Source organism: Haliotis rubra, unplaced genomic scaffold, assembly GCF_003918875.1.
Source record: "Haliotis rubra isolate DU_JTF1 unplaced genomic scaffold, ASM391887v1 Scf37, whole genome shotgun sequence".
In the NCBI taxonomy this organism is placed as follows: domain Eukaryota; kingdom Metazoa; phylum Mollusca; class Gastropoda; order Lepetellida; family Haliotidae; genus Haliotis; species Haliotis rubra.
This window is the reverse complement of record NW_025767046.1, coordinates 269,355-371,851: the sequence shown is the minus strand read 5'-3', so window position 1 is coordinate 371,851 and position 102,497 is coordinate 269,355. Positions and strand designations below refer to the sequence as shown.

At 40.2% G+C, this 102,497-nt stretch overlaps 1 protein-coding gene across 1 annotated transcript; it reads right to left on the bottom strand.

Moving 5' to 3' along the window:
* Window positions 1-7,316: 7,316 nt before the first annotated feature.
* Window positions 7,317-90,210, bottom strand: LOC124285798 (regulating synaptic membrane exocytosis protein 1-like). Its single transcript, XM_046722065.1, has 20 exons — window positions 90,102-90,210; window positions 43,081-43,264; window positions 41,573-41,789; window positions 40,526-40,690; window positions 35,775-36,594; window positions 34,121-34,189; window positions 32,008-32,127; window positions 30,697-30,823; window positions 28,317-28,357; window positions 27,049-27,146; window positions 25,665-25,846; window positions 24,755-24,848; window positions 23,743-24,061; window positions 23,179-23,253; window positions 21,395-21,493; window positions 20,333-20,555; window positions 16,861-16,955; window positions 13,010-13,123; window positions 11,269-11,411; window positions 7,317-7,979 (listed from the first exon to the last, which is right to left on the bottom strand). The coding sequence occupies exons 1-20, from the start codon at window positions 90,208-90,210 to the stop codon at window positions 7,809-7,811; spliced, it is 3,465 nt and encodes a 1,154-aa protein (XP_046578021.1). The 3' UTR covers window positions 7,317-7,808.
* Between the last annotated feature and the right edge of the window lie 12,287 nt (window positions 90,211-102,497).

Genomic DNA, 102,497 nt, shown 5'->3' with positions numbered 1-102,497 from the left:
GTTTTGATAATTTCTTTAGAGCCTGGAATGAATCATTGATCATGTGGGCTGATTAATGGAATGATGCACATAAATTCTCTTGAAGAAGAAATAAACACTTAGCAAAGTTCATGGTAGTGAATAATATTGTGCGTCCAGAGGGGCGCAGTGAATTTTTTTTTCTGCGTCCATTCCCTGCATTTGTGCATACTGGACGCACATTTGCGCATCGCGTAAAACACTGTCTGTATTGATGATTCTCCCATTTACATATGTCCCTAAAGACAATAAAACTTGAAATGATTTTAAACCCCTTTTCCCCCACTTCACCCTTATTAACTTTGAGGTTTGTTTGAAAACCCCCAAATGTATGAATTCACCAAACACACAAGAAATCGAGATTATTAGAGAAATATGATTTATTTGAATAAGTCAAGGCAAGCGTGGAAAAGGCTACCTCATTACTTACGTGTTGCATACATTTTCTCCAAATACATCATATTTCAAGGCATGACAAGGATGAGTGTACATACAGACTATTTATAGTTCATGTGGTATACATAGCACCATGGAGGAATCCCAAGCACACACACAGAGTATAGAAACATATGCAACCTTGGATACAAGCACTAGAATCGCACAGGATATCTGCATCATATTGGGCTTCAAACTCTTGGTCGACAGGCAAAACTCAAATTCTTCTGAAACATTCCAACACTTGGTCACACTTGTGAAAAGATCCACTGATTTTCAAAATGTAGTGTCTGAACCATTTATAGTTTGAGTCATTTACTGTGCAGTTGTGCATGTATGCTTCACAAAAGAGTGAGTGAGTGAGTGAGTGAGTAGTGTTTTACACCACTTTTAGCAATATTCCAGCAATATCCAGTGCGGGACACAAGAAATGGGTTTCACACATTGTGCCCATGTGGGGAATCAAACCCGGGCCTTCCGGTCGATGAGCAAACGCTTTAACCACTGGAATACCCAACCGCTCCCCTTCACAAAAGAAACTAAAGAACACTTGATTATTTATGTCACTATAGATAATCTGTGATGCCATAACAGGTAAGCTATTGTAAAAGGAAAGAAACATATATCCTTAACTACTTTTGAGTAGTTTTCTGTATATTAGTTTTCCCAGAAATTATTGAGAATTTTTGTGTTTCCTAATACTGATAATAGAATTTTAAAATGGGTATTACATTATGTCGTAAGGTACTTAATATGGGAGGAAACTCTTGTAGGCTTCAGAATGAAACCTTACTACATCCAGAGTTATCTCCCCTTGTGTGGCAGACGGCTTCCTTTGTTGACTGGCAGATTTGACAGCAGAAGAGATTGGACGGTCATAGGTCACTTAAACTCAGGTATGTAATGAAACCCTCGGACAAGAATTACAAAGATTTAACTGGGTGAAAATGCGCGGAATTCCCTCACCATTGATGCAAGATGCACAAAAAGAAAGACGTTTAAACTTGTGTAGGGCTCACGAAAATCAAGATTGGAATAATGTTTTCTTTTCTGTTGAAAGTTCTGTCTGGCTTTATCCGAACTGTGTGAAAATTCGGACAAAAGATACCGTGAAATCTACCTACCAACGCCCAAACCATAGCCCGAAATGTCACATGTTGAGTGGGATATCATCAGGTGGAGTGACGCCGTTGTGTATTTTCACTGGATATTTGACAAATGCACGATATGTTGACCAAAAGGGACTTAGAAATATAGAGGATATGAAGAAAGTGGTGGTCCAATATTGGGATACGCTGTCACACGATTTCCAACAAACTTTGACCGGTAGTGTACCTAGGCGCATTCAGTCGTGTATTACAGTGCAAGGAGGTCTCCGCACAAAGTACTGTAAAGACACTTAGACTGTTCAAGCGAGGCATATCTCAACATATTCATTTAAGTAAATCTTCTGTAGTTTAGATACATGTATTAGATATTTGCGATACAACTTTCTCAATGATTTCTGGGAATACTATATCTAACAGTGTACAAGGTAATCCACAATTCCACATGGAATAAAGTGTTGTGTTAATTTTCTAGCAGCATAAATAATGACATGAATACTATTCAACTTTTCATTGGGATAACCAGATATGTCAGTCTATTAAAACATTCACTTGACAATATGAGAATCAGTTTTATGTATCATGGAAAGATAAGAATATCCCAAGGCAAAAGTGAATCCTGACAACAAATGTTCAATTTGCTGGGGCTAAAGAATTGCATAAGAGTTGTGCAACATAAATCATACAATAGTTCAGTGCTGTATAATATGCAAATTTCCTTTTGCACCATATACCATATTCTTGCATACACAAGCCATTCAAAATGTGTCTACTTCACAGGATTCCGGCCAAAGATAACGTCGCCTCCGCTCTGCTAAAACATCTATAATGTATAATCCATATGACAAAAAGTTCGGGATCACCTATTTTTGTGATATTCTTTTCTGGTAAAAATTTAATAAAAATGTCGCCCAAAACATTCCTGATCCCTAATTTCTATATCAGTAAGTATTGTTCTTGAACATAATATCCGATATTTACGTTAATAATTGTGTCAATGAAATAATGCAGCTGGATAAATATAAGAATGTTTATGGCATAATAAGGTATTTCATACCAATAAGGAGAAGGTCGGAAATAAATACCTGACCTGTCACAACATTGGTGGAAAAACACACAACCATGTTTGTCAAACATTCCTTTTCACAAGTTCCCATCAGTAAACACCTGCAAATAAGTTTACCACAGAATGCAACCATATCTGTTCTTAAATATCCCCAAACAGATCACCTGTTTAAACTCAGTATACACCTTGCCATGTGACTAAGATAAAGGATTGTGAACAAGAATTAAAGAAGTATTTCATTTGATTGATATAACCTTGATTTATCATAATTTCCCATGAAAATGAGGCATTGGCAATTCGTGTGAATGATGGGGTTGGATTACATGGGCATACTAGAGTCTAGATGATGTCTGTCCAAACATTTTTATTTAAAACGTGACAACCAAAAGTAATGTGTTCAAAATAAACATCTGTGTTCCAATCCACGAAACGTTCGTAGCGCTACGTACGACATTCGCAAGCCTATGATAAACAAGAGTTCGGACAGGTCGTAACGTTACGAACGTTTCGTGGATCAGGGTGCCGTTGTAGAAAACAACCTTAGCGCTGAGACTACCTTAGCCTATGTTAAGGTATGGGAGTTACGGTCACCTTAGCCCTAAGATCACTTTGTACAACGGCACCCCCTGGACCTTTCCCAAATTTGTTTTTTCAATGATCAAGGTCGGAGAGTATTTGGATGACGCTTCCGTCATTCCTGGATAACTAGACCCTCAGTGCTGACTGTCGCGCGATCAGACCAGGCAGTGCTTGACACTCCTGACGCCAATGGGGATGATTGGTTTCCATCCTAATGCTCTCGGATCATGTGGCAGTTGGTTAACTATCAATTTCCCCAGGGTTTTAGTCGTAACAGGCAGTTGTGCAACAAGATTAAAGGTGGCATTTAAAATCTCTCACTTTTAATGGCTCACACAGTCTAAAAATATCTAACAGCTCGTGCCTAGTGGCGAAATTGTTGTAATCACAGCCACGTAAAATCAAATGTTCAAACGCCTACACTTCTCATGTTGAAGCATGAAGTAGATGTGAAAACTGGGAATAACCAGCGGAACCGGCGAGTAAACTTAACCCTAAACCATCCGTTGAAACATTTCGTGGAATATATATATTTTTCTAAAATGAAGGAAAACAAAACAAAAACCCAACCCCAAACAAATCCAATTATAGCCAAATTGGTAATAATCTTTAAGCAAAGGATAATATATGACTATTTTTTATTTTAGTCCAGTAATTAATACACGAAAGTTTTTTATACGAACATTCAAGTGCGGAAATGCTTGTCAAAGAACTGCTCATTTTGCCTCTATCAGTCATCTAGAGTCCTCATTTAAAGTCTGGATACATCAGGAATAACGATTTGCTAAACAAAGATTATGGCGTTATAGATATTGACCGATCTACCTGCTTATTAGGTTTAGAGGATGAGACAGATTATGTTCAACCAATATTGTAATCAGTCATTTTCTCACGTCTGAAACATTCATATATTCAGGCCCAGGTGTCAAACTGAAGATCGATGCATAAGGTCAGTCAGAGCTGACCAATAAACAAACAGGAATAACGCGAACATCTCTTTCACCTGAAGTCGTGGATTGTCTATCAGTGACGAGCAGCGTCCAAGGTGTGTGACAGATTCTCATTATACTCATGCATAATGGTGGTCGTTGGAAAGACGTGCACAAGAAATGGGTTGTCCAGATACGTTCGTCATGCATGTGCATGCCTATAATCCTTGCTTGTAATAGGCCACGGAGATCGATCATAACACATTGTGTATAAGAATAAGAAATCTTATAAGTATAATCACACATACATACAAATCAAATGGCATTGTGTTCCTCATTACAATTTGAATCCAGGGTGAAAGAGACAAATGCGTGTAACTAGCTCTATCCGATTGATTGAGTGAGTGAGTTGGGTTTAATGCCGCTTTCAACCGTTATCCAGTTATATGGTAGCGTGACACACTTGTGTGGGGGACAGGTCCGACATGATGGAGATCTTAGTCGTTTAGCTTAGATGGATGCTCATGCTGTTGATCACTGGTTTGTCTGGTCAAAACTATTATTTACAGACGCGTAAAACTAAACTCACTCATTCACTCTTAATCGTTTACCACTTGATGAAACCCACGGGCATGGGTATGGGGCTAAAAACCCAGGAAACAGTCGGAGCTGACGGGGATTCAAACCACAGGTGTTGGATTCTGGCGAGCGAAGGGGACGCAACTCTGCACATCTTTGCATTCTCGATCCGATGGAAGATATAGCTGATACAAGGTAAAGTTGGAATTATAGTAAACAGGTATAGGCTGATTCAATATTATAATATTACTGAAACCTTGTATTGACCCATGTGGAATGGAGGACTTCTTCAAGATGCTATTTTGTGGAGAAACGGCGCCATGTCAACAATCTTCATGTTGGGTTTCCCACAATACTTCAGAAATCTAAAGTTGGTAATACTGGAAGAGAGACCACACTGGCCGCACACATGAAATACTATTGGGCAGAATCACTTAAGGTATAGGCAAGATCCGTGACCTTAAACTGTTCTTGACATTTGTGCATTGTCCATCTGAGATGTCAGCTACATGTAACTGTAAGGTGCTGTGTTTGCAGAGCTGGAAGGACAACACTGGCACAACTGGCCAAAAGTATCTGGCATGGCGTAACCACTGCAGATTCTGGCCAGATATCTTTAACGTGGTACATGGCCCATGGGTCACGCAGTGGTTCGGAGCTGAATTGACAATACTGGCATGTTGGTCGCGTTTTCTTGGTACGGCAGAATCCCTGCCAGTTCGGAGCCTACAATTTGTCTTCATGTTGGTTCACTGTCCAAATGCGATATCTGGTGATATTACGGTGCTGTATCGAGAATTCTGAAGTAGAACCACTCTGAAAACACTGTCTTCATGTTGGTTCACTGTCCATATGCGATGCTTGGTGATATTATGGTGCTATATCGAGAATTCTGAAGTAGAACCACTCTGGAAATACTGGGCTATAGGATCTGGCACCGGAACCATCACAGAAGGTACTGGATCATGCTGAGACGTTAACTTTTCCGTGGGCATCCTCAAACCCAGCTCTACATGGGAAATACACTGCTTTCAAATATCTTTGTTCTGAGCGTATTGTAATCTGCTTCTCGATACAATATGCTATGCAGGTCAACCATTAAGATGACATTATCTTTGACATGCCTTGTCCATCTGCGATGTCAAGTGTTTCTTCTTCCTAGATAATACACATTTGTTACAATATTGTCTTGTGTGTGCATTGACCATCTGTTAGTGAGTGAGTTGGCCGCATTTCTGTCATATCACGGTCAGCTTAAAGTGGAAGGAAAACCAGGTCTTTGCAGGTTTGAGGCGTTTATCACTTTGGTGAAACACGGGAACAGAGCTAACAAACCCACAAACATATTCGGAGCGAACTGGGATTCGAACTACAGTACAAGGTCTCTGGCGTGTTCAAGGGAGGCAACACTTTACAGTGAAAAGTCGATGTCCGGTATTTCATATAATAGTTCAGGAGACCAACTTGAGTGGTTTCAACGTTAATGACATCCGCAGGATTACTTTCAATCCAGCGACATCCGAGTCTGAAATCTTTCTTTGTTTAATTAACGTGTTGGACATCCTACCAAGATAGACGTAGTGTCTTAGCACTGACATATGTCAACGTCCTGTTGTCGTATGATATATAATAAATGATGGATTCTTGTGCACGCTTCTCACGGCATAAAGGCTGTTCAGTGACTTGTTTGGTGTTGATATTCCTCATAAATATGTCCTCAGTTCCGTGGAAAAACCGAGCGTCGTGCTGTTTTATTACACCGGGATTCCTGATGCCACGTCACCGGTTTACCATCGAAATTCTTCTATTCTCCAAGAATCACTCCATGTTGCTTGACTGTATACACCAACACTCTATGACAAGGAGAATGTTCACTTTTTACACATTCCGCACTATTTCTGGCGCGGTTCATAAGCGGAACCAACATTGTTGGGACTAAATCCTCTCCTGGCTACTCTTAAATCCTTGAAATCAAGACTCGGTTGAACAGACAGCTCAACACAATACTGACCAACTTTCCTGGTCACAGATGAAGATGCACATGCAGTATGACAATTCAGACGTCCGTTTGCTCCAATACTGATGAACTGGGCACCGTTCTACAAAACGATCTTAGCGCTGGGGTATCGCAAGTCGCTGAGATAGTCGCCATGGCTGTTTGAGACAATACTGACGTACGGCTGTTTGGAGACTGAGACGGTCATCCTCCGATTTCAAAGATAAAATATAATATAAATTCGATTCTGACACATTTTTTGAAACGTACCCGTGGTACAGTAAGACATGTAGATTCAGTTTTGTAAACCATATCAAGGAGTAAAAGAGAACATACGTTGGCATGAGGCTGATGGCCCTTGCTCCAACCAAGCTCAAATGTAGTCAAATATAATGCAGCCACATATTCCCCGATGGTGCAGACTCTTTAGGAACAAAGGTCATACGGGACTTCTATTGGAAGTTCATCTCAGGTCTGAGGCCGTGTCTCAGAAGTGAACACAACTTTGGGTCGGAGGAACGCCTTCAGGACATTCTGTAATTGTCTAAATCAGGTGGCCCATCAACATGTGTTACACAGAACCACGGAATCATGTTATTCACTGGTAGTCCGGCAACAAATCTTCATCACTGATGTCATGAACTGTGTCATTGACTGTGTCTCCATCTTCCTCGTGGACACAGGGACGTGCCTGAATGTTCTCCTGTGTCATTCAGTGAGGATCGAGCTATTACGTATCAGATAGTCCAGCAGCAATAGCACTATTGGCATAGGCTCGCCTTGGAGCCATGGTCCATTGTATCCACGGAAAATCTTGCTACTATAATACTAAACCAGATGATTCAGCAAACATATCTTCCTCACTAACACAGGCACGCTTTGGAACCTTGTTACCTGCTATCCTCGGAATATTGTCATACCAAATACTATGGTCCTGAAAACACATCTTCATCACTGTCACTTGGGTGTATTGGACACCTTGCCCTTGCTTACCAAGGCACCCGATTTCTTAGCAATACGGTCCCCTCCCTTTTATCATTTTAGCCGGCCCCTATTATATCCAATGTGGAGATGAGTCGAGTCAAAGTCAGTATACTTTTTCACCAGTGATACAGAGACTCATTAGAGCCGAGGTCTGTTGAATTCATAGTGAACATCTTGTACCAGCCAGTGTTGTGTCTGCTAAGGTCAAGGCTGTCCAGTCTGACGATGGTCTCCCCTAGGCACTGCTTCTTCTTGTCAAATCCCTTTATCCTCTCCCAGACGTTTACCTGCAACATGGAGGACAAAGTACAGTCTAACACTGCTGTGTACAGCCTTGCATTATGTTGGAAAACAAAGAATGAAATGATGTACATTGACATGTAAACGTATCTTCGTGAACGAATTACTAGACGACGCCGTTGAAGATCTTGGTTTAAGCCTGGTTAGCTCGGTATTAGAGAGGTATGCCATCCTCTTCCATTAATGGAAACAAGACGCGGCTAAGTGGCAGTCGTTAGCAGATTTCATTGACGTTCATAAAATGAAATTTTCTGGATTTGCTGGTGCAAATGTTATGGAGCACTAAGCAAGCACAGTGTCATTTTTCACTGGGAATGGAACATTTTTTAAAGACATAATTCATTTCTTTTCCTCTCAAAAGAGATCCACAACGCATATTTATTTTGGAAACTCCAGTATGTCCAGTGAACGATGTTGCACTGGTAAAAACCTTTACGGCAGAATTTGAAAGTTGACAGCTACCCAGCGTTTGTATTATGAGCATTTCATCCTGAAGGTGAATGTAAAAATACAGGCCACGTGGGCACACGGATTAAAAACGAGATAAGATTTTGGCTTATATTCTACCTACAAAATGTAAGAGAACTGGTTATCTGACCGTAGCTATTGTTGAGGAGTACATTTACAATAACGCGTCGCTAATCTGAATGCACCACATTCATTCGTGACCAACTCGTGTTATTCCGGGACAAGCAGGGGGTTACGGAAAGGGGCGAGTGGTGACGAATGGCATCACCTTATCACAATCAAATTTCACATCATGCATAAACAGCATGTGATGCACGTGCACGCAGTAGGCAAAATGTGTGCACACATTGGGCAACTCAAAATCACTAATGGAATTAAGCTGAACAAAAGCGGAAAAATACCTCCGAGCGGAAAAATGCTTCCGAAAAATGCAGACACATTAGTGAATTGTGGGTACATTGGAGGGAGGGCGGATTATAGAAAAATGCAATTTCTAGACTCTGGGACAATCACCATCAAATTTGAGCAGTTGCAATGAGACTTTGCCGTTTAGATTTCATCCATTGTCGCCTCAAAATCGGCTGTAGTGATCTTAATGCAGACAGATATTATCGACACGTATCGGAAACATCCAGATGTTCATGTGGTCACGATAACGAAGGCGCTGTTCACTACCTTTTCTCATGTCGAAATTATCAAAACTTAAGAACAAATATGTATTTTTATATTCAAGGATACGATATTAAAACAGTATTTTACGGTAATGACTCACTGAGTAATTCAATTAACAGTAAAATCCTAAACTCATTACACAGGTTTATTACTTAAAGCAAGTGCTTCCTGTAATATCACTACAAAATATATAGTTATTAAAAAAATAATGAAACAGTCACATTTCCAATAAATGCTAAAATACGATTGGAGTGGACATCGGAATCGTAACGAATTTGTAGGCCCTAGTTTTCTTTCATATTGCATATTGCGTAGGCCGAAATATATATCACAGTCAGTACACGAGTACTAGTAAATAAATGTTGTATTAAAATAATATTATACATAACTGTGACGTCAATTGGCAAATATCATCGACCAACTCCAGTTTTTAAACCAGCACGAAGCGTAGGCCGAAATGTAGCACTGATCGAGAATTATATCCGGCATTACTTTCGTCGGTACACGTGACTAGCTAAAAGTGTACACATTTATCCAACACCTACCAAACTGACAAATCTCATAAAAAAGCTCTACGTAAAATAAAATTATTCACATTTAATCTGGAGGTGGCAGACAGAGAGGGTATCTGTGTCAGCTTACAGGAAAGGTCATAGGCTAGTCCAAGCCTTGTGACGCAGAACACAGCACATTAAACAGGCCACTTAGTCATCTGTAGATGGTGATCGTGGTTTTGTTGGTAACGATCGGCCTGATTCATGTTACAGTTAATGCCTGTCAGAAGGATGTCTGAATCCATGTAAACAACATTGTGGGCTGTAGGTGGTTTTTAATCCATTTAAAATGGAACGGGTTTGTGTCTTGTTGTCTGTGCGATGTAAACAACATTGTGGGCTGTAGGTGGTTTAACCAGAATCACATGTGTATGTGTCTTGTTGCCTGTACATGTGTTGTTGCCTCTGTATGTTGCCTCTAGATGCCTGTCTTGTTGCCTGTATGTGTCTTGTTGCCTGTATATGTGTCTTGTTGCCTGTATATGTGTCTTGTTGCCTGTACATGTGTCTTGTTGCCTGTACATGTGTCTTGTTGCCTGTACATGTGTCTTGTTGCCTGTACATGTGTCTTGTTGCCTGTACATGTGTCATGTTGCCTGTACATGTGTCTTGTTGTCTGTATATGTGTCTTGTACATGTGTCATGTGTCTTGTTGCCTGTATATGTGTCTTGTTGCCTATACATGTGTCTTGTTGCCTGTGTATGTGTCTTGTTGCCTGCATATGTGTTTGTTGCCTGTACATGTGCCTTGTTGTCTGTGTATGTGACTTTTTGCCTGAACATGTGTCTTGTTGCCTGTGTATGTGTCTTGTTGCCTATACATGTTGCCTATACATGTCTTGTTGCCTGTGTCTTGTGCATGTGTCTTGCTGTGTATGTGTGTCTGTTGCCTGTACATGTGTCTTGTTGCCTGTGTATGTGTCTTGTTGCCTGTGTATGTGTCTTGTTGCCTGTGTATGTCTTGTTCTTTATACATGTCTTGCCCTGTGTGTCTTGTTCTTGTATGTCTTGTTGCCTGTGTATGTGTCTTGTTGCCTGTTCATGTGTCTTGTTGCCTGTATGTGTCTTGTGTATGCCTGTGCATGTGTCTTGTTGCCTGTGCATGTGTCTTGTTGCCTTTACATGTTTTTTGTTTTATATACATGTGTCTTGTTGCCTGTGCATGTGTCTTGTTGCCTGTGCATGTGTCTTGTTAATTCGCTTTGAATGTGTCTAGGTTGCCAATGCACGTGTCTACATACTTATGAGCATTGGTCTAGTGTGTGTTTTAAAAACGTAACTCTAATGGAGCAAGTTTTGAGTGTACGTATACAAGCTTTGTGAATCACTATCAAATAGTGATGCAAGGTGTTTCAACAGATCAACAGTCTGTAAATAGTCTGGACCAGATAATCCAGTGATTGACACCATGAGCATCGATATACACAGCTGGGATACGATGACGTGCATCAACGAAGTCAGGGAGCCTGACCACCCGATACCGTTCGATCTCTTACAACAAGCTTGGTTGCTGAAGGTAGGTTAATGGGTCGCTGGTTAGGTCACGGGTGACGTCGGGTAGTTCCACATCCTTATCACCTACCTTCATGTGTCGCCCGTGCACATTACACGCGGAGTACTTGATCTGCTTCTTGAAGACCAGGTCACCTCCTCCTTTCACAACCTGGGTCTTCTTCTTCTGTATTATCTTCTTCCCTTCCACAAGGTAGGTCTTCACGTAAGTGTCTAGAGGGGAAAAGGGTAATAAGAGCATCTTGCAACGTCTTTGCTTGGTGCACCAACAACGTTTCAGATATACCAGAGACATGTAAATAATCGAGTCTGGACCCGGCAAAGTGGCGGTTGATGTAATGAGCATGTTAATGGTCTGATGACACGCAATCACCCAAACCTGAATTCCTCAGGGGTTCTTGGGGGAACAAGTTGTTAATAATATGACGAGTGAGTGAATGAGTGAGTATGGTTTTACGCCGCTATTAGCAATATTCCAGCAATATCACGGCGGGGGACACTAGAAATGGGCTTCACACATTGCACCCATGTGGGAAATCGAACCCGGGTCTTCAGCATGTCGAGCGGACGCTTTAACCATTAGGCTACCCCACCGCCCCAATAATATAACGACCAAACAGCAGGCCACCATTACACATATCGCCCTGGGTGCCGTTGTACAAAGCGATCTTAGCGCTAAGGTGATCAGAAATCCCATACCATAACAATTCCTTGGGACTGTCGTAGCGCTAAGGTCTTCACGGCATCCAGGTCATAGCATTTATCTTGACCATCCGATCGTTCTATCACTCACGTTTTCAATATCAGGAAATTGCAAAACACGAAAGCGGTTAAAAAAATACATAAGGTGAGGTAAAATTGGATTAAAGTAGCTTTCAATATTGTGTGTGTGCGGCTGTGCGTGCGCGCGTGCGTGTGTGTGTGAAGATGAAGAATATATTAAGGCTTGCTTGGACATCAATGAAGGGGTGAATTTAATGAACCATTTTGCCCCTATTGATTGACAAAAAGGAAATACGTTTTTGCTGTAGTAGAGTGTGACCCTTAGACCCTTAATGCCGAGCGTCAAACAGGGCAACAACAAACTACCATCTTTCAACCTCTTTCGGTCGGACACGGCCGGGGATCTAACCAGTGACCTTCAGTAGAGGATGCACCCAGTCGTAACCACGGAAGTCATTTCAGAAAAGACAGAAAAACACCTACCATCCTCTTCACAGTATTTGTTTTAGACTTAGGACGGGTTTTTTTTGCAGTTAATGACTCATGAAATCTAGTTTCATACGTTTTAACAAGGTAAAGCGTATATCAACAAGCCTTTCACTCAACTTACATCAGGGGGAAGATACCGTTTGTTTCTTTCACGCCAGATGCCAAATGTCGGTCATTATTAAGCGACTATGTCAGATTCGTCTCTAAGATACAGGATTCGCTTGACTTGGGTTGGAATCCGCGATACACGTTGGTTATGACCCTTGGTCTTTTAATTAGCACCATATTCGTTCAATGTGTTTAAGGGGTAATGGGGAAGCCTTGTGGTTAAAGCGTTCGCTCGTCACGACAAAGACCAGGGTTCGATTTCCCACATGGGTAACAATGTGTGAAGCCCATTTCTAGTGTCCCCCGCCGTGATAATGCTGGAATATGGATAACAGCAGCGTAAAACCATACTCATTCAGTGTTCATATAATGTGAACCACTCTAAAGATACAGCTCCAGTGTAAAGATATACTGAAATATGTTTCAAAACGTGTTAACCACACATATATGTTTGATGTTTGTCCACACATACAGAAGGATGGTTGATTTACCAGTTGGAAGGGGAGTTTCTGTCTTTATCAGATTCCGGGCGCTGATGACATTGACTTCGAGCTGACCTTTTGAAACTGCAAAGCCGAGGCCGATATCACCACAGACAAGATTTTCTGAAACAAAAAGCATGAATGTGACTGTTCTATTTTAAAAAAATGGTACACAATAACGATGTGTCGGAAACACACGCGCAAGCACTCACACACACACGTCTCGTGTTATCGCTTTCTCGTCTCGTGATATCGCTTTCTCGCCTCCGAATTTTAAGGCGAGAAAGCGATGGCCCTAATCAGCCACCATACATACAAGCACATACGCACGCATAAGATAGAGTCCAGTTATTCCTTCCTGTGAAAACTCCTTTATCGAAACAAGATCAATGACTACGCTCAGTTTTCATTTTACACGTTGAGCGTCGAAAGATCTTGTGTAGATGAAGGAGTTTTGACAAGAAAGAATAACTGGAATATCATTTTATATAAGTTTTGCTTATACATCTGAAGAAATCACTTGTTTTAATGTATACAAATAAAATACAGACTATCTATCTATCTATCTATCTGTCTGTCTGTCTGTCTGTCTATCTATGCTCCACATGGGTACATTGTGTGAAGCCCATTTCTGGTGTCCCCCCAAGTGATATTGCTGGAATATAGGTAAAAGCGGCGTAAAACGAAGCTCATTCACTCATTCTATCTGTCTATGCCCCTTAATTTTGTCGCAAGTGGTTTCAGACATTAGCTGAGATACCATTGATAAACACGGTTAATGAACACGATGGCGTTTCTAATATCAAATAGCTAAATGTTACCACCGTAGCTGTATTCTTCCAGGCACTGATTATAACGCTCAGATTTCGTCTATCAGATACTGTTCTCATCATTTGGTGCCGTTATAGCTGTATGGTGATTAAAAAGTCAACGTGATAAGGAAATGAGTATTCTACATTGAAGATATAAACATCCTGGGCTGACATATGGCCAAGAACGGGAACGGCGGTGGAACAGCAGTCATGTCGAGCAGTCATTTTGCTTTCTATGGCTCTCAACGTTTCTGAACTGCTTTATCACCGGGTGCTGTTTCACGACAGCCTCTCAGCGGTACGATGTCCTAAGCCACGTCGGAAAGAAGCAAACTCCTAACTTTACACGTCGTCACAAACAACCACGACCTTTTTTCATGGCAGATCTTCATCTTTAATGGTAGATAGGGTCGTAAGTAGTAATATGATGCCAGGAAAGATATACGAGAATCAACTCAATATAGTATAAAATAAAGAATCAAATTGTGTAAATATGAAACACAAGACTCCCATTAAGGCCTGAGGGAAATCAGTATCGGTTTCAGATTCTGTTGGGTTGAAAAGCATATGAACTGATCACTTATAATTTAGTTATATAAAAAGGTGTTCGAGAAGACATTCTGCAAAGAACCTTGACCTGTCTCGAAATGCCTGTAAGTGTCTCGGGTAGCACTAAATGTTGAAATACAGTAGCCTACCGTTAAACCGAACTCAGAGGGACTGCTCAGTTCGTTTTAACCGTAGTTCGTTGTACGCATTTCGACTTAATATTACAGCAAGTGGTCGGGACTAAAAGCGTTCGTTATATCCGTCAGTTCGTTATAACCGTAGCTCGTACGCATTTCGACTTAAGATTACAGCAAGTGGTCGGGACTAAAAGCGTTCGTTATATCCGTCAGGTCGTTATAACCGTTGTTCGTTGTACGCATTTCGACTTAAGATTACAGCAAGTGGTCGGGACTAAAAGCGTTCGTTATATCCGTCAGTTCGTTATAACCGTAGCTCGTACGCATTTCGACTTAAGATTACAGCAAGTGGTCGGGACTAAAAGCGTTCGTTATATCCGTCAGGTCGTTATAACCGTTGTTCGTTGTACGCATTTCGACTTAAGATTACAGCAAGTGGTCGGGACTAAAAGCGTTCGTTATATCCGTCAGTTCGTTATATCTGTCAGGTCGTTATAGACGTTGTTAACTATAATAAGATCCGACAATTGGGCACAATGCACAAAACTGCATGATATTTTTACAACGGTTAAGGGGTCAGTGCGCATTGCAATTGCTTTATCAGCTGCCTATTGAGCATAAAAAAAATCAGATATTCATATTTCCATTGTTAAGATCAGTAGGCGTTGAGAAGCGAATTACGAGCACCGATGTTAAAGAACTTTCATGTATATCGACCTTTTATCCACTTTTATCCATCTTTTAAGAATGCCATCTTACCTTGAGCTATATAACAACTTGGTGTAGTTAAAACACGCTTCGTTTTATATAATAATATAACCCTTTTCATTTTCTGAATCTCAGTGTTTATTTTGTAAACAATACATGTACCTTTGATGACGTTAACATTCGTCATGTGTTTAGTGTTGAAAGAGCATATTATATCACCTGATGCATACAACAATGCCATGAGACGTATATAAAACAACAACAATACCCCCCAAAAAAACAAATAAACACACACACCAAAAATATAACTTAAAAAGATTTTTTTAAATAAAAATAAAAATAATTAAATAAATACAATTATTTTAACAGTTCAGTACTGCACTCTGCAACTCTGCTGCAAGGAGACTCCTTTTCAGAAAGTTACTTTATTCTTACGATCATCGTCAGCGTATGTTACAACATGGGCGTTTGTGTTAAGATGTGTTCATGGACACAATCTTCATTGACTGGGACCTGTCACATGATTAATTACTGGAAGATTATTCCTTGCCGTAAAACACTAATTGGATGGCCAGATGTTTGTCCACATTTTAATAATCAATTGCTTGGATGTCAGTGATGAATTTGAAATACTATACGATATGGATTTTAATTCGCCACGGCGCTGAGTACTGAGTACTGCGTGTTGAGGAGATGGCTGTATCCCGCGGATGTAGTTGATCAAACTTGTCAGGTTATTCGTGCAGGGAGGAAATGGTGACATTTTTGGCCAGATTGATAACGATGATATGTGAGAGACTGACTATTCAACTTTGGAGAACATACTGGGAGGTTTAAATGCACAATGTCACCTATGCTCGACAATACTTTGCCCTATATTATATGTATTGGGGGCCACTCACTTAAGCTTCCTATTGATGCAATAAAATACTTATTACCCCTTACGACTTGCCTGAAATCGATAATTGAAACTTCGAGGCGAACAGCTTCCAAACAGGTAACACGTTGTAGGATATTCGTAAAGAGCGGTCCAAGGGACATAACTCTAAGGGGTTCGTTTAAAATAATGTTCGGTCGGTAGAGGACGTGAGAGTCGATTTAATGCAACGTTGCATTAATTCATTCGAACTGTTTAACTGAATATTATAATCTAATTTATACGTAATGTTGTTTTTTAAAATAAATTATATGGTGGCTCCCTGATTGGCTGATAGTCAGTATTATTGAGAGAAGTGCATTATGTATTTTAGAGAAATGTGGTGTGTCATCGTGCCTTTAAATATATAAATTATGTTCGAGTATGGCAATCGTACAATAGTGAATAAATAGAGATTAATACCCGAGCGTAGATGCCATATTGTATCTATAACACGAGTGACTGAAAAATGATAGGTGAGTGAGGGTCGTTTTACAGGAATTTAAAAACGCCAAGCAACATCACGTCGGGGACGCGGGTTCCCCTGTCTTCTATGTCACCGAAATTCGTTGTGCACAGTTGTCTCCCTTGGACACGCCAGAAACCTATGATCGTGGGATAGAATCCCGGTTAGACATACACAAATAAAATCTACAAAACAACTCTCCAATCAACTGTACATGATATAGCAACGGCACTGCCGATCGATAGCAGGAAAATTGGAATATTGTAACTTACCAGCGGATGGTTTCGGGGGCACCTGACCCGGACCTAGGGACGACGTGATGTCATCCCCCTCTGGAGCTGGTCGATCTGGTGTCAAAGGGAGGTCACTGAAGTGTTATTAAGAGATAAGCATCAGTATTTTCTTCAATGGCTTGTAATTGTTAAATCAGTACTCACCAGAACAATAGGTTTTATTGTAGGCTATAAAATTCTTTAATCTTATCCATTGATAGTGTGGACATTTCATCAAGCACACACTGTATTAAAAATCATTATACATTTTCGTGAACATTTTTATTTCATCGAATATGCATCGATATATTCATAAAGTTTTGTCTGGCCCTGATAGATTAAACGATATCGTGTAAATGTTTTAGTCGACAAAATGTCAAAAATATCTTTGACAGCCTTGAGGCGTATTAGGTTAAATTTAGGTAGCGCGAGTACTTGTATCGTTGAAATATCAAAACAAAGAAAAGCATGAACATGTTTTGTCATTTTTGTCTCTGATACTTTGAACAGGAAGGTAGAACTCACCTCCATTTTTTACAGTTTAATTGAATAACAAAAGTAACAAGAGGCAGAGGTGCTTCTTAAACTTTCATCATTTTCATATTGGAATTTTGGTTCTTTTTTACTCGAGAAACAGAGAAGCCCGAGAATCATTTCTTTGTTTTGTAGCCAAACAAATATTGAAAGTGATTTCTAATACAAGCGAGTGCCGGTAAGTTTGCGCGTCCGGTAAGTCTGCGCAGCTGCAATAGCGTACTTCCGTAGCATCGTCTGCTACCACATTTACGCTTGAAATCGGGACATTTCTCCAGGGGACTGGTTTTTAATCACTAAAGGTAAGTACATAGGCATAACATGTTATTTAATTTTGTTAAAAATAATTATGAACGAGACTGAACGTGCCACTCCCACCCACATCGCTGACAAGTTCATGGTGACCTGTTGAATATTCATGGAAGTACCCGACACCTCCATGGCAAAATGTCGATTGCTCACGGAAGTAAATTCACAGTATCATGTATAAACTTTTGCAGTCAATAAAGTAGGTACTAGCATCGCTGATTCACGTGATCAAGGACAAAAAATGTTAGCTTTTGCCAACGTCCGCCATATTGTCTGTTGCCAACGTCCGCCATATTGTCTGAGCCGGATGTTATGTCGTCAGAACGCCGGTAAGGTCAACTGTATGGCATAATGCAACGTTAGAATCTTGTAGTCGTCAATAAAACTTATTTTTCTAGGTAAATATGATGCATACCAGCATGTTTATTCACGTAAACCACAAACATTAAGAGACGTTAGCTGTCATGTTGCGATCGATGTGGTAAAGTGCGCGGACTTTACCGGACGGCATTGTAGTGACAATCCGGGTTAGAATTGGTCTTCAGGAACCCATGCTTGTCGTCAGAGGCGACTAAGGGGACCGGGTGGTCAGGCTCGCTGACTCGGTTGACACGTGTCATAGCATCCCAGCTGCGTAGGTAGATGGTCATGATGTCAATCACTGGGTTGTCTGGACCAAATTCGATTATTTACAGACCGCCGCAATATAACTGGGCAATTGCTGAGTGCGGCGTTGAACAAAAACAAACATTCAAACAATTCTGAAATTTCAACTACAGTAGTGAAAGAGTGCAAACATAAATATACAAACCTGTACTTTTCACTTATAACTCCATCACCAATTTATAAACTGTTCCCCACACCATAAATCCATTACCAACTTCATACTATTCTCAGAAACTCAGTAAACTAGGTTACGTAGAAATAGTGTTATTTCACATCACCTAAACTGGATGGTAGCCCAAAGTTATATTACACAAGCGAGTCCGGTAAGTTCGCGCGCCCGGTAAGTCTGTGCAGCTGCTATAGCGTACTTCCGTATCGAAGGTAAGCATCGTCGGCTACCACATTTACGCTTGAAATCGGGACATTTCTACAATGGACTCGCTTTTTATCACTAAAGCTAAGTACATAGGCATAACATGTTATTTAAAATTTTAAAAAATAATTATGAACGAGACTTAATTACGATAAACATCAATGTATATACCTGCCACGCCCACCCACATCGCTGACAAGTTCATGGTGACCTGTTGAAAATTCATACAAGTACCCGACACCTCCATGGCAAAATGTCGATTGCTCACGGAAGTAAATTCACAGTATCATGTATAAACTTTTGCAGTCAATAAAGTATGTACTAGCATCGCTGATTCACGTAATTAAGGACAAAAAGTTTTCGCTTTTGCCAACGTTCGCCATATTGTCTGAGCCGGATGTTATGCACATCAGTTGCTGCGCAGAGTTACCGGACAGCAGGCGATGTCGTCAGAACGCCGGTAAGGTCAACTGTATGGCATAATGCAACGTTAGAATCTTGTAGTCGTCAATAAAACTTATATTTCTAGGTAAACATGATGCATACCAGCATGTTTATTCACGTAAACAACAAAAACTAAGAGACGTTAGCTGCCGTGGTGCGATCGATGTGCTTAAGTGCGCGGATTTAGTGGACGGCATTGTATATATACTTCAATGACTAATTTGCCAAACGATATACTGGTAAGATGGGTTACATTAAAAAGTGTAACTTAGGAAGTACTTGAAGCGAATTTAACATGTTATTTTATGATGGGCCGGTGATGAGAAATAGATCCTCAGCATCCTGTTATATTTCCTCCAGACATGATATCTATTTAACAGAGTTTACTACATCTCCACGTCTCTAGCTTACATATAACTCTACTCAAATAACCAGTACACATGATACATCGTACCCACTGAATCTTACATATCACCCTCGGAAACCAAATAATGTAATGTCTTTTCAGAAAAGTGCAATGTAGTTTGAAGTATTTTCTCCAGTTCAAGGAATGAAAAAACCCCTATAACATCGCATGCAACCAGAACATGCAATTCGTGAAGATCCGGGTCAGCATTGATCTTCAGTAACCCATGCTTGTCGTAAGAGGCGACTAACGGGATCGGGTGGTCAGGCTCGCTGACTTGGTTGACACATGTCATAGGTTCCCAATTGCGTAGATCGATGCTGATGCTGTTGATCACTGTATTGTCTGGTTTAGACTCGATTATTTACAGACCGCTGCCATAAAGCTGAAATATTGCTGAGTGCGGCGTAAAACTAAACTCCCTCACTCACAGCGTATTCATTCAAATGTTAATTGACGCTGGACTTTTGTTTTCAGCAGTGGTTTCTTATGGTTATGTTGCCTTGTTTAAATGTGCCTTTTTCCATTCTAAACTGTTCGCGCAATGGTAACTTATTCTAAAGTGAAACTCACTCACTCACTCATAGCATATTCTTTCACTTGTTAATTGTCTTCAGCAGAGGTTATGAAAAAGGTGTTTGTTGCCTTGTTTAAATGTGCCATCTTTTAAATTCTATATTGTACGTGCAATGATATCTTATTCTAATGTGAAATTATTCTAACTGAATGGTAAACTGAACATTTGGGACGGTCCCTTTAGTTTGTGGAACATAACCGGGCTTGTCTGTACTCCGGGTGATCTGTGAAGGAAACGTAGCGTGCAGAGATTGCCAGCGGCATAAGCACCTGATTTGGATGAAGATGCCTTTCTACTACGGGGTCTGTTTGGGCTCGGGTCCCGAGAATCATCCCCGAAACTTCTACTGCGTCCCATCTCCCCGGGGCTTGTATCGTCAGACAGAACTGGAGAGTGAAGCAATAGCTGCTGCTACAGTACACAGTTGGAATAATCACACTCGATCGGGGCCTTGATGTCCACACACACACGGCCCCAACCTAGTATGTGTATCAAGTACACGTACTTTCTAACGTAAAGTTGAAATAGACACAAAACAAACTCGTCACGTTATAAATCAAAATTAATTTAGCTTAATATCAACAATTAATATCAAATACGTCTTATAGTTTTAAGATTCTACTGTTCTTTTCATTTCGATGTAAGGAGAGAATACATCCATATACAACACTTGTTCAGGGCCAGTTGCATTGAGCGATCCGCCCCCACTGTGCGACAACAGATGGCCCAAATAAGCTTAACAATCTGTCACCTTATTACCAGGGATGCCACGAGGTCGATAATGATACTACTGGCTTAGAGCTTGATGATAATGGGTGATATACAATGATTGAGCATGTGCAAGCAACCCTTCACCTCGAGTGCCCGTAGAGTAACAAGACTGAGACCACATCTGTGAAAATACAACCACCGGTCTCAGTGCCGTTCTCGGTGATCCACTGCAACATATCTCTGTTCTATTAAGATAATATAACATGGAGCCATTCGGTATTAAGCATTCTTTCCGGAAGTGACGTCATGATTTCCATCGTCCTGTCTCTGATTTGCGCAGAATTTCTGTCACTTGTAATTGGATTGGACAGGTTTTTTTTAGAGCAGTGTTATTCGAATTTGGCCCAACACAAGGTATGGTAGCGAATTGGTCCAGATTATTATCAAAATAGAGTACAGGATGTGTTAATCCCGACACCAAGAGAAAGTGTATCAAGTTAATGAAGTTCCTTACCCGAGTCCCTCTTCTCTGAGACAGACAGCGAGGAAGACACCTTGGACACAGCACAGGACATCTTCCTTCTGACCTTGCTGGTGAAGCTGTTTCTGTGACCTGGTGAATACAAAATCGTATTGATGCTTGCAGGGCAAGTAGTTTCAGCGCAGTTAGTTTAAAATAAATTACATAAGGGACCGTTAATAATTTATAGCTAGGGTGGGATGGAGGGTGGTTGTGGTGTGTATGTGTGCGTGCGTGTGTGTGTGTGAGTGAGATGATGATTCCAATGGGGAAGGGGGGGGGGGTGTCACCCCGTTTATTTTTGGAAGGTAAAGGGGGCATCAGTTTTGTACACATGTACTAGAGGGGTGTCATTGATTTTGTACACGAATTTGTCACTAACTTTGTGCATAAATTTTAGGCGTGTGGGGGTGGGGGGTTTCATTCAGATTGTACATGCTTCTCCATAAATATCATCATAACTAACCATAAATTATGAACGCTCCCTAAAGTACCCGGTTGTTAGAATTGACTGAAATGAGGATCGGCTGGTCAGTTTCGGTGGCCTTTGTTGATTGTATGGATAATGTTAAATGTCTCATGTCATTTACCATTGGTGTTCATGTTCAGGTATGGAATGTTGTTCCGTGTCATACAGTGAGTGACTTGGGTTTAACACCCCTTTGAACAGTATTCGAAACATGCTCGGATGGAAATCCCGAAATGAAATAGGTTTCAGACATCTACCAATTTGGTGAAGTGAACAAACGTAAGGTGCTGACAAACCTAGAGTAAGTGAGTGAATTCGGTTTTACGCCGCTTTTTGCAATATTCCAGCAATGTCACGGCGGGGACACCAGAAATTGGCTTCACACATTGTGCCCATGTGGGGAATCGAACCCGGGTCTTCGGTGTGACGAGCGAACGCTTTAACCACTAGGCTACCCCACCGCCCCAAACAAACCTAGAAACATATCTGGGCGATTCGAACTCACGATCATATGGCTAGGCATGCACCACTGGGCCAGCCATGCCAATTCCCTATCACAATCAGATGAAAATATAACGGTTTTTATTTTACTACTTCTCATCTGGAAAGTTCAAAGGGATACTAACAATAGTGGTTTGCAACTTTGGTGAACTCCACTGACACGGGCCTTGGGTTGACAGACATTTCATCATTACCAGGTAGGTAGAATATGGGATTCGACCTAACGGTCAGTGGAACGTGCAACCACTCCGTGACACAACACAGAGTGTACACTAGCAACAGACACACGTCCAGCTTTGAATACATCTATTTATCCTGAATCCGGGATAGTATTGGTCTCAAACAACCCATGCTTGGCGTTGATGTCGTAAAATGTCGTCATTGGTGTCACCGTACAAAGAGTGAGTGAATGAGTATGGTTTTACGCCGCTTTTTAGCAATATTCCAGCAATGTCACGGCGGGGACACCAGAAATGGGCTTCACATATTGTACCAATGTGGGGGAATCGAACCCGGGCCTTCGTCGTGACGAGCGGACGCTTTAACCACTAGGATACCCCACCGTACAAAGACGGCATCAGACTTTACTCATCACATCAACCACAGGTTTATTTGAGGCTTTAAACAATATTCACTCGCTCACTATAACAGTACATAAACTGCTAACCCCTGTAACAAAACAATTGAAGTATGACAAATATTACGTATGTTTGGGCTCACTTTGGGAATGATCAGACAATATTACACTTTTTTCTTTTCTAAACGCATTCATGGCGCAAGATACACCTTGAAAGTCGAGCACAAGTACCTGACTGGAAGCTGCTGTCACTCTGGTTTGTTGGCGACCTTGGTGGGCTCAAACACGGACTCTTGCGGTCTGCACCTGTAAGAATGTGTATTGACAGTGAATCGTTTTCTTGTGAAGCTTTGTGTCCCTAATGAATCAGAAAGTAAAACGGTCTTTTCCCATCGTATATGACAATGGCTAGCCTACTCTGTACCTATGTTCATTTTCTGTATTTACTGCGCTAGTTCTTACGACAATAAGTTTGTTTGTTGATTTACGTCATCTTAGCAATTTTCCAGCTATGTGGCGGCGGTCTGTAAATACTCGAGTCTGGACCAGACAATCCAGTGATTGACATCGTGGGCATCGAACCACGCAGTTGGAAACCGATGACATATGCTACGCGTTCGGTTTTAAATCAAATTTAGAGCTATAATAATTTCGGTATATACCTCTGATTTTCCAACACAGTGCGTTTATCTCCTAAGCATCTGTTTTATGAATTTCCTCTGATACTTTGAAAATGATGCAATACTGTTTCTCAAAGAAATGAAAATGATTCACTCACGTCCGGTGAATACTTACTAGGAGAGCGTTTAAAGGGCGACTTTGGACTATGGTGGTCATTAGGGGACACAGGAAGTGACCTGTGGGGAAAATTGGGAGAAGTAGACGGACTGTGCTCATTCGTAGTGTCTGCCGTTGTTAGGATAGTGTCAGGTATCTCTACTGGACGCTTCCGCTCTGGGAGGGGGGAACTGTTCTCATCGTGGTCCTCAAGGTTGTACCACAGAGCATCGTACTCCAGATCAGCATCACTGAGGTCAAGAAGGATCTCTCCAAGGAATATGTCTTCCTTCTCAGCCTGGCTCCACACTGTGATCTCAATAGCCTTCTGCAGCAGCTGAAATGGTATAGGCGGCAGTGAGTGAGTGAGTGAGTGAGTGAGTGAGGAGTGAGTGGGTGGGTGGGTGGGTGGGTGGGTGGATGTGAGTGAGTGAGTGAGTGAGTGAATGCATGAGATTCAATCAGTCAGCAATATCATTTAACAGCTAAAAAACACGTATGAATCAGTCGGAAGTGAGAAAATTTAATTAATATACCGTTATTTTTAGTGCTTTTACAAAAACATGTACATGTCCTTTTTAGAATTATGCTTGTTCTCTTTGGAATCAAAACAAAAACGCTAAGACGTGTGTGGATTCTGTGAAAGCGCAAAATATGAAAACAAACAAAATACAACAACAAAAACAAGACAAAAAAAACACGAGAAAATTCGGTCAGACGCTGCCTACAAAACACCCTTTAGCTTCGGTCAAATCAATATACCGAACCAACGAAGGGATGAAATGACTGGTCAGAGGACGGAGGTTTTCCGGCCTGGTCATGTTACACAAAGTTTATTTTCTACCAAAGACGGAAAAGGAAAACATCAACACTATGAAATGGTGTAAATTTTGCATTAGTGCAAACACGACGAGGAAAAACAGGATATATATCAGCTTAATGGTCTGCCTCTGACCATGTCCATCTGTAATAGGATCACCAAACATGAGTTTCATTGGAATCAGAAACATTAATAATTGTTACAAAATACCTGATCTTCTGAAATGTTGTGGAAGTAGAACGTTTTATTCCACTCCGGATTTCTCGTGTTTTGTTTCACTTCTGTCTCCTTGAATGGCACCACCCTGAAAGTAAACAGATCTACAATGTGCTTCTGTCATTGACAAGAGTCCCGATGTCAACCAGTGCTAAAGTGCTTCACAAACAACCTTGCATTTATGTCTACAGTAATTGACATTTTATAGGCATCCTTGTCAATAACCAAATCACCACTCACCGGTAATGAAGTTTGCTGGATTCAGTACAAAGTTCGATTCCAAAGTACTTGTACTTATTCAGCTGAACAAAAGTTTAATCAAAGCGAATACAGGAAGATTGAATGGACTCATTGAATATGTCTGCAGTGATCAACATTTAAAGGGCATCCTTTGTAAAGAATCAAAGCAGCATTCGGGAGTAAATTATTTGCCGTAATCAACAGACAGTTTTACTACCACAGTAGATAGTGTGCCTGTTCAGCTGAACACAATCTCTAACCAAAGCGAATACACGCAGACTCTGAGATAACATGGGAAACATTATCATAACTATTGTTATGATATTTAAATGATACTTATAGTTGGAGGGACGCTCAGAAGACTTACGGTATTCCCGATGATCCCGGAAAAAAATTAAAGGAAGTTATCGAGCGACACTCACAGGCTGGAGGACCTAAGGAACACCTGACTTTCCCATGTTATAACAGAATTCGCTAACAACACGTGATATCTGTGGAATATTACCAGTGTTCATGTGTAGAAAGAAAATGAGACACAAAAGACACGCATATATACGCTTTGTTTGATGGCTAGACGACTGACTATAGCCTATTAAATATCAAATCGTGACCATATATATATTTTATACATTGGCAGTGAGCTATGAAAAGTCTGCAACTCTACCTTCTCTCGGGAAGCATGTAAACTAGCACCAAAGGGTTCGGCACTCTCTGTTGAGAGCTGTCTGGAAGCGATAATTGCTCAGCTCTTAGTATGGAGATCTCCAGCCGTTCCGTTGAAGGGAGGTAGTTGATGCGGGTAAGGATGCGGCCTGTGATGCGCCGCGTCTCCTTCTTCATCTCAATCTGACACAAAACAAGGTCCGTCACATGCAGTGCAAATGAACAAGTAGTACTTTCAGATTCATTGAGTGTGGTTATACGCCGCTGTTAACAATATTCCACCAATATTCTGGGGGACACCGGAAATGGGCTTCACACACGAGGGGAATCGAACCCGGACCTTTGGCGTGACGAGCGAACGCTTTAACCAATAGGCTACCCCAGTCCTCTCAGAATCTGACTTTAATTATTTTGCGTTAATTGAGGAACACGTAAAGCGAGTGACGCAATAACATACTGGTGTCATTTCTTGTAATAAAATACCTGCACAATAATATACATACTGACTGCTTATTTAACCATGAACACACAAAACACTGTAGACAAGAGTAAGAAATCCGTGTTCAACACGATCAAGAAAGAGGTAGTCAACCTATCAAGAAAGAGTAGTCAATCAATAAAAAAGAGAACTCAACCACACAAGAAACTGTTAGTCAACTAAACACGACACAGTAGCCAACCAAACAAGAAATAATAGTCAATCAATCAAGAAACGGTTGTCAATCAATAAACCAACTGTCAACCAATCAAGGAACAGTTGCCAACCAGTCAAGAAACAACAGTAGTCAACCAAACAGGAAACAACGTAAGTCAACTAATCAAGAAACTGTAGTCAATCAATCAAGAGATATAAGTGAACATATCAGGAAACAACAGTAAATCTATCAAGAAACAGTGGTCAACCAATCAAAAAGTAGTAGTCAATTAATTAAAAAACTGTAGTTAACCAATCAAACAACAGTAGTCAACCATTCAAGAAACTGCGGTCCGTTTGTGAGGAATTTTCGGTATATGGACACATAAACGCTAAAAGTTATTGTTTGATTAGATGATCAAATGTTATGGAATTACTTGCAATTTATTCATAAGGAATTTCAAAATTGTGTGGCTTGTCATGTGGGGACTAAGCAGGCATCAAGAAGCAAGACCTATAACAAAATATAAACGTTGCCTATAACAGAATATACACGTAGACTATAAAAGAATATAAATGTTGATTATAACAAAATATACATGTTGACTATAACAGAATATAAATGCTGACTATAACAGAATATAAATGTTGACTATAACAGAATATAAATGTTGACTATAACAGAATATATACATGTTGTTAAGTCTCATCATAAGAATATCATAAACCATTACAGTTTGAAATAACTTACCGGTGTTTTGGGCAGCATTCTTCGTCTAGGTCGCGAGGGGAGACTATCAGGGGGAAGGGAGGTAACTAGGTTAGAACACATTGCCCAGTCTACAGATTCTGTTTAAAATAAAAAACGACAAAACATTTTCCATAATCATTTGAAATCACTGCAAAAATGCAAATCTGACCATATCACAAGGAAAGGTTTACCAAGCACTTTCAATAACATACGGTGTTCGCTAAAAGATGACCATATCATTTTAATGCTTCCACATTTCCAAATGCCATATATACACAGCATACATATGTCTGAAAGCTTTACTGAGGCTTTGGTTGGTTGGTTCGTTTCTTGTTTAACGCCACACTCACCAATAAGCAATATTCCAGCTATATGGCGGCGGTCTGTAAATAATTGAGTATCGACCATCCAATCCAATAATCAACAGCATTAGCATGAATCTACGCAATTGGGATACGATGTTACGTGTCAACCAAGTCAGCGAGCCTGACCGCCCGGTCCCGTTAATCGCCTCTTACGACAAACATGGGTTGCTGAAGACCAATTCTAACACGGATCTTCACGGGTCCATGAGACTTTGGGGAGTGGTCATGTATTTTAGGGGAGTTGGGGAAGGGATATGGACAAACAAAAGCAAAAGGTGTTTAGGGGAGGGGCGTTGCCAAAATATAGGAAGGGGGCATTCGAGTAGTCTAAGAGTCTATTTCATAACATGCTATTGTAACATTGCAAGATTTTTGAAAACAGAATTTATTGCAAACTTATTAACAATATTGGTCTTAAACGCATAACTTACGGTACATAACCTCAACGAAACGGGACATAAGTACATTTATAAGCACGCACACGCACAAAAACACATATATACATACATGTACCTATATAAGCACACATACATACACAGATACACTCATTCATACACTCACACACACACACATACACACACATACACACACACACACACACACACACACATACATACAAACATACATACATCCATCCATCCATCCATACATACATACATACATACATACATACATACATACATACATACATACATACATACATACATACATACATACATACATACATACATACATACATACTCTACTACTCTACTACAACATGTTTCGCTTTTGGTCATTAAAAGAGACAAAATGGTTTAATAATTCACCCCTTCATTGATGCCCGGGGAAGCCTTCATATATCCTTCATCTTGACATTAACAAAACCTATGCATCGTTGTTAAGTGACCATAACAAACTCACCAATTCTAGTAACCCTCGGGGTTTCGGATTCTTCAGACAACCTGAAAATGCCAAATAATAAGATAAGAAGACTTTCAACAAGCGACGAATTCATCGCCTAGTTCCAGAGTCGATCCTGATAATGACAAACGGCTTCCTCGTACGCTAAGGTTACACCGAGGGAGATGGCTGTAGACCACAGCTTCTCATCACTGTCTTGTAGTCGTCCATTACCGCGCTTGCTACAGGAATCTGCCACTCGTGGGAACAATTACAAACAGACGCGGACTTACTGAGAGAACACCTGTCCAGCTATTTGCTATCTATTCCCGTAATGTACTTGTTGGACAATAACTGAAGGCTGTGAGCAGGACTGATTTGATAGATGGACCGACTTGAAGGCGATGCGGGCGTTAAGAGGGCTCAGCTGGACCTTCCTTGTTGATTGCTAGTGGGTTGGAGGGTCAGGCGCCTCGTGGATTGTGATGTATCCAGCTTCAATGCTTACATACATACACGCACACACGCACGCACGCACGCACACATATATACATACTAATATTTGTATAGCGCCAATATCCAGCTCAGCTGCTCAAAGGCGCTTGTTTTCCCTCGATCATTGGATGTCAATCTCAACGGCACATCGTATTTTCAATCTCAACTCCCTGGGGATCATACAATTGACCTTTTAAACTGAAACTGTCGAATAAACTATAAATTCTAGGGGATTTACCCAATTACCTTTTCAGAATTAAGAACATTATATAAAATAGAATCATATTGAATTTCAACATTCCGATAGCATGGATTGTAGGATAAAGTTAACAAATATTATTCCATGTACTACTATATATTTTCTGACATTCACACAAGGCAGTAGGTACTGAGGTTGAAGACAGGTCGACAACCCGATTGCTTCAATACATTGTAAGGGGGCAGTCGGGTAGCCTAGTGGTTAAGGCGTTCGCTAAAGACCTGGATTCGATTCCCAACAAGGGTACAATGTGTGAAGCCAATTTCTGGTGTCCCACGCCGTGATATTGCTGGAATATTGCTAAAAGCAGCGTAAAACTAAACCCACTCAATACTCAATTGTTTATAATCGCTTACAGCTTAAATACATACGTGGTCTGAAGGTCAGTGATACTAAAACACGGTAAAAGAAGCTACTTGTACTTCCCCTGCCTGATGCTAGGCATTTAGGGAACACAACAGCGGGACATATACGCTAACCTCAGCCCTGTTACCACATTGGGCGAGCACTGTCCGGACTAGTAAATGCGCGCCAACGCACGCATACACGCAGACGCGCGCGCACATTTTGAACCATATCAGTTTAGTGTTGGAGAGCCAGGAGCAATGTTAGTTTTGCAAAGTGATTCCGATTGTCAAAAACATCCTCTTAAAAAAGCGACTATCACAAAAATACACAAGTTTTTCCCACACAAACAATTCAAACTGACATGTAGGAACAGGATAAACGAAAAATAAGACAACCACAAAAAACGGTTCCAGAAATTACGATATTGATTTAAGAAAACAGAGGAAGGTTCAGTTTTCAGTTGCCATATTCTGTCATATAATAATCTGAGACATCAAATATAAGATACAGGACGCAGATGCCAGTGTCAAAATCGATCAACGAAAGTTAACAAAAGAAACACAGGAATTACACAGAAACGACTGTTCAAGTGACTGTTCAATTAGCGTTGTGTCGATTATGGGGTAGTCCAGTGGTTAAAGCGTTCGCTCTTCACGCCGAAGATCCGGGTTCGATTCCCCACATGGGCAAATGTGGGACACCAGAAATGGGCTTCACACATTGTACCCATGTGGGGAATCGAACCCGGGTTTTTGGCGTGAAGAGCGAACGCTTTAACCACTGGACTACCACACCACCCCCTTACAATGGAAACAACTGGAACGGCCGAGATTCACTTGCAAAACATCTTATAAAATAATCAATTCAGGTCTATCTTTTTAACAATATGATCATGAGTATGGTAATTGTTTGGTAAACATTTATGTTCTTTGCTGTTAAAGTAAAAAAATCGATACGGCTTTAAAAATGACTATATTATATTGAAATATTGCACATAGATAGTCGAAACGTACACACTGAGAACTTGGTTGCCCTACATTAACAAGAACTTTTGTGCAAGAAGACTGTCTTGGTGCGATTTCATGATAGACTAGTTTGGTTGTGTTTTTCCATTACTGCATATCGATCACATCGACAAATGCTGCGCAACCCAGACGCATGGCAAGATCTGGATTTAATAAGGGCCCCAAACGGTGGTGCATTTGCACCTTCGGCAGCATGGATGACAAAACAGCAACGTGCGTGACATTCGAGACAACTACGCCTCGGTGTATCATTTTATAATGACAAATTGCCAACCTTTTCTTTATATGCCTATGGATTACTTTGAGTTGGACGACGTTCCCCGATCTGTTGACGATGTCACGTGTTTCTTCAAACGTGACGTTCGTCAGCGAGACACCATTCCACTCGATAATTTGATCACCTGAAAAAAACACGCAATACATATTTTTCACCTAGTATCGACCTTGAGCATGATGATGTAAATGTGATTTTGATATGCCCCATATCCGGTGGAAAATGGAACGTCATGTTTGTTTCACAGACGAGTTCCACATGCGAGTGATATGCTTTAGCACGACGTTCTTCAATATGATACTTTATTGTTAAAATTAACAGACTTATCGTAACATTTTCAGGCAAATGGCCCGCATCTACTGCGCTTACCCCCTTGCAATACAAACCAATAATAGCGATTTGAAACTATGATCGTTTGTTAAACAACTTTTATCCTAAGTTGAATAAAATTCTGAAATTTGAAAGTTCAATTGGCAGAGTAAAATTATGAGGATTCGCAATCTTAATTTCGCTTTAATCGATTTACTTTTTTGTTTAGAGTGAAATTCATCGGTACGTTTTCACTGCAAACAGACTACAGACTGAAGCTTAACCAGCCGAAAGAGCTGAGTGCCACGTGAGGTAGTGGTCTAATACTCAGATCTTCCTTGCACGTGGTAACAGTAATCGTTGCACTGGCAATCTCTTCAGTATTAATTAAAGTATCAATGCCAAGCAAATTAAACAAAACTATGACATTCCTACACCCCTCCCTATATGCCTCCCTCTGGTGATGGCGGAATCGAAGGTCAAGGTCGAAGGCGGCGTCCGGTGACGTAATCCAATGTTTGATGACGTGTCACTAGGCCTATGCCACACTGACCTATGCCTTATTAATAACAACTGCTAACCGTTGTGGTTTGTTTTTAATCAATTGTTTCAACGATATTATCACGCTAATGCTAATTCTGTCAATCTTAACAGAAATATCGGCAACGTATTTCATGGAATTATTGAAGAATGTGTCTGGCAGTTAAGGGCACGCCTCGGAACCACTGAAAATGATCATAACCTGATATATAGCCATTCTCTTACATAATCGGGCCTCGGGGTCGAACCCGAACCTTTAGCGCGAGGAGCGAATACTCTACCCTTAAGGCTACCCCACCGCGCCCTTTCTTACATATGATATTACACAACCTATTGAGGTCGAGCCATCGAATGGATGTTGAAGACAAACTATTATCGTTCCACAGTATTCAAGTTTGTTTCAAGATAAAGACTTCTCGGATTTAATTATCGCGATGAAACTTCATGCAGCAGATTATTTACCGATTCGTATTCGACCTTGCATATCAGCGGGGCCTCCTTTGGTTACCATGACAACGAAGGCTCCCAGGGTTCCATTGTCGCAGTCTTTTCCGCCTACTACACGCATGCCCAGACCGCCAGCTGTAACATAAACATCCTTGTTATGCAGGCTGCAGTTCTAGATTTACAAATATTACTGGTCTTCAAGTAAACGTGTGATTAAAGTAAGGAACAGTATATTGGAGATGGCTGAAAAAATTCATGTGTTGACTGCAATACTGCGTCTTTTTTTCAAAGAGTTAGTGCATGTTTTTGTTTTACGCCGCAGTCAGCATTATTTTAACTTTTTGGGATGACCTGTGTGATATTAAATCTGTGTTTGGGAAACCAGTGGTTTATAATAATTATACTCTCAGTCGGGGTGACATAATAAACAATCATACAGGTAAACATTGCTCAGTACGTGAGTGAGTGAGTGGGTGGGTGGGTGATTGGGTGATTTAGTGAGTGAGTGAGTGAGTGAGCAAGTGAATGAGTGAGTGAGTTAGTTTAACGCCATTTTGAACAGTATTCCAGTGTTTGCTTAATGTGAGAGTAAAGGCTGAAATGATCCAGGCCTCTGATGTTTAACCCTGCGGTGAAATCTACAAGAAGGTTATGGTGCTTGTAAACCTAGAAGACTGGCAAGAATATGGCCCTCGCGAATCTTATATTGGACGAATCTGGGATTTAAACAAACGATCATCGAATTCTGGAACATATACGGGACCTAACTCTATATAGTTTCGTGATTACCATTATGTTACGTCCTACATTTTTTGGGTAACACACCTGATACACAATTTACACTGACAGGAGGTAATTAAAGCTTTAACATAATTTCGATAATGCACTTTTACGATATTTTCAAGATTTGGGTATATGGCTAAAGCGGTCTATATTGTAGCAAATCGTGAAGATCCGGTATTTTATATAGTATTTGTATACAGTGCTTGGTTTCGTCCATTGTCGAATAAAGCAGATGAAATTCCTCTATTACTTCATATCTTTGTCTTCACATATAAACAAACGGAACAAAGCTTAACCTGAGATAACAGTGTGATTAGATAGATAGATGACTTCCATTGTGCCCGACTTCAGTGCCCCCAGCATCAGCTATTGTATTGTATGTACATGGAGGAGCACGCTTTACTGTCTGTGTTAAGGTTGTTGGGTTATTGATATCGCCGAGATGATTAAGCCTTGCTTGTTTCACGATGGAACAAACAGGTGGGATGCGTATATATTTGTGGCTGGCGTTTCCATATTGTTTATGTCTGCATTCCGTGACATACCTCTGTTTGTTCATTACAACTGTGAGTGAGCGGATGTCTTCCGCCGAGGGTGAGGTGAGTGAGTGGACGTGTGAGTGAGTGAGTGTGTGTGAGTGAGTGAGTGGGCATGTGAGTGAGTATTGTTTAGTTAGCAATATTCCATAAATATCACGACGGGGGACACAAGAAACAGGCTTAACACATTGTACCCATAGTAGGAATCTATCCCAGTTCTTTGGCGTGGCGGCGAACGCTTCATCGACTAGGATGCCCTACCGCCCAGGTGAGGTGAGGTGTGGTGGTCGACTGAGTGTGTGAGTTGGGTTTAATGTCATTGTCATTGTTGGGTTTAATGCATTGGTGTAATAATACACCAGTTACACTATGACCTGTCAGCTTTATGTGGGAGGAAAACCCTAAACTTATGCAGATCTCAGGTGTGATGTGATGTGATCCAGCCAGTAGTGAGTGAGTTTAGTTTTACGCCACCCTCAGCAATATTCCATCTATATGGCGGCGGTCTGTAAATAACCGAGTCTGGACCAGACAATCCAGTGATCGGCAACATGAGCATCGATCTGGGCAATTGGGAACCGATGACATGTGTCAACCAAGCCAGCGAGCCTGACCACCCGATCCCGTTAGTCGCCTCTTACGACAAGCATGGGTTACTGAAGGTTCATTCTAACCCGGACCTTCACGGGTCGACCCAGCCAGTAAGGATGAGTAAGCCAGCCAGTGGTTTCTCCAATACAGTTGTTATGAGGAAGTAACACAGATGAGCTCGGCCTAAACCAACCCACCGTTTTGGAATTACTTACTTCTGTGGCTTCGATCACCCTTGTCTCGATGTAGAATCACCTCATGGGGCTTGAGCGTCTTCAGAGTACCTATAGCAACACAGATCAGTGTTGGGAATTGGTTGAAATCTCACAATTGATGATTGCTTCATTACCAACGAACAACCATCGAAAAAAATTGGTTAGCGTCATTTTTCAGATTTTCCTATCCAGGTTGTTATTGCAGATATGTATAACATGATGCAACTTGCTACTTTATAAGTGATGACTAATATATCATGAACATAAACTTCCTGGAGTCTTCAAGAAATATTCAGTCATGGCTTTTCAGTTAGGGAAGTGAGTTTTCTATGAATTAAACACGTTTTCAGGCACTGACAACTTCAACGATATGTTCCATTGTCAAGTATTTCAAAGACTAAAAAAGTAGTTAAAAACTCGTTTATGTTCGATTATGAGAAAATGTGATCGATTGCTTGGTCGTTTGGTCACTGCGACCAATCTTCGATTATTTCAATTAATCGGAACACCACTAACACAGATACGGTGATGATTAGAATATACGTACTTTCATTCATACCTTAAAATGCTTCCCCCACCAATCAACTAATGAAGTTATTACCAGCTGATGTTTTAAAACCAACAAACAACATAAGGAGAAAGACCATGCACAGGAACAAATGAGACGAAAGGCTGAATGTGCAATGAGGCTTTTAAAAATAAACATTTAGATTTGTTAATGATATAACCACGATTATCTATGTACCCATTTTATCATGTTCATGGAAAGACTGAGTACATACAACATATACTAGTATTGTAGTTGTAAATAGACGGAATATCACAGACCAATTATAGGTTAATAAAATAAGAGTTATGACATTAAATATTAAAATATGAATTATTGCAGGAAAACTAACTTTTATGATTATTTACTAACTGACCTGTCCTGTCGGGTGATTTTTATAAACATGTTTATATGTAGTGTTTTGGCAAAACGTACACAATGTTTGTGAGTCAAAATCAGAAAACTTTTCAAAATATACACAAAGAACTTAATTTCAGATGTATTTTTGCAATGATAGCTTTTCAACACGTACATAAAACTTCTTGTGGTGACCACGTGTTTTTCTGACCCGTATGATCCTTTGACTCATAACAAATACAAAATGATTAGAATCCATGTTGATTTTATGACGATAATTGCTCATTTAATAAAAACACACAGTGATTTTCATACAAAACCATGTATGTACAAGTATGGCCCTGGAATGTTTAATGTTGTATTTATTGGTGAATGTGAACATTCAAACGTCATTTTGCGTGTCTTACACGGTTCAAGGTCAATACCGAGTGTAACCTCCACGTGACTGTATGACGACCAACACACTCCTCCTCATACCCCTCCTGATCCTTTGAAGAGCCAGTCTACGCCATTTCTCATGTAAAGTAGCTTCCAATTGGGCCAGGTTCTGTACAGGAGGATCCCTTTGTTGCATACGACGACCAGATATGGTCCAAAGGGTTAAGATTGGGGCTCATTCAATCATGAGATACGTCAGGGGGTGCTTAACTAAGTTCTTTGTGTATATTTACGTTATTAAAAATATATATTCCACAGAAACCCATATGTGTACTTTCTTAAGCAATACAGCTTAACACCCCTTTCACTTACCAAGTCTCCGAACCGTAGCGTCGTCACATGGTTGAATGAGTTCACACTTCTGTAACGTGGCACGCCTGTTCAGGATCTCCGATCTGTTGGGACTGACGAACTTCTCCTTGGCTCCATGGACCGGACTCCGCGATATGGACTCCCTGTTGTTCCTGAAGGGGAGGGGACTGGTTGCACCACCCTGAGTATCTGAATGCTTAGTGTCGGAGAGCACACTGGAAGAACTGCTACAGTACACAGCGTTTTGTCGCTTGATCTTATTAATAAGCGTTGGTGAACAAGCTCCATCCGAAACATTGCTTTCCTTCGTTGCATAAGACACATCACTGGTGGATTCTGTGGAATAATCAATCGCCGTGGCAACTGACTGAGATTTTCCTCGGTCTTTGATGCTGATTCTAGAGGCTCTACGTTTGCGAATGCGTACACTAGGGGCTCTATCACTTCTGTCAGGGTCTGAGTACGCCTCACGGGAGTTTTCATCGTTTTGTTGCGACCCTTCCGATGTCAACATGGCGCAAAGTTCGTCCGATGTTCTGCTGTCTGGCATGTTACGTCTCCGTAACCGACGTAACTGGCGCTTCTGACGTAACATCCGCCTCTCCTGCAACCAATGGTGACCATTCTCGTCTGCTTCATCGTCGTCCTCGTCTTCTCCCGGTCTTATCACGTGAGTTACCGGAAGACTCCTTCTGCGATGTTTCCGGCCGGAAGACTGGACCTGTTCGGCAGGCGTGTCACCGGAGCGGTACAATTCAGGATCTGTCCGGTTTCCGGAGGGAATCTTCTCGCCATCATTGTCATATGCGTCCTTTTGGTCCTGTCCAAAAATAAAATGTTTATCAATCTATCATGAATACTTAGTGTGTTCGGGCGGTGAGGTAGCCTATGTGGGGAATCGAACCCCGGTCTTCGGCGTGACGAGCGAACGCTTTAACCACTAGGCTACTGAACCGCCCTCTATCCGAGGAAGGGGTATGGATATATACAGTGTGTTTCCTATAGACATCAAATTTGATTAACATTCGTTATTTTGTTTCGAGGTACACAGTCTCACTGTGGTCTATTCGTAGTAGTGACATTTTCATTCATCCCTTACGTGCTAAATCAAATGTTACGAATTATTGCAATCTTGGAGGTGTTACGTTTATCACACAGACTGTGTGTCAGCTTCTAGAACGGCACTATTTACTACGTCTAGACTAAATCTGGAAATACGCACTGTGGGGTAGAATTCTTTTCAATGAGGAAGCCCCATGGATTCAAGTGTGGTATACTACTCAACATTCGATTGGGATTCTAAGGTTGTTAGTTGGTTGATATGTTGTTTAACGCCGCACTCAGCAATATTCCAGCCATATGGCGACGGTCTGCATATAATCAATTCTGGACCAGACAATCCAGTGATCATCATAACGAGCATCAATCTACGCAATTGGGATACAATGACATGTGTCAAATAAGACAGCGAGCCTGACCACCCGATCCCGTTAGTCGCCTCTTACGACAAGAATGGGTGACTGAAGACCCATTCTAACCAGGATCTTCACGGGTCGGGATACTAAGGTATTTCTTGCTGTGAAACAACACACCAATTAACTTATTGAATTGTGTATTCGTGACTCATCAACGTGACATAAAGTTACAGATGCTTCGGTTGAATGACAATATCAAATACTAGTCACATTCAGACTCCATCCAGGTACTTATAAAATGTTGAGTATATAAAATCCCTATAAAATGTTGAGTAGTATGTTATAACGCGTCTTATATGCGAGCGGGTTTAGTTGTTGTTTTTGACGGCGTTCTGACAATAATCGTTTCTAGGAAGGACAATCCAGTGATTGACATCATGAGCACGGGTCTACGACCTCGGGATGACATGCAATTGCTAAGAGATCCTGACCACTACATACCGTTAGTCGCCTCTTACGACAAAACTTACATTGGGTTGCTGAATACCAATTTCAAATCTGGAGTAAGTGAGGTGAGTGAGTTTACTTTTATGCCGCTTTTAGCACTATTCCAGCAATATCACGGCGGGAGACACCAGAAATGGGCTTCACACATTGTACCCATGTGGGGAATCGAACCCCTCGGTCTTCTGCGTGACGAGCGAACGCTTTGACCAATAATCTACCCCACCGCCCCCAAATCTAGAGTAAGTGAGGTGAGTAAGTTACTTTCGTTTAAAGCAACTTTTATATTTTTTTTCAATGGTAGCATGTTGTTTTATCTGAGCGAGTTACTTGACGTGGAAATATTTAATTAACTCGTTTTGAAATCTATTTCCTCTGCCTGAGTTACCAGGTCGTAGGCTGAACCTCACAAGAGTCCTTGATGATTTTCAGAGGCGAGAGATCTTCTCATTTATTTGCTCTAAATCAGAAAACTGACCGGCATGACATGTCCTGTACTACATCCAGCTATGGTAACGTAAAAAACTCCTAATATCGTAATAAACATGAATCAGAAGCATGTCAATAAGTCATTTTCGTTATTAATGAAACATCAAATTATGGTCCAACTCTTTGATGCTCAAAATTAACTCCAAATATACACATGGTGTTTAATAATACAACATGGATTTATTGTCGAGTCTGCACGCATATTTCTCTCGCTCAATTTCATCAGGATGCTTGAGTGAAATATGAGACTACATCCAATTCTGGAAGAAATAGAAGGCTATAATTATCACATACGGTAGCGTTCATAAATCATCTGGCAGTTGGTAGTTACAAATTAGCATCCCCAGACGCTGTGGAAAGCCCTAAAATTAACTCTCTAATGTTGATTTTACGCTTCTCGGGCGGGAGTTACAGCCATGACGGTCCGCGCCATGTTAAAGGTAGTTTGTGGGGATCGTGTGTTCAATAGGAGTGGGTATGGTTTTACGCCGCTTATAGCAATATTCCAGCAATATCACGGCGGGGGACACCAGGAATGGACTTCACATATATGAACGGGTGTTCAGCGTGATTCAGGACGATTTAACCACTAAGATACCCCTCCGTCCTTGTCCAATAGGAACATATGGTTTAATAAGTATATTACTCTTTCCGTATTTTTGTATGACGTAGAGGCGAGGGGATGAATTCAGTCACTGTTCACGGTCTCCAAGACAACCAGTATGTGTTCTGTCCCCATAGCTCCAAGCATCAGGCTAGATACAGCACCCAAACACAGTATACATATTCCGAGCTTATCCAGGACGAAAGCCTGGGGCAGTCAAGGTGAACACGTGCCCAACGGGAAGGTGTTTTGGGTTAAAGAACGACGGGTTTAATTCTTCAATATTATCCATTTTGCGACGGACAATTTGCGAGTCAAAACCACCAATACAATTTGACCTCATTGGGTCTGTAATATGTACAGAATTGTCTAATAAGACTGTCGACCAATGGGCATTTATCACCAGCTAAATGGGTCCAGACAAATTACACGCTGTAATAAGCTCAATTGTATCTGACATTCCCGTTCGCACATGCCAGGCGATACAGTGTCAAAATCAGAATCAATCTTCGATTGATAAAGGAATATTTGAGCATTATGTTCTGAAGCTTGGTGAAGTGTCCTTCATTTCCGAAGACGGTGAGGCACGAGTCTACTTGATAACTGATCCATTCGGAATCCAGTAGGACATTAGCTAACAGAGACAGGAATCCATATTGGATCTAATTTCGTGCACGTGACTATCATATGATACACCACAAACTGATGAACTCTTGAAATTGAAACATTTAACAAAAAGGTTAAAGTTAAAAATTCCAGTTATTTCCTCTATTATTGTCTTCAGATCAATGCTTATGTCTATTTCCGCTTAGAACTAGATGTGGAGGGATCTGGCGTTACACGCCTGACAGTGAAATCATGCGATATCACTACGCCCTCGTTGCATGAGGTATTATGGAGGTAGCGGAATATGCCGAGCTGAACTGAATGCCAGCTGATTGTGATTCGTTAAAAATGCGCCAGATACGCTTCCCCATGGTAATACATGTGATTAACGAGAAAAGTGCGCGAAAGTCTAATTGAAAGGCGAGGTTTCGGTTATAGCCTAACTGTTTTTCAGTACCAAGCATTCAAAAACCTACACACATGTTGATGAATTGTATAATCGGTCTCAGAAAGCCTGGCGTGTAGCACTTCGTGAAGACGGGACACAACCGGCCACATATGTCCGCGAGGCATATAGAGTACCAAGTATTCAAACGTTTCGGGAAACAAAGCTGAATTGTGGCAATGACCTCGAAGAATGATTTATATGTAGTGCTAGTACGACCTTGAGTCCATTCTCGAGACACAGTGCCAACGGCAGTGAGTGAGCATTGCCTTTCACTGTAGGAAGCACTATTCAACAATATCATAGAGCGGGTCCTTGATGGACTTCACACATTGCATCGATGTAATGAATCGAATCCGGACCTTCGCCAACAACAACGAACGCTATATCCACCTGACGGCCTCTCTGCTACTGTCGGACAGTAGAACACAGGTTGTGCTTCAGCAGTTGACAGATGCAGTTAACGTGAAAGGTTTGTTTCAATGAAAACTTACATTAACAGTTCGATGAAAACAGTTCGATGGCCTTCCCATTTCCTTCGTTTCCAGACCAAAACAGCAGACAAAGGATATGGCGTTAGAGAACAAAGAGAAAACACATCTGAATCCATCTCCCCTTATATGTGATAAATGGACATTACAAAACGATGACGTAAAATAAACACAACGGCTGCTAACAGTATACTTACGCAGTTATCGGGTTCCATTTCCATGGAAACAGAAGTTTTGAATTTCTCGATCACGTCATCATTTGTTCCTTCCTGAAAGCTTTCCCCGTGGTACCAACTTCCGGTTCGGCAAAGTGCCTCCCTCCTAAGTAAGCACATGTTACAGTGCCATCTTCCTCGATCGTTCTGGAATGTAAGTAGATTAAGCCGCTAATACCACCTCGTACTCTCTCTGTATAATATTCATATAATCTCGTATCTTGTTCTTCATAATGCATTGAACTCATTGCGACAACACATGGACGTTAGTGCCCTTTAGGTAACAAGAACGTGTGCCGACGATTTACTCTTCCGTAACTCAGTTTGGTCAAATGTGGGACACCATGCACTACAATGACTCCCTTGTTTCCAAATCACAAAATATATAATGGTATTGTGGAACGTGTGTCTGCAAATAGAGCAGCCGGGTGTCCAAGTCCCCTCATAACAAAATACGTTCAAGGAAGTATCTTATTGTTACCTTGCCTGGCGCTCGGCAATTAAGGAATGAAACAAGGACTGGTAGATTCGAAGTCAGCATAATACGTGTAACTGTTGTATCCATGCAAAGCTGCATCATGGTGAGTGAGTGAGTGAGTTTGGTTTTACGCCGCTTAGCAATATTCCAGCAATATCACGGCGGAAGACACCAGAAATGAGCTTCACACATTGTGCCCACGCGGGGAAGCGAACCCGGGTCTTCAGCGTGACGAGCGAACGCCTTAACCACTAGGCTGCACCACTGCCCCTGCAGCAGAGCTTTTTAATTGGGTTAGCAAGAGGGGCATAGTCGAATACAAAGACGTCACGGATAACTGAAGTAATCTTCACCGTGACGTTAAGTCACACATCACCTCAACAAAACGTGTGCCCAGCGCATTCCCACAGAAATCTAAGCGGCACAAGTTGTAAAGGAGGTCTTTTGTGGGATAAAGATTTTCCTGTTTGTGGTGTCATGGGGGTAATTATTCATGACATACAACCTTAGTTAGACAAAATAGGCCAAAGTTTATAATGTAAAACCCCTACCCTTTTCCGTTTGGGGTCCCACCTGGGACTGGAGAATGTGCCACACGAGTTGCACACCCGCTTGTGGCAGTCTGTGCACAGACGCCCGATGCCATCAGCAAACTTTGTCTTGTAGCACAGTCGGCATAGACGGAGATCCACGTGCTTGACCGGTCCTTGTGTGCTGGCCTGTCTCTGGACTGTCTTCTCGTACTTCTCGACGTCGATCGAGATTTGCCTTCAGGTTGCAAATGAAGGAAAGGTTTCAAACGGTTTCAACGTGAACATGGACATCTTACCATTTAATCTTCTGATCATACTTTTTAATATTGCAACCTTATGCTTTAATCCTACGTTATAGTATTACGAGCTTACGAATTAATCTTTCGATCCTACTCTTTAATCCTTGGGGAAAGACACTGAACGCACTATAGTGAGGTAAGTTAGTTTGATTTCAGCCATTTGGAACAGTGAAAGAACACGGTTGGTAAAACCCTATGTTCACATAAATAATGCTGACAAGCAAAATTGCAGAATTTGGATTTGACCTAATGACCAGCGGATCCTACCACGTTAAAGGGACACAACTGACCACCACATTGGAGCCACCTAAACCTAATTTTACATGAATATAACGACAGCATTATATGACAGGGATAAAGCCATACCCACGGTTAATAGCTTTCAGAGCTAACATCGAAAGTATTAGTATGACACTATGGCGGCGGGAGCTCTTAAGCACAGACATAAATCCTTGGGTTCTTATAAGCTCCAATACTGGGTTGTCAGCGTCCATATGGAACAGCCATAACTCATTTGGATACACTGGGCTTATTGTGTCACCTACATAACACTGTCGGCAGCAAAGAAAGAGTTCTAAACCATGCATTGATGTCTCTGTACAACCAGTTCGATATGAATATCTTCTAAAGCTGATATAAGACAAAATATTATGGATGTCAACTTCTTCTTTATTCTATACACAGGTTAGACGACGAAGGGCAAGGAAAAGCCCAGAAACGTTGTGTATAGAAAAAAGAGAATACCAACTCCTATATGCTCTCGAGAACATCTTCTAATGCTTAGATAATCTTTGGGGCTTAGGACGAGCAACTCTGCTCTGAATAGTGAGTGAGTTAGGTTTGTTGCCACTTTGAACATTATTCCATGTATATCATGGCTTCATCTCAATGTGGAAGAAAGCCCGAAGGAATAAATATCGGGGCAAACAGAGATTCGAAATCACAGTTTTATGTTTCGGGTGTGTACTTGGCGATGAGACAGCAGTCTTGGTCTGAACAGGATAAACAAACGAGTGCTGTTCCTAAGGAAAGTAAAGTAGCAATCGTAGCTCATTACGAAAATAGCACACGTCTTCCTGAGAACTACAAAGGGATGTCCTGACTTGACAAGTAACACAAACCATTGCATCCATAGTGCTATACTCAGGGAAAAGAAACATCAATCAACTTGATTTCCGCCCAATAAAAGGACAGTGGGGGAGGTTTTGTTGATAAGCGCCTACATACCTGACCCTCACGTGCTCCTGTCGTTCAAACTCTTCTTGCCGTCGGAAAACATCTTTGAGAATGGCAATCTCCTCTGGGCTCAGGCCACTCAAGTCGGGAGAGGGGGACACATGGGTGGTGGTTGCGTGATTACGCGAGATTTGCTGCTTCCCTCTTCCCACCGTGACGTCACACCCTTCAGCACCTGTGAGACGTCAGATATTGTGAGAGACAAAAGAATCACATGGACCGTTTAGAATGTCACAAAAAGTTCCTTTTAAACGATCCTCCGTATGTTATTAGACCTGTGGCTGCATTAGTCATAGACTATTATTAAATAACCGGCCACAGGCAACGGTGAAAAACATTTAACCCATCCAGATTATGAATACACAATGCCATTTAGAAAGTGGTCAAATGTAACATATTTTATATTTGGGATTACACTTTCTCAGTAAAGCACCGATTCTAGTACTTTAGTTGGGTTGAGTCACATCCGGGATTGGTTACCACTATTAATATCTGAAATATCAAAATAACGAATCCGGTTCGGAAGAATATTTCTGTGAACATGTGACGGCAGTGTCCAATCCTAAACGCCGGGGATTCGTGCTTTCTGGGCCAAGCGGGCTACATAATACATATTAGGTAACTAGAAAGTGAGACAACAGTTTCAGCGTCCCAAGTACTTCTTATGACCCCTACGGCAATGAGTGGCTCAGGCGCCTCTATTGTCTGTGCAGGAATTACGGAGGTGAGGTGAGGTGAAATTGGGTTTTACGTCGTGCTTGAGAATATTTCGCTCATATGACGACGTGCATGCGTGTATGTATGTGTATGTGCGGCTGCTTGTACTAGCCCAGACTTAAGCTGGTTTTATAGTGCTAGCCCACTGAGATACCATGCCGCAGTGAAGCATGAATACCCCACTCAGACACATTATACTGACTCCGAGCCGACCAGTCCTTGTTGTACCCATTAATGCCGAGCGCCAGGCAGGGACCAACAAGTACCATATTTTAACGTCTTTTGGTATGACGCGGTCGGGGATCGAACCCGCGACCCGTCGGGCGGACGCTCTAACTACTACACCACGGAGGCGGAGCAGGAATTACGTCCCTTTGGCGCGCCAGTAGCCGATGATCATAGGTTTGCCCCTGTTATGGTTCCAGCTTTCTCAGCACCATGCCTTCACAAAGTGGTAAACGTCTCAGATATGTATTTCCGGCTTTCCTCCCTGATTAAATACACACGGAGTGATATAAACTGGAATACTGCTTAAAGTACCGCTAAACCCAATCCACTCACTCACTCATTGAACCACTGACAGTCCATACAAAGAAATATCGTACACGATGTGTTTTACCTACTTAGAAAGGATATTTGACCCCTTAGATGAACAAACCGCTCATGTCAATGGCTCACGCGCTGACTTACTCAAGTGACCTATAGTAGCCAATATAAACTGACTGACTGAGTTTAATTTTACGCCGCTTTTAGCAATATTCCAGCAATATCACGGCGGGGGACACCAGAAATGGGCTTCACACATTTGCCCATGTGGGGAATCGAACCCGGGTCTTCGGCGTGACGAGCCAACGCTTTAACCATTAGGCTACCCCATCGCCCCAGCCAATATAAAGAGACGAAGCATATTCAGAGTGTTATCTGAGAGATGGAGGGATACGCCTGTACGTGTGTGTGTGTGTGTGCCGTGGAACGGTTTATATGTTTGGTGGGTGAGTTTGGCCAAACGAAATTTTAACAGCATTCCAGTTATTGTAGCTAATGGCAACTGTCAGTTGTAGGAGGCGGTGGGGAAGCCTAGTCACCCAGAAGACACGGATTCGATTCCCAACATGGGCATATTGTGTGAAGCTCATTTCTTGTGTCTACCGTCGTGATATTGAATATTGCTAAAAGCGGCGAAAACCCGATTTGATGCGGATCTCAGACATTTGCCACTTGCACCATAATCAGGGCAAATCGGGATTCGAACCCACGAAAGGGAGCGACTTAGGCGACTGGGCCACTTGTAGCTTCAATTCTGTTTGATGTAATGACGGTTTTAACAACATGTTTTATTGAATAATGAGGCCTACATTGTACATCGTACAGAGTTACTACAGTCAAACATCCGGGGTAGAATAGGTCTTCAGCAACCCATGCTTGCCACAAAAAGCGACTATGCTTGTCGTAAGAGGCGACTAACGGGATCGGGTGGTCAGGCTCTCTGACTTGGTTGACACATGTCATCGGTTCCTAATTACGCAGATCGATGTTCATGCTGTTGATCACTGGATTGTGTGGTCCAGACTCGATTATTTACAGACCGCCGCCATATAGCTGGAATATTGCTGAGTGCGGCGTAAAACTAATTCACTCACTCACCACAGTCAAACCCACAATAGTGATGTCTATAGACAGAATAATCAACTTGATGCACCTCATTTCAGATACACCTTTGTGTCCTTTCTTTAAATTCACATACCTTACACACAACACTGTTTATATCTCTACAGGCAACAGGGGGATATTCGGTTAACGCCAAGATCATTATTGTGTCATTCCGAAATCAGACTCTTCTCATTGTAGCATCATCGAACCGGAAACAGATGACTTTCAGATCGCACAAATTACTTGAGTCATATAAAAGTGAAATCATTCGAGAAGTCCAAATGTCAAACGTTTTCGAAAACGATGAAAAGCTAATCAAAACTCGCCTGGGATGCGTTCATTCAAGCTACGAGAAGATGCTATCTCTCTTGGGTATATGCCACATGTTCCGTGTGTGTGTGGGCGATACGAGTGCTATTGTTGATTAATGAACATTTCCAGACACGATGGCACTCTGGGCGGTGATTAAGAGACGAATAGTTCTTATCATTACCAATAATAGGAACTATACAGAGATGTGTCTGTTTAGTACTGATATGAAAATATGTTTCTGAATCTCCATTAAACAAGAATGTTCGAGCGTTTTAACGCAAATAAACCGCTTCTGTCTGAAACGAATGCCATTTGAAAATACCAGTATGAAATTATATATATAACCCAATATACAGTCTTATCTTTCCTTCATGTAAAATACTTTAATTTCATTGGTCAATGACGCTTTAACAAGTTTCCGTGTCAACCCTTCCAGGAGGGTGACAACTGGAAAACATATTACCCGCTGCCACGGTAACGGTATGACGTCATAATATGACGCGTGCAGAGTTCGAAAACCGTTCGAATAGTTGTTTTTGAGTTCACTATGTAGACATTTATTTCACCGACTTTCACTGCTTTATTTAAACTATTTCATACATTGAATCGTTTGCACACTCAACCCAAACATAATTAACTATTTTTATAGCAGTTTTAAGCTTGTGAGAATATGTTTCACTGATTTTAAAAATCCAGTCGAGAGGCAGACGCCATTTTGTTTACGTGTCAGTCGGTAGCGATCTTCCAAATAAAATCAAATGATATTTTGTATATTTAACATGGCGGTAAGATAAATACGTTGTAAGCTTCTCCCTCGGGTAATACGGTCTGATGTACGCCTCTTTGTAGCAGTGTCACCCGAGACCGTATTACCCTCGAGAGAAGCATACATTAATAATATCATTATCCTAATGTACAGTCATACTGTTACCCAAGTTTACAATCATATCATTACCTCAATATGCGATCATACCACTTCTCTGATATGCGGTCATACCATTACCCAATATGCAGTTATATCATTACCCAAATATGCTGTCAAATCATTACTATGTGTAAAGAGTCAAGTATTCATCTGAAGGAAAAGGCCGTATAGCTAAAATGGATAGAATTATCATGAAACAGCCCTCAAGTTATCTGAAATGAGCGGGCCGCTGCAAATGATAATGGCCCTGGCTAGCTATTCTCGAAACGTTCGTAGCCTTACGAACTTCTTAAGCCCATTCTTAACACACTGACTACGATCAAAGTTACGAACTCTTAGGGCTACGAACGTTTCGAGAATAAGGGACGAGTAGTTACGAATGTTCTGTTGTCAAATGATGTCACAGCATAACGACGTCATAATGTCATAACGTCATAAATCTTGTTCCATGACCTAACAGTGTTGGGTCAACAACCCGTTGCGAGTTGTTTGAAGTAAACTTACAATTAAATTTATGATACTGTTTTGACTTTTTTAACTCCTTCTTCGGGCAGTTAATTGAAGACTTTGGGCTTCTGCAAATTAATGATAATACCCTGATAATAATGCATTGGTGCAAGTCAAACTATGGAACTTCATGGAACATTTTGGTCACATTGTTAAGCCTCATATACCATCCGCTCTGAATTCTCACCATTTTTCTATTATGTTCATAGAATTGAATTATGTCACTTTTCCCCAATTCTGCACATACAGCTGATTTAATATGTTCCAGAAATTCACTCGGAGTTCTTGTATACCATCTATAAATTGTACAAATGAACCAAATTAAAATTGGGTATTTCGTCATGCAGTTGTCAAGTGACGCAAACACACATCTTAATACTTTCATTGACTTATGTATGTCTCTATTTTCATGACGTATTCGACTCTCGGTGCCAAGTATAGCACAGCCTGACTCATTAAATTACTTGAAATAACCTTCCTGACGTTTTTGAAGTACAAGCATGTCGAACACTGGCAATATTAATCTCGGTAATTTCAGAAGATCTGACAAGCAAATGAATGAAATCGGATCGCTTGGTTGTAACCTAATTACTTAAACTCTTAAATCATGTGGTACAGGTATCGTCGGTATATCTATGAGGTGGTTCTACTTTCTTTAAAGAACAGACACATGTTATCCACATATCCAAGTGAGTGAGTGAGTTGAATTTTACGCCGCACTCAGCAATATTCCAGCTATATGGCGGCGGTCTGTAAATAATCGAGTCTGGACCAGACAATGCAGTGATCAACAGCATGAGCATCGAACATATTCAAGAGTTTAGTGTTAGTAGATATGATGTGGTGTAAGATCTTGTACCGAAACCATTGTCAGGAAGTGCCAACGAACATCGAGAAGGGTCACGAACAATGGCATATTCTCTTCCATGTTGGTTCCTTATATTATGTTATGTTGATTACAGTCTCAGATTTTTACGATCAGTTTCCCATAATAAATCTGTATTTTCTGACGTTTTTGAAGCACATTCATGTCTAACACTTGCCATAATATTCTCGGTACTTTCAGAAGACCTGACAAGTAAATGAATGAAATCGGATCCCTTTCTTGTAACCTAATCACATTATCTCTTATAGCATGTGTTACAGATGCCACCGGTGAGTCAGTACACGCAGAGCTTTTGGCTTGACACCTGGGTAATCACCATTTTGTGTCATCCATAAAATGTGAAATTTAATCTACAGATCAAGTCCAGTTTCCATTAAACAATATTCGTAATGTAGTGGGAATGGGCCATTGACTCTGTTTTAAGCAAACAGGTATAATGATATCTGTGTTGAATCTTTGGTGTTCATGGTTCCAGCTGCTACACAAGTTTAGCATGTTTCTGTTGCAGACAATGTGTAATCTTGTTTAACAGTAAGTTACCGGAATACCAGAATATATAAAACTGGGACGGTAACGTCGTGGAACTAATAAGATATTATTGATAAATTCCCTCCTGGAAGAGCTGAATAGTTGGAATTCGTTTTATAATTCTATATTTGGATGTGATTTGAGGAAAAAGTGATGATTACATTTACAGAATCATTGTTGCTCCGTGGAAATCCAAGGAAATTTTGTGTGTGTGTTTGTGTGTGTGTGTGTGTGCGTGCGTGCGTGTGTGTGTGTGTGTGTGTGTATGGGGTGTTTCTGATTTCTTTGATGAATAGACACATGTTATCCACGTATTCAAGACTTTAGTGTTATGATATTGTGCAAGATCTTGTACCGAAATCATTGTAAGGAACACCGAGAAGGGCCAGTTTCACAATTGCATATTCTCTTCCGTTTATTATGTTATGTTGATTACAGTCTCAAAGTTTTAAGATCAATTTCCTATAATAAAACTCTGTTCCGTTTGAACGTTTCAGCAGAACTGATTGGGCCAAACGTGATGTTCATGTAATATGATGTTCATGTAATATGATGTTCATGTAATATATTGTTCATGTAATATGATGTTCATGTAATATGATGTTCATGTAATATATTGTTCATGTAATATGATGTTCATGTAATATATTGTTCATGTAATATATTGTTCATGTAATATGATGTTCATGTAATTTGATGTTCATGTAATATATTGTTCATGTAATATGATGTTCATGTAATATATTGTTCATGTAATATATTGTTCATGTAATATGATGTTCATGTAATATGATGTTCATGTAATATATTGTTCATGTAATATGATGTTCATGTAATATATTGTTCATGTAATATGATGTTCATGTAATATGATGTTCATGTAATATGATGTTCATGTAATATATTGTTCATGTAATATGATGTTCATGTAATATATTGTTCATGTAATATGATGTTCATGTAATATATTGTTCATGTAATAAGATGTTCATGTAATATGATGTTCATGTAATATATTGTTCATGTAATATGATGTTCATGTAATATATTGTTCATGTAATATGATGTTCATGTAATATGATGTTCATGTAATATGATGTTCATGTAATATGATGTTCATGTAATATATTGTTCATGTAATATATTGTTCAAGGAACTTCGCTGACTCTTTATCTTGAATATTTTAAGTTACTTATCATTTGTAAAACTGGCAGGTCAAACATTGTCCTGTTATATCTTCATCACTTACAATGTATGTATCGAATTCCCGCCTCCATTCATTTTGGATGGTAAACTACTCAGTCTTCAATTTGAATGTTTTTATTTAACTTGACAAAAATAAAAATCCATTAGATTCTTGAGTGAAATGGGCGTCACGCATTGAACCCATGTGGAGAATCGAACCCGGGTCTTCGGCGTGACGAGCGAACGCGTTAACCACTAGGCTGCCCCACCGCTCAAAGAAGATATGAATTTTTCCAACTCGTATTTCCATGCGAAAAATGCCAGGCCCACAGGTATGGTGCTGACATACCTAAAACATACAGGGCGAGAACCGGGACTCAAACCCCTGCTGACAGGTTTGCTGCGCGCTAAAGCGACGCATCTCTGCAATTCGAAACTAAGCCCCTTAAAGACAGGATCACTGAAGAACTGCGGGGTGTTTAAATTTTGATATTTAGTTGATTTAATTGATGGTTTGATTATTATTCAAATTCACTTTAGAAGAAAAGCTTGGGCAAATTATCAGAAAAGTGTATGAAGAATTTGAACTGTTTAAAAAATCGTTATTGTTTCATTTTTTAAGAGGGTGGGTGGGTGAGGTATTGTGTTATTTCCCTAATACGTGGGACATTTGAGCAGTGAAGCCGTTCAACAACTTCCTAATCTGAACCGTTTATATTAATATGAATGCGTTAGTATTGAGTCAAGGATTGTTACCATAGCAACAAGATCAGGCTCTGTGAATAACAGTGTTTGGTAACTATGGTGTTTTCCGGAATCTAATTAGTTGTCGTTGGGTAGATGAAAATCTATCAACCAAGCCAAGAGATCTCGTTATACACCACATGAAAACTACATTTCTAACGCCGATATTCAAATTGAGGTAATCGGATACAATAACAAGGATCGAGCTGTTTTTTACATGCACGAACGTTTACGTTTGAAATGTCAATGGGTTCTGTTTCCGGCCAAATGCAAGGTTACGCCATTTGAATCTAAACATGCAGACTTCGAAGTGAAGCATTAATGTTTGACACCGGGGGAATATGACAATAATCAGACACGTATAGCACGCTTGACATCCCCACGCAAGCTTCGCTACATCATCTAATCGATTAGAAGTCAAAGTATGACCAACAATTTTGATGAACATTCTCTACGTCTCCGAGATGCTACAGGCGACAAACAACGCCTACAGTTACATGAGCCTGGTCCGATTGGCGCTACGCTGTATCCTATAGGGAATGATGCTTTCTTAACAAGAACGCGTACACTGATATATTAAAGATATATGCCTTAGTTTGACATGTTTTCGTCCTTTAATCCCCTATGGGAGAACGAGAATATGCAAATGAAATAATGCAAACACCAGGCATTTGGGGACAACAATGTTTACAACAAACGCAAACAGAGACGCCTTCCATCATAGGTCAGGTCTCTATGACATACATTCAGGGGTACATGTTGATCCGTTGTAACTCTTTATGACCTGGAGAGTGAATTAAGTTTTACGCTGCTTTTAACAATATTCCAGCAATATCACAGCAAGGAACACCACATTGTACCCGTGTGGGGAATCAAACCCGGGTCTGCGGCGTGATGAGCGAACGCTTTAACCACTAGGCTACCCCACCGCCCCGTGTGAGCTTAGGAGTTGGGTTAAACAAACTTTGTAAAATAAACAAATATTTCAAATAAACTTTGGAGTGATGGCTATCATCGTGACGACGTGTGCTCTACCCCAGCTCAATGTATCTTCTTATTCTTCTGAATTTGTACTTCATATAAAGCTACCTCTGTGGTAAAACAAACAAAACTAAATTTCATCTGTAAATAGTAAGTCCGTCTTAAACCTTTTCAAAAATAACCATGATGACATCCATGAAGACACTCACACAATTCTTAATGTCAATGCATTTGGAGTCATAGTGCAACAGAGTCATAGAGTCAACAGATTTCAACATTCCTGTCATGGTCCCTTGCACGCTGTAACGATGGTGCGTGAGATGAGAATGAGGTGGTTCCGGTGATGATGATGCTGCTGCTGATGATGATCATCAACATCATCATCATCATCAACACCACGACCACCACCACCACGTTTTACGTTAATAAACACATCAACAAATAAACAAGAATCACACATTTCGATTATCCGCATAAATAGATACCAGTGGTAAAAGAGAGGTGAACATTATGTGGATTGATCATTGAAAATCAGCATGCCTTTGCCTACTGAGTGTACCCGCCACTCATACACACTTATCGTAATAGGATATCGAATAATAGCGTAGATAATAACTTCTAATAAATAGCTATTTAGTGTTGGTTATCCACCGGAACAGGAGAACAATTTCCATTTGACACATAATATATGTGAAAAAGGACGAAAATTACAAAAAATCGGATTCTCTGTGGACGTAAATTATGGATTGAACTGACTAACCCCAAAAGCAATACTAACGATCTGGTGAAAACAAAACAAACAGTCGTGGAAAGCAATTGTACTTAACAAAAAATAATATACCCTCAGTCATCGTATCGATGATAAAATTACTGATATTTGGTGTAAAGGGCAAAACAGTCGTGAAAAGAAATCATGGTACTTAATTAAACATAAGAAACCCCAATAAACGTATCAATGATAAAATTACTGATATAAAGGGTGAGTTGAGGTGAGGTGAAATTGGGTTTAACTTCGTGCTGGAGAATATTTCACTCATATGACGACGTGCATGCGCGTGTGTGTGTATGTGCGGCTGCTTGTACTAGCCAAGACTTTAGCTGGTTTTATAGTGCTAGCCCACTGAGATACCATGCCACAGTGAAGCATGAATACCCCACTCAGACACATTATACTGATTCCGAGTCGACCAGTCCTTGTTGTACCCATTAATGCCGAGCGTCAGGCAAGGACCAACAAGTACCATATTTTAACGTCTTTTGGTATGACGCGGTCGGGGATCGAACCCGCGACCTTCCGCTGATATAAAGGGCCACTGTTTACCACTATGGCATGTAATGAACAATTATGATCCTTTGAAAAATGAGATGAAAGATTAGACGTACCTTACGAAAAGAAAGCCAGACTGGAGCAAACATCATGTGAGACAAGACTACAGGAATAGGAACTGGTGTTTACCTTTTTCACGAGAAAAGCCATGGCGATCGAGGTGACGAGTGCGTCATTGTCTTGCGCGCGAGAAGCTTCTTCGCACCGTCCCTTCACCTCCTGCTGAGGACACCATCGGCCCTTACTCTGAAGCAAAAACGTATTGAGTGAGCATACTATTTCTAAACGTAAACTTTTGTACAAAAATATTAAGATATATTTTTGGCTGGACATGCATCACGAAGCATGCGTTGTGATCTCATCTTGCGCTGATCTCATCTTGTACTGATCTCATTTTACATCAATCTCCACGACGAATCGGAGTTACTATCCACCGTCATATTGATCAGACTGGGCTGTTATTACCCCCTCTCTCTGTGTGTATGTATGTGTGTGTGTGTGTGGTTATAGTCGATGATACGTCTGTCGGTACGTCCGTCCGTTTTCACAGTTTGGACATTGTACAATTGCACTGGGAGACGGTTTTCATGTTCCAATCTGCAGTCTCTGGTTCAGAAACATGCATCCATACGAAAACACAAAGTGCTTACATGCCATTAAAGCTAAAGTGTCCTCCACCACACAAACAAATCCATCCAATAAGGATGACATGAGAAGTCCAAATCTTTCGCTTAGTGGAAACCGTAGTTTTGTATATTGGCGACCTTATCTATTGTACTTTCAAATACTTGCGCCAGAGGCGAGTTCCTAACGCTGATCCAAACAGTTGTACCATCATTACTGAAATACAGAAACAAAAACGCACAATGGTTTCATCCATTTATTGCATGTCAAATGTTACTCCAGCACTGTCGCGTTCCACAACGAAGTGAGCAGTTTTAGCATTTCAACATTGGTGTCTTGACGTCTCTTGAGGTCAATGGTGTCGGAGACGTGAGATTGTGGTGAGCTAGTTGTCGATTGTCCGGATGCAGCAGTTGCTGATGTTTTCCTCAGGACAACGTCGTCGACGTTACTTAACATGCCCTCGCTCGTTCTCTTGCACCTATATTGCATACAGAAAATGCTATTCAATGAACGTTTCTCCCTCAATATTCATTTATATTTTAACAGACATTTTACAAGTTATTGATAGCGAGTGAATTGGGCTTGAGCCTCTTTTAGCTATATTCCTGCATTATTACGGCGGAATACACCATGCATGGGCTTTACACATTTTGCCCATGAGGAGAATCGAACCCGGGGCATGGGCGAGACGAGCGGACACTTAACCACTAGACTAACTCACTGCTCTTGGAAGTGATTATTAATCCTTAAATACAACACACACACACATATCCGATAATCAAATGGATCTTGTTTGTTGTTGTTCAGTGCATACTTTTTCAAAATGTAGTTACACCCGTGCTATTGATCAGGGAACTGTTCTTACGGCAATCAGCTGCTCATCCAAACAGCTTTGATACTGGCGTATGGCCGTTGAGGTCCTTAGGGAGCGGTTAGTTTAAAATCCTTCGGACCTGGTCCTGGCACAGAGCCTCTTGACCACCCCAGACAATAGTTGGTTGGTTGGTTAACGCCGCACTCAGAAATACTGAAGCTATATGGCGGCGGTATGCATATAATCCAGTCTGGACCAGACAATCCAGTGATCAACATCATGAGCATCGATCTACGCAATTGGGATACGATGACATGTGTCAACCAAGTCAGCTAGCCTCTTACGACAAGCATGGGTTACCAGCACAGTAGAGCGCCTGTAGGAGCGACAGGGTATCTTTAGTCAGACTTTACTTCAGTGGACTTCAGGTAAACGTCATCACAAAGTCCTAAAATCAAAATGTAAATCAATTTCATACAAGGTGCATTTTCGCCGTCGTCATGCTTTCACAAAACTATTGTTTTTAAATGATATGAATTTCAAATTTTGTCATCAAGATTTTAAGTAATTACAATGGTATTCACCCACCTCAATGACATTTTGATGAAGTCTCACTGGACAACGGGCAGGGTTCTCATGATTGACATTTACTGAAATTACCTCAGCAGAAAACCTTTGGTTTCAGCCTTCTTGACTTTGTTTTTAGGACCCATTGTTTTTGCTTGGTTTTTGTAACAACCCTTAAAATTGAAAATTCACTTATTTTAGAACACGATGTTTCTCCACATCGTTAACAAAAGTTTACCCCATTCAAATAAAACACGGTTTCAAGCAATAAGAATTCTGGGTTGTCATCCCCAAGCAATCCCCTCTCCCACAACGCAGTCTCCGGTCTCTTGTGGTCTGATGACCTTAACGCGCCATCTATGCATGCTTATATGAGCCTGGGTCAGTGATTTCATTTTAGCGTCCAAAATAGGAGATTTGGTTAACACCCCAACCTCTTTGACGCATGAATCTCTGCATCGAGTTCAGGTTCTCATGAACTGTGTACAGACCTTCCCATTGGTTCCTTACTTCTGTGACAAACATCCGAAGAATCCTATTCAGATCTTCACCAGAAATACTTCATAATTTGCTTTCTCAAATTCAAACCCATCCCTTTCACGTTGCCATGAATAACAAATCATCACCGCCAAATCGCTTTCTATTTCTGTGTTTATATATTTTGCAAGCTCATGCAAACTGTGATATTCAGACATTGAGAGACATTTGTCAAACCGTTTGGAAGTTGTTTGATCATTTTCTTTTATGTCTGCTGAGAAGCAAGCTCAATATCTGCTGAACTATTCCATCGGTCAAATGCTCTTTCAAGGTTTGGCGACTCCCCACCCGATGAACTGTTTCTAACTGTACCAGGGGCGGATATAGCTTTTTGAGAAAGGGGGGATGCACAGTTCATTTTCACCCGTTTCCACGAAAGTTGGTCATTTAATACGTTTTCGGGACAATAAAGGAAAGAAAAAGGTAGGTGTGGGTGCGCACCCCTGCACACCCCATCTGGATCCGCCTATGTGTATTTACATGATTTTATATCGTTGTAGAGTAACATCAAAATTGATACTTGAAATGCTTCTTCAAATGTATCTCAATGTATGAATTAATGTCACTTTCATTTAAAGTAGTAGCCTCGGAAAATGTATTTGAGTGACAAAGACATTGCCTGACATCGTGGACAACTGGTGAAATGGTCGCTGGGAACTATTTTCATTTTGGCGCACCTTCAATACTCCGTCTAGTGCACAGGAGACCGTGTTCACAACGTGCATATATCTGACTTGGGACTTATTACTCATCACGATCTCACGACAAACTGATAAATCTCACGATAAATTTGGTTCTTATGAAAAATATATATCCGTTAAAACTTACAAAAATAGGTCTGTTCATTTTCAGTGACTTTACTGAGAAATAAATAAATATGAATTATGCTCTGGCCTCGTGGGGGATGTAGGACCCGACCGCGGAGCGCGATCCTTGGACTCCGGCATCTCAAACTTTTTCTCTTTTGGGGTTGGAAGCTCTGCATATCGTGCTACCCAGATGTATGACGCCAATATGGCTGTGTTAGGGTGCTAGAGTTAGGCGGCAATATGCATGATTTAAGGTTTAAGCAGAATAAACTCCTCGTATTCACCAATATTCGCGCGGCTAATTGGTGTCCTCTAACAGGGAGTGCTGAGGAGTTTATTCCTTACAAAGGTTCATCCCGTGGGCTTGAACACCCCTACCTTAGAGTCTTGCAACAAGACAGTTACCAATCACGTTTTGTAAACTTTGTTTCGTTTCATGTAAATGAAACCTCTGATTAACACTTGAGATGCTGTAGATATGAACTTATACATGATAACAGCATTTGGCTAACATTAGTTGTATAAGACAAAATATTATGGATGTCACCTTCTTCTTTGTTGTATACACAACGTTTCTGGGCTTTTCCTTGCCCCTTCGTCAGCACAACGCAGCAGCATCCCTAACTTTTGTATGTCATCCCTGCTTTTGTATATTAATTAGACTATCATCCACCCTTTTGTACATCAGTTGGACTCACTTACCCACTTAATCTACTGTAACAACGCCATATCCGTTTCTTTTACATTTATTCTCTTTTATCTCAGAATGCCCTGTTTACAGTACATACATGCTTAAAATCACTCTGGCTTCATGTACATTACTAGTATATATATCGTGTATACCTGATAGTTACCATTCACCCGACGAAACAGCAAAGAAAAGCCCAGAAACGTTGTGTATACAATAAAGAAGTTGACATCCATAACATTTTGTCTTATTGAATACCAACTCCTGTATGTCTCTCAAAATGACAAAATGAGGTTTTTAATTTGAAACTGGTACACATCGCTCCATTCCTGAAAAGTAATGGAGCGAGCAGACAATGAAATGACGTCACAAATGTAATGTAAGGTGACAACAAGCAAGGAATGACTTCAACTTTCCAATAGTCAACTTACCTTTCATGTCGAGCAATATTCCAACAGCTCCAGCCTTTGGTGTTTACATTTCACAATTTTTGAGGTACAGTCGAGGGTGCTCTTTTTATAAGGGTTTCAAAGAGCGTCACGCAACTCTTGCTCAGAAGCTGTTTGATCAAGGTTACAACATTCCAGTCCTCAGTAAAGCTTTCAAGACGTTTTATGGTAGACATGTGGAGAGAATTTCCAAATTTGATGCTTCAGTGACAAAAATGATGCTCGATGCAATTCCCTATTTTGACTTATACCGTACGTTCCCGAATTATTTCAGGTGAACAATTGACTAGACTTAGCACATGTTTCTGATGGGTGCCACGGTGGGGCAGGATACGGTCACCTTTTCGCGAACACCTGGTACCATCACTATTTCATAGTGATTCATAAACACATACTCTGTCATCGTATCGCATAGTGACAATCAGGGGATTGTCTGGTCCAGACTCGATTTGTTTGCAAACAACATCGTACAGCTGAAATACTGCTGAAACAAATATTTACTCATGATTTCGTCACAATTGTACAATCGATTCTGCTTTTAGCAGAGATTTTTTATAGATGCGGAAAGGGTTTTGCCGCTACTATTTCTTTAATCCGACTTGTCATGACAGATAAACTGTTGTAATGTAAAACAATCGGGTGACTCATAACCGTTCTTAGCAAGATTGTGTTAAAACCATTTCCACATCCACCAGAAATCTCTGCCAAGAGCAGGGTCGATTGTATGATTTCGACTATATCATGAGCATGTGTTAATGAATCACCATCAAACAAAGAACATAACTTAGTCCTCCGGATTAAAAATTGACGCAATTGTTTTTTCAAATACAAATTTGCATATAACTTTAATATCCTATCTTTATATCATAACTCCATGCTTATTAATAAATGATTATCTAGTTTGAATTATCGATCACTATTGAGTATAGACATCGATTTCCAAACTCGCATTCTCCAGCTCAATCTATTTACAGTCAGCTCTCGTTAATCCGACACTCGTTAATCCGACAATCAAAAAGGCATTGTTTTTACAACAAAAAACAACAAAAAACCCTCAAAGACTATTTCAAGTTTTAAATTATTGTTCACGAGAGATCCATATGTTACTGTGGAACTAGTTGTATGCAAACAGTGACTCATTCAGCATCCGGGTCATAATGGCTGCTGAGAGTGAACTAGCGACGACTGGTAAAAACAAACGTGAGTTTTGTGCCAATGTGATTTTGAAATCGATACGAAACTGATTGATTATGTGATTTTATATGTACATGTATGTTATGCCATCTATGATTGTTAATAAATGATATCAAGGATGTATTGTTATATTTTTTATTACTGAATGTTTTTACAAACGAAGACGATAACCAGATCTACAATTTCTGATATTTTCCGACATTTTCGTTAATCCGACATTTTCGTTAATCCGACATATTTCTCTGCAACCACGAGTGTCGGATTAACGAGAGTTGACTGTATGTATGAGTTTGGATTAACGCTGCCGTGAAACATATTAAATGTATTGTAAGTTCAGTGTTAGCAGAATGGTGGAAGAAAGCTTCAAGTGACTTACACATTTGCCTCCTCAGTGAATGGTGCTGACAAACCCAAACCATAACTAGACCAACAGGATTCGAACCATAGCAAACTCTGTGACATTTAGCGACTTGGCTAAAAATTCGAAAATACACTGAAATTCGATGACTGATGATATTTATAAAGACCGATTAAGTGATTACCTGGTTTTCCCTGAACTATGAATACCTCGATATATACTTACCCAAAAAAGTTAGGGGTCATGGTTATTCTAATGAAAATGTGCGGTCCTTAGACGCTAGGTTAGAATTGATGTCCAGCAAACCCTGCTTATCGTAAGAGGCAACAAACGGGATCGGGTAGTCAGTTTCTCTGACTTGCTTGACACACATCGTAGATTGATGTTCACTGGATTGTCTGGTCAAGATCCGATTATTTACAGACCGCTGCCATATAGCTGGAATATTGCTGAGTGCCCTTGCACATTATTGTTTTAATAAAACAAATCTAGCCCTGAAAAGAAAAGTTTCATTTCATACGGCATGGAGCATGGGCGCTAGTGTCAACGTGATATCATGCAATGTCTGCTTAATTTGTGGGGGAAACCTAGTGACCCAGGTCTTCGACTTCGTAAAGGCACATAGGCTGATGAACCAAGAAACATTCACCAAGGCGAACGCAAGGTTTCTGGCTCATATAGTTGACCCTATTTCACACAGCTTCACTCAACGATCTATGGGGGTTTTAATTACTTTTATCAATATACTTACATGTCTATTTTCAAACGTTTTTAAAGCATTTGAATTTTACTGAGAAAACAGGAAGTGAAATGTTGGACTTAGTGTTAGACAGAATGAATGACATTTTGGCAAGAAGTGGACAGCTCCATAAGCACCAATCATGCTCCTCTCCTTATCTGTTTCTTGATGCATTCAAGTCACAATTTCCTCACAGATTGGCCAAATCAAAACAAGGTAATATTGCTCAGAAAAGTTGGTATGCTTAAACTTCAAGGATATCCATCATTCGTTGTCGTTCATTAATAGATAATACTTTCCACTGATTTAACACTCTGTTTCATTGAACGGCATTCTGGAAGCTGGTGAGTCAATAATGAATCGTACGACTTTATGGATGACAACTTCTTGTTACACGAAGCGACATTTCGCTTTAGCTTGATAAAGGTGTAAGAATCTACACCAAAATGGCGCTCCACGCAATAAACAAGAGCTTGTTATCCATAAAGTCGTATGATTTATTACTCTGTGTCATATTTAGAGCTTTGCACAATTATTCAACAACAAAAGCTATTCACGAGACCAATAGTCAACTTCCAATGTTCTGTATGAAACCCACGTATAGGGAAGGACGCATATTGTATGATTCAGAATATATCAATGCTCAGTTGCATTTACGAATCCGATCAGAGCTCACGACTTATATGAACACCTGCAGTGTGCGAAATAGTTTCTAAATTTTGCTAGCCAGTAAGGCTAGCTATGCCTGAAAGTTACTAGCCCACAAAATAATTCACTAACCCGAAATCGAATGTATACACGGGTTTCATCATTAAGCAGCTAATACAATAAACATTTTTATCAGGCCATAATCCTTCAAGCCATCAAGATTGGTATTGCCACCACAATGTATATACAGAGTAATACCTTTAAGTCATCTATATTGGTATTGCCACCACAATGTATATACAGAGTAATACCTTTAAGTCAACTATATTGGTATTGCCACCACAATGTATATACAGAGTAATACCTTTAAGTCATCTATATTGGTATTGCCACCACAATGTATATACAGAGTAATACCTTTAAGTCATCTATATTGGTATTGCCACAATGTATATACAGAGTAATACCTTTAAGTCATCTATATTGGTATTGCACCACAATGTATATACAGAGTAATACCTTTAAGTCATCTATATTGGTAATTGTCATCTATATTGGTATTGCCACCACAATGTATATACAGAGTAATACCTTTAAGTCATCTATATTGGTATTGCCACCACAATGTATATACAGAGTAATACCTTTAAGTCATCTATATTGGTATTGCCACCACAATGTATATACAGAGTAATACCTTTAAGTCATCTATATTGGTATTGCCACCACAATGTATATACAGAGTAATACCTTTAAGTCATCTATATTGGTATTGCCACCACAATGTATATACAGAGTAATACCTTTAAGTCATCTATATTGGTATTGCCACCACAATGTATATACAGAGTAATACCTTTAAGTCATCTATATTGGTATTGCCACAATGTATATACAGAGTAATACCTTTAAGTCATCTATATTGGTATTGCCACAATGTATATACAGAGTATTACTGTCAAGCCATCCATATTGGTATTGCCACCACAATGTATAAATATACAGAGTAATACCTTTAAGTCATCTATATTGGTATTGCCACCACAATGTATATACAGAGTATTACTGTCAAGCCATCCATATTGGTATTGCCACCACAATGTCTATACATAGTGTAACAGTCGAGTCATCTTCATAGACATTGCCACCACAATGTAGATACATAGTTTTGCTGTCATCGTATTGATATTGCAACCACAATGTATACTGAGGGAAAAAATAAGGGATCATATGACAGCACAAGTGTTCCCTTATTTTTTCCAGGTTTCTTAACAAGCTATTATAGAACACGAATCTACAGTCCAGCAGTTTTAGGGATATTGAAAGTAAATTACATTGGCAAAGATTACAATGGACACACATGTCATCTTTAGGCAAGTGAGTTTGTTAAGAATTGCCAAATTGCTCTGATCACCCAGCAGAAAATGGGTACCCGGTGGGATAAGTCATGTGACTATAAACCTTCTATGGTTATCCGGGGTAATACTGTATTGTGCTGTGAGCACATTGTTATTGTCAGCGCTGTGAGCATAGTGTATATGGCGAGAATACATCACAGAACATCTTCATCTTAGCTGCTACTACATAGTTCAATAAGTATTGATTAGTTTGGGAATGATTTCGTTAACGCAACATTGCTGCAACGTAAAGATAATGACACCATGAATTGGCGGCTTCATAGGGGTGAAATCAAACCATGGAATCCTGGCTAGAAAAAACCCCTTTAAATCCCTATTTTTATACCCAATGTATCTTCTATGCATATTCAAAAACATGTCAATGGAGGCGTGTAGCCTTCTCGGACTCATTTGGATAGATAAAAGAGATAGAGCGATTAATGCTGGATAGTTTTCCACTCCTATACAGCTCTTCCCACACAATCAGCTCTACACAATGTCGCTGCGGCCTCGCACTAAACAAAGACCACCGATACATTATCTGTATAATGACACTAAAATATACAGTAGAATAGAACGATGGGCAGCTACATTCGTTATACCACTGTACATTTGCAGGAAAAACTAGGCCAAAGCTTTTACTTATGACTGCTGTTCATGGTTGATATTTTCAAAATGACTCCATTAAGCTGAAGCCTTTTAAAACAGGAATGTTGATTGCTTTTAGATGTAACTGAACGCTGAAACTACGTATATGAAAATGAGTCATCGTGTTATAGGCAAAACTAGACAAAACATAATATTTCGTACAAGAATGTTGTTATGGCTATTGACATTAATATTGGAAGATGAAATATGAAAACTAATAAATTATTATTATTGACTGAATGATATTTTATCTTAAGGTCTAATATGTCCATGTATTTTTATCAAACATGAATAAGAACTGTTTACAGAGGAAACCCCGACATGTTATATATTCAAAGCAAAGGGGTAAATCAACTCGAAGCTGGCTAATAAACTAAAGCCTACCTTTCCGTCTATCCACAGTTTGTTTAACGTGATAATTCCAGAACAAAACACGGAGTCAAACTGCGCCAATCCGTCAAAGCCAAGGGGAATATGATTGGGCAACTAATACCCAATTTGTGCCCCAGTCAGCCACATGGTCCTTGGTCGGCGATCACTGCCATTAGTAAATCCCTAGATTCAACAAGTCAGCCAACGCTGCTTCAAAGAGGCCTTGTTCGGTCCAGCACCAACCGGTAGTTGTTTTAGAGATATACAACGTGATTTACTCACATCGATTGTTGGCTTGTGTTACAAGTCTAGCTGGATGTGTCGCGTTGGATGTGTCCCTACACTGCACAGAACAGCACAGCATCACACGTTCACAGAGACAGATACGCTAATCCTTTGTCTCCAATGGGATTTCTTCGGGGTTATGTATGGCGAGGATTAGGCGTCGCATTGGCAGGGGAGTAGTTGTATATTTCTAACTGTTTCCAGGAGCACTATACAATGTGGCAGTAACGGTTAGTTGCAATGGAGTGAATGTTGGAAAGCTCCCCCCCCCCAACAAATAAAATACAAAGCAAAAACAACAAAGCAAAACATGACCCCCCAAAAAACAAACAAAAACAAACAAACAAAAGACAACAAGAACAACACACACACAATCGCTGTGACCAAATAATGGTATCTATGGAAATAATGGTGATACAAGTCATTATCTCCCCCCGATTCAGCATATACATACATATACTGCATCGCATTAGGTTCAGCTAGATAATCTAAGTAAATAGGTTTGCAGTGCAGAGATATTACTGTACATGGAATTCCTTTCTCCATAACAAACACAGCCGAATGAAATATCATGTAATTACTACGCTTGACTCGAAAACTGCATTAACACAGCGTCTACCTTCCATTGACAGGTAACTGACAAATGTTTACATATGCACAACATATTGGAATGCATTAATTGCTGGCATATAGCTGAGTACGGTGTTACACAGCACTGATGACTTTACTCCATGTCGGCAGTACGAGAAATACAGAAAAATGCATCGGTTCTGCTGACTGCATATCGCTCCCCTTAGAAAATAGAAAATGTTATGTTTTATTATAAGACGCATACTGATTCTAAACTAAGATGGCAGTAGTTCGGGCAGTTCCATCGAATTTTACCAGTGAAATACATACTTGATTGAAATAAATACGTTTGTCAGCCATTTATGTACTTCGTGCAAGATAGAACACGAATCTACAGTCCAGCAGTTTTAGAGATATTGAAAGTAAAATACATTGGTAAAAATGATAACAATGGACACACATGTCATCTATAGGCAAGTTAGTTTGTTAAGAATTGCCAAATTGCTCTGATCACCCAGCAGAAAATGGGTACCCGGTGGGATAAGTCATGTGACTATAACCTTCTATGGTTATCCGGGGTAATAATGTATTGTGCACTGAGCACATTGTTATTGTCAGTGCTGTGAGCATACTTTGTGTGGAGTTTGGCGCGATATAAATGGACACATTATTATTTATTATTACATCACGCATTCAGATAAAATTGAGTTTAATTGTGATCAAGTCCCCTTTGTTCTCATATATTTCATACAGTTGATTTGCTTTGAATGAGTAACTATAAAATTAAAAAATCCAAAACCATTATTCTGGGCAATATTACCATTGCAATAAATGCCATTTTTGGGATTACACTTTCTTAGTAAAAGTCAGGCACCTAATTGCCAGCACACAAAGTCAGCCGCCTAACCCGCTCAGCCACCCAGGTTTCCACTTTTCCAGACTTTGTGTGCTGGCGATTAGGTGCCTGACGCTGAGTGTGTGGGTTCGAATCCCGGATGGGACACAACCCAACAAAAGTACTAGAATCTGTACTTTGCTAAGAAAGCGTAATCCCAAATATACAGTACAACCAGAAATTATTGAGAATTTAAAGATTGTAATTTTGTATATTGTTTTCACCCATTACTCACGTATTAATGTGAATATTAGCAGAACATAACTCCAGATTCAAAGACAGGTGAACAGTTAGTATTTTGTCAAGTCACCATGGGAAGCAATGCAGGCTTCAATGCGGCGGGGAATACTACTGATCAAAGAAGTTAAAGAGTCGTGGTCCATGCTGTCCCAATATCGGACCACCTCTTCTTTCATTTCAGCAATATTTGTCAGATTTTTCTTATTGACACTTTCCTTCATAAGTCCCCAAACATTTTCTATTGGATTTAGGTCAGGGCTATAGCTTGGCCAATCTAATAATGTCATATTTTGGGTCCGAAACCAGGCCTGTGAATGCTTTGAACGATGTTTTGGGTCGTTGTCCTGCTGGATAATATTTTTTTTCCCATAGAACCCGTGAGCAGATGGAAGTAAATGTCCCTCGAGAATATCTGTGTACCGCTCACTGTTCATATTCCCTTCAAATACACAGAGGGGCGTTGCCTCTAACACAGATATGCCACCCCACACGTTAAATTTCGGACTGTACTTTGGGCGCTGATACAAAGGTTTTTCAGTTTGTTTGGTCCAGAATTTCAGTGTATTAGGAAACAGCCACACAGAACTTTCATCTGAGAAAATCACATTATCCCAGTTTACATTTCTATGCTGTAAGCACCAGTTCAACCTTCGCTCCTTTTGTTCAGGTTTCATGATCGGTGATGGAATTCCTCGACTTTTCTGCCAACCCATTGCATGCAGCTCAGTTCTAATTGTCTCCTTACAGACAGCCACAGTTCCTCTATCAATCATATCCAGCCTTAAGTTTTCTAAACTCCTTCGTTTGTTTTTAGAAACAAGAACACCAAGCCGCCTCCTGTCACCGACAGTCAATTTTCTGGGCCTACCTGCGCCTCCCTGGTGCTCAGTGCCATATCCATTTGCAATATTTTTCAAAACACGATAAACAGTGGACAAAGGGATGCCTGTTCTACTTGAAATCACTTTAGCTGATCTGATGTCCTTGTTATAATACTCTAAAATCAACTTCCTCTTCTCTAAATCATCCATACTGAGGATCACTGAAAATGTCGTCTGCTAGCAAGTAAACAAAGGGGGATAATTCGTCACAACTAATGGAAAAGGATTAAAGGAGTTGTCTCTCTTGAATGAAACCAAGCACTTGATAGCTGGTCAAGGCTGATTATACTAGAAATCCAATTAAGCATATTCCTAAAATTCTCAATAATTTCTGGTCATACTATAACATATGTTACATGTGACCACTTTCTAAATGACATTGTATATTCATTATTATCATTGTTATTCATTGTAATACATGCATCTATATGTGTCTTCTGGAAATGAAGGGTAAGTGATAACAAGTATACTGAAATGATAATATCATGGACATAACCATAATGTTTCTTAACGTCTAGCACACACGTTGTGTACTTTCAATTGGATTAGTGGTCCGTTACTGTGGTCTGACTTTCATAAGCGTATTCTGACGTTCATAGTTTTTCACAAGACTGTCAGCGCTATATAAATACTCTTATTATCATTATTATTAATTCTTGAAATGATATAAAACAGTAAGATACTACCACCACAGTTCAGGTGAAAACCCTTGGAATTTTCAACGACGACTACATGCAGGCTTGTTATAAGTGATCGTGATAATTAAGTTACTTGAATATTTAACTCGTTTTGAGTACCTTGTGTAAGTGTCAGGCATTGATCACGTCTCGCTTTCCTCACACATGGCGTGTCGTGATGTACCGAGAACTGTGTTTGGGCTTAAAACAGGGATGTATCTTGAGCCTGCTCTTGTTTAGCCTTTTCATTAACGATTTAGCTCTCGAAATTGAGTCAAGTTGTGAACCAGGTATCCAACTCCACCCAGATTTATAATTCAGGTTTTCCTTCTTTTATTTGCGGATGATGTCATACTTATTTCAGACGCAATATTTGAACTTCAGAAACGCATTAATTATCTTGAAAATTAGTGCGATAATTATAATATATCCGTTAAAAAAAGCAAAGTCATTGTCTTCAAGAGTGGCGGATTACTCTCTGAACATGAAAAGTGGTACTATAAAGGTTGTAATTTGAAATGTCTTACACACTATAAATATTTAGGAGTTGTCTTTGCAAAAACTCTGTCTTGGTCAAAGCATGTTGATAATGTATTAATACAAGCCAAAGTAGATTGTGCTGAAGTTTTTCTGTATAGTAAAGTGAACCAACTACCTCATACCTCATGTACATTCTCTGGAATACATATACATGTATGTATATACTTATATGTAATGGACCAGTCAATGTTGTACCAGGGGCCGTTGGACCACATCTGTACTGAAATACAGAATACGACACTGAAGTTATTAAATATTTAACTCGTTTTGAGTACATTGTGTAAGTGTAAGGCATTGATCACGTCTCGCTTTCCTCACACATGGCGTGTCGTGATGTAGCGAGAACTGTTCAAGGCGGTGATAAATCACTTACTAGCCCCTGGGTTCGAGTCCCCATATGGGTACAACGTGTGAAGCCCACTTCTGGTGTCCTCCGCCGTGATATTGCTGGAATATTGTTAAAAGCGGCGTAAAACCTACTCACTCACTTACTAGCCCTATTGATGTAACTGATTTTAAAATTTAATCCACTGATTGAGTGACGATAACGCAAACTTCATCACAATGCGCAGACCCACTCGCCGCATGTTTTCGTCTTGTGTCAGCTTTTAAATTTAAACATGATAATTTTCCTCTTAATCTTGAAATAATGATGTCACGATCATGAAACTATAAATGTAAAAATGTATCATTTCTTACACACCTCTTGGTGAGAAAGCCATGTGAGAAAACTAGTATCATACATATGTGTGAGATCGATTTCCAGGCCCGTTTGTTTACTTCATGATGAAAACTTAAGGTCAGATTATGACGAACTATTTTCCTCAATGAAATTCGTTGATAAGTTACTCGTGCTTCAATTTAGTGTTACTCATGTGAAACACCTTAATACCTACCTGATATTTTTCAGTTGTATTGTTATTCTGTATATTTAGACAAAGAAGTAATAAATATATGATGTAGAACCATTTCGGGGCAGCGAAACACTACGAAGAGGGGCATTTTAATAAGCTATGATTCGAGGGATATTGAATGTTTCAATGACAAGCGTTGCACTGAAGTCTAGTTGTTAATGACGCAGGCGAAGCCAAGCTTTTAATAAAGTCTGAGCTGACATTCAGCCCTGTCCAGCTCTCACCAAGGAACTATCCACATAGACGGTATCGAACTGCTTGATATGTCTTCGACTTGGTTCGCCAGACAAAACCAATATTGGTCGAGAGTTGGAACAAGTCATTCGACTACTGAGAATGTAGGCACAAGGTGTTCGTAGAAGACGTGAGTAGGAGGGAGAGGCAATGATTTGAGAGAGAGCGAGAGAGAGAGAGAGAGAGAGAGAGAGAGAGAGAGAGAGAGAGAGAGAGAGAGAGAGAGAGAGAGAGAGAGAGAGAGAGAGAGAGAGAGAGAGAGAGAGAGAGAGAGAGAGAGAGAGAGATGAAAGGAAGAGAGAGAAAATGAGAGGTGATTTTTGAGAGAGAAAAAGGGAGAGATGGAGAGGAGGAGATGGAGAGAAAGAGAGAGATTATGAGAGAGAGGGAGAATAATATTATTGAGAGATAGAAACTCTGTTAAAACGTGACAATAATCAACTTGGCAGGTATTGAGAAGTTACTATATAACACTAAACAGATCCTCGACTTCATACTTTCTGCCACAGCTTGTCGACGACAAATCATCCGTTGGTTGAAGATCTACAAAAACTTGCTTCAGTCTGGTTTATATTACCAATATAATGTATACTATGTTATATGATAAATACAATACAATGTATTCAATTTATTATTTATTCTAAATAATGGCTGCAATAATATCTAAACCCACGCCAACATTACAGCGAGGTAACGAATCGGATTAAACTTCTCACCAAATTCTTAAGTGTCAAACCTGAGTCCCTACAACAGCCTCTAAATGCCAAATGTGCAAATGGATTATGTATCGAGTTGACTGATAGCCTGGCTGCTATGGAAGAACATGCAATTTCAGTAATTGATTTGGTTACACTCACGCGCTAAGACACCTATACACTTTCTGGGCCAGTTATCCCAAGCTAAAACAGCCCCAAACGAGGACAAAATCCATCACTCCTAGGTTGGACTGTGCACGTTTGCAATTGACAATATTGGGAATGCAATCCATGCAATAAATGGGCTTATTGTGTTTAAAAAAAGGCCCCTGGATAAGTATAAATAATGCCTCCGAGGTGCCAGGCGCTTCTAGGACTAACATGCAATGCCAATCTCAATGAAGCTGACTAAGGAAAAACGAGTGGTTGCTTTTATACCATTTCCGATGTGAAACGATCTCTCACACAATGGAAATAAAAATAAAACTCTTCTCAACTATCAGAGTCAGCTAACTAAGATAGCATTGTGTATTCATAAGAAAATCAGATTCTAGCGATATCCTCATCATATATCGATACTCAATGGAAATTTAATCGGAAAAGCGTGTAATTATTTATCCGCGATAAGATCTTTAAGTTATTTTCAAGACAAGAAGCTTTATATGGATTCAAGAAATATCAATTTTCATTTCTGTCGCTTGAAAAGAGGATCAGTGACGTCTCGCTGTGAGGAGTGTTAGTATAAGGGGGATCCATGAGATGCTACAAAGTTCGTCTTTGGTTTATAAATCCAACCTTACAGCGGGAATTCATTAGGTATTATGTTGTTATTTTTTTCTGGATTACAGTCACACATACTACCCATCAAAAGATTCAACTCACTAGTGTAAATGTAGCCACGTACTTCAGTCAACTGTTCTAAACTAGATTTTGCAAAATATTCCTCACCGTTTAAAGGCACTGTTTACACATGAACTGATGTATTGTAAAACAGATTCGCAACTTTGAAAAGATTATTGTCATGAGTTCAATAAATGATGAAACTCAGTGAAAATTGGTGAATTCCTAACAAAACTTTACACCAAAACCCTGCTGTTCACATGCACAATATTTGCACATGCTTTTCAGCAATTTGATGCATGGTCCTCGTGCAGTTCATCTGCATAAGGACTGGAGTTGGTTCCCCAAAGTTAGTGGAGCAATTCATATATGTAACCACATATTATATACATGACATATAGTGAGGGCTTTAAGTGAGTCTAAACTTTTCATGGGTAGTATAGATAGCAAACAAGAAACCCCTTCCAATTTCGAGATTTAAGAACGAGATTTTAACATATCCTTTAAGATAACGTACAATTAGAAAGGAAATGTCAAAAAGGTTACTACGGGCACCATTTCTCACACAGAATCTTACGATCTGAACCCCACGCTTAATATGATCTAAACTGACAGGAAATAGAAACTAAACACCTGAAGTTTATATTTGACCAATAATTACAAATGTTTTTAAAACAAAAGAAGTTGAAAACGTTTGCGGAAACACAGTAAAGTCCATGATAACCATATGAAACACTACAGCACAAACCAATTCTTGTTAAAACATAAGAAGATGAAAACATTCGCGGAAACACAACAAAGTCCATCATATCCGTATGAAACACCATTTCCTGTTAACATAAGAAGCTGAAAACATTCGCGGAAATACAGCAAAGTCCATGATATCCATATGAAACACCATTTCTTGTTAACATAAGAAGATGAAAACATTCGCGGAAACACAGTAAAGTCCATGATAACCATATGAAACACTACAGCACATACCAATTCTTGTTAAAACATAAGAAGATGAAAACATTCGCGGAAACACAACAAAGTCCATCATATCCGTATGAAACACCATTTCCTGTTAACATAAGAAGCTGAAAACATTCGCGGAAATACAGCAAAGTCCATGATATCCATATGAAACACCATTTCTGTTAACATAAGAAGATGAAAACATTCATAACCATATGTATAGCACAAACCAATTCTTGTTAAAACATAAGAAGATGAAAACATTCGCGGAAACACAACAAAGTCCATCATATCCGTATGAAACACCATTTCCTGTTAACATAAGAAGCTGAAAAACATTCGCGGAAATACAGCAAAGTCCATGATATCCATATGAAACACCATTTCTTGTTAACATAAGAAGATGAAAAATTCACACAGTAAAGTCCATGATAACCATATGAAACACTACAGCACAAACCAATTCTTGTTAAAACATAAGAAGATGAAAACATTCGCGGAAACACAACAAAGTCCATCATATCCGTATGAAACACCATTTCTTGTTAACATAAGAAGCTGAAAACATTCGCGGAAATACAGCAAAGTCCATGATATCCATATGAAACACCATTTCTTGTTAACATAAGAAGATGAAAACATTCGCGGAAACACAGCAAAGTCCATGATATCCGTATGAAACACCACAGCCCAAACCATTAACTTGTTTGTCTCATTGACAGCCACAGTGAAACCTGGTTTATCTTTTACTTGATATTTCGCATCACTATATTTGTTATAAACAAGCAATAACGTCATAACACTTAATTTTATGTGGATAACTGGATGTTATGATTACACAATGCCATTTAGAAAGTGGTCACATGTAACGAATGTTATAGTTGGGATTACTCTTTCCAATTAAAGTACAGATTCTAGTACTTTTGTTGGGTTGAGTCCGCGGTGGCTGAGCGGACTAGGCGTCTGACTCTGTGTGCTGGCGAGTAGGTGCCTGACTCTGAGGGTGTGGGTTCGAATCCCTGGTGGGACCCAAGAAAAGCACTAGAATCTGTACTTTACGAAGAAAGTGTAATCCCAAATATAGCATATGTTACAAATGGATGGTTCTCTCGATTTGAATTATCGGTTCCATTCTATTCCAAATGGTTTGGTAAATTATTATTCCATGACCATTCTCCTTACGTCAAATCAATATGACATGAACATAGCAAAAGTAATCAGTGTTTAACGGTAATACCGTTGTTCACGTGTTAACGTAAGTACATCATCACGTATGTATGCATAGACTTGCCATTTAACACAATCATATATTATTATTAAAAATCATATAAACATAACATTATTTGTTATTAACTTAACCGTATGATGATACTCATATCTATTATTTTGTTTGTTGTCTAACACCACAGTCTGTAATCATCCAGCTATGTCACGGTGACCTGTACATACTCAAGTTCTGACAAGACAATCCGGTGATTCCCAGCTAACACACAACGTTTTCGCAACTTTGTGGAAAGGTTGTAGATTGGCAACGTCATGAAACAACGTCACAACGTAAGCATCACGTCAAGTTATAACGCTATGTCACAACGTAATAACGGCGTTGCAAATTTACGTTGAGGAAACGTTATGCTTTGGGCTCCTCACAACGTTATAACAACCTTTCTTATAACTGGGTGTCACGATAGCTTTCTGTAAAACTTTGAAACTACACTACCAAAATACCATGCAAATTGACGAATAAACATTGAAGTGAATTTCTGCTTTGTTTCCTGTGTACTGTTCACTACCGGGAAAACTATTCAACGATTAACGTTAAGAGAATGTAAAATACGTTAACAAATAACTTTACCTTGACAACGTAAATGAGCGTCCACAGAATAACGTTGTGACAACGTTGTGACAACGTGAAATTATTAGCTGGGTTGATACTGTGTGCAGCGAATCAACGAAATCACCGAGCCTGACCACGAAGTCAATTACTACGGTTGATTAGACATCTACCTCGGATGTGAGAATATAGTACCAGTAGATAGCATCTACAAAACATACAATGAAACCGACCCGTGAAGATCCGGGTTAGAACTGATCTTCAGTAACCCATGCCTGTCGTAAGAGGCGACTAACGGCATTGGGTGGTCAGGCTGACTTGGTTGACAGATGTCATCGTATCCCAGTTGCGTAGATCGATGCTCATGCTGTTGATCACTGGATTGTCTGGTCCACAATATATTATTTACATACCACCGCCATATAGCTGGAATATTGCTGTGAAACTCTACAGTGAAACCTGAGTTGAACTGAACTCGATTTATCGTATAAGTCGATGCAACGTCAGATACAAAATTAATATAATTCTTACTATCACCCACCGCTTGTCTCGAACAACTCAATATATTTTCAGCGGGCGCAATATTTCCTATTCGTGTGTAAACATAACCTCAATGGTAGAGTAGTCAATAACCTCTGCTTAAATAACAAAACAAAATATGAACGACGATACAATGGCATCTTCGTAAAAGTAATCTGTAGGTGAGCTACATGTTATTCCTTATTGCCATAGTGAGTGAGTGAGTCGGGTTTTTCGCCGCTTTAACAATATTCCAGCAATACCACGGCGGGGGACACCAGAAATGGGCTACACGCATTGTGCTCATGTGGGGAATCGAACCCGGGCCTTCGGCGTAACGGGCGAACCCTTATACCACTAGGCTAATCCACAGCTCCCTTATTGTCCTAAACACTACTTCAACCTTTGTGGGTCCGACTGATCAATGCGTCTAAGATATCAACAACCCAAAAGTTGCTATTTTCAGATAGCTTGCCGGATATGTTTTCTGAAAATATTTGTGCATATTATGTAAAGGATGGCGATTAATCTCCACCTCCTATTAACTTCAGACACGCCGTCCATATCTGATGTATTTTTGCCTCATTTAACGAAAGCGTTGTGTAATTGTTATGGTGTATTAAAACACCAATCTTGGTAATCTGGAAATATGTGTTATTAATGGAACGTGTGATATTGATGGTTTTGGGATATAAGGTTAATTTGGATAATGGTAACTCTATCCTGAACCATGTGGTCATGTGCTTGGTATTATTCCTCTTGATAATGGCAGAGCCATTGATGAAGAATGATAATGATGGTGTCAATGTTTATTGCACATGAAACCGGTCCAGTAGCTGGTGTATTTATTGCCAATGAGAGAGACCTTGTGTTGGCGAAATGTGTTCATTGCATGTGAAATGGATTGTAAGTTGGTACAGAGGCTAGTATGCCTATTCCAAGTGAAAGGGACCGAGAAATGATCCAGTAGATAATGTGTATACTGCAAACGAAAGGGAACGTTTTGGACCAGTAGATAGTGTGTACAATGCAAGTGAAAGTGACCTTACTGGTCCAGTAGATAATGTGTATACTGCAAGTGAATGACCTTACTGGTCCAGTAGATAATGTGTATGCTGCAAGTGAAAGTGACCTTATTGGTCCAGTAGATAATGTGTACACTGCAAGTGAAAGTGACCTTACTGGTCCAGTAGATAGTGTGTACACTGCAAGTGAAAGTGACCTTACTTGTCCAGTAGATAATGTGCATACTGGAAGTGAAAGTGACCTTAATGGTCCAGTAGATAATGTGCATACTGCAAGTGAAAGTGACCTTACTGGTCCAGTAGATACTGTGTACACTGCAAGTGAAAGTGACGTTACTGGTCCAGTAGATAATATGTACACTGCAAGTGAAAGTGACATACTGGTCCAGTAGATAGTGTGTATACTGCAAGTGAAAGTGACCTTACTGGTCCAGTAGATAATGTGTACACTGCAAGTGAAAGTGACATACTGGTCCAGTAGATAGTGTGTATACTGCAAGTGAAAGTGACCTTACTGGTCCAGTAGATAATGTGTACACTGCAAGTGAAAGTGACATACTGGTCCAGTAGATACTGTGTATACTGCAAGTGAAAGTGACCTTACTGGTCCAGTAGATAATGTGTACACTGCAAGTGAAAGTGACATACTGGTCCAGTAGATAGTGTGTATACTGCAAGTGAAAGTGACCTTACTTGTCCAGTAGATAATATGTACACTGCAAGTGAAAGTGAAATACTGGTCCAGTAGATAGTGTGTACACTGCAAGTAATAGTGACCTTACTGGTCCAGTAGATAATATGTACACTGCAAGTGAAAGTGAAATACTGGTCCAGTAGATAGTCTGTACACTGCAAGTGAAAGTGACGTTACTGTTCCAGTAGATAATATGTATACTGCAAGTCAAAGTGACCTTACTGGTCCAGTAGATAATGTGTATACTGGAAGTGAAAGTGACATACTGGTCCAGTAGATAATGTGCAACTGCAAGTCAAAGTGACCTTACTGGTCCAGTAGATAATGTGTATACTGCAAGTGAAAGTGACGTTAGTGGTCCAGTAGATAGTGTGTACACTGCAAGTGAAAGTGACCTTACTTGTCCAGTAGATAATGTGCAACTGCAAGTGAAAGTGACCTTACTTGTCCAGTAGATAATGTGTATACTGCAAGTGAAAGTGACGTTACTGGTCCAGTAGATAGTGTGTACACTGCAAGTGAAAGTGACGTTACTGGTCCAGTAGATAATTTGTATACTGCAAGTCAAAGTGACCTTACTGGTCCAGTAGATAATGTGTATACTGGAAGTGAAAGTGACATACTGGTCCAGTAGATAATGTGCAACTGCAAGTGAAAGTGACCTTACTGGTCCAGTAGATAATGTGCAACTGCAAGTGAAAGTGACCTTACTGGTCCAGTAGATAATTTGTATACTGCAAGTGAAAGTGACGTTACTGGTCCAGTAGATAGTGTGTACACTGCAAGTGAAAGTGACGTTACTGGTCCAGTAGATAATGTGTACACTGCAAGTGAAAGTGACCTTACTGGTCCAGTAGATAGTGTGTATACTGCAAGTGAAAGTGACGTGACTGGTCCAGTAGATAGTGTGTACACTGCAAGTGAAGGTGACCTTACTGGTCCAGTAGATAATATGTATACTGCAAGTGAAAGTGACCTTACTTGTCCAGTAGATAATGTATTTACTGCAAATAATCTATCAGCATCAGAAACGCACATCATGCCCCTATTTTCTTTGGATCAGAATGGACAGAAACTAATAAAACTAGTCTCGACAATAGAGATGCAGGATGCCAGACAAGCTTCCCATAACAATCAATATACAACATGTAATCTTCGCGTTTGCTATCATCCCTTAGATATTAAAAATGGCGTATGAGTCTGTCTCGTGCACCACTTGCGACGTGAATGTCGATAAAATGTACGAATGATTTAATTTGGGCCTGATGCAGTGCGCTTTGACACGGAACCCCCCTCTTGACTGTGGAAGTGAAATTCAATACCCATCCATTGCCTCAGTCAGTGGTATCTTATATCGATGTAACTACAACTCAAATGTTAATGTAATTGTGCTCGGATGGTTTCAACAGAATTAGACACAAGAATCGTTGTTATGGATTGCAAGCCCTAAATGGCAGTTGATGTTCACATTGATTGTTACTTTACCATCACCGTCTATTTTTTATGTCGACTATCGATGAGGTATATATTTTCGTTGACATACGGACCAAGCCTCGAAGCATATTTTCTATCCTAAAGAAGGACTGTTTATATATACTACTCATCAAAAGTTTAGACTGACTTAAAGCACTCACTATATGTTAATATGCATATATGTGTGGTTACGTCGAAGATGAATTTCTCCACTAACTTTGGGGAACCAACTGCAAACTTTATGCAGATGAATTGCACGAGGATCATGCATTAAATTGCTAAAAAGCGTGTGGAAATATCGCGCATGTGAACATCTGTGTTGTGGTGTAAAATTTTGTTAGAAATTCGCCAATTTTCCCACAGTTTCATCATTCTTTAAACCCATGACAATAATTTTTTCAACGTTACGAATTTGTTTTACAATACATCAGTTCATGTGTAGACAGTACCTTTAAACAGTATGGAAAACTTTGCAAAATCTAGTTTAGAAGAGTTGGCTTAAGTAAGTGGCTACATTTACACTAGTCAGTCTAAACTTTTGATGGGGAGTATAAATTGACAGTCGTAAAAGGTTGTGTTTTTACGTGGTTGAAACATCTCTTTACTAGGCCATTACGTCACCGCAGTGATCTATAACAGCCTAACAGTTAATCAGAGAGAAAGCGGTTCAGTTAGTTTCAGTAATAGTTACTCTATATATATATGCTGAATAGCTGCCAGTCATGGATGGAAACATGGATGGGTGCCTAAATGGATCACATCGACGCTGGTGGAGGAAGGGGATAGGGAAGTTCTAACTTGCACAAATACGTTGGTTGGTTTTTGTTTAACACCGCACTCAGCAATATTCCAGTCTTATGGCGGCGGTATGTACATAATCGAGTCTGAACCAGATAATGCAATGATTAACAGCATGAGCATCGATCTACGTAATTGTGAGTCAGTGAGTCTGACCACCCGATCCCGTTAATCGCCTCTTACGACATGCATGGTTTACTGAAACCAATTCAAACCCGGATCTTCACGGGTTGCAAACATACGGAAAACTTATAATATTTGTACATAATAAAATGACCAGTCTTTAAGTCCACTCTGTTCGATTTTTAACATGCACAGTGATGTAGGTGTTGGGGTAGGCTAGCGGTTAAAGCGTTCGCTCGTCACACCGAAGGCCTGGGTTCGAATCCCTGTGAGTTGGTAAGTGACCATGTGTCCCCAGACGTAATGTTGCTAAAAGCGGCTTAAAACAATACTCACTCAAAACCTGCTGCAGTGTTCCGCAATGTCTAACATCGTGATTCCCGAGATGATTGAACGTGGGTGGTAGAGTCGTCCTTTCGAGTCAATAAATGTTTTATCCAATAAGACATCTCGCCGTTCGTTCTAAATGAATTACAATCCGTGCTACAATGAGCAGTCAGGTGATTGTGATCGGTTATATTTAGCAGGTCAATAGCGCTTTAGATCCCACATCGGCACTTTTTTTCTTTCAGTTCGAATTCGTGCTGATAATGTATAAATGCTGCACACGTTGCTAATCAGATTGTAACCACGTGATCAAAATTCAATATTGATGAGTGTGTATTGCTAGCAAAATGGATATTTCTTGGAACGCGCATTCATTTCTTTCATTAATCGTAACAGCCTTTTGTTGAATTTTGGTTTTCTCTTAAATAAGTTTTACCACACTATTGCATGCAGCTATCTGCTCAGTTAAATAACGATCGCAACAATTCGTTGTTCTGTTTCAAGTGACGTGGACTATAGTAGAATCATGGGAAAGAATAAAACACACAAAAACACCATCGCTGACATAAGTACAAAGAACCGGCCAAACAAAGAAATAAAACAAATAAAAACAAACCAGGATATGAACATATATAACTGTGATTGTATAACCTCCGTCACGAACATGTCTATTTCCCATGACTGGTTGACTGAGTGGTAACAGATATCATTGTGACAGCTGTCATCAGCTGGGTGCGGTACTGCTTTCACGCTCAAGAAAAACTGTGCATAACATCCGTGGGCGCAGTTAACATGTAAGTTTTTTTAGTTAAACCACGTCATGTTACGCAAATACCGATCTCCGTGGCAGATATGTGCTTTACATAATACTACGCCCCGTCGGCTAAAGCTAGCAGTTGGCGGCATTAAAAAAAATCCTAGTGTTCATCCCATAATAATGAAAGGGGTATTTGCACGTAAAACACACATACACGCACAAACACGGACGCGCACAATGATTCTTTAAATATAATCATCACTTTGTCCTCAAAACAGATCTAAATATAGAATCACAAAACGAATTCCAACTCTACAGCTCTTACAAGGAGAAATGTATCAATAATATACCATTCAAAAAAGGTAAGGGATATTGGATTTACACTGACTGACTGAGTATGGTTTTACGCCGTTTTTAGCAATATTCCAGCAATATCACGGCGGGGGACACCAGAAATGGGCTTCACAAATTGTACCCATGTGGGGAATCGAACCCGGGCCTCCGGCGTGACGAGCGAACGCTTTAACCACTAGGCTACCCCACCGCCCCTGGATTTACAAGATTAATAAAATGCAAATGATGAAGCCAAGGAGGAAACAGATGATGAAGAGAAATTAAGGAAAAATGTGAGAATTTATTTCATTCCTTTGGAAATGTTTCATCTGTATGGATATATATTACTTTTTCTCATATGCATTGTCATTGGCTCGCAAATGGAATATCCCCTACTTTTTGTTAATGGTATATTTTTTTCGTTCCACGACGTTACGTAACCTGTTTGATCAGTTTTACACATTCTGGTATTCCGGCAAGTTACTGTTAAACAAGATTACACATTGTCTGAAACAGAAACATGCTGAACTTGTACAGCAGCTGGAACCATGAACACCAAAGATGCAACACAGATATCATTATACCTGTTTGCTTAAAACAGAGTCAATGGTCCATTCCCACTACATTACGAATATTGTTTAATGGAATCTGTTTAGCAAACTTGACTTTTTCTGTAGATGAATTTTCACATTTTACGAATGACACAAAATGGCGATCAATGGTGTCAAGCAAAAAGCTGTGCGTGTACTGACTCACCGGTGGCACCTGTAACTAGGGCTTCAACGAGTCCATTTTCTTGGACTCGAGTACTCGAGGGGTGGGACTCGACTCGGACCCGAGTACTCGAAATTCATACCTTTCAAGCAAACAATAGCGTAACTTGCATGACATGTGTTCCGATCACACAAGTGAACACTTACTTCATTCCGACTTTATATCGTTATGTGACTAACATTTCCCATTGGTCAGAATCAGTACTTGGATGTTTACTTGACAAATGTTTTTTTTCATCGTACTTCTTGTACTGCCTGCAAAACGCAGTGATATACCGCGCAGGCGGCATTTGGTTATTTTTCTCTTTTCTCTACCCAGATCAAGATACGCCCATACATTTGATTTTTTTATCTTTCTCCATGTCTATCAATTGTCAAGATAGTTACCAAATCATTTTAAGAAGTGAAATTTCAAACGATGTATAATATTTACTCTTATCTGCAGACTTGTAGCAACTAATACCATACAGCCACACCGTGTGAGGAGTAAACTATTTAATCTAGGTGTTAATGAAAACATTATCAGATGGGTTAAAGAATTCAGGGTACATAGAGCTCAGTATGTCAGTGTCAATGGCTATCAATCTTCTTTTCTCCCAACCTCTACTGCAGAACCATATGGCTGTGTGCCTTCATCCGTACTCTTCGTTTTGTATACCAATGACTGTTACTTGTCAATATATGACGTGTTTACTGTGAAATTCGCAGTGTGTTGACCTACAATTTTCTATGTTGGTATGGGGGTCTGTCTCATTGCAACAAAAACAAGCTTTTCGAAATTGTTAATACTGCTTGCAAAATTTCTGGGGTGTCTTTCAAGTATATTCCCTTTATCTATGAGCGCCAGATTGTCACAAAGGCAACTAAAATTAGATTTGATAGTTGACATATTTGATCTCACCATTTTGAAATACTTCCTTCTGGACGCTGCTGTCGATTACCTTCCCTCAAAACAGACTTCGACAGTCTTTCATACCATCAAGTATTCGTGAATGCAACAAATATTATGAATCACCATCACTTGATTACAACTAGAATTATTCAGCCTCTTTACCTATGTGGTTAATTGAATTATATCATGTCAGTTTTATTGTGTAAATAGCATTCGTTTTGAGCATGTAATTATTGTGTATATTTTTGTGAACTGTGTACATATTCATATTGAGACAGTTGGATGTATAAGAATTTCCTCCGGGATAATAAAGTACTCGAGTACCCGAGTACCCGTGGAAGCCCTACCTGTAAAACGTGATATAAGAGATAATGTGATTAGGTTACAAGAAAGCAATCCGATTTCAATCATTTACTTGTCAGATCTTCCGATATTACCGAGATTAATATGGTATTAGACGTGCTTGTAATTCAAAGCATCAGGAAATACACTTTTATTGAAGGAAATTGACCGTACAAATTTGAGACTGTAATCAACATAGGCATAATAAAAGGAACCAAAATGGAAGAGAATATGCCATTGTTCGTGACACTGTACTTTTTGATGGTCGAATTCGTGGGCACTTTCCTACATCACATCATATCTACTAACACTAATTTATTAAACTTGTCAGATCTTGTGATATTACATACATACATACATACATACATACATACATACATACATACATACATACATACATACATACATACATACATACATACATACATACATACATACATACATACATACATACATACATACATACATACACACACACACAAGGTCAGTTTGCAAGCTGTTAGAAATGTACAATACACCAATACACAATAGTTTTTAGTGTTTCGCTGATAGGGTTGACAGGATTTGATATCGACATGCATGGTGCATCGTTCAATATCCACTTATACACAGCGTTTCCGGACGTGATCCGGCATAGGTGGGCGGTATTGTACTCAGTACCAAGCAACAAAGTATGGTACCCATTTACAAGGGTATTCTTCCTCCGACAAATGGGACATTTGTAAATACATGACGAATACATATATACACGAATGCTTGGCAAAGTCTTTACACCGATCAGCTATTATCCGAAATGGCAATGGAAACCGGGGATTTAAAGAAAACATTAGGAACTGAAGATCCCACTGGGATACTGCACTGGGAATCAATAGAATACGCCAAACATTTGGATCGTTATTGAGCGAGACTTGACAGCTTGTTCTGAACACACCTCAGAGAGGTGAGTTTGCATTTGCACACAGATCGGTTGACCGGGGTAATAACATGTTCTGCTTTTTGAGCACGTACGTGTTGAAGCTGATGTTATAAATGATAAAATGATAATAATAATATTTTTAACGTTACTAAAACATTTAAAGAAAATATTTTTGAAATAAACGATCACCTTTTCAATTAGTATTATAATCATTTACAGATTAAATTACATGAATACTGCAAAGGTGGTTCGTGTGACACTGGTACAGTCAGGCTTTTTAGCCTCATCATCATCTCAGGGCTCTTGTCCACTGGGGTGGTGGGGTAGCCTGGTGGTTAAAGTGTCTGCTCGTCACGTCGAAGACCCGGGTTCGATTCCTCATTTGGATACAATGTGTGAAGCCCATTTGTGGTGTCCCCCGCCGTGATATTGCTGGAATATTGCTAAAAGCGGCGTAAAACTAAACTCAGTCAGTCAGTCAGTCAGTCTCTCCGGAACTGCTGCCTACCCATTATTAAATGCTATCTATTATCATGTATTATATTTTTTTAAAAAGGAACGAGCCATGCCATCATGTCACTTACGATAGTGTGTTTGTGCCAACACTGGACATCAACTGAAAAGGTGATGGACGGTCTCGTTAAATTTATTGTATAATCTACATTGACGTTTATGAGTGGAAAATTATTTGTTCTGAGTCAGCAAAGAGAATGCCTTTCGTTTCACTTTTCAGGGCAGCCATCTATATCACTTTTCAGGATTTCATGCAAGCGAAGGACGCATATGGGTTGCTGTTCTCCTGCACATTGCACATGTGTGAGTGAGTGAGTTAAGCTTTACGCTGCACTCAGCAATATTCCAGCTATATGGCGCCGGTCATTAAATAAACGAGTCTGCACCAGACAACCCAGTGATCAACAGCATGAACATCGATCTACACAATGGGGATACGATGACATGTGTCAACCAAGTCAGCGAGCCTGGCCACCCGATCCCTTTAGTCTCCTCTTGACGACAAGCATGGGTTACTGAAGATCAGTTCTAACCCGGATCTTCACGGGTCACTGAGCATGAACTCGAACATGAATACATGAAGTCTGTGCCGATATCAGTGGCAACATTGTTTCCTCGAGATTTGACCTTTAACGTACATGACACTATGTCATTGAGCCCCGAAATGAAACATCATACAAGAAGGTCGTCAAATACATGGCCAGACTTGATCGCTGCATGTAAAACATGGAATTATAACCACTTTCCTTATATATTCTATAAATATATAGTATGACCAGAAATTATTGAGAATTTTAGGAATATGTTTACTTGGATTTCTAGTATAAACAACCTTGACCAGCTATCAAGTGCTTGGTTTCATTCAAGAGAGACAACTCCGTCAATCCTTTTTTTCATTAGTTTGTGAAGAGTTATCCCCCTTTGTTTACTTGCTAGCAGACGACATTTTCCGTGATACTCAGTATGGATGATTTAGAGAAGAGGAAGTTGATTTTAGAGTATTATAACAAGGACATCAGATCAGCTAAAGTGATTTCAAGTAGAACAGGCATCCCTTTGTCCACTGTTTATCGTGTTTTGAAAAATATTGCAAATGGATATGGCACTGAGCACCAGGGTGGCGCAGGTAGGCCCAGAAAATTGACTGTCGGTGACAGGAGGCGGCTTGGTATTCTTGTTTCTAAAAACAAACGAAGGAGTTAAGAAAACTTAAGGCTGGATATGATTGATAGAGGAACTGTGGCTGTCTGTAAGGAGACAATTAGAACTGAGCTGCGTGCAATGGGTTGGCAGAAAAGTCGAGGAATTCCATCACCGATCATGAAACCTGAACAAAAGGAGCGAAGGTTGAACTGGTTCTTACAGCATGGAATTCTGGACCAAACAAACTGAAAGACCTTTGTATCAGCGCCCAAAGTACAGTCCGAAATTTAACGTGTGGGGTGGCATATCTGTGTTAGGGGCAACGCCCCTCTGTGTATTTGAAGGGAATATGAACAGTGAGCGGTACACAGATATTCTCGAGGGACATTTACTTCCATCTGCTCACGTGTTCTATGGAAATGTTCGGATTTTCCAGCAGGACAACGACCCAAAACATCGTTCAAAGCATTCACAGGCCTAGTTTCGGACCCAAAATATGACATTATTAGATTGGCCAAGCTATAGCCCTGACCTAAATTCAATAGAAAATGTTTGGGGACTTATGAAGGAAAGTGTCAATAAGAAATATCTGACAAATATTGCTGAAATGAAAGAAGAGGTGGTCCGATATTGGGACAGCATGGACCACGACTTTCTAACTTCTTTGATCAGTAGTATTCCCCGCCGCATTGAAGCCTGCATTGCTGCCCATGGTGACTTGACAAAATACTAACTGTTCACCTGTCTTTGAATCTGGAGTTATGTTCTGCTAATATTCACATTAATACGTGAGTAATGGGTGGAAACAATATAAAAAATTACAATCTTTAAATTCTCAAAAAATTCTGGTTGTACTGTATATTTGGGATTACGCTGTCTTAGTAAAGTACAGATTCTAGTACTTTTGTTGGGTTGTGTCCCATCCGGGATTCGAACCCACATACTCAGCGTCAGGCACCTAATCGCCAGCACACAAAGTCTGGAAAAGTGGAAACCTGGGTGGCTGAGCGGGTTAGGCGGCTGACTTTGTGTGCTGGCAATTAGGTGCCTGACTTTTACTAAGAAAGTGTAATCCCAAAAATGGCATTTATTGCAATGGTAATATTGCCCAGAATAATGGTTTTGGATTTTTTAATTTTATAGTTACTCATTCAAAGCAAATCAACTTCTCTGATCAGTAGTATGCCCCGCCGCATTGAAGCCTGCATTGCTTCCCATGGTGACTTAACAAAATACTAACTGTTCACCTGTTTTTGAATCTGGAGTTACGTTCTGCTAATATTCACATTTAATACGTGAGTAATGAGTGAAAAAAAAAAAAATAACAATCTTAAATACTCAATAATTTCTGGTTGTACTGTAACAGTGAGTTTAATGTAAGTCAGTTCGACAGTATTTCAATCATATTGTGACAAATATGATACATTTGTAATTCTATAGTAAAGCAATCCTTTTATGGTGTAGGCCAGTGGATAAGGCGTTAGCTCGTCACGCCGAAGAACCGGGTGCTATTCCCTAATGGGTGCCTTTTGTTGATAAACCTCAACAGTAGTGTCAATATCCCTGAAATATCTCTTCCCACCAGGTTGGCTTTGTGTACCAAAGATGAGAAATAGCAATGCTCAGCAAATAAAGTACACATAAAACTTAGTAAATAGTACTTATAAACTTATTTTCTGCTTGTGATTAACAGTGCAAGCTGCTTGTATGTTTGAATAGATTGGGAAGGACAAGCAGAGTATCACTGAGTATCTCTTTAACCTTTAACCTTCCGTGCACACACTGCAATCTTAGCTTCGCATCACGGGTTGGTTCGATCAGTCATCACCGTACACGATACATCCGCAGCCAACAAGGGACGAACATCAAGAAAACAAAGATGGAGAGAATCAAGCGAACGTTGTTACTTATGTATTGCTTAGCTCCAGCATCACTTGTGTTGCCTTGGTTACCAAATGATTGATAGATCTAATTTGCGACAAATGTCAAGGTTTGATACCGTTTCAGGAACTCAGGTGCTTTTTCAAACGCAATTTCTTGGTTCAATCCACCAGGCCTATTCCTCAAATGTCAAACCGTGTTGTGGGAATAGTTGCTGCAACAAACAGTGTATTTCTAGGTATTTTCAACAGTTATCTTGACCTTTGGCTCCGTCACCAAGACCAGAACCCGAAGCACGGTTACAACTGGTCACAAAGTGGCGATTGATTGGCACACTGGACTATGTTTTAGGCTGATTTCAACAATATTCACTGCAGTGTTATGAAGTCTGACCGAGACAAACTTGTGATCAGTAGCAGGGACAAACGTTCACGTTTGTTTGTTTGTTGTTTAAAGCCGCCCACAGCAATATTCCAGCTATATGGCGGCGGTCTGTAAATAATCGAGACTGGACCAGACAATGCACTGATTGACATCATGAGCATCGATCTATGATGTTGGGATACGGTGACATGTATAAACCAAATAAACCACTAAGGTGATTGATGAAAAAATACATGATACATGGTGACCGACGAGAAACCAATGGTCAGATAGCCAATACAGTTGGCTTCTCTCGTTCTGAGGAATGAAAGTGACATGAAAACAGTTTCAGCATGGGCTCCAAGTCCGTTTAATTCTGGTTTAATGCCGCAACCAGCAATGCTAATAAACAGAGTCTGGACAACCCAGTGATTGACATATTGGACCTGGATCTACGCAACTGGGATACGATGACATGTGTGTCAACCAAGTCAGCGAGCCTGACCACCCGACCGCGTTAGTCGCGTCTTACGACAAGCATGGGTTGCTGAGTACCAATTCTAACCCGGATCTTTACGGGTTGCTAAAATATGAACATGCAGATCAGATACTGTAGTCACTCCATACTTTATTTCGTCAGCGTTAAGTTACGAATCACACTATGGGTGATCCAAGATGTAGGTATAATAACCAACACTCCGGTACAACCACAGTGGATTAACAGGAGCGATTACCGGTGGGCAGGATTCTTTAGTGCAGCACTGTACATAGTTATGTTTATAATATTGTTCATTGTTTTGAAGACATATTCATGTAACAGACACTATAATCGTTAACTTTATTTGGTGTTAGTCGATCCCGTTAGTCGTACCCCTGCGACAAGTATGGGTTGCTGAAGACCGGTTTTATAACCCGTTTCTTCAAGGGTTCCTGGACCCGTGAAGATCCGGGTAAAAATTGATCTTCAGTAACCCATGCTTGTTCGTAAGAGGCGACTAACGGGATCGTGTGGTCAGGCTCGATGACTTGGTTGACACATGTCATCGGTTCCCAATTGCGTAGATCGATCCTCATGCTGTTGATCACTGGATTGTCTGATCCAGACGTAATTATTTACAGACCGCCGCTATATAGCTGGAATATTGCTGAGTGCGGCGTAAAACTAAACTCACTTACTCACTCACTGACAATCAAAATGTACAATCTGACTTCGTGTACTAGTTCACATAACCAATACGTTCCATGTCATCACGTCACAATACCCCACGACCTTGTCCAACAAATAAACTGGGATCCAAGTACCAGGTGCTGTTAATGCCAAACAGCTCAATTCTTGCTAACCAGAATATATCTTACTGCACGAAAGCAACGTGTGCTTGACGTCACAGTCCAATACTAAAATTATAACGTATTCAAAAGAGGACAAGGTGAAGAAAAATAACCTGTAGTACGTCAATGGTAATAGTATCATCTGTAAAAAGAGTTAAATCTGACAAAAGAGTTGGGTGTTCAAACGCGATATGTAAATCCATTGTATAGTAAGCTAGGGCACTATTCGTCATGTTTCTGGGAGACAGATTATTGATTTTTGTAAAGATTAATCTGGTCAAATGAGGATTATATTTCATCCGGGGGTTCCACTGGGATCTGTTCTGGGTCCGGTACTCTTTGTATTATATACAGGTCATGTTGCAAACATCAATAAGACCACGGGATTTCCCGATATGCTGACGGTGATGACAGTCTTGTAGACATTCCACCTGTCCGATCACTGTGATTTTAAAACGCACTAAAGACGGATGTCAGCCAACAAGCTTAAACTCACCTTCAGTAAGTCGGAGGTTGTCTTGGTGGGATTTCAATATTGAGAGTTATTGCAGTCACACATGTTAGTGTCAAAATTTCTCGCGCTACCACAGATGCTGGCGTGTATGTTTGTGCTAGCTTATTCATTTAAACACAGATCTATGTCAAAAATGCAACTTCCGTTTGCTCGGTAGAAAAGGCAGCATCTTGTTACCTATTTCACACGATGTATGACCTCATGTCCCACCTAGACTGGTTAATTCAACAGTGTCCTATCTCAGTCTCACTCTCACGCTATAGATGGTACAGAAGCATGCATCATTAGCAGATTAAAACATCAGCATATAAAAGCCTCCACTAGCTGCCCATTCGTGAACTGTATTTGATATATGAAAGTTTTAATTGACTGGTACCCTCTTATCTGTATGAACTTATCCATCCCTTTGTGCCATCCCAGTGTGACTTAGGTTCCCATGTTCATAATCTCTTGACTGTATCCCTCACGACATTTGTCCTGTCTTCAAAATAGTCCTATCATCATCACCATCATCATCATCGACATCGTCACCGTCGTCGTCATCATCATAACCATCATCGTCTTCATCATCACCATCATCATCATGATCATCACTACCACCCCATCATCGTCGACAGAATCACCGTCATCATCATCATCATCATCACCATCTCCGTCGTCTTCATCACCATCATCATCACCGTCATCATCATCATCATCATCATCATCATCTCCTTCGTCTTCATCATCATCACCATCACCGTCGTCGTCTACATCATCTTCAACATCGTCGTCATCATCATTACAATAGATGTCTTACAGTTTGGATGATAAAGTAATGGCTTCATATTGTCACCTGGTCTATTAACAGTTTACCATGGTGCAAGTGCTGCTAACAACAATCGTTAACACTGTATCCACTCTTGTACTGATCATTAACGATGTCGAACTGTCAGAATTATTTATAAACCCATCAATTTGATCATCAACGTCATCGCTGGTATCGCACGTCAAAAGAATTCTCAAAGGTCAAGCAATACATTCAAAAGTGTCGCGAAATGTTTTATGTCCTAAATGTTTATACCAACACTTCAAAGAATTATCAGAATTCGAAAAAATCCTACTACTTTAACCCAAACTATATTTACTGATATTAAAATGTCGCACATCAAATCATAATTTGCCCGTTGAAAAGGGCCGATGGCGAGGGTTACTGAGAGAAGACCGTGTTTGTGCATTATACAACTCATCTGCTGTTAGAGGCGAGTTTTACTTTTGTGAAGCTGTGAAGCTCTTTTAAAACAACGATTAGATGGTATTCCGAGCAATTGCTACACCTAGTCCAATACACTTAACTTACGTAAAACAATATCACGTAAAAAATATTCTCGTTGAAACATCTGTCCAGATTTATTGCACGTTTGAAAACATTATTATTTTAAGGTGTCTGAATCACTCGAGTGTGTTGTCTTGATTGTTACTGAATGCATATTGTATACATATATAGAACATCATATTGGTGCATTCGGATCTTACCATATCTTTTGATATGCATGGAAGGAGAAGATGGCATGGTAGCCGAAAAACAACTCGTTCTTCGAACCCTGCTGAATTAGGTACCTCAGTCGTACCCGATACAGTTATGACACTTGGTAGATAAGCATATATTGACTGCCGTTGGTTTCGTCAAAGCGCTAACAATTTCTGGTGCCCCCCGCGGTGATATTGCTGGAATTTTGCATTAACGGCGTAAACCCCAATTCAACTTTGAGGCCTGCATGACCTCGAAGTAACGCCCATATTACCCTGACACACCGTTATGTAACAGAAATGCTGTGTTACGCAATGTTATACAGTGTTACATTAAAAAACCAAGGTTACACTCTGTTATTACCAGAACATTAAAATCACACTGACCAATATTTAACGCTCTCCCGTCACGTAAACGACAATGGTGCAAATACTGTCAACGGTAAGTCTACATCGATTGAAGTGGATACCAGAAGCCTTGCAATGTTCACCAAACAATTACAGAAGAATTCCTAAAGTTATTATTAGATATAGGCAGAGTCGCTCGCCTCCTTCAGGTTTCTAAACTGAGAAGTACATTTGTAACACGCATGGCAATTAAAATGCAAATTCGATCAAGAAGAAATATATTTTGAATCATTTGCTTACTTTGTGTGACTTTGTTTTGTTATCGGTAATTTTTCAGGATTTCTCATAGTTACAGAGATTTGTTTGAATAGAGAATATATATATACCTCATGGAGAGAGAGAGAGAGAGAGAGAGAGAGAGAGAGAGAGAGAGAGAGAGAGAGAGAGAGAGAGAGAGAGAGAGAAATTGATAAGGTAGAAGCTATTTGTCCATCGCCCCCATCACCGTCACCATCGTCGTCGTCATCGTTGTCGCCATCATCATCATCACCATCACATCATCATCATCATCATCATCATCATCATCATCATCATCATCAGGAACAGCAGCAGCATCAAATCAAGAAGAGTATCACTGAGGCAGGGCAGGGCAGGGCAGGGCAGGGCAGGGCAGGGCAGGGCAGGGCAGGGCAGGGCAGGGCAGGGCAGGGCAGGGCAGGGCAGGGCAGGGCAGGGCAGGGCACCAAACGGGATATACGTTATTTTACTTTTTCATCATACATTTTGCGTATTGCAACTGAGTAAAGGGACACCAGAAATGGGCTTCACACATATTACCCATGCGGGGAAAAGAACCCGGGCCTTTGGCCTGACGAGCGAACGCTTTAACCACTGCACTACCTCACCGCCCCAATCCAAACAACGAATAAACATTTGTGGTGATCTAACGCCGATTGAACACGGTTTATTTAACCTCTGTAAGCACCGGTGTCAACAAGGATTGCAGAAACGTTCTTTGTGTCCGACATAATTCGAATACTAAAACCATTATCAAGTAGTAACGGTGCACCCAGTATTGGAAAATCGGTCGGCGACACTGATAGAGTTATGGAATCACGGAAGGTTGAAATGAAATTCGCCCCGATAACGGTTTAACGTTCGTTTTCTATCCTCCATCTTGTTTGCCAATCTTATCATGAACATTCATCACAGTGATTATCCGCTGGCATCATAACATAACTCTGACGCCGTGAAAAGTGCCTAACAAACCTTCCTGGTCGGTCACACGGCACAAACTAAGGATTAACAGTTTCTTCTTGTAATCCCCCATCACTAAACGAGAGCCATAAGGAAGAAAGGAGTGCTTCCAGATGACCATGTAGACGGGGAGAAACGTTCGATGTGTTCTCAATAACTAGAAGGGGATTATATTGTTGTCTGAATGAGGGGCCTGACATTATCTAGTGAGGAGGGGTGTGTGGTTTGGTGGAATTTATGTTGCAGGATTGGGGGGTGTTTGACAGAGTGTTGGATAGACGGAATGTGAGAATTAGAGATGTGACGGAACGTTGATAGCATGATGAACAAATAGCTCCGTCTGATTTCATCACAGTGAGCATAAAACAGCTCTCTAACGGAGCCAAACCCGTGAAGATCCGGGTTAGAATTGGTCTTCAAAATCCCATGATTGTCCTAAAAGGTGACTTATGGGATCGAGTGGTCAGGCTTGCTGACCTGGTTGACACATGTCATCGTATCCCAGTTCCGTAGATCGATGCTCATGATGTTGATCACTGGATTGTTTGGTCCACTACGCCATACAGCTTACTTAACGTATTTGCCTTTGTTTCAATGGTGTAAAATCCTTTGGCCTGGTATATCCAAACTGCTCGATGAGTGAGTGAGTGAATGAGTGAGTGAGTGAATTTAGTTTTACGCTACACGACACGCAATGTGTGAAGAAAGCGAGACGTGATCAAGACCTTACACTTACACAATGTACTCAAAACGAGTTAAAGTGAGTGAGTGAGTGAGTTTAGTTTAGCAATATTCCAGCTATATGGTGGCGGTCTGTAAATAATCGAGTCTGGACCAGACAATCCAGGGACCAACAGCAAGAACATCGATCTGCGCAATTGGTACACGATGACATATGTCAACCAAGTCAGCGAGCCTGACCACCCGATCCCGTTAGTCTCCTCTTACGACAAGCATAGGTTACTGAAGATCAATTCTAACCCGGATCTTCACGGGTCTGCTCGATGACAAACTATATTATCATTACCACTTCATTTTAACGCTGCTTGGAACCTTATATCTGTTGTATTTGGGGGTGGTAAGTCAAAGGGTTTGAAGGTATGGGATTGGATGTCCGAGCACTGGTTTTTGACAAACATGGAACACAACGCCTACATAACCAGTGCCGCTGTCGCCAGGGACGGTCTTGTTCGGGGTGGAATACAAAGTAATAGGATGACTTCTGTATGATGGTATTTTCAGTGAATTTGGGATTGGATTAACAAATGAGAAGGATAAGGATACAAGTTCGAATGTTGAAGGTTTTACATTTTGGAAATTGTACAACAGGTCTCCGTGACTAAAATTATTTCGAATGCACTTCCCTATTTTGACTGGTGATCGGAAAGAAAGTCACAGGAAAAAGGTCACGGATAAAACCTTATTAAGATTAACAGTAAGTACCCAACCTTAATGTTTTCACAGTAGACAACTCTCATTACTTAATTAACAGAGTTACCCCCGTCAATGATCAGTGGCCTCTCACGCTTGGTTTCACACTCCAATTACCTCATTAATTATGTTATCATGTCAGAAATAGAAGCTGTTATAACAACTGAGACATTTTACAACCCAAAGTATATATTATATTACTAGTATATACATTATTGTATTGTGACTTTTTTCCTGTGAGTGAGTGAGTAACTTTAGTTTTACGCCGCTTTTAGCAATATTCCAGCAATATCAGGGCGGGGGACACTAGAAACAGGCTTCACACATTGTGCCCATGTGGGGAATCGAACCCGGGTCTCCGGCGTGACGAGCGAACGCTTTAACCACTTACAGGCTACCCCACCGCCTCTTTTTTCCTGTGACTTTTTATCCATGACTTTTTTCCTGTGACTTTCTTTCTTACATTCTTTTGACTTGTACCATGTTTCCGGTTGTTTGTTCAGCTGAACCTACCTATACATTGATTTGTGACGTGTTCTAGGAAGGGCACGGCGCGCTTACCTTTTCGCAAACACCTGGCGTCATCACTGTTTTAGTAATTCATTAACAGCTGTTCCTGATATAATCGCAATCGTACAATGGACTCTGGTTTCAGGAATGGCTGTATGAAGGCATGTGCGAATAAGCACGTAGTTCCTGAGGTTGAGTGCCCGGAGAGCAGAAGGTCGTGGTTTCGATCCCCGACCGCATCATACCAAAAAGACGTTAAAGTATGGTACTTGTTGGTCCCTGCCTGGCGCTCGGCCGTAATGGGTACAACAAGGACTGGTCGGCTCGGAGTCAGTATAATGTGTCTGAGTGGGGTATTCATGCTTCACTGCGGCATGGTCTCTCAGTGGGCTAGCACTATAAAACCAGCTTCAGCCTGAACTAGTACAAGCAGCCGCACATACACATACACACACACACGCATGCACGTCGTCATATGAGCGAAATATTCTCTAGCACGACGTTAAACCCAATTTCACCTCACCTCACCTGAGGTTGAGTATGTTCTTGCCTATATTGATTTGGATATAATATAATAAATTGAATAATAATAATGGCTATTTATAAAGCGCCTGTTTCCACGCACTTGTGCACGCTCGAAGCGTTATCGTATTATTACCCTGGATAACCCAAGCTGCCAGTGAGGCTCTAGGTTAACAGTCATATGACTTATCCCACCAGGTACCCATTCACTGCTGGGTCAGGTTTGTATATGTCAAACCATGCAGACAGTAGGTATAGCTCCTAATTTGTTGGTCGAGAGTAGCTGAACCCATCTGGCAGAATCGTAAAGGTTTCAATACATTATTAGAAACCTTCGTCACCAACACATGGCGTCAAATTATGGTTTACTAAACTTCTCCACGTAATACTAGAGATCTTTGCTTTGGTGCCCAGAAGGATTATGTTCCCTATCCCCAAGCTGTGTTCAGGACCACGTAACTGCTGTTACATCAAGACCTAATGTTTAAGCTGGTATCAGCAAAGATTGTATCTGTTAATTACGTTACACAATACCACTGAGGTTTTATCTCTGTCGTATTGACTATATATCGACGTGAAGGATCACAGTCATGCTGTGTGCAAGTCATATTTATGTGGCTGGTAGAACCGTTCGTATACTATTACTTGTGTTCACTGTTGCACAGAATAATGTTGGTGAGCGAAGAGGAGCTTTATTTCTTTATTAGCACTGGACATAACGAATGAGATAAACATACTTAGTAGGGAATCAAACCCGCCATCGGTGTGAGGAGCAACCACGTTAACCTCCAGGCTACTATTACTGCTACTGGTACTACTGATCCTATTACTACTGCTACTGCTGTTTGTACTGCTACTGCTGCTGCTACTACTACTGCTACTTCATCTTCTACTACCACTGCTACTTCGTCTCCTTCTTCAACTACTACTACAACTGCTGCTGCTACTACTACTTCCACTACAAGTACTACTGCTACTATTATTATTGCTGCTTCTACTACAACTACTATTACTGCTACTACTACTCCTACTGCTGCTGCTACTAATACTGCTTTTCTTACTACTATACTGCTACTACTACTTCTACTAAAGTACTACTACTGCTTCTGCTGCTGCTACTACTACTACTGCTGCTTCTACTACTACTAGTTCTACTAGTTCTTCTTCCACTATCCGGTTCAACTGTCACTATCCATAATACATTTATGGACACCGCACCGCACCGCACCGCACCGCACCGCACCGCACCGCACCGCACCGCACCGCACCGCACAGCACCGCACAACACCACACCACACCACACCACACCACACCACACCACACTACACTACACGCAGCTGTGGTACTCGGAGAGAATTAGCACGAACGACGTGGACATTTCACAAGTTTTACAATCACGCTAACATCACCTGTCACCTATCACAAATGGCATGACAAACATTCGAAGCTAGCTGCTAATTAGGCCTGTTGATGAAAGATCACCACCTGTCCTTCACACATTTCACACCTACATACAACTGACCTAGATAACAATGATGCTAGTTTCATTTGACATAATGTATTTTAACGAGATTTCCTGCTTGGATATCTACATGCCGAAATTTGATGTCTGTCCATGTCAACCCTCACATGTTCCATCGTCTAACCAGATAGTATATTCTGTTATATAATTCTATTATATTCCTTTGACCCTAAACTTCGTATGTTTCGAAGTCTCCTAAAGCTATTGCCGCTCCCCACAATGCATTCTATTAATATATCCTGTTATGGTTCCTGTTGTATGTTAATCCATGCAAGTCTGTCAATATCAACCTGCACATATAAGATCCTATAACCCGAAACATCGGTTGTCTCGAAGCCTCCGAAAGCTAGTGCCTCTCCTCATAATGTAATTTATAAATACATGGTACCTGTTGCATGTTAATCCTTGTAAGTATGTCCATATTAACCTGCAAATATATAACCCTATAACCCGAAACTTCGGTTGTCTCGAAGCTTTCCGACTAAATCGAAACAGCCCTGATTCAATTATACAATTACACGTACATCACACAATGAACAGAACAGTTCACGATATATCATTGCAAACGTGTCACTCGTCATCAACATCCTCAACGCTTGATCAGAACAGATACACTGTTGATCTTGTGAGTGAGTGAGTGAGTTAAGTTTTACGTCGCTTTTAGCAATATTCCAGCAATATCACACGGGGGACACCCGAAATGGGCTTCACACATTGTACCCATGTGGGGACTCGAACCCGGGTCTTCGGCGTGAGGAGCGAACGCTTTAACCACTGGGCTACCCCACCGCCCCCGTTGATCTTGTGCAACAAGATGTCATTTATATTTGGTTTATGTACTCATAACTTTCAAATTATTATCCTGATCCCTTATTTTTTTGTATTGCTAATGTGAATATCGTGCTGCGGATGATGGCAACAAAACATAAATATCGTGTTGTATTGGACAAGGCGCGTGGTAAGTGACAACGCCAGTCAATCAATATATGTGGGGAATCTTGTAAACATGCACCCAGGTCAGCGTACGGTTTTAGAATATGTATTTCTGGAACCGCCTCCGCTAATCCCGTAGTATGATTTAGATACATGCAGACTGAGTTTAGTCTCTAATCAAGTTAGCGTTGTGATCTAATTTTCATTGATTTCATTTCAATTAAAATGTCCAATTTATTGGTCATACTTTTTACTTTCTGGTTTACATAATGCTAATTTTACCGGTAATCCAGAGCGCCTGTAAAATGAATTTAAGGTGGAAATGCTGAAGTGTAGATATGAGGTGATCTAAATGGGGTGACTCTATTTGAGCTATCGGGATTCCAATGGAATAGGGTTTGATTGACATCAGCTGATGCCAGTTGTCCAGTGAAGGTCACAACTATAGGTTACCATAAGGGATTCGCTTAGATTTCGCTGAGCATAATCACCTGTCTTGACCAGTGGTCAGTGCTGTGATTATAGAGCTATGGCCACCAGAATGTATGGCAACATATTCTACAGTAATTGAAAGTCTACAGATCTATGTTAACCTTGGTGTCGTACATTGAAATCGTATACTTTAGGTCTCTGAATATGCTATGAGACTGAATTATTAACATCTGTGTATTTACGTAAATATTGTCTCTTGGCGACGTGTCAAAATACTGAAACTGTAGCCTCGTATAAATATCATAACCTCCTCGAAATTCACTCGTCATTGTTTGTGTAGATACTGTCTCTTGGCAACCTATTATATTATTTAGACTGCAGGCATGAATAAATGACAAATTACTTTAGTGACCCTTCTCAATACGTCAATTATTTCATGGCCATAAGCTATTATCGTTTCTTGTTTAATATTTTGACAACATATATGAAGTACGTTTGATGAATACGACACAATTGAAGATCGTTAACTATCAATAATGGATTAAAAAGTACTGTCAACATATGTCTAGGTTAGGACAGACTGACCCGGTTACTTAATATTTTCATGTAAATATAACATTGATGCTTCAACTTGAAGACACTACTGATCTTTTCGTCGCTTTTAACAATATTCCAGCCATATAATAAGGGGGATATCAACGACAATTTTCACTCGTACCCATATCGGGAATAGAACCCAGAGTTTCCCCAAGAATAAATGATATAAACCACTCGGCTACCCTCCCACAACACGGGGCGTTTTTCAGATGATAAATTGTAATTGTTGTTTTTGAAACAAATAATTCTAACTTAGATCATAATAATTAATTATTATTCCGGGACTCATTAACTCATTTTAACTCACAGTGACTGTAGATTTAAGAATATAAATCTTGCCACATGAAGTATATATCCTTATACTCATCATCATTTTAGGTTAAACCCGAAAATTAAGAATGGACGCTCACATCTCTATGAACACAAAATACTTAGAAATATGTTTTACCAGCATAACAAACACTTAAAAATATGTTTACCATCATAAGAAACATTTATGCATAATGAATATTATAACAGCAATGAGTGACAGGTGGTGATATATACAATACCCCCAACACGTGTAGATATACAAGCATACGTATCTGCAATATGTTGAATAGGAACAAAGGTATATCGACATATATTCATTATTAATAAACTCAATAAAAACTCACTTACTGTTAGCGATCCTGTTATAACATCCGACATAAAGCGAAATCAGCTACACAATCTCCACCGTTCACCCACGACCTCACCCACGACTGCCTCCGACCTCAGAGGCTCATGGCTCATGATTACATAACGCCGAGGGAGACTCCGATTTGGATCAATGAAATATCTGTGTTGTTGGTGTGTAGGCGAGACCTTGGTTGATCAGACAAGTGCCGAAATTTCGAACAATGTCTGCATTACTGTCCAATTAAATTAATAATTATCTTAATTCAGACCTTGAACTTATGAAGTGTTTGTTCCACCATGTGGTGCTTAGAGATGTCACGAGGGTCAGCGCCCTTTATGATACAGTCTCGCATAACTGTTTGTGAGAGTGACGCCGTCAATCGATCTATTTATAGAACAGTCAATTAGGGGAGACAAAATTTCTGTGATACCAGATACCAGATGGCCGCTACTGGGATACTTTCCCTGTTAAACACATATGATTTATTTATTTCAGTGGTAAGGGGTTGACTAGACATTGATCCATTACCATCTCGATATCTGGCAATGTATTGCCTGTTTAACGTGTAACGATCCTGGGAACTTGACGTCGTTTCAATGATTTTTCCCTCACAGGTGCTTTTTTATATTGATTTTGGAAACTGACACTAGGCATTTTCACAGAAGTAGGTCAGGAGATATTAGCATGGCACTTAAGGCTCTGAAAAAGTTAAGTATTAGCAAAAATGTTACATACCCAACCTACGAATTAGTTTCAGATTATATGTGTAGGTCGGATTTAATTTTGGCGTGCAAATACTAGTGTATGTATTGCATGCAAATATGTTTACTTGTATGTTTATTGCATATGTGCTTTAACACCTTCAGAGGCAACCGTAATGAACACAGGTATATATAGACATTAAGTTGTCTCTGAATAAAGCAGTATGAATAAGATGGCTATGAACTCTTAGTTCAAGGGTGACAACGCACGCACGCACGCGCACACCCACACACATAGGCACACCCTTATTCATAATAATATTCTCTGATAAGTTTCATCACCTAATTGATAGCCTTCCATTTTAGCTCTGTACCTGTGGACGTGCTATTTGCAAAATTATAAACGTTTCTACCCACACCGTTGTTTTCCCCGACAGTCATCTGACCCACCTTGTTACAATACTTTGTCATTGAAGCCTCACACCGGAAGGTCTGAACCTAGTGATTGATATTATGGGCAAACGTCTACGCCATCAGGGTACAGTGACAAGCAACAAACCTATCATAGTGCCAGAACACTAGATCCATTTGGTTGACTCTTTAGACCATCAAAGACAGTCGGGCATATTCCCACCCCTAGTACCCACGGGTACAATGACAAGCAATACACCTATATAGAGCCAGAACACCCGATCCATTTGGTTGCCGCCTTAGACCATCAAAAACAGTCGGACATATTCAGACCCCTCAGATATACTGAGTGACATAAGTAAGGGAACATCACTTTCATGGCAGTATTCCTTTATTCATTTTCAGAATTCCTCCCACAGTGCTTTTCAAAGTTGGTAATGAAAACTGAAAAGATTAAAGGAACACTTGAATTTTCCTGTGATCCTTTATTTGTTTCTCTCAGTATATATGAGGGACAGTTTGAAGTTAGATAACTGGCACATCGGTAATAAATACATCCACAGACTAATATTTTCCCTGTTAAGGTGATGAAAATCAGTGATACGTCAGTTGGATACGGGTGTAGTTTCAAGTAACGGTTTGTGCAAGAGATTATGCAAGAGGAACTGTCTATGTGACATTTTAAGAAGATGAAACATTGTCTTTGGTTATATTTGAACATTTCTTTCCGTTTCTAAAGAGTGTCTGGAGAGTTTACCGTGAATACACCTTGGTGGAATAGATAACGAATGCAAGTATATTAAAAACATGTTTATGGGCAACAGCTGGCGTCGTATCTGACGTCATTTAATAAAACAGCAGCTGGGATTTACGTTGTTGTGACACAGATTACATGAACACACTTATCAGTCATACATCATCTGCATTACCGAGTGGAGACTGCGGGTGTGTTTGTTTGTTTGTTTGTTTAACGCCGCACTCAGCAATGTTCCAGCTATATGGCAGCGGTCTGTAAATATTCGAGTCTGGACCAGAGTGAGTGAGTGAGTTTAGTTTTACGCCGCACTCAGCAATGTTCCAGCTATATGGCGGCGGTCTGTAAATAATCGAGTCTGGACCAGACAATCCAGTGATCAACAGCATGAGCATCGATCTGCGCAATTGGGAATCGATGATGACATGTGTCAACCAAGTCAGCGAGCCTGACCACCCGATCCCGTTAGTCGCCTCTTACGACAAGCATGCGATGCTGGTGACCAATTCTAACCCCGATCTTCACGGGTAGATATTTAGGAGAGCGGTAACTATGCCCATGATCACCAACTGTACATCCCCTTGTTGGTCTGTTTCTATATACGAGTCAGAATGTCTTCACGGTTTACAGATATGTTATGATGAGAGCGAATAATGGTCAAAGAGCCAACATCATCTCACTGATTTGCTAGAAATATAATGAGACCAGGGCCCCGATCCACAAAGCGTTCGTAAGCCTATGGTAAACTGTAGAGTTACGACAGGTCGTAATGTTACGGGTGCTTTGTGGATCGGTGCCCTGCCTTTGGGTTTCATGTAGCAATCTATGAACAATATTCAGAGTGACAAAAGTATCCACACAAAAATCATCAGAAGGATTAATCCAACTTTCTGATAGTCTACTTTCCATAAATATCGAGAAATACCCATGCAGCTGCGTCTTTCATACAGTCAATCATGCTCTTACTACAAAGGCTCTTGCTCAGACGTTCTTGGTAGAGAATACAACATTCGATGAACCTTCTTAATGTGACTTGTACCATACGTTCCCGTGTTTTTTCAGGTGAACAATTGACCAGCCTTTGCGTGTGTTTATGACAATGCACCTTTTTTCGCGGGCCCCTGGGATCGTCACCGCTTGAAAGTGATTCCTAAACAAATGTTAATGTCAAGAACGAACAATGGATTCTCTTCGCAGATTTCTCCTGATTACGGAAATAGTGTCCAGGTTTAAATTACCTTCATGATAATAATGCTTCATTCCCACAGCGTAAGAAAAGCGAGATTTGTCATCACTGTCTAAATGCCGTTGCAGACGTATGCTTGTTAGAAAGGGTTATTTTCAGATGATCGCCGAGAATCTGTATATATACAACAGCGTGTATTAGCAAGAACGTACATCACACACTATTCAGCTATCTGAATGGGCGACATCAATAAAGGGTACTCTGTATCCTTATTAGGTCCTTCATGGATGCTACGAAACCCTAGAGAGGCTGTTAGCATCATCCGTCACCATCGCGTACTATCAAATGTCAGTACTATCGGTATATCTATCAAGACGTTATCAGTGTCATTCGATATTTCTTGTACAGCCAGTCTGCATCCGAAATGTCTTCAGGCTAGCAATATTAGTTCCCCGACAGGTATAATTACTACGTTTGTCGTTGTGCTTCCAATGTCTCCATTACTGATGATTAGCTATTGAAATGTTTCATCACAATCCCTCGAAACCTCGATTAACCAGTGTCTTTATTGTTATTTCCCTTATCTGAACGAGGCGCATTGGCTGACATAGTTTCGTTTGTCACGATGCTCTTAGCCTTCCAAGGAAATTGTTCAAATTTGATAGGAAATGCTGATAGAGGTAACTGAGAGATGAAGATGTGCTGACGTCACTTTCTTATCGATGCCATGGCAACGAAGGTACCAGTGTATGTAGTATAATAGACTTGAGCTAATATTCGCTGTGTAAACGCTGTATTGTTTTATTCTGACCAACACTCGATCATTGACAGACAGTCGTCAAATAGAGTACTGTTACCGTGACAACCAACCAACCAACCAGGCAACCAGCCAGCCAACCAACCAACCAACCAACCAACCAGACAACCAGCCAACCAACCAACCGGCCACCCAGCTAACCAACCAGCTAAACATCCTACCAACCGACCAAACTGCCATGTTCCAATATCTTGTTAACATTTTGGTGCTTTATCCGTCATGTGTTCTTCAGACAAGTTTTGATAATTTGTGTGAATAGAGCGTACACTGCCATGTGTTCCAGAGACACACTGAGACATGCTTCAGATGTGTACAGTTTTAAGCTAAAATACACCTCGACGTGTTCAGACCATCTGTTTCAATAGGGTGCACAGTCACATGCATTAATACACTGAAATACCATCTATTTCTATATAATGTAATGTAATATGCATTAATTGGAATGCAACGAGACATTGTCGAGATCTTTCGTTTCCAATAGAATATCTAACCCAGTAAATGCAATGACGTATGTTAAACTCATCTGTTCCAATAGTGTACAGTCATAAACGTTATTTTGATACACTGAGATAATTTTTATTAACCTGTTTCAATAGAGTGTACAGTTATATGCAACAATATATACTATCCCAAAAAAGAAACGCATAAACATTATGTATTAAAAAAAATCGATTAATTACCAAGTGTGTTCAAATAATAGTCAAAATATGTAACAAAAGTGTTGATAACATGATTTTACACAATTGTACAAGTCAAAAATCGACTTTGCCTAAAAATGTTGATTTTGATAAGATTTGTGACAAGGATTGAAAAGGCCAACGCAACAGAAATCACCTTCCAGTTGAAACTGTGCAGCAAAGAGCATGCTACTGTCTGGCTATAAAAATCCAGATTACCTTCGGAAATCGACATTCGTTTTGAAGAAGTTTCAAGGTCAAATCACTACGCCACGTCTTGACGCTGCGACACGGAACATCGCCATTGAAAGAATGCACGCTGGAGATATATATCCAACTTCTGTTGTCAGGCGTCTGAATGTTAGTCTGAGCACGATATCACGGCTTACAACCAAACAGGTATAACAGATGACCGTCCCCGTACAAGCAGACCTCGAGTCACCACTGCAGCCCAAGATCGGTACATCCGGGTACTACATTTGCGTGATCGTACTGCCACGGATGAGAGCACAGCAGCCAGGCTGCCTAGACTTCGGAGGATATCCGGTCAAACGGTACGGAACAGGTTGAGAGAGATTGGACTGAGAGCCAGGAGACCCGACGTCGGGACCGTGTCACGTCGTCGCCATCACGCCTAGAGTCTCCGTTAACTACAATTATCCACTTGGTTGTATAGACACTACCTTTTTCTAAACTGATGTAAAAGTTCTTGTACCAAACTCTATTTGTGGACCAGTTATACAATCGTCATGTTTAAAAATACAACATTTTCGAAACAGATTTCCGGGTTATGCGTTTCTATTTTGGAATAGTATATATACACTCAGATATGTTCGTACCATCTGTTTCAATAGATGGCACTTATATACATCGATATATATACGCTGAGATGTGTTTATATCATCTGTTTTAATAGAGTGTACTGTTATATACATCAATTATATATATATATATATATATATATACACTGAGATAATTTTAGATAATCTGTTTCAGTAGTGTACAGTTATATACATCAATATATATACGCTGAGATGTGTTCATATCATCTGTTTCAATAGAGTGTACAGTTATATGCATCACTATATTTCTGGTGTTCCCCGCCGTGATTTTGCTGGAATATTGCTAAAAGCGGCGTAAAACCATACTCACTCACTCACTTGCTTATATAACAGTCCATAAGCAGTTCTATACAAAAAAGTAAGCATCATAAATAGTTTTTTATATTGTATCACAGTGAAGACAGTAAACAAT

What these genes read in the sequence shown, in the direction of transcription:
- LOC124285798 (XM_046722065.1), bottom strand. Translation starts at nt 90,210, where the DNA reads ATGGTCATCTGGAAGCACTCCTTTCTTCCTTATGGCTCTCGTTTAGTG. An exon ending in GGGACCCCAAACGGAAAAGG is followed by an intron (nt 40,691 to 41,572) that starts GTAGGGGTTTTA and finishes CTTACATTCCAG; the next exon opens with AACGATCGAGGAAGATGGCA. An exon ending in GCCCCCGAAACCATCCGCTG is followed by an intron (nt 13,124 to 16,860) that starts GTAAGTTACAAT and finishes TTTTTGTTTCAG; the next exon opens with AAAATCTTGTCTGTGGTGAT.